At 41.5% G+C, this 123,705-nt stretch overlaps 3 protein-coding genes across 10 annotated transcripts; all 3 read left to right on the top strand.

Annotated features, from left to right (window-relative positions):
- Positions 1–55,668: 55,668 nt before the first annotated feature.
- Positions 55,669–61,915, top strand: LOC118380365 (upstream stimulatory factor 1-like). 8 transcript variants are annotated; one of them, XM_052523131.1, is made up of 11 exons: positions 55,669–55,769; positions 56,410–56,473; positions 56,658–56,707; positions 56,820–56,971; positions 57,149–57,262; positions 57,559–57,712; positions 58,326–58,413; positions 58,649–58,707; positions 58,862–58,974; positions 59,186–59,314; positions 59,911–61,370. In XM_052523131.1, exons 2-11 carry the CDS (start codon positions 56,430–56,432, stop codon positions 59,914–59,916), a joined length of 909 nt encoding a protein of 302 aa, XP_052379091.1. In that variant the 5' UTR covers positions 55,669–55,769; positions 56,410–56,429; the 3' UTR covers positions 59,917–61,370. The 8 variants fall into 8 exon arrangements, with proteins under 8 accessions (XP_052379091.1, XP_035623658.1, XP_035623595.1 ...); XM_035767765.2 differs by lacking the exon at positions 59,911–61,370 and adding an exon at positions 61,382–61,915 and having other exon boundaries at positions 55,670–55,769; positions 56,820–56,938; positions 58,862–58,956; XM_035767702.2 differs by lacking the exon at positions 59,911–61,370 and adding an exon at positions 61,382–61,915 and having other exon boundaries at positions 55,670–55,769; positions 56,820–56,938.
- Positions 61,916–62,764: 849 nt separating this feature from the next.
- On the top strand, positions 62,765–74,527 carry gkup (glucuronokinase with putative uridyl pyrophosphorylase). Its single transcript, XM_035767292.2, has 23 exons — positions 62,765–62,962; positions 64,427–64,533; positions 66,027–66,071; positions 66,256–66,409; positions 66,513–66,584; positions 66,715–66,803; positions 66,948–67,104; positions 67,365–67,442; positions 67,678–67,769; positions 67,900–68,005; positions 68,140–68,219; positions 68,309–68,377; positions 68,523–68,583; positions 68,861–68,877; positions 69,077–69,134; positions 69,228–69,320; positions 69,451–69,511; positions 72,535–72,648; positions 72,906–72,963; positions 73,421–73,489; positions 73,678–73,741; positions 73,845–73,916; positions 74,178–74,527. Exons 1-23 carry the CDS (start codon positions 62,906–62,908, stop codon positions 74,274–74,276), a joined length of 1,872 nt encoding a protein of 623 aa, XP_035623185.1. The 5' UTR covers positions 62,765–62,905; the 3' UTR covers positions 74,277–74,527.
- Positions 74,528–74,698: 171 nt separating this feature from the next.
- On the top strand, positions 74,699–112,025 carry LOC118396234 (ubiquitin-associated and SH3 domain-containing protein B-like). The gene is made up of 14 exons (XM_052523003.1): positions 74,699–75,132; positions 93,147–93,200; positions 93,838–94,024; positions 94,596–94,794; positions 95,737–95,906; positions 96,230–96,438; positions 96,688–96,835; positions 101,109–101,232; positions 101,419–101,541; positions 101,660–101,752; positions 106,544–106,688; positions 107,920–108,026; positions 109,542–109,651; positions 109,888–112,025. Exons 1-14 carry the CDS (start codon positions 75,005–75,007, stop codon positions 110,023–110,025), a joined length of 1,935 nt encoding a protein of 644 aa, XP_052378963.1. The 5' UTR covers positions 74,699–75,004; the 3' UTR covers positions 110,026–112,025.
- The last annotated feature ends 11,680 nt before the right edge of the window (positions 112,026–123,705 follow it).

The following is a 123,705-nucleotide window of genomic DNA, read 5'->3' as shown; positions in this document are numbered from 1 at the left end:
AGGAGTTCACTTATAGTGGATTGTGTTGATACTAAAGATGACCATGTTTTAACGTACTTGACAGGGGTGAGACCAAAACCACCAGTCAGTTTGAAACAGTGTACATAGTACTCGCAATGGAATTAATTTGAAATAATATATACAGTACCAGTCAAAGGTTTGGACACACCTACTCATTCCAGGGTGTTTCTTCATTTTGACATCTTCTACATTGTAGAATAGTAGTGAAGACGACATCAAAACTAAACTGTCCCTTTTTCAGGACCCTTTCTTTCAAAGCTAATTCATAAAAATCCAAATAACTTCACAGATCTTCATTGTAAAGGGTTTGAACACTGTTTACCATGCTTGTTCAATGAACCATAAACAATTAATGAACTGTCATGGCCGATGCTGGAAGAAGACCAAGGTGCAGCGTTGTGAGTGTACATTTTCCTTTAAAAAAAAAATGTCACCAACAAAACAAAAAACTAAAGAAACAACCGTGAAGTTTACAGTGCTATAGTGCCACTAACAAAGATAACTTCCCACACTGAAAGGAGGGAAAGGGCTACCTAAGTATGGTTCCCAATCAGAGACAACGATAGACAGCTGTCCCTGATTGAGAACCATACCCGGCCAAAACAACAAGAAACATAGAAAACAAAACGTAGAATGCCCACCCCAAATCACACACGGACCAAACCAAATAGAGACATAAAAAGGCTCTCTAAGGTCAGGGCGTGACAGTACCCCCACCCCCCCTGAACCTATAGGGGAGGGTCTGGGTGGGCATCTAGCCGCGGTGGCGGCTCAGGTCTGGCTCACCCCACTTTGGTGGCACCTCTGGTGCGGGGACCCTCGTCGCCGACCCTGGACTGGGGACCCTCGTTGCGGGCCCCGGACTGGGGACCGTCGCAGGAGACTCCGGACTGGGGACCGTCGCTGGAGACTCCGGACTGGGGACCGTCGCTGGAGACTCCGGACTGGGGACCGTCGCTGGAGACTCCGAACTGGGGACCGTCGCTGGAGACTCCGAACTGGGGACCGTCGCTGCAGACTCCGGACTGGGGACTTGCAGACTTGGGGACCGTCGCTGCAGGCTGGACTGGAAACCGTCAGGCTCACTGGAAACTGGCTGGAGGCTCACTGCCATGAATCATCACTGGAGGCTTCATGCCATGGATCATCACTGGAGGCTTCGTGCCATGGATCATCACTGGAGGCTTCGTGCCATGGATCATCACTGGAGGCTTCGTGCCATGGATCATCACTGGAGGCTTCGTGCCATGGATCATCACTGGAGGCTTCGTGCCATGGATCATCACTGGAGGCTTCGTGCCATGGATCATCACTGGAGGCTTCGTGCCATGGATCTTCACTGGAGGCTTCGTGCCATGGATCTTCACTGGAGGCTTCGTGCCATGGATCATCACTGGAGGCTTCGGACTGGAGGGACACACATAAGGCCTGGCTCTGGGAGCAGGCACAGGACTCACCAGGCTATGAAGACATACAGGAGGCCTGGTTCTGGGAGCGGGCACAGGATACACTGGGCCGTGTAGGCGCACTGGAGGTCTCGAGTGTAGAGCCTGCACAACCCGTCCTGGCTGGATGGTTACTTTGGCCCGGCACGTGCGGGGCGCAGGCACAGGACACACTGGAGACACAGTGCACAGAGCCGGTGCAGGATATCCTGGGCCGTAGAGACGTACTGGCGGCCAGATGCGCTGAGCCGACACCCTCCGACCTGGCTGGATGCCCACTCTAGCCCGGCCGAGTCGGGGAGCTGGAAGGTAGCGCACCGGGCTGTGAACACGCACTGGAGACACCGTGTGCTCCACCGTATAACAGAGTCCCTGCTCATCTGCGTGAACGTGCCTTAGGCATGCTGCAAGGAGGCATGAGGACTGCAGATGTAGCCAGGGCAATACATTGCAATGTCCGTGCTGTGAGATGCCTAAGACAGCGCTACAGGGAGACAGGATGGACAGCTGATCGTCCTCGCAGTGGCAAACCACGTAACAACACCTGCACAGGATTGGTACATCCGAACATCACACATGCGGGACAGGTACAGGATGGCAAAAACAACTGCCCGAGTTACACCAGGAACGCACAATCCCTCCATCAGTGCTCAGACTGTCTGCAATAGGCTGAGAGAGGCTGGACTGAGGGCTTGTAGGCCTGTTGTAAGGCAAGTCCTCACCAGACATCTCCGGCAACAACGTCGCCTATGGGCACAAACCCACCGTCAGGGGTGACAGGACTGGCAAAAAGTGCTCTTCACTGGCGAGTTGGGGGGAAAGGTCGGATTTGCGTTTATTGTCGAAGGAATGAGCATTACACCGAGGCCTGTACTCTTGAGCGGGATTGATTTGGAGGTGGAGGGTCCGTCATGGTCTGGGGCGGTGTGTCACAGCATCATCGGACTGAGCTTGTTGTCATTGCAGGCAATCTCAATGCTGTGTGTTACAGGGAAGACATCCTCCTCCCTCATGTGGTACCCTTCCTGCAGACTCATCCTGACATGACCCTCCAGCATGACAATGCCACCAGCCATACTGCTCGTTCTGTGCATTATATCCTGCAAGACAGGAATGTCAGTGTTCTGCCATGGCCAGCGAAGAGCCCGGATCTCAATCCCATTGAGCACGTCTGGGAACTGTTGGATCGGAGGGTGAGGGCTAGAGCCATTCCCCCCCAGAAATGTCCAGGAACTTGCAGGTGCCTGGTTGGAAGAGTGGGGTAACATCTCACAGCAAGAACTGGCAAATCTGGTGTAGTCCATGAGAAGGAGATGCACTGCAGTACTTAATGCAGCTGGTGGCCACACAAAATACTGACTGTTACTTTTGATTTTGATCCCCCCGTTGTTCAGAGACATATTATTCTATTTCTATTTCAGTTTATGTCTCAGTTGTTGAATCTTGTTATGTTCATATAAATATTTACACGTTAAGTTTGCTGAAAATAAACGCAGTTGACAGTGAGAGGACGTTTCTTTTTTTGCTGAGTTTGTGAAATAATAAATATGGAATCATGTAATAACAAAAAAAGTATTAACCAAATCAAAATATATTTTAGATTGTTCATAGTAGCAAGGAAAGAATTTCCAGAAATTAACATTGAACAAGGCACACCTGTTAATTGAAATGCATTCCAGGTGACTACCTCGCGAAGCTGGTTAAGAGAATGCCAAGAGTGTGCAAAGCTGTCATCAAGGCAAAGGGTGGCTACTTTCAAAGTGTTTAACACTTTTTTGCTTACTCCATGATTCCATGTGTTATTTCATAGTTTTGATGTCTTCACTATTATTCTACAATGTATAAAATAGTAAAAATAAAGAAAAAACATTGAATGAGTAGGTGTGTCCAAACTTTTTACTGGTACTGTATGTATCTCAACATTGGTCTACTTTTGAGGTCTAAAAACATTGGACAAACTTTCCTTTTTGAGTGAAATGTCCCTTTAACCTTTTACTGTATCAATACATGGAGTTGTTATTAAAAGCAGTATTGTAAGTATTTGTATGTCTTGTACTTTCAGTCACCTGTTCACCAGAGAAGAAAGGCGATTTTGGAAAACTTAATGCCTGTATCACTGAAAACAACAGCCTCATGTTGGAATGCGAGTACCCACCATGTCCAGAGTCACCGTCCTTTGATTGTGACTTCCTCACCACAGAGGACGGGGTCCTGTTGGGGAGCTCTTACAAAAACTTTCAGTTGACAAATTACTCAACCTTTCACATGACAGCAAAAGGTCGGTGTCAGCTTATTCTCATTGGCCATGCCCTAACTCATTCCAACGAGACAAAGAGTTATAACTGTACTTTGATACGGAGAGGTAGAGAAGAGAGGAAGAACATCACTATAAACTACATGAACCCCCACAAAAAACGTGAGTATCAATCAAAAGAATAGACATATACAGGTGAAATTACTTATTGACCTACAGGTAACCGCCAAAATAATGGAAACACTTGAGTAAATGAGTGATACAAAGTATATTGAAAGCAGGTGCTTCCAAACAGGTGTGGTTTCTGAGTTAATTAAGCAATTAACATCCCATCATGCTTAGGGTCATGTATAAACATTCTGCACAGGACATTATTTTGGCTACCATGGCTATGGGATAGCAATGCCCCCATCCACGGGGTATGAGTGGTCACTGAATGGTTTGATGAGCATGAAAACGATGTAAGCAATATGCCATGGCCCGCCCGAGTCAACAGCTCTCAACCCAATTGGACACCTATGGGAGATTCTGGAGTGGCGCCTGAGACAGCGTTTTCCACCACCACCAACAAAATACCAAATGATGGAATTTCTCATGGAAGAATGGTGTCACATCCCTCCAATAGATTTCCAAACACTTACAGAATCTATGCCAAGGTGCATTAAATCTGTTCTGGCTCGTGATGGCCGAATGCCCTCAAGACACTAATAGGTTGGTGTTTCCTTTATTTTGGCAGTTACCTGTATATGCCTTTTGAAGCAATGGCAGCTACGTTATGACATTGTATAATAAGACAAAAATGTATGTCAGTGGATTAAATAAAAACGCTGTTCCAGTCTTATGGACAAAGTTCATAAGATCTCTATTTCAAATATATTTCTGAAATCTAGCATGACCTGCATGCATTCCTATGTATTGTCAAAAGGCACATATGACTGAGGAAAGTTGCAATGCAGCCCTAAAAGCTTGATGAAATTGGGTGGATAAAAACAAACGAGTGGAAAAAACACAAGTGTCCACTATATAACACGAACACAGATGAGGCCCGCTGCTGAAGAGAGAACTCATCCTGACAATATTCATCAAGTGGATGACTTTGTACATGTTAATGAACACAATAACCTTCCTCTCCCCAGAACACATCAAACCTTGCTCTACCATGGGGTGGATGTTGCATCAAGCTCCCACCCTGCTATGGCCTGTGGTATTCATGTCACTATGGAAGATCCTCTCCTGAATGCACAACCTACCCTGACAAGCTGAAGCTCAACTCTGTCTGAATTAGGCTACTCTGTACAATTCATGACATGACAAATAAAAATGAAATATAAATATTTAGCCTTCCTGTGGCCTAATTTAAAATAAAACAATCTAATTTGCACCTCACATCAATGATATTATGTCACCGTGTGGGACTGTGGGTTAACTAACCTTGTCGGAGTGGGTGCCCTGATTGTAGTTTATGAGCTAGGCAGGCTACTGCCTGGGAAGGTCTCCCACTCAGAAGTACAAGATGGGGAGGGGGGTAGGTTGACCTCAGGTCTCCCCACTGGAAGCCCGAGGTAGGGGGAGCGGGGGAATCTATCAAATAGCGCACCTCTAACTTTGTACAGTACTAATGCAATTAGTAAAATCACTCACACTACGAAATGCTACCAAATAAACCACAATTCATTCATAATACTGTGAATATATAGATTCACAGACATATTGCTGCATTGTTTTCTGGTTTGTGCGAAATCGTTAAGAATAATATTAAACCAGTCTGCACACCACCAAGGTGAACTGGTTTAGTCATGACTCTTGGTTGACAGTGTTGGTGGATGGGTAATGTATTGATGCTCGAGTGCCAAATCAACACAAATTCGTTTCTATTTGTCTTTGTTTCTTCTTTTTATATTTATGAGTCCTATTTATATATTTTTATATTTATATAATTTTAAATGTTATGATTATTTATTTGTGTTGTTTCAAATGTTTGAATAAAAATTACAGTTAGTGCAGAGGGGTTGTTCGCCCAGGAAGCCATACAAGCTAGAACTGCCACTGATAATATACACACGAGACAACAATCCACAACAAGCATTATGAAGAAATGTATATGGAGTAACATACATTTTATAAAATAGATTACGTTCTATAGTTCAAAGAATAATCTTTTATTTTCTGAGTCACATTTTTGCTGTCCATTTTTAAACATGGAGTAGCATATACAGTGGGGAGAACAAGTATTTGATACACTGCCGATTTTGCAGGTTTTCCTACTTACAAAGCATGTAGAGGTCTGTAATTTTTTTTATCATAGGTACCCTTCAACTGTGAGAGACGGAATCTAAAACAAAAGTAATTTAAGTAATTAATTTGCATTTTATTGCATGACACAAGTATTTAATCACCTACCAACCAGTAAGAATTCTGGCTCTCACAGACCTGTTAGTTTTTCTTTAAAGAAGCCCTCCTGTTCGCCACTCATTACCTGTATTAACTGCACCTGTTTGGACTCGTTACCTGTATAAAAGTCACCTGTCCACACACTCAATCAAACAGACTCCAACCTCTCCACAATGGCCAAGACCAGAGAGTTGTGTAAGGACATCAGGGATAAAATTGTAGACCTGCACAAGGATGGGATGGGCTACAGGACAATAGGCAAGCAGCTTGGTGAGAAGGCAACAACTGTTGGCACAATTATTGGAAAATGGAAGAAGTTCAAGATGACGGTCAATCACCCTTGGTCTGGGGCTCCATGCAAGATCTCACCTCGTGGGGCATCAATGATGATGAGGAAGGTGAGGGATCAGCCCAGAACTACACGGCAGGACCTGGTCAATGACCTGGAGAGAGCTGGGACCACAGTCTCAAAGAAAACCATTAGTAACACACTACGCCGTCATGGATTAAATTCCTGCAGCGCACGCAAGGTCCCCCTGCTCAAGCCAGCGCATGTCCAGGCCCGTCTGAAGTATGCCAATGACTATCTGGATGATCCAGAGGAGAAATGTGAGAAGGTCATGTGGTCTGAGACAAAAATAGAGCATGCGTCGTGTTTGGAGGAAGAAGATAGATGAGTACAACCTCAAGAACACCATCGCAAACGTGAAGCATGGAGGGGGAAACATCATTCTTTGGGGATGCTATTCTGCAAAGGGGACAGGACGACTGCACCGTATTGAGGGGAGGATGGATGGGGCCATGTATTGCGAGATCTTGGCCAACAACCTCCTTCCCTCAGTAAGAGTATTGAAGATGGGTTGTGGCTGGGTCTTCCAGCATGACAACGACCCGAAACACACAGCCAGGGCAACTAAGGAGTGGCTCCGTAAGAAGCATCTCAAGGTCCTGGAGTGGCCTAGCCAGTCTCCAGACCTGAACCCAGTAGAAAATCTTTGGAGGGAGCTGAAAGTCTGTATTGCCCAGCGACAGCCCCAAAACCTGAAGGATCTGGAGAAGGTCTGTATGGAGGAGTGGGCCAAAATCCCTGCTGCAGTGTGTGCAAACCTGGTCAAGACCTACAGGAAACTTATGATCTCTGGAATTGCAAACAAAGGTTTCTGTAGCAAATATTAAGTTCTGCTTTTCTGATGTATCAAATACTTATGTCATGCAATAAACTGCTAATTAATTACTTAATCATACAATGTGATTTTCTGGAATTTTGTTTTAGATTCCGCCTCTCACATAAAAAATTACAGACCTCTACATCCTTTGTTAGTAGGAAAACCTGCCAAATCGGCAGTGTTTCAAATACTTGTTCTCCCCACTGTACAATGTATTGAAACAGGATGTTGACGACATCGCGGTTTATGTATAATACACGCATTTACCATATAACATACTGCGCTGGTGTAGCTCAGTGGTTACTTTGAACACTTTCTCTATCAGAAACATTCTCTACCTCTGCAAAGGGGTTCGAACCATGGGCGCTGTCCAGTGATTTGCCAGTCACTTTTGCATCACTGCAGCGAACCTTTGATAATTTTGAGTGGGAACATAAAGACTACAGTGAAACAAGACAGAGTTACGGTGCATGCAGGAGTCATTTGTTTGGGAATTTAGATTAACTTTCACATAATTGTCTATGATACAAAATTGTGAAACAGTGAACTCCTTTGGCCAAAATAACTTCTAATGTAGGCGACTTGCCCACCGTCCCAGTTTCAGGATCGGTTATATATTGTGTCTCCTTCTGATTTATACCAGGGGTGTGGTTAGAATGCTGATCCAAGATCTGCATGTGTTTCGGGTGTATCAAATACTTGTTCTCCCCACTGTACAATGTATTGAAACAGGATGTTGACGACATCGCGGTTTATGTATAATACACGCATTTACCATATAACATACTGCGCTGGTGTAGCTCAGTGGTTACTTCAAAAACTTTCTCTATCAGAAATGTTCTATACCTCTGCAAACGGGTTCAAACCACGGGCGCTGTCCAGTGTTTTGCCAGTCACTTTTTCATTCCTGTAGCGAACCTTTGATAATTTTGAGTGGCAAAATAAAGACAACAACAAAACAAGACAGAGTTACGGTGCATGCAGGAGTCATTTGTTTGGGAATTTAGATTAACTTTCAAATAACTGTCTATGATACAAAATTGTGAAACAGTGAACCCCTTTGGCCAAAATAACTTCTAATGTAGGCTACTTGCCCACCGTCCCAGAATCAGTTACATATTTAGTCTCCTTCTGATTTATACCAGGGGTGTGGTTAGAATGCTGATCCAAGATCTGCATGTGTATCGGGTGTATCAAATACTTGTTCTCCCCACTGTACAATGTATTGAAACAGGATGTTGATGACATTGCGGTTTATGTATAATACATGCATTTACCATATAACATACTGCGCTGGTGTAGCTCAGTGGTTACTTCGAAAACTTTCTCTATCAGAAATGTTCTATACCTCAGCAAAGGGGTTTGAACCACGGGCGCTGTCTAGTGTTTTGCCAGTCACTTTTTCATTCCTGTAGCGAACCTTTGATAATTTTGAGTGGCAAAATAAAGACTACAACAAAACAAGACAGAGTTACGGTGCATGCAGGAGTCATTTGTTTGGGAATTTAGATTAACTTTCACATAATTGTCTATGATACAAACTTGATACAGTGAACCCCTTTCGCTAAAATAACTTCTAATGTAGGCTACTTGCCCACCGTCCCAGAATCGGTTATATATTTTGTCTCCTTCTGATTTATACCAGGGGTGTGGTTAGAATGCTGATCCAAGATCTGCATGTGTATCGGGTGTATCAAATACTTGTTCTCCCCACTGTACAATGTATTGAAACAGGATGTTGACGACATCCCGGTTTATGTATAATACATGCATTTACCATATAACATACTGCGCTGGTGTAGCTCAGTGGTTACTTCAAAACTTTCTCTATCAGAAATGTTCTATACCTCTGCAAAGGGGTTCGAACCACGGGCGCTGTCCAGTGTTTTGCCAGTCACTTTTTCATTCCTGTAGCGAACCTTTGATAATTTTGAGTGGCAAAATAAAGACTACAACAAAACAAGACAGAGTTACGGTGCATGCAGGAGTCATTTGTTTGGGAATTTAGATTAACTTTCACATAATTGTCTATGATACAAACTTGAAACAGTGAACCCCTTTCGCCAAAATAACTTCTAATGTAGGCTACTTGCCCACCGTCCCAGATTCAGGATCGGTTATATATTGTGTCTCCTTCTGATTTATATCAGGGGTGTGGTTAGAATGCTGATCCAAGATCTGCATGTGTATCGGGTGTATCAAATACTTGTTCTCCCCACTGTACAATGTATTGAAACAGGATGTTGACGACATCCCGGTTTATGTATAATACATGCATTTACCATATAACATACTGCGCTGGTGTAGCTCAGTGGTTACTTCGAAAACTTTCTCTATCAGAAATGTTCTATACCTCAGCAAAGGGGTTTGAACCACGGGCGCTGTCTAGTGTTTTGCCAGTCACTTTTTCATTCCTGTAGCGAACCTTTGATAATTTTGAGTGGCAAAATAAAGACTACAACAAAACAAGACAGAGTTACGGTGCATGCAGGAGTCATTTGTTTGGGAATTTAGATTAACTTTCACATAATTGTCTATGATACAAACTTGATACAGTGAACCCCTTTCGCCAAAATAACTTCTAATGTAGGCTACTTGCCCACCGTCCCAGAATCGGTTATATATTTTGTCTCCTTCTGATTTATATCAGGGGTGTGGTTAGAATGCTGATCCAAGATCTGCATGTGTATCGGGTGTATCAAATACTTGTTCTCCCCACTGTACAATGTATTGAAACAGGATGTTGACGACATCCCGGTTTATGTATAATACATGCATTTACCATATAACATACTGCGCTGGTGTAGCTCAGTGGTTACTTTGAAAACTTTCTCTATCAGAAATGTTCTATACCTCTGCAAAGGGGTTTGAACCACGGGCGCTGTCCAGTGTTTTGCCAGTCACTTTTTCATTCCTGTAGCGAACCTTTGATAATTTTGAGTGGCAAAATAAAGACTACAACAAAACAAGACAGAGTTACGGTGCATGCAGGAGTCATTTTTTTGGGAATTTAGATTACCTTTCACATAATTGTCTATGATACAAACTTGATACAGTGAACCCCTTTCGCCAAAATAACTTCTAATGTAGGCTACTTGCCCACCGTCCCAGAATCGGTTATATATTTTGTCTCCTTCTGATTTATATCAGGGGTGTGGTTAGAATGCTGATCCAAGATCTGCATGTGTATCGGGTGTATCAAATACTTGTTCTCCCCACTGTACAATGTATTGAAACAGGATGTTGACGACATCCCGGTTTATGTATAATACATGCATTTACCATATAACATACTGCGCTGGTGTAGCTCAGTGGTTACTTTGAAAACTTTCTCTATCAGAAATGTTCTGTACCTCTGCAAAGGGGTTCGAACCACGGGCGCTGTCCAGTGTTTTGCCAGTCACTTTTTCATTACTGTCGCGAACCTTTGATAATTTTGAGTGGGAAAATAAAGACTACAACAAAACAAGACAGAGTTACGGTGCATGCAGGAGTCATTTTTATTGGGAATTTAGATTACCTTTCACATAATTGTCTATGATACAAACTTGATACAGTGAACCCCTTTCGCCAAAATAACTTCTAATGTAGGCTACTTGCCCACCGTCCCAGATTCAGGATCGGTTATATATTGTGTCTCCTTCTGATTTATATCAGGGGTGTGGTTAGAATGCTGATCCAAGATCTGCATGTGTATCGGGTGTATCAAATACTTGTTCTCCCCACTGTACAATGTATTGAAACAGGATGTTGACGACATCCCGGTTTATGTATAATACATGCATTTACCATATAACATACTGCGCTGGTGTAGCTCAGTGGTTACTTCGAAAACTTTCTCTATCAGAAATGTTCTATACCTCAGCAAAGGGGTTTGAACCACGGGCGCTGTCCAGTGTTTTGCCAGTCACTTTTTCATTCCTGTAGTGAACCTTTGATAATTTTGAGTGGCAAAATAAAGACTACAACAAAACAAGACAGAGTTACGGTGCATGCAGGAGTCATTTTTTTGGGAATTTAGATGAACTTTCACATAATTGTCTATGATACAAACTTGATACAGTGAACCCCTTTCGCCAAAATAACTTCTAATGTAGGCTACTTGCCCACCGTCCCAGAATCGGTTATATATTTTGTCTCCTTCTGATTTATATCAGGGGTGTGGTTAGAATGCTGATCCAAGATCTGCATGTGTATCGGGTGTATCAAATACTTGTTCTCCCCACTGTACAATGTATTGAAACAGGATGTTGACGACATCCCGGTTTATGTATAATACATGCATTTACCATATAACATACTGCGCTGGTGTAGCTCAGTGGTTACTTTGAAAACTTTCTCTATCAGAAATGTTCTATACCTCTGCAAAGGGGTTTGAACCACGGGCGCTGTCCAGTGTTTTGCCAGTCACTTTTTCATTCCTGTAGCGAACCTTTGATAATTTTGAGTGGCAAAATAAAGACTACAACAAAACAAGACAGAGTTACGGTGCATGCAGGAGTCATTTTTTTGGGAATTTAGATTACCTTTCACATAATTGTCTATGATACAAACTTGATACAGTGAACCCCTTTCGCCAAAATAACTTCTAATGTAGGCTACTTGCCCACCGTCCCAGAATCGGTTATATATTTTGTCTCCTTCTGATTTATATCAGGGGTGTGGTTAGAATGCTGATCCAAGATCTGCATGTGTATCGGGTGTATCAAATACTTGTTCTCCCCACTGTACAATGTATTGAAACAGGATGTTGACGACATCCCGGTTTATGTATAATACATGCATTTACCATATAACATACTGCGCTGGTGTAGCTCAGTGGTTACTTCGAAAACTTTCTCTATCAGAAAAGTTCTATACCTCTACAAAGGGGTTTGAACCACGGGCGCTGTCCAGTGTTTTTCCAGTCACTTTTTCATTCCTGTAGCGAACCTTTGATAATTTTGAGTGGCAAAATAAAGACTACAACAAAACAAGACAGAGTTACGGTGCATGCAGGAGTAATTTTTATTGGGAATTTAGATTACCTTTCACATAATTGTCTATGATACAAACTTGATACAGTGAACCCCTTTCGCCAAAATAACTTCTAATGTAGGCTACTTGCCCACCGTCCCAGAATCGGTTATATATTTTGTCTCCTTCTGATTTATATCAGGGGTGTGGTTAGAATGCTGATCCAAGATCTGCATGTGTATCGGGTGTATCAAATACTTGTTCTCCCCACTGTACAATGTATTGAAACAGGATGTTGACGACATCCCGGTTTATGTATAATACATGCATTTACCATATAACATACTGCGCTGGTGTAGCTCAGTGGTTACTTCGAAAACTTTCTCTATCAGAAATGTTCTATACCTCAGCAAAGGGGTTTGAACCACGGGCGCTGTCTAGTGTTTTGCCAGTCACTTTTTCATTCCTGTAGCGAACCTTTGATAATTTTGAGTGGCAAAATAAAGACTACAACAAAACAAGACAGAGTTACGGTGCATGCAGGAGTCATTTTTATTGGGAATTTAGATGACCTTTCACATAATTGTCTATGATACAAACTTGATACAGTGAACCCCTTTCGCCAAAATAACTTCTAATGTAGGCTACTTGCCCACCGTCCCAGAATCGGTTATATATTTTGTCTCCTTCTGATTTATACCAGGGGTGTGGTTAGAATGCTGATCCAAGATCTGCATGTGTATCGGGTGTATCAAATACTTGTTCTCCCCACTGTACAATGTATTGAAACAGGATGTTGACGACATCCCGGTTTATGTATAATACATGCATTTACCATATGACATACTGCGCTGGTGTAGCTCAGTGGTTACTTTGAAAACTTTCTCTATCAGAAATTTCTGTACTTCTGCAAAGGGGTTCGAACCATTGGCGCTGTCCAGTGTTTTGCCAGTCACTTTTTCATTACTGTCGCGAACCTTTGATAATTTTGAGTGGGAAAATAAAGACTACAACAAAACAAGACAGAGTTACGGTGCATGCAGGAGTCATTTGTTTGGGAATTTAGATTAACTTTCACATAATTGTCTATGATACAAACTTGATACAGTGAACCCCTTTCGCCAAAATAACTTCTAATGTAGGCTACTTGCCCACCGTCCCAGAATCGGTTATATATTTTGTCTCCTTCTGATTTATATCAGGGGTGTGGTTAGAATGCTGATCCAAGATCTGCATGTGTATCGGGTGTATCAAATACTTGTTCTCCCCACTGTACAATGTATTGAAACAGGATGTTGACGACATCCCGGTTTATGTATAATACATGCATTTACCATATAACATACTGCGCTGGTGTAGCTCAGTGGTTACTTCGAAAACTTTCTCTATCAGAAATGTTCTATACCTCTGCAAAGGGTTTGAACCACAGGCGCTGTCCAGTGTTTTGCCAGTCACTTTTTCATTCCTGTAGCGAACCTTTGATAATTTTGAGTGGCAAAATAAAGACTACAACAAAACAAGACAGAGTTACGGTGCATGCAGGAGTAATTTTTATTGGGAATTTAGATTACCTTTCACATAATTGTCTATGATACAAACTTGATACAGTGAACCCCTTTCGCCAAAATAACTTCTAATGTAGGCTACTTGCCCACCGTCCCAGAATCGGTTATATATTTTGTCTCCTTCTGATTTATATCAGGGGTGTGGTTAGAATGCTGATCCAAGATTTGCATGTGTATCGGGTGTATCAAATACTTGTTCTCCCCACTGTACAATGTATTGAAACAGGATGTTGACGACATCCCGGTTTATGTATAATACATGCATTTACCATATAACATACTGCGCTGGTGTAGCTCAGTGGTCACTTCGAAAACTTTCTCTATCAGAAATGTTCTATACCTCAGCAAAGGGGTTTGAACCACGGGCGTTGTCTAGTGTTTTGCCAGTCACTTTTTCATTCCTGTAGCGAACCTTTGATAATTTTGAGTGGCAAAATAAAGACTACAACAAAACAAGACAGAGTTACGGTGCATGCAGGAGTAATTTTTATTGGGAATTTAGATTACCTTTCACATAATTGTCTATGATACAAACTTGATACAGTGAACCCCTTTCGCCAAAATAACTTCTAATGTAGGCTACTTGCCCACCGTCCCAGAATCGGTTATATATTTAGTCTCCTTCTGATTTATATCAGGGGTGTGGTTAGAATGCTGATCCAAGATCTGCATGTGTATCGGGTGTATCAAATACTTGTTCTCCCCACTGTACTATGTATTGAAACAGGATGTTGACGACATCCCGGTTTATGTATAATACATGCATTTACCATATAACATACTGCGCTGGTGTAGCTCAGTGGTTACTTCGAAAACTTTCTCTATCAGAAATGTTCTATACCTCTGCAAAGGGGTTTGAACCACGGGCGCTTTCCAGTGTTTTGCCAGTCACTTTTTCATTCCTGTAGCGAACCTTTGATAATTTTGAGTGGCAAAATAAAGACTACAACAAAACAAGACATAGTTACGGTGCATGCAGGAGTCATTTTTATTGGGAATTTAGATTACCTTTCACATAATTGTCTATGATACAAACTTGATACAGTGAACCCCTTTCGCCAAAATAACTTCTAATGTAGGCTACTTGCCCACCGTCCCAGAATCGGTTATATATTTTGTCTCCTTCTGATTTATATCAGGGGTGTGGTTAGAATGCTGATCCAAGATCTGCATGTGTATCGGGTGTATCAAATACTTGTTCTCCCCACTGTACAATGTATTGAAACAGGATGTTGACGACATCCCGGTTTATGTATAATACATGCATTTACCATATAACATACTGCGCTGGTGTAGCTCAGTGGTTACTTCGAAAACTTTCTCTATCAGAAATGTTCTATACCTCTGCAAAGGGGTTTGAACCACGGCGCTGTCCAGTGTTTTGCCAGTCACTTTTTCATTCCTGTAGCGAACCTTTGATAATTTTGAGTGGCAAAATAAAGACTACAACAAAACAAGACAGAGTTACGGTGCATGCAGGAGTCATTTTTATTGGGAATTTAGATGACCTTTCACATAATTGTCTATGATACAAACTTGATACAGTGAACCCCTTTCGCCAAAATAACTTCTAATGTAGGCTACTTGCCCACCGTCCCAGAATCGGTTATATATTTTGTCTCCTTCTGATTTATATCAGGGGTGTGGTTAGAATGCTGATCCAAGATCTGCATGTGTATCGGGTGTATCAAATACTTGTTCTCCCCACTGTACAATGTATTGAAACAGGATGTTGACGACATCCCGGTTTATGTATAATACATGCATTTACCATATAACATACTGCGCTGGTGTAGCTCAGTGGTTACTTTGAAAACTTTCTCTATCAGAAATTTTCTGTACCTCTGCAAAGGGGTTCGAACCATTGGCGCTGTCCAGTGTTTTGCCAGTCACTTTTTCATTACTGTCGCGAACCTTTGATAATTTTGAGTGGGAAAATAAAGACTACAACAAAACAAGACAGAGTTACGGTGCATGCAGGAGTCATTTGTTTGGGAATTTAGATTACCTTTCACATAATTGTCTATGATACAAACTTGATACAGTGAACCCCTTTCGCCAAAATAACTTCTAATGTAGGCTACTTGCCCACCGTCCCAGAATCGGTTATATATTTTGTCTCCTTCTGATTTATATCAGGGGTGTGGTTAGAATGCTGATCCAAGATCTGCATGTGTATCGGGTGTATCAAATACTTGTTCTCCCCACTGTACAATGTATTGAAACAGGATGTTGACGACATCCCGGTTTATGTATAATACATGATTTTACCATATAACATACTGCGCTGGTGTAGCTCAGTGGTTACTTCGAAAACTTTCTCTATCAGAAATGTTCTATACCTCTGCAAAGGGGTTCGAACCACGGGCGCTGTCCAGTGTTTTGCCAGTCACTTTTTCATTCCTGTAGCGAACCTTTGATAATTTTGAGTGGCAAAATAAAGACTACAACAAAACAAGACAGAGTTACGGTGCATGCAGGAGTCATTTTTATTGGGAATTTAGATTACCTTTCACATAATTGTCTATGATACAAACTTGATACAGTGAACCCCTTTCGCCAAAATAACTTCTAATGTAGGCTACTTGCCCACCGTCCCAGAATCGGTTATATATTTTGTCTCCTTCTGATTTATATCAGGGGTGTGGTTAGAATGCTGATCCAAGATCTGCATGTGTATCGGGTGTATCAAATACTTGTTCTCCCCACTGTACAATGTATTGAAACAGGATGTTGACGACATCCCGGTTTATGTATAATACATGCATTTACCATATAACATACTGCGCTGGTGTAGCTCAGTGGTTACTTTGAAAACTTTCTCTATCAGAAATGTTCTATACCTCTGCAAAGGGTTTGAACCACGGGCGCTGTCCAGTGTTTTGCCAGTCACTTTTTCATTCCTGTAGCGAACCTTTGATAATTTTGAGTGGCAAAATAAAGACTACAACAAAACAAGACAGAGTTACGGTGCATGCAGGAGTCATTTGTTTGGGAATTTAGATTAACTTTCACATAATTGTCTATGATACAAACTTGAAACAGTGAACCCCTTTCGCCAAAATAACTTCTAATGTAGGCTACTTGCCCACCGTCCCAGAAGGATCGGTTATATATTTTGTCTCCTTCTGATTTATATCAGGGGTGTGGTTAGAATGCTGATCCAAGATCTGCATGTGTATCGGGTGTATCAAATACTTGTTCTCCCCACTGTACAATGTATTGAAACAGGATGTTGACGACATCCCGGTTTATGTATAATACATGCATTTACCATATAACATACTGCGCTGGTGTAGCTCAGTGGTCACTTCGAAAACTTTCTCTATCAGAAATGTTCTATACCTCAGCAAAGGGGTTTGAACCACGGGCGTTGTCTAGTGTTTTGCCAGTCACTTTTTCATTCCTGTAGCGAACCTTTGATAATTTTGAGTGGCAAAATAAAGACTACAACAAAACAAGACAGAGTTACGGTGCATGCAGGAGTCATTTTATTGGGAATTTAGATGACCTTTCACATAATTGTCTATGATACAAACTTGATACAGTGAACCCCTTTCGCCAAAATAACTTCTAATGTAGGCTACTTGCCCACCGTCCCAGAATCGGTTATATATTTTGTCTCCTTCTGATTTATATCAGGGGTGTGGTTAGAATGCTGATCCAAGATCTGCATGTGTATCGGGTGTATCAAATACTTGTTCTCCCCACTGTACTATGTATTGAAACAGGATGTTGACGACATCCCGGTTTATGTATAATACATGCATTTACCATATAACATACTGCGCTGGTGTAGCTCAGTGGTTACTTCGAAAACTTTCTCTATCAGAAATGTTCTATACCTCTGCAAAGGGGTTAGAACCACGGGCGCTTTCCAGTGTTTTGCCAGTCACTTTTTCATTCCTGTAGCGAACCTTTGATAATTTTGAGTGGCAAAATAAAGACTACAACAAAACAAGACATAGTGGCAAAATAAAGACTACAACAAAACAAGACATAGTTACGGTGCATGCAGGAGTCATTTTTATTGGGAATTTAGATTACCTTTCACATAATTGTCTATGATACAAACTTGATACAGTGAACCCCTTTCGCCAAAATAACTTCTAATGTAGGCTACTTGCCCACCGTCCCAGAATCGGTTATATATTTTGTCTCCTTCTGATTTATATCAGGGGTGTGGTTAGAATGCTGATCCAAGATCTGCATGTGTATCGGGTGTATCAAATACTTGTTCTCCCCACTGTACAATGTATTGAAACAGGATGTTGACGACATCCCGGTTTATGTATAATACATGCATTTACCATATAACATACTGCGCTGGTGTAGCTCAGTGGTTACTTTGAAAACTTTCTCTATCAGAAATGTTCTGTACCTCTGCAAAGGGTTTCGAACCACGGGCGCTGTCCAGTGTTTTGCCAGTCACTTTTTCATTACTGTCGCGAACCTTTGATAATTTTGAGTGGCAAAATAAAGACTACAACAAAACAAGACAGAGTTACGGTGCATGCAGGAGTCATTTTTTGGGAATTTAGATTACCTTTCACATAATTGTCTATGATACAAACTTGATACAGTGAACCCCTTTCGCCAAAATAACTTCTAATGTAGGCTACTTGCCCACCGTCCCAGAATCGGTTATATATTTTGTCTCCTTCTGATTTATATCAGGGGTGTGGTTAGAATGCTGATCCAAGATCTGCATGTGTATCGGGTGTATCAAATACTTGTTCTCCCCACTGTACAATGTATTGAAACAGGATGTTGACGACATCCCGGTTTATGTATAATACATGCATTTACCATATAACATACTGCGCTGGTGTAGCTCAGTGGTTACTTCGAAAACTTTCTCTATCAGAAATGTTCTATACCTCTGCAAAGGGTTTCGAACCACGGGCGCTGTCCAGTGTTTTGCCAGTCACTTTTTCATTCCTGTAGCGAACCTTTGATAATTTTGAGTGGCAAAATAAAGACTACAACAAAACAAGACAGAGTTACGGTGCATGCAGGAGTCATTTGTTTGGGAATTTAGATTAACTTTCACATAATTGTCTATGATACAAACTTGAAACAGTGAACCCCTTTCGCCAAAATAACTTCTAATGTAGGCTACTTGCCCACCGTCCCAGAATCGGTTATATATTTTGTCTCCTTCTGATTTATATAAGGGGTGTGGTTAGAATGCTGATCCAAGATTTGCATGTGTATCGGGTGTATCAAATACTTGTTCTCCCCACTGTACAATGTATTGAAACAGGATGTTGACGACATCCCGGTTTATGTATAATACATGATTTTACCATATAACATACTGCGCTGGTGTAGCTCAGTGGTTACTTCGAAAACTTTCTCTATCAGAAATGTTCTATACCTCTGCAAAGGGGTTCGAACCACGGGCGCTGTCCAGTGTTTTGCCAGTCACTTTTTCATTCCTGTAGCGAACCTTTGATAATTTTGAGTGGCAAAATAAAGACTACAACAAAACAAGACAGAGTTACGGTGCATGCAGGAGTCATTTTTTTGGGAATTTAGATTACCTTTCACATAATTGTCTATGATACAAACTTGATACAGTGAACCCCTTTCGCCAAAATAACTTCTAATGTAGGCTACTTGCCCACCGTCCCAGAATCAGGTTATATATTTTGTCTCCTTCTGATTTATATCAGGGGTGTGGTTAGAATGCTGATCCAAGATCTGCATGTGTATCGGGTGTATCAAATACTTGTTCTCCCCACTGTACAATGTATTGAAACAGGATGTTGACGACATCCCGGTTTATGTATAATACATGCATTTACCATATAACATACTGCGCTGGTGTAGCTCAGTGGTCACTTCGAAAACTTTCTCTATCAGAAATGTTCTATACCTCAGCAAAGGGGTTTGAACCACGGGCGCTGTCCAGTGTTTTTCCAGTCACTTTTTCATTCCTGTAGCGAACCTTTGATAATTTTGAGTGGCAAAATAAAGACTACAACAAAACAAGACAGAGTTACGGTGCATGCAGGAGTCATTTTATTGGGAATTTAGATGACCTTTCACATAATTGTCTATGATACAAACTTGATACAGTGAACCCCTTTCGCCAAAATAACTTCTAATGTAGGCTACTTGCCCACCGTCCCAGAATCGGTTATATATTTTGTCTCCTTCTGATTTATATCAGGGGTGTGGTTAGAATGCTGATCCAAGATCTGCATGTGTATCGGGTGTATCAAATACTTGTTCTCCCCACTGTACTATGTATTGAAACAGGATGTTGACGACATCCCGGTTTATGTATAATACATGCATTTACCATATAACATACTGCGCTGGTGTAGCTCAGTGGTTACTTCGAAAACTTTCTCTATCAGAAATGTTCTATACCTCTGCAAAGGGGTTTGAACCACGGGCGCTTTCCAGTGTTTTGCCAGTCACTTTTTCATTCCTGTAGCGAACCTTTGATAATTTTGAGTGGCAAAATAGACTACAAGACAAAAAATAAAGACTACAACAAAACAAGACATAGTTACGGTGCATGCAGGAGTCATTTTTATTGGGAATTTAGATTACCTTTCACATAATTGTCTATGATACAAACTTGATACAGTGAACCCCTTTCGCCAAAATAACTTCTAATGTAGGCTACTTGCCCACCGTCCCAGAATCGGTTATATATTTTGTCTCCTTCTGATTTATATCAGGGGTGTGGTTAGAATGCTGATCCAAGATCTGCATGTGTATCGGGTGTATCAAATACTTGTTCTCCCCACTGTACAATGTATTGAAACAGGATGTTGACGACATCCCGGTTTATGTATAATACATGCATTTACCATATAACATACTGCGCTGGTGTAGCTCAGTGGTTACTTTGAAAACTTTCTCTATCAGAAATGTTCTGTACCTCTGCAAAGGGGTTCGAACCATTGGCGCTGTCCAGTGTTTTGCCAGTCACTTTTTCATTACTGTCGCGAACCTTTGATAATTTTGAGTGGCAAAATAAAGACTACAACAAAACAAGACAGAGTTACGGTGCATGCAGGAGTCATTTTATTGGGAATTTAGATGACCTTTCACATAATTGTCTATGATACAAACTTGATACAGTGAACCCCTTTCGCCAAAATAACTTCTAATGTAGGCTACTTGCCCACCGTCCCAGAATCGGTTATATATTTTGTCTCCTTCTGATTTATATCAGGGGTGTGGTTAGAATGCTGATCCAAGATCTGCATGTGTATCGGGTGTATCAAATACTTGTTCTCCCCACTGTACAATGTATTGAAACAGGATGTTGACGACATCCCGGTTTATGTATAATACATGCATTTACCATATAACATACTGCGCTGGTGTAGCTCAGTGGTTACTTCGAAAACTTTCTCTATCAGAAATGTTCTATACCTCTGCAAAGGGGTTCGAACCACGGGCGCTGTCCAGTGTTTTGCCAGTCACTTTTTCATTCCTGTAGCGAACCTTTGATAATTTTGAGTGGCAAAATAAAGACTACAACAAAACAAGACAGAGTTACGGTGCATGCAGGAGTCATTTTTTGGGAATTTAGATTACCTTTCACATAATTGTCTATGATACAAACTTGATACAGTGAACCCCTTTCGCCAAAATAACTTCTAATGTAGGCTACTTGCCCACCGTCCCAGAATCGGTTATATATTTTGTCTCCTTCTGATTTATATCAGGGGTGTGGTTAGAATGCTGATCCAAGATCTGCATGTGTATCGGGTGTATCAAATACTTGTTCTCCCCACTGTACTATGTATTGAAACAGGATGTTGACGACATCCCGGTTTATGTATAATACATGCATTTACCATATAACATACTGCGCTGGTGTAGCTCAGTGGTTACTTCGAAAACTTTCTCTATCAGAAATGTTCTATACCTCTGCAAAGGGGTTCGAACCACGGGCGCTGTCCAGTGTTTTGCCAGTCACTTTTTCATTCCTGTAGCGAACCTTTGATAATTTTGAGTGGCAAAATAAAGACTACAACAAAACAAGACATAGTTACGGTGCATGCAGGAGTCATTTTTATTGGGAATTTAGATTACCTTTCACATAATTGTCTATGATACAAACTTGATACAGTGAACCCCTTTCGCCAAAATAACTTCTAATGTAGGCTACTTGCCCACCGTCCCAGAATCGGTTATATATTTTGTCTCCTTCTGATTTATATCAGGGGTGTGGTTAGAATGCTGATCCAAGATCTGCATGTGTATCGGGTGTATCAAATACTTGTTCTCCCCACTGTACAATGTATTGAAACAGGATGTTGACGACATCCCGGTTTATGTATAATACATGCATTTACCATATAACATACTGCGCTGGTGTAGCTCAGTGGTTACTTCGAAAACTTTCTCTATCAGAAATGTTCTATACCTCTGCAAAGGGGTTTGAACCATGGGCGCTGTCCAGTGTTTTGCCAGTCACTTTTTCATTCCTGTAGCGAACCTTTGATAATTTTGAGTGGCAAAATAAAGACTACAACAAAACAAGACAGAGTTACGGTGCATGCAGGAGTCATTTTTTGGGAATTTAGATTACCTTTCACATAATTGTCTATGATACAAACTTGATACAGTGAACCCCTTTCGCCAAAATAACTTCTAATGTAGGCTACTTGCCCACCGTCCCAGAATCGGTTATATATTTTGTCTCCTTCTGATTTATATCAGGGTGTGGTTAGAATGCTGATCCAAGATCTGCATGTGTATCGGGTGTATCAAATACTTGTTCTCCCCACTGTACAATGTATTGAAACAGGATGTTGACGACATCCCGGTTTATGTATAATACATGCATTTACCATATAACATACTGCGCTGGTGTAGCTCAGTGGTTACTTTGAAAACTTTCTCTATCAGAAAAGTTCTATACCTCTGCAAAGGGGTTCGAACCACGGGCGCTGTCCAGTGTTTTTCCAGTCACTTTTTCATTCCTGTAGCGAACCTTTGATAATTTTGAGTGGCAAAATAAAGACTACAACAAAACAAGACAGAGTTACGGTGCATGCAGGAGTAATTTTTATTGGGAATTTAGATTACCATTCACATAATTGTCTATGATACAAACTTGATACAGTGAACCCCTTTCGCCAAAATAACTTCTAATGTAGGCTACTTGCCCACCGTCCCAGAATCGGTTATATATTTTGTCTCCTTCTGATTTATATCAGGGGTGTGGTTAGAATGCTGATCCAAGATTTGCATGTGTATCGGGTGTATCAAATACTTGTTCTCCCCACTGTACAATGTATTGAAACAGGATGTTGACGACATCGCGGTTTATGTATAATACACGCATTTACCATATAACATACTGCGCTGGTGTAGCTCAGTGGTTACTTCAAAAACTTTCTCTATCAGAAATGTTCTATACCTCTGCAAACGGGTTCAAACCACGGGCGCTGTCCAGTGTTTTGCCAGTCACTTTTTCATTCCTGTTGCGAACCTTTGATAATTTTGAGTGGCAAAATAAAGACTACAACAAAACAAGACAGAGTTACGGTGCATGCAGGAGTCATTTTTATTGGGAATTTAGATTACCTTTCACATAATTGTCTATGATACAAACTTGATACAGTGAACCCCTTTTGCCAAAATAACTTCTAATGTAGGCTACTTGCCCACCGTCCAAGAATCGGTTATATATTTTGTCTCCTTCTGATTTATATCAGGGGTGTGGTTAGAATGCTGATCCAAGATCTGCATGTGTATCGGGTGTATCAAATACTTGTTCTCCCCACTGTACAATGTATTGAAACAGGATGTTGACGACATCCCGGTTTATGTATAATACATGCATTTACCATATAACATACTGCGCTGGTGTAGCTCAGTGGTTACTTTGAAAACTTTCTCTATCAGAAATGTTCTGTACCTCTGCAAAGGGGTTCGAACCACGGGCGCTGTCCAGTGTTTTGCCAGTCACTTTTTCATTCCTGTCGCGAACCTTTGATAATTTTGAGTGGGAAAATAAAGACTACAACAAAACAAGACAGAGTTACGGTGCATGCAGGAGTCATTTTTATTGGGAATTTAGATTACCTTTCACATAATTGTCTATGATACAAACTTGATACAGTGAACCCCTTTCGCCAAAATAACTTCTAATGTAGGCTACTTGCCCACCGTCCCAGAATCGGTTATATATTTTGTCTCCTTCTGATTTATATCAGGGGTGTGGTTAGAATGCTGATCCAAGATCTGCATGTGTATCGGGTGTATCAAATACTTGTTCTCCCCACTGTACAATGTATTGAAACAGGATGTTGACGACATCCCGGTTTATGTATAATACATGCATTTACCATATAACATACTGCGCTGGTGTAGCTCAGTGGTTACTTCGAAAACTTTCTCTATCAGAAATGTTCTATACCTCTGCAAAGGGGTTCGAACCACGGGCGCTGTCCAGTGTTTTGCCAGTCACTTTTTCATTCCTGTAGCGAACCTTTGATAATTTTGAGTGGCAAAATAAAGACTACAACAAAACAAGACAGAGTTACGGTGCATGCAGGAGTCATTTTTTTGGGAATTTAGATTACCTTTCACATAATTGTCTATGATACAAACTTGATACAGTGAACCCCTTTCGCCAAAATAACTTCTAATGTAGGCTACTTGCCCACCGTCCCAGAATCGGTTATATATTTTGTCTCCTTCTGATTTATATCAGGGTGTGGTTAGAATGCTGATCCAAGATCTGCATGTGTATCGGGTGTATCAAATACTTGTTCTCCCCACTGTACAATGTATTGAAACAGGATGTTGACGACATCCCGGTTTATGTATAATACATGCATTTACCATATAACATACTGCGCTGGTGTAGCTCAGTGGTTACTTCAAAACTTTCTCTATCAGAAATGTTCTATACCTCTGCAAAGGGGTTCGAACCACGGGCGCTGTCCAGTGTTTTGCCAGTCACTTTTTCATTCCTGTAGCGAACCTTTGATAATTTTGAGTGGCAAAATAAAGACTACAACAAAACAAGACAGAGTTACGGTGCATGCAGGAGTCATTTGTTTGGGAATTTAGATTAACTTTCACATAATTGTCTATGATACAAACTTGATACAGTGAACCCCTTTCGCCAAAATAACTTCTAATGTAGGCTACTTGCCCACCGTCCCAGAATCGGTTATATATTTTGTCTCCTTCTGATTTATATCAGGGGTGTGGTTAGAATGCTGATCCAAGATCTGCATGTGTATCGGGTGTATCAAATACTTGTTCTCCCCACTGTACAATGTATTGAAACAGGATGTTGACGACATCCCGGTTTATGTATAATACATGCATTTACCATATAACATACTGCGCTGGTGTAGCTCAGTGGTTACTTCGAAAACTTTCTCTATCAGAAATGTTCTATACCTCTGCAAAGGGGTTCGAACCACGGGCGCTGTCCAGTGTTTTGCCAGTCACTTTTTCATTCCTGTAGCGAACCTTTGATAATTTTGAGTGGCAAAATAAAGACTACAACAAAACAAGACAGAGTTACGGTGCATGCAGGAGTCATTTTATTGGGAATTTAGATGACCTTTCACATAATTGTCTATGATACAAACTTGATACAGTGAACCCCTTTCGCCAAAATAACTTCTAATGTAGGCTACTTGCCCACCGTCCCAGAATCGGTTATATATTTTGTCTCCTTCTGATTTATATCAGGGGTGTGGTTAGAATGCTGATCCAAGATCTGCATGTGTATCGGGTGTATCAAATACTTGTTCTCCCCACTGTACAATGTATTGAAACAGGATGTTGACGACATCCCGGTTTATGTATAATACATGCATTTACCATATAACATACTGCGCTGGTGTAGCTCAGTGGTTACTTCGAAAACTTTCTCTATCAGAAATGTTCTATACCTCTGCAAAGGGGTTTGAACCACGGGCGCTGTCCAGTGTTTTGCCAGTCACTTTTTCATTCCTGTAGCGAACCTTTGATAATTTTGAGTGGCAAAATAAAGACTACAACAAAACAAGACAGAGTTACGGTGCATGCAGGAGTCATTTTTTGGGAATTTAGATTACCTTTCACATAATTGTCTATGATACAAACTTGATACAGTGAACCCCTTTCGCCAAAATAACTTCTAATGTAGGCTACTTGCCCACCGTCCCAGAATCGGTTATATATTTTGTCTCCTTCTGATTTATATCAGGGTGTGGTTAGAATGCTGATCCAAGATCTGCATGTGTATCGGGTGTATCAAATACTTGTTCTCCCCACTGTACAATGTATTGAAACAGGATGTTGACGACATCCCGGTTTATGTATAATACATGCATTTACCATATAACATACTGCGCTGGTGTAGCTCAGTGGTTACTTTGAAAACTTTCTCTATCAGAAATGTTCTGTACCTCTGCAAAGGGGTTCGAACCATTGGCGCTGTCCAGTGTTTTGCCAGTCACTTTTTCATTCCTGTAGCGAACCTTTGATAATTTTGAGTGGCAAAATAAAGACTACAACAAAACAAGACAGAGTTACGGTGCATGCAGGAGTCATTTTTTTGGGAATTTAGATTACCTTTCACATAATTGTCTATGATACAAACTTGATACAGTGAACCCCTTTCGCCAAAATAACTTCTAATGTAGGCTACTTGCCCACCGTCCCAGAATCGGTTATATATTTTGTCTCCTTCTGATTTATATCAGGGGTGTGGTTAGAATGCTGATCCAAGATCTGCATGTGTATCGGGTGTATCAAATACTTGTTCTCCCCACTGTACAATGTATTGAAACAGGATGTTGACGACATCCCGGTTTATGTATAATACATGCATTTACCATATAACATACTGCGCTGGTGTAGCTCAGTGGTTACTTCGAAAACTTTCTCTATCAGAAATGTTCTATACCTCTGCAAAGGGGTTCGAACCACGGGCGCTGTCCAGTGTTTTGCCAGTCACTTTTTCATTCCTGTAGCGAACCTTTGATAATTTTGAGTGGCAAAATAAAGACTACAACAAAACAAGACAGAGTTACGGTGCATGCAGGAGTCATTTTATTGGGAATTTAGATGACCTTTCACATAATTGTCTATGATACAAACTTGATACAGTGAACCCCTTTCGCCAAAATAACTTCTAATGTAGGCTACTTGCCCACCGTCCCAGAATCGGTTATATATTTTGTCTCCTTCTGATTTATATCAGGGGTGTGGTTAGAATGCTGATCCAAGATCTGCATGTGTATCGGGTGTATCAAATACTTGTTCTCCCCACTGTACAATGTATTGAAACAGGATGTTGACGACATCCCGGTTTATGTATAATACATGCATTTACCATATAACATACTGCGCTGGTGTAGCTCAGTGGTTACTTCGAAAACTTTCTCTATCAGAAATGTTCTATACCTCTGCAAAGGGGTTCGAACCACGGGCGCTGTCCAGTGTTTTGCCAGTCACTTTTTCATTCCTGTAGCGAACCTTTGATAATTTTGAGTGGCAAAATAAAGACTACAACAAAACAAGACAGAGTTACAGTGCATGCAGGAGTCATTTTTATTGGGAATTTAGATTACCTTTCACATAATTGTCTATGATACAAACTTGATACAGTGAACCCCTTTCGCCAAAATAACTTCTAATGTAGGCTACTTGCCCACCGTCCCAGAATCGGTTATATATTTTGTCTCCTTCTGATTTATATCAGGGGTGTGGTTAGAATGCTGATCCAAGATCTGCATGTGTATCGGGTGTATCAAATACTTGTTCTCCCCACTGTACAATGTATTGAAACAGGATGTTGACGACATCCCGGTTTATGTATAATACATGCATTTACCATATAACATACTGCGCTGGTGTAGCTCAGTGGTTACTTTGAAAACTTTCTCTATCAGAAATGTTCTATACCTCTGCAAAGGGGTTTGAACCACGGGCGCTGTCCAGTGTTTTGCCAGTCACTTTTTCATTCCTGTAGCGAACCTTTGATAATTTTGAGTGGCAAAATAAAGACTACAACAAAACAAGACAGAGTTACGGTGCATGCAGGAGTCATTTTTTGGGAATTTAGATTACCTTTCACATAATTGTCTATGATACAAACTTGATACAGTGAACCCCTTTCGCCAAAATAACTTCTAATGTAGGCTACTTGCCCACCGTCCCAGAATCGGTTATATATTTTGTCTCCTTCTGATTTATATCAGGGGTGTGGTTAGAATGCTGATCCAAGATCTGCATGTGTATCGGGTGTATCAAATACTTGTTCTCCCCACTGTACAATGTATTGAAACAGGATGTTGACGACATCCCGGTTTATGTATAATACATGCATTTACCATATAACATACTGCGCTGGTGTAGCTCAGTGGTTACTTTGAAAACTTTCTCTATCAGAAATGTTCTATACCTCTGCAAAGGGGTTTGAACCACGGGCGCTGTCCAGTGTTTTGCCAGTCACTTTTTCATTCCTGTAGCGAACCTTTGATAATTTTGAGTGGCAAAATAAAGACTACAACAAAACAAGACAGAGTTACGGTGCATGCAGGAGTCATTTTTTGGGAATTTAGATTAACTTTCACATAATTGTCTATGATACAAACTTGATACAGTGAACCCCTTTCGCCAAAATAACTTCTAATGTAGGCTACTTGCCCACCGTCCCAGAATCGGTTATATATTTTGTCTCCTTCTGATTTATATCAGGGGTGTGGTTAGAATGCTGATCCAAGATCTGCATGTGTATCGGGTGTATCAAATACTTGTTCTCCCCACTGTACAATGTATTGAAACAGGATGTTGACGACATCCCGGTTTATGTATAATACATGCATTTACCATATAACATACTGCGCTGGTGTAGCTCAGTGGTTACTTCGAAAACTTTCTCTATCAGAAATGTTCTATACCTCTGCAAAGGGTTTCGAACCACGGGCGCTGTCCAGTGTTTTGCCAGTCACTTTTTCATTCCTGTAGCGAACCTTTGATAATTTTGAGTGGCAAAATAAAGACTACAACAAAACAAGACAGAGTTACGGTGCATGCAGGAGTCATTTTTTTGGGAATTTAGATTACCTTTCACATAATTGTCTATGATACAAACTTGATACAGTGAACCCCTTTCGCCAAAATAACTTCTAATGTAGGCTACTTGCCCACCGTCCCAGAATCGGTTATATATTTTGTCTCCTTCTGATTTATATCAGGGGTGTGGTTAGAATGCTGATCCAAGATCTGCATGTGTATCGGGTGTATCAAATACTTGTTCTCCCCACTGTACAATGTATTGAAACAGGATGTTGACGACATCCCGGTTTATGTATAATACATGCATTTACCATATAACATACTGCGCTGGTGTAGCTCAGTGGTTACTTTGAAAACTTTCTCTATCAGAAATTTCTATACCTCTGCAAAGGGGTTCGAACCACGGGCGCTGTCCAGTGTTTTGCCAGTCACTTTTTCATTCCTGTAGCGAACCTTTGATAATTTTGAGTGGCAAAATAAAGACTACAACAAAACAAGACAGAGTTACGGTGCATGCAGGAGTCATTTGTTTGGGAATTTAGATTAACTTTCACATAATTGTCTATGATACAAACTTGATACAGTGAACCCCTTTCGCCAAAATAACTTCTAATGTAGGCTACTTGCCCACCGTCCCAGAATCGGTTATATATTTTGTCTCCTTCTGATTTATATCAGGGGTGTGGTTAGAATGCTGATCCAAGATCTGCATGTGTATCGGGTGTATCAAATACTTGTTCTCCCCACTGTACAATGTATTGAAACAGGATGTTGACGACATCCCGGTTTATGTATAATACATGCATTTACCATATAACATACTGCGCTGGTGTAGCTCAGTGGTTACTTCGAAAACTTTCTCTATCAGAAATGTTCTATACCTCTGCAAAGGGGTTCGAACCACGGGCGCTGTCCAGTGTTTTGCCAGTCACTTTTTCATTCCTGTAGCGAACCTTTGATAATTTTGAGTGGCAAAATAAAGACTACAACAAAACAAGACAGAGTTACGGTGCATGCAGGAGTCATTTTTATTGGGAATTTAGATTACCTTTCACATAATTGTCTATGATACAAACTTGATACAGTGAACCCCTTTCGCCAAAATAACTTCTAATGTAGGCTACTTGCCCACCGTCCCAGAATCGGTTATATATTTTGTCTCCTTCTGATTTATATCAGGGGTGTGGTTAGAATGCTGATCCAAGATCTGCATGTGTATCGGGTGTATCAAATACTTGTTCTCCCCACTGTACAATGTATTGAAACAGGATGTTGACGACATCCCGGTTTATGTATAATACATGCATTTACCATATAACATACTGCGCTGGTGTAGCTCAGTGGTTACTTCGAAAACTTTCTCTATCAGAAATGTTCTATACCTCTGCAAAGGGGTTCGAACCACGGGCGCTGTCCAGTGTTTTGCCAGTCACTTTTTCATTCCTGTAGCGAACCTTTGATAATTTTGAGTGGCAAAATAAAGACTACAACAAAACAAGACAGAGTTACGGTGCATGCAGGAGTCATTTTTTGGGAATTTAGATTACCTTTCACATAATTGTCTATGATACAAACTTGATACAGTGAACCCCTTTCGCCAAAATAACTTCTAATGTAGGCTACTTGCCCACCGTCCCAGAATCGGTTATATATTTTGTCTCCTTCTGATTTATACCAGGGGTGTGGTTAGAATGCTGATCCAAGATCTGCATGTGTATCGGGTGTATCAAATACTTGTTCTCCCCACTGTACAATGTATTGAAACAGGATGTTGACGACATCCCGGTTTATGTATAATACATGCATTTACCATATAACATACTGCGCTGGTGTAGCTCAGTGGTTACTTTCAAAACTTTCTCTATCAGAAATTTTCTGTACCTCTGCAAAGGGGTTCGAACCACGGGCGCTGTCCAGTGTTTTGCCAGTCACTTTTTCATTACTGTCGCGAACCTTTGATAATTTTGAGTGGGAAAATAAAGACTACAACAAAACAAGACAGAGTTACGGTGCATGCAGGAGTCATTTGTTTGGGAATTTAGATTAACTTTCACATAATTGTCTATGATACAAACTTGATACAGTGAACCCCTTTCGCCAAAATAACTTCTAATGTAGGCTACTTGCCCACCGTCCCAGAATCGGTTATATATTTTGTCTCCTTCTGATTTATACCAGGGGTGTGGTTAGAATGCTGATCCAAGATCTGCATGTGTATCGGGTGTATCAAATACTTGTTCTCCCCACTGTACAATGTATTGAAACAGGATGTTGACGACATCCCGGTTTATGTATAATACATGCATTTACCATATGACATACTGCGCTGGTGTAGCTCAGTGGTTACTTTGAAAACTTTCTCTATCAGAAATGTTCTATACCTCTGCAAAGGGTTTCGAACCACGGGCGCTGTCCAGTGTTTTGCCAGTCACTTTTTCATTCCTGTAGCGAACCTTTGATAATTTTGAGTGGCAAAATAAAGACTACAACAAAACAAGACAGAGTTACGGTGCATGCAGGAGTCATTTGTTTGGGAATTTAGATTAACTTTCACATAATTGTCTATGATACAAACTTGATACAGTGAACCCCTTTCGCCAAAATAACTTCTAATGTAGGCTACTTGCCCACCGTCCCAGAATCGGTTATATATTTTGTCTCCTTCTGATTTATACCAGGGGTGTGGTTAGAATGCTGATCCAAGATCTGCATGTGTATCGGGTGTATCAAATACTTGTTCTCCCCACTGTACAATGTATTGAAACAGGATGTTGACGACATCCCGGTTTATGTATAATACATGCATTTACCATATAACATACTGCGCTGGTGTAGCTCAGTGGTTACTTCGAAAACTTTCTCTATCAGAAATGTTCTATACCTCTGCAAAGGGTTTCGAACCACGGGCGCTGTCCAGTGTTTTGCCAGTCACTTTTTCATTCCTGTAGCGAACCTTTGATAATTTTGAGTGGCAAAATAAAGACTACAACAAAACAAGACAGAGTTACGGTGCATGCAGGAGTCATTTGTTTGGTAATTTAGATTAACTTTCACATAATTGTCTATGATACAAACTTGAAACAGTGAACCCCTTTCGCCAAAATAACTTCTAATGTAGGCTACTTGCCCACCGTCCCAGAAGGATCGGTTATATATTTTGTCTCCTTCTGATTTATACCAGGGGTGTGGTTAGAATGTGATCCAAGATCTGCATGTGTATCGGGTGTATCAAATACTTGTTCTCCCCACTGTACAATGTATTGAAACAGGATGTTGACGACATCGGGTTTATGTATAATACATGCATTTACCATATAACATACTGCGCTGGTGTAGCTCAGTGGTTACTTCGAAAACTTTCTCTATCAGAAATGTTCTATACCTCTGCAAAGGGGTTCGAACCACGGGCGCTGTCCAGTGTTTTGCCAGTCACTTTTTCATTCCTGTAGCGAACCTTTGATAATTTTGAGTGGCAAAATAAAGACTACAACAAAACAAGACAGAGTTACGGTGCATGCAGGAGTCATTTTATTGGGAATTTAGATGACCTTTCACATAATTGTCTATGATACAAACTTGATACAGTGAACCCCTTTCGCCAAAATAACTTCTAATGTAGGCTACTTGCCCACCGTCCCAGAATCGGTTATATATTTTGTCTCCTTCTGATTTATATCAGGGGTGTGGTTAGAATGCTGATCCAAGATCTGCATGTGTATCGGTTGTATCAAATACTTGTTATCCCCACTGTACAATGTATTGAAACAGGATGTTGACGACATCGCGGTTTATGTATAATACAAGCATTTACCATATAACATACTGCGCTGGTGTAGCTCAGTGGTTACTTCGAAAACTTTCTCTATCAGAAATGTTCTATACCTCTGCAAAGGGGTTCGAACCACGGGCGCTGTCCAGTGTTTTTCCAGTCACTTTTTCATTCCTGTAGCGAACCTTTGATAATTTTGAGTGGCAAAATAAAGACTACAACAAAACAAGACAGAGTTACGGTGCATGCAGGAGTCATTTGTTTGGGAATTTAGATTAACTTTCTTATAATTGTCTATGATACAAACTTGATACAGTGAACCCCTTTCGCCAAAATAACTTCTAATGTAGGCTACTTGCCCACCGTCCCAGAATCGGTTATATATTTTGTCTCCTTCTGATTTATACCAGGGGTGTGGTTAGAATGCTGATCCAAGATCTGCATGTGTATCGGGTGTATCAAATACTTGTTCTCCCCACTGTACAATGTATTGAAACAGGATGTTGACGACATCCCGGTTTATGTATAATACATGCATTTACCATATAACATACTGCGCTGGTGTAGCTCAGTGGTTACTTCGAAAACTTTCTCTATCAGAAAAGTTCTATACCTCTGCAAAGGGGTTCGAACCACGGGCGCTGTCCAGTGTTTTTCCAGTCACTTTTTCATTCCTGTAGCGAACCTTTGATAATTTTGAGTGGCAAAATAAAGACTACAACAAAACAAGACAGAGTTACGGTGCATGCAGGAGTAATTTTTATTGGGAATTTAGATTACCTTTCACATAATTGTCTATGATACAAACTTGATACAGTGAACCCCTTTCGCCAAAATAACTTCTAATGTAGGCTACTTGCCCACCGTCCCAGAATCGGTTATATATTTAGTCTCCTTCTGATTTATATCAGGGGTGTGGTTAGAATGCTGATCCAAGATCTGCATGTGTATCGGGTGTATCAAATACTTGTTCTCCCCCACTGTACAATGTATTGAAACAGGATGTTGACGACATCCCGGTTTATGTATAATACATGCATTTACCATATAACATACTGCGCTGGTGTAGCTCAGTGGTTACTTTGAAAACTTTCTCTATCAGAAATGTTCTATACCTCTGCAAAGGGTTTGAACCACGGGCGCTGTCCAGTGTTTTGCCAGTCACTTTTTCATTCCTGTAGCGAACCTTTGATAATTTTGAGTGGCAAAATAAAGACTACAACAAAACAAGACAGAGTTACGGTGCATGCAGGAGTCATTTGTTTGGGAATTTAGATTAACTTTCACATAATTGTCTATGATACAAACTTGATACAGTGAACCCCTTTCGCCAAAATAACTTCTAATGTAGGCTACTTGCCCACCGTCCCAGAATCGGTTATATATTTTGTCTCCTTCTGATTTATACCAGGGGTGTGGTTAGAATGTTGATCCAAGATCTGCAAGTGTATCGGGTGTATCAAATACTTGTTCTCCCCACTGTACAATGTATTGAAACAGGATGTTGACGACATCCCGGTTTATGTATAATACATGCATTTACCATATAACATACTGCGCTGGTGTAGCTCAGTGGTTACTTCGAAAACTTTCTCTATCAAAAATGTTCTATACCTCTGCAAAGGGTTTCGAACCACGGGCGCTGTCCAGTGTTTTGCCAGTCACTTTTTCATTCCTGTAGCGAACCTTTGATAATTTTGAGTGGCAAAATAAAGACTACAACAAAACAAGACAGAGTTACGGTGCATGCAGGAGTCATTTGTTTGGGAATTTAGATTAACTTTCACATAATTGTCTATGATACAAACTTGATACAGTGAACCCCTTTCGCCAAAATAACTTCTAATGTAGGCTACTTGCCCACCGTCCCAGAATCAGGATTATATATTTTGTCTCCTTCTGATTTATACCAGGGGTGTGGTTAGAATGCTGATCCAAGATCTGCATGTGTATCGGGTGTATCAAATACTTGTTCTCCCCACTGTACAATGTATTGAAACAGGATGTTGACGACATTGCGGTTTATGTATAATACACGCATTTACCATATAACATACTGCGCTGGTGTAGCTCAGTGGTTACTTCGAAAACTTTCTCTATCAGAAATGTTCTATACCTCTGCAAAGGGGTTTGAACCACGGGCGCTGTCCAGTGTTTTGCCAGTCACTTTTTCATTCCTGTAGCGAACCTTTGATAATTTTGAGTGGGAAAATAAAGACTACAACAAAACAAGACAGAGTTACGGTGCATGCAGGAGTCATTTGTTTGGGAATTTAGATTAACTTTCACATAATTGTCTATGATACAAACTTGATACAGTGAACCCCTTTCGCCAAAATAACTTCTAATGTAGGCTACTTGCCCACCGTCCCAGAATCGGTTATATATTTTGTCTCCTTCTGATTTATACCAGGGGTGTGGTTAGAATGCTGATCCAAGATCTGCATGTGTATCGGTTGTATCAAATACTTGTTCTCCCCACTGTACAATGTATTGAAACAGGATGTTGACGACATTGCGGTTTATGTATAATACAAGCATTTACCATATAACATACTGCGCTGGTGTAGCTCAGTGGTTACTTCGAAAACTTTCTCTATCAAAAATGTTCTATACCTCTGCAAAGGGTTTCGAACCACGGGCGCTGTCCAGTGTTTTGCCAGTCACTTTTTCATTCCTGTAGCGAACCTTTGATAATTTTGAGTGGCAAAATAAAGACTACAACAAAACAAGACAGAGTTACGGTGCATGCAGGAGTCATTTGTTTGGGAATTTAGATTAACTTTCACATAATTGTCTATGATACAAACTTGAAACAGTGAACCCCTTTCGCCAAAATAACTTCTAATGTAGGCTACTTGCCCACCGTCCCAGATTCAGGATCGGTTATATATTGTGTCTCCTTCTGATTTATATCAGGGGTGTGGTTAGAATGCTGATCCAAGATCTGCAAGTGTATCGGGTGTATCAAATACTTGTTCTCCCCACTGTACAATGTATTGAAACAGGATGTTGACGACATCGCGGTTTATGTATAATACACGCATTTACCATATAACATACTGCGCTGGTGTAGCTCAGTGGTTACTTCGAAAACGTTCTCTATCAGAAATGTTCTATACCTCTGCAAAAGGGTTCGAACCACGGGCGCTGTCCAGTGTTTTGCCAGTCACTTTTTCATTCCTGTAGCGAACATTTGATAATTTTGAGTGGCAAAATAAAGACTACAACAAAACAAGACAGAGTTACGGTGCATGCAGGAGTCATTTGTTTGGGAATTTAGATTAACTTTCTTATAATTGTCTATGATACAAACTTGATACAGTGAACCCCTTTCGCCAAAATAACTTCTAATGTAGGCTACTTGCCCACCGTCCCAGATTCAGGATCGGTTATATATTTTGTCTCCTTCTGATTTATACCAGGGCTGTGGTTAGAATGCTGATCCAAGATCTGCATGTGTATCGGGTGTATCAAATACTTGTTCTCCCCACTGTACAATGTATTGAAACAGGATGTTGACGACATTGCGGTTTATGTATAATACACGCATTTACCATAATATACTGAGCTGGTGTAGCTCAGTGGTTACTTGGAAAACTTTCTCTATCAGAAATGTTCTATACCTCTACAAAGGGGTTCGAACCACGGGCGCTGTCCAGTGTTTTGCCAGTCACTTTTTCATTCCTGTAGCGAACCTTTGATAATTTTGAGTGGGAAAATAAAGACTACAACAAAACAAGACAGAGTTACGGTGCATGCAGGAGTCATTTGTTTGGGAATTTAGATTAACTTTCACATAATTGTCTATGATACAAACTTGATACAGTGAACCCCTTTCGCCAAAATAACTTCTAATGTAGGCTACTTGCCCACCGTCCCAGAATCGGTTATATATTTTGTCTCCTTCTGATTTATACCAGGGTGTGGTTAGAATGCTGATCCAAGATCTGCATGTGTATCGGGTGTATCAAATACTTGTTCTCCCCACTGTACAATGTATTGAAACAGGATGTTGACGACATTGCGGTTTATGTATAATACATGCATTTACCATATAACATACTGCGCTGGTGTAGCTCAGTGGTTACTTTGAAAACTTTCTCTGTCAGAAATGTTCTATACCTCTGCAAAGGGTTCGAACCACAGGCGCTGTCCAGTGTTTTGCCAGTCACTTTTTCATTCCTGTAGCGAACCTTTGATAATTTTGAGTGGCAAAATAAAGACTACAACAAAACAAGACAGAGTTACGGTGCATGCAGGAGTCATTTGTTTGGGAATTTAGATTAACTTTCACATAATTGTCTATGATACAAACTTGAAACAGTGAACCCCTTTCGCCAAAATAACTTCTAATGTAGGCTACTTGCCCACCGTCCCAGATTCAGGATCGGTTATATATTTTGTCTCCTTCTGATTTATACCAGGGGTGTGGTTAGAATGCTGATCCAAGATCTGCATGTGTATCGGGTGTATCAAATACTTGTTCTCCCCACTGTACAATGTATTGAAACAGGATGTTGACGACATCGCGGTTTATGTATAATACACGCATTTACCATAATATACTGCGCTGGTGTAGCTCAGTGGTTACTTCGAAAACTTTCTCTATCAGAAATGTTCTATACCTCTGCAAAGGGGTTCGAACCACGGGCGCTGTCCAGTGTTTTGCCAGTCACTTTTTCATTCCTGTAGCGAACCTTTGATAATTTTGAGTGGCAAAATAAAGACTACAACAAAACAAGACAGAGTTACGGTGCATGCAGGAGTCATTTGTTTGGGAATTTAGATTAACTTTCACATAATTGTCTATGATACAAACTTGAAACAGTGAACCCCTTTCGCCAAAATAACTTCTAATGTAGGCTACTTGCCCACCGTCCCAGAATCGGTTATATATTTTGTCTCCTTCTGATTTATACCAGGGGTGTGGTTAGAATGCTGATCCAAGATCTGCATGTGTATCGGGTGTATCAAATACTTGTTCTTCCCACTGTACAATGTATTGAAACAGGATGTTGACGACATTGCGGTTTATGTATAATACACGCATTTACCATATAACATACTGTGCTGGTGTAGCTCAGTGGTTACTGCAAAAACTTTCTCTATCTGAAATGTTCTATACCTCTGCAAAGGGGTTCGAACCACGGGCGCTGTCCAGTGTTTTTCCCGTCACTTTTTCATTACTGAAGCGAACCTTTGATAATTTTGAGTGGCAAAATAAAGACAACAACAAAACAAGACAGAGTTACGGTGCATGCAGGAGTCATTTGTTTGGGAATTTAGATTAACTTTCAAATAACTGTCTATGATACAAAATTGTGAAACAGTGAACCCCTTTGGCCAAAATAACTTCTAATGTAGGCTACTTGCCCACCGTCCCAGATTCAGGATACATATATTTTGTCTCCTTCTGATTTATACCAGGGGTGTGGTTAGAATGCTGATCCAAGATCTGCATGTGTATCGGGTGTATCAAATACTTGTTCTCCCCACTGTACAATGTATTGAAACAGGATGTTGATGACATTGCGGTTTATGTATAATACACGCATTTACCATAAACATACTGCGCTGGTGTAGCTCAGTGGTTACTTTGAAAACTTTCTCTGTCAGAAATGTTCTATACCTCTGCAAAGGGGTTTGAACCACGGGCGCTGTCCAGTGTTTTGCCAGTCACTTTTTCATTCCTGTAGCGAACCTTTGATAATTTTGAGTGGCAAAATAAAGACTACAACAAAGCAAGACAGAGTTACGGTGCATGCAGGAGTCATTTTTATTGGGAATTTAGATTACCTTTCACATAATTGTCTATGATACAAACTTGAAACAGTGAACCCCTTTCGCCAAAATAACTTCTAATGTAGGCTACTTGCCCACCGTCCCAGATTCAGGATCGGTTATATATTTTCTCCTTCTGATTTATACCAGGGGTGTGGTTAGAATGCTGATCTAAGATCTGCAAGTGTATCGGGTGTATCAAATACTTGTTCTTCCCACTGTACAATGTATTGAAACAGGATGTTGACGACATTGCGGTTTATGTATAATACAAGCATTTACCATATAACATACTGCGCTGGTGTAGCTCAGTGGTTACTTCGAAAACTTTCTCTATCAGAAATGTTCTATACCTCTGCAAAGGGGTTTGAACCACAGGCGCTGTCCAGTGTTTTGCCAGTCACTTTTTCATTCCTGTAGCGAACCTTTGATAATTTTGAGTGGCAAAATAAAGACTACAACAAAACAAGACAGAGTTACGGTGCATGCAGGAGTCATTTGTTTGGGAATTTAGATTAACTTTCACATAATTGTCTATGATACAAACTTGATACAGTGAACCCCTTTCGCCAAAATAACTTCTAATGTAGGCTACTTGCCCACCGTCCCAGAATCGGTTATATATTTTGTCTCCTTCTGATTTATACCAGGGGTGTGGTTAGAATGCTGATCCAAGATCTGCATGTGTATCGGGTGTATCAAATACTTGTTCTCCCCACTGTACAATGTATTGAAACAGGATGTTGACGACATCGCGGTTTATGTATAATACACGCATTTACCATAATATACTGCGCTGGTGTAGCTCAGTGGTTACTTTGAAAACTTTCTCTATCAGAAATGTTCTATACCTCTACAAAGGGGTTCGAACCACGGGCGCTGTCCAGTGTTTTGCCAGTCACTTTTTCATTCCTGTAGCGAACCTTTGATAATTTTGAGTGGCAAAATAAAGACTACAACAAAACAAGACAGAGTTACGGTGCATGCAGGAGTCATTTGTTTGGGAATTTAGATTAACTTTCACATAATTGTCTATGATACAAACTTGAAACAGTGAACCCCTTTCGCCAAAATAACTTCTAATGTAGGCTACTTGCCCACCGTCCCAGAATCAGGATTATATATTTTGTCTCCTTCTGATTTATACCAGGGGTGTGGTTAGAATGCTGATCCAAGATCTGCATGTGTATCGGGTGTATCAAATACTTGTTCTCCCCACTGTACAATGTATTGAAACAGGATGTTGATGACATTGCGGTTTATGTATAATACACGCATTTACCATAACATACTGCGCTGGTGTAGCTCAGTGGTTACTTTGAAAACTTTCTCTATCAGAAATGTTCTATACCTCTGCAAAGGGGTTTGAACCACGGGCGCTGTCCAGTGTTTTGCCAGTCACTTTTTCATTCCTGTAGCGAACCTTTGATAATTTTGAGTGGCAAAATAAAGACTACAACAAAACAAGACAGAGTTACGGTGCATGCAGGAGTCATTTGTTTGGGAATTTAGATTAACTTTCACATAATTGTCTATGATACAAACTTGAAACAGTGAACCCCTTTCGCCAAAATAACTTCTAATGTAGGCTACTTGCCCACCGTACCAGATTCAGGATCGGTTATATATTTTGTCTCCTTCTGATTTATACCAGGGGTGTGGTTAGAATGCTGATCCAAGATCTGCATGTCTATCGGGTGTATCAAATACTTGTTCTCCCCACTGTACAATGTATTGAAACAGGATGTTGACGACATGGTGGTTTATGTATAATACACGCATTTACCATAATATACTGCGCTGGTGTAGCTCAGTGGTTACTTCGAAAACTTTCTCTATCAGAAATGTTCTATACCTCTGCAAAGGGGTTCGAACCACGGGCGCTGTCCAGTGTTTTGCCAGTCACTTTTTCATTCCTGTAGCGAACCTTTGATAATTTTGAGTGGCAAAATAAAGACTACAACAAAACAATACAGAGTTACGGTGCATGCAGGAGTTATTTGTTTGGGAATTTAGATTAACTTTCACATAATTGTCTATGATACAAACTTGAAACAGTGAACCCCTTTCGCCAAAATAACTTCTAATGTAGGCTACTTGCCCACCGTCCCAGAATCGGTTATATATTTTGTCTCCTTCTGATTTATACCAGGGGTGTGGTTAGAATGCTGATCCAAGATCTGCATGTGTATCGGATGTATCAAATACTTGTTCTCCCCACTGTACAATGTATTGAAACAGGATGTTGACGACATTGCGGTTTATGTATAATACAAGCATTTACCATATAACATACTGCGCTGGTGTAGCTCAGTGGTTACTTCGAAAACTTTCTCTATCTGAAATGTTCTGTACCTCTGCAAAGGGGTTTGAACCACGGGCGCTGTCCAATGTTTTTCCAGTCACTTTTTCATTACTGAAGCGAACCTTTGATAATTTTGAGTGGCAAAATAAAGACTACAACAAAACTAGACAGAGTTACGGTGCATGCAGGAGTCATTTGTTTGGGAATTTAGATTAACTTTCACATAATTGTCTATGATACAAACTTGAAACAGTGAACCCCTTTCGCCAAAATAACTTCTAATGTAGGCTACTTGCCCACCGTCCCAGAATCAGTTACATATTTAGTCTCCTTCTGATTTATACCAGGGGTGTGGTTAGAATGCTGATCCAAGATCTGCATGTGTATCGGGTGTATCAAATACTTGTTCTCCCCACTGTACAATGTATTGAAACAGGATGTTGATGACATTGCGGTTTATGTATAATACACGCATTTACCATATAACATACTGCGCTGGTGTAGCTCAGTGGTTACTTTGAAAACTTTCTCTGTCAGAAATGTTCTATACCTCTGCAAAGGGGTTTGAACCACGGGCGCTGTCCAGTGTTTTGCCAGTCACTTTTTCATTCCTGTAGCGAACCTTGATAATTTTGAGTGGCAAAATAAAGACTACAACAAAACAAGACAGAGTTACGGTGCATGCAGGAGTCATTTTTTTGGGAATTTAGATTACCTTTCACATAATTGTCTATGATACAAACTTGAAACAGTGAACCCCTTTCGCCAAAATAACTTCTAATGTAGGCTACTTGCCCACCGTCCCAGATTCAGGATTGGTTATATATTTTGTCTCCTTCTGATTTATACCAGGGTGTGGTTAGAATGCTGATCCAAGATCTGCATGTGTATCGGGTGTATCAAATACTTGTTCTCCCCACTGTACAATGTATTGAAACAGGATGTTGACGACATCGCGGTTTATGTATAATACACGCATTTACCATAATATACTGCGCTGGTGTAGCTCAGTGGTTACTTCGAAAACTTTCTCTATCAGAAATGTTCTATACCTCTGCAAAGGGGTTCGAACCACGGGCGCTGTCCAGTGTTTTGCCAGTCACTTTTTCATTCCTGTAGCGAACCTTTGATAATTTTGAGTGGCAAAATAAAGACTACAACAAAACAAGACAGAGTTACGGTGCATGCAGGAGTCATTTGTTTGGGAATTTAGATTAACTTTCACATAATTGTCTATGATACAAACTTGAAACAGTGAACCCCTTTCGCCAAAATAACTTCTAATGTAGGCTACTTGCCCACCGTCCCAGATTCAGGATCGGTTATATATTTTGTCTCCTTCTGATTTATACCAGGGGTGTGGTTAGAATGCTGATCCAAGATCTGCATGTGTATCGGGTGTATCAAATACTTGTTCTCCCCACTGTACAATGTATTGAAACAGGATGTTGACGACATCGCGGTTTATGTATAATACACGCATTTACCATATAACATACTGCGCTGGTGTAGCTCAGTGGTTACTTCAAAACTTTCTCTATCAGAAATGTTCTATACCTCTGCAAAGGGGTTCGAACCACGGGCGCTGTCCAGTGTTTTGCCAGTCACTTTTTCATTCCTGTAGCGAACCTTTGATAATTTTGAGTGGCAAAATAAAGACTACAACAAAACAAGACAGAGTTACGGTGCATGCAGGAGTCATTTGTTTGGGAATTTAGATTAACTTTCACATAATTGTCTATGATACAAACTTGAAACAGTGAACCCCTTTCGCCAAAATAACTTCTAATGTAGGCTACTTGCCCACCGTCCCAGATTCAGGATCGGTTATATATTTTGTCTCCTTCTGATTTATACCAGGGGTGTGGTTAGAATGCTGATCCAAGATCTGCATGTGTATCGGGTGTATCAAATACTTGTTCTCCCCACTGTACAATGTATTGAAACAGGATGTTGACGACATCGCGGTTTATGTATAATACACGCATTTACCATAATATGCTGCGCTGGTGTAGCTCAGTGGTTACTTTGAAAAGTTTCTCTGTCAGAAATGTTCTATACCTCTGCAAAGGGGTTTGAACCACGGGCGCTGTCCAGTGTTTTGCCAGTCACTTTTTCATTCCTGTAGCGAACCTTTGATAATTTTGAGTGGCAAAATAAAGACTACAACAAAACAAGACAGAGTTACGGTGCATGCAGGAGTCATTTTTATTGGGAATTTAGATTAACTTTCACATAATTGTCTATGATACAAACTTGAAACAGTGAACCCCTTTCGCCAAAATAACTTCTAATGTAGGCTACTTGCCCACCGTCCCAGATTCAGGATCGGTTATATATTTTGTCTCCTTCTGATTTATACCAGGGCTGTGGTTAGAATGCTGATCCAAGATCTGCATGTGTATCGGGTGTATCAAATACTTGTTCTCCCCACTGTACAATGTATTGAAACAGGATGTTGACGACATTGCGGTTTATGTATAATACACGCATTTACCATAAACATACTGCGCTGGTGTAGCTCAGTGGTTACTTGGAAAACTTTCTCTATCAGAAATGTTCTATACCTCTGCAAAGGGGTTCGAACCACGGGCGCTGTCCAGTGTTTTGCCAGTCACTTTTTCATTCCTGTAGCGAACCTTTGATAATTTTGAGTGGCAAAATAAAGACTACAACAAAACAAGACAGAGTTACGGTGCATGCAGGAGTCATTTGTTTGGGAATTTAGATTAACTTTCACATAATTGTCTATGATACAAACTTGAAACAGTGAACCCCTTTCGCCAAAATAACTTCTAATGTAGGCTACTTGCCCACCGTCCCAGATTCAGGATCGGTTATATATTTTGTCTCCTTCTGATTTATACCAGGGGTGTGGTTAGAATGCTGATCCAAGATCTGCATGTGTATCGGGTGTATCAAATACTTGTTCTCCCCACTGTACAATGTATTGAAACAGGATGTTGACGACATCGCGGTTTATGTATAATACACGCATTTACCATATAACATACTGCGCTGGTGTAGCTCAGTGGTTACTTCAAAACTTTCTCTATCAGAAATGTTCTATACCTCTGCAAAGGGGTTCGAACCACGGGCGCTGTCCAGTGTTTTGCCAGTCACTTTTTCATTCCTGTAGCGAACCTTTGATAATTTTGAGTGGCAAAATAAAGACTACAACAAAACAAGACAGAGTTACGGTGCATGCAGGAGTCATTTGTTTGGGAATTTAGATTAACTTTCACATAATTGTCTATGATACAAACTTGAAACAGTGAACCCCTTTCGCCAAAATAACTTCTAATGTAGGCTACTTGCCCACCGTCCCAGAATCGGTTATATATTTTGTCTCCTTCTGATTTATACCAGGGGTGTGGTTAGAATGCTGATCCAAGATCTGCATGTGTATCGGGTGTATCAAATACTTGTTCTCCCCACTGTACAATGTATTGAAACAGGATGTTGACGACATTGCGGTTTATGTATAATACACGCATTTACCATATAACATACTGCGCTGGTGTAGCTCAGTGGTTACTTTGAAAACTTTCTCTATCAGAAATGTTCTATACCTCTGCAAAGGGGTTTGAACCACGGGCGCTGTCCAGTGTTTTGCCAGTCACTTTTTCATTCCTGTAGCGAACCTTTGATAATTTTGAGTGGCAAAATAAAGACTACAACAAAACAAGACAGAGTTACGGTGCATGCAGGAGTCATTTGTTTGGGAATTTAGATTAACTTTCACATAATTGTCTATGATACAAACTTGAAACAGTGAACCCCTTTCGCCAAAATAACTTCTAATGTAGGCTACTTGCCCACCGTCCCAGATTCAGGATCGGTTATATATTTTGTCTCCTTCTGATTTATACCAGGGGTGTGGTTAGAATGCTGATCCAAGATCTGCATGTGTATCGGGTGTATCAAATACTTGTTCTCCCCACTGTACAATGTATTGAAACAGGATGTTGACGACATCGCGGTTTATGTATAATACACGCATTTACCATAATATACTGCGCTGGTGTAGCTCAGTGGTTACTTCGAAAACTTTCTCTATCAGAAATGTTCTATACCTCTGCAAAGGGGTTCGAACCACGGGCGCTGTCCAGTGTTTTGCCAGTCACTTTTTCATTCCTGTAGCGAACCTTTGATAATTTTGAGTGGCAAAATAAAGACTACAACAAAACAAGACAGAGTTACGGTGCATGCAGGAGTCATTTGTTTGGGAATTTAGATTAACTTTCACATAATTGTCTATGATACAAACTTGAAACAGTGAACCCCTTTCGCCAAAATAACTTCTAATGTAGGCTACTTGCCCACCGTCCCAGATTCAGGATCGGTTATATATTTTGTCTCCTTCTGATTTATACCAGGGGTGTGGTTAGAATGCTGATCCAAGATCTGCATGTGTATCGGGTGTATCAAATACTTGTTCTCCCCACTGTACAATGTATTGAAACAGGATGTTGACGACATCGCGGTTTATGTATAATACACGCATTTACCATAATATACTGAGCTGGTGTAGCTCAGTGGTTACTTGGAAAACTTTCTCTATCAGAAATGTTCTATACCTCTGCAAAGGGGTTCGAACCACGGGCGCTGTCCAGTGTTTTGCCAGTCACTTTTTCATTCCTGTAGCGAACCTTTGATAATTTTGAGTGGCAAAATAAAGACTACAACAAAACAAGACAGAGTTACGGTGCATGCAGGAGTCATTTGTTTGGGAATTTAGATTAACTTTCACATAATTGTCTATGATACAAACTTGAAACAGTGAACCCCTTTCGCCAAAATAACTTCTAATGTAGGCTACTTGCCCACCGTCCCAGATTCAGGATCGGTTATATATTTTGTCTCCTTCTGATTTATACCAGGGGTGTGGTTAGAATGCTGATCCAAGATCTGCATGTGTATCGGGTGTATCAAATACTTGTTCTCCCCACTGTACAATGTATTGAAACAGGATGTTGATGACATCGCGGTTTATGTATAATACACGCATTTACCATAATATACTGCGCTGGTGTAGCTCAGTGGTTACTTTGAAAACTTTCTCTATCAGAAATGTTCTATACCTCTGCAAAGGGGTTCGAACCACGGGCGCTGTCCAGTGTTTTGCCAGTCACTTTTTCATTCCTGTAGCGAACCTTTGATAATTTTGAGTGGCAAAATAAAGACTACAACAAAACAAGACAGAGTTACGGTGCATGCAGGAGTCATTTGTTTGGGAATTTAGATTAACTTTCACATAATTGTCTATGATACAAACTTGAAACAGTGAACCCCTTTCGCCAAAATAACTTCTAATGTAGGCTACTTGCCCACCGTCCCAGATTCAGGATCGGTTATATATTTTGTCTCCTTCTGATTTATACCAGGGGTGTGGTTAGAATGCTGATCCAAGATCTGCATGTGTATCGGGTGTATCAAATACTTGTTCTCCCCACTGTACAATGTATTGAAACAGGATGTTGACGACATCGCGGTTTATGTATAATACACGCATTTACCATATAACATACTGCGCTGGTGTAGCTCAGTGGTTACTTTGAAAACTTTCTCTATCAGAAATGTTCTATACCTCTGCAAAGGGGTTCGAACCACGGGCGCTGTCCAGTGTTTTGCCAGTCACTTTTTCATTCCTGTAGCGAACCTTTGATAATTTTGAGTGGCAAAATAAAGACTACAACAAAACAAGACAGAGTTACGGTGCATGCAGGAGTCATTTGTTTGGGAATTTAGATTAACTTTCACATAATTGTCTATGATACAAACTTGAAACAGTGAACCCCTTTCGCCAAAATAACTTCTAATGTAGGCTACTTGCCCACCGTCCCAGATTCAGGATCGGTTATATATTTTGTCTCCTTCTGATTTATACCAGGGGTGTGGTTAGAATGCTGATCCAAGATCTGCATGTGTATCGGGTGTATCAAATACTTGTTCTCCCCACTGTACAATGTATTGAAACAGGATGTTGACGACATTGCGGTTTATGTATAATACACGCATTTACCATATAACATACTGCGCTGGTGTAGCTCAGTGGTTACTTTGAAAACTTTCTCTGTCAGAAATGTTCTATACCTCTGCAAAGGGGTTTGAACCACGGGCGCTGTCCAGTGTTTTGCCAGTCACTTTTTCATTCCTGTAGCGAACCTTTGATAATTTTGAGTGGCAAAATAAAGACTACAACAAAACAAGACAGAGTTACGGTGCATGCAGGAGTCATTTGTTTGGGAATTTAGATTAACTTTCACATAATTGTCTATGATACAAACTTGAAACAGTGAACCCCTTTCGCCAAAATAACTTCTAATGTAGGCTACTTGCCCACCGTCCCAGATTCAGGATCGGTTATATATTTTGTCTCCTTCTGATTTATACCAGGGGTGTGGTTAGAATGCTGATCCAAGATCTGCATGTGTATCGGGTGTATCAAATACTTGTTCTCCCCACTGTACAATGTATTGAAACAGGATGTTGACGACATCGCGGTTTATGTATAATACACGCATTTACCATAATATGCTGCGCTGGTGTAGCTCAGTGGTTACTTTGAAAACTTTCTCTATCAGAAATGTTCTATACCTCTACAAAGGGGTTCGAACCACGGGCGCTGTCCAGTGTTTTGCCAGTCACTTTTTCATTCCTGTAGCGAACCTTTGATAATTTTGAGTGGCAAAATAAAGACTACAACAAAACAAGACAGAGTTACGGTGCATGCAGGAGTCATTTGTTTGGGAATTTAGATTAACTTTCACATAATTGTCTATGATACAAACTTGAAACAGTGAACCCCTTTCGCCAAAATAACTTCTAATGTAGGCTACTTGCCCACCGTCCCAGAATCGGTTATATATTTTGTCTCCTTCTGATTTATACCAGGGGTGTGGTTAGAATGCTGATCCAAGATCTGCATGTGTATCGGGTGTATCAAATACTTGTTCTCCCCACTGTACAATGTATTGAAACAGGATGTTGACGACATCGCGGTTTATGTATAATACACGCATTTACCATAATATACTGAGCTGGTGTAGCTCAGTGGTTACTTGGAAAACTTTCTCTATCAGAAATGTTCTATACCTCTACAAAGGGGTTCGAACCACGGGCGCTGTCCAGTGTTTTGCCAGTCACTTTTTCATTCCTGTAGCGAACCTTTGATAATTTTGAGTGGCAAAATAAAGACTACAACAAAACAAGACAGAGTTACGGTGCATGCACGAGTCATTTTATTGGGAATTTAGATGACCTTTCACATAATTGTCTATGATACAAACTTGAAACAGTGAACCCCTTTCGCCAAAATAACTTCTAATGTAGGCTACTTGCCCACCGTCCCAGATTCAGGATCGGTTATATATTTTGTCTCCTTCTGATTTATACCAGGGGTGTGGTTAGAATGCTGATCCAAGATCTGCATGTGTATCGGGTGTATCAAATACTTGTTCTCCCCACTGTACAATGTATTGAAACAGGATGTTGACGACATCGCGGTTTATGTATAATACACGCATTTACCATAATATATACTGCGCTGGTGTAGCTCAGTGGTTACTTCGAAAACTTTCTCTATCAGAAATGTTCTATACCTCTGCAAAGGGGTTCGAACCACGGGCGCTGTCCAGTGTTTTGCCAGTCACTTTTTCATTCCTGTAGCGAACCTTTGATAATTTTGAGTGGCAAAATAAAGACTACAACAAAACAAGACAGAGTTACGGTGCATGCAGGAGTCATTTGTTTGGGAATTTAGATTAACTTTCACATAATTGTCTATGATACAAACTTGAAACAGTGAACCCCTTTCGCCAAAATAACTTCTAATGTAGGCTACTTGCCCACCGTCCCAGATTCAGGATCGGTTATATATTTTGTCTCCTTCTGATTTATACCAGGGGTGTGGTTAGAATGCTGATCCAAGATCTGCATGTGTATCGGGTGTATCAAATACTTGTTCTCCCCACTGTACAATGTATTGAAACAGGATGTTGACGACATCGCGGTTTATGTATAATACACGCATTTACCATAATATACTGCGCTGGTGTAGCTCAGTGGTTACTTTGAAAAGTTTCTCTGTCAGAAATGTTCTATACCTCTGCAAAGGGGTTCGAACCACGGGCGCTGTCCAGTGTTTTGCCAGTCACTTTTTCATTCCTGTAGCGAACCTTTGATAATTTTGAGTGGCAAAATAAAGACTACAACAAAACAAGACAGAGTTACGGTGCATGCAGGAGTCATTTGTTTGGGAATTTAGATTAACTTTCACATAATTGTCTATGATACAAACTTGAAACAGTGAACCCCTTTCGCCAAAATAACTTCTAATGTAGGCTACTTGCCCACCGTCCCAGATTCAGGATCGGTTATATATTTTGTCTCCTTCTGATTTATACCAGGGGTGTGGTTAGAATGCTGATCCAAGATCTGCATGTGTATCGGGTGTATCAAATACTTGTTCTCCCCACTGTACAATGTATTGAAACAGGATGTTGACGACATCGCGGTTTATGTATAATACACGCATTTACCATAATATACTGCGCTGGTGTAGCTCAGTGGTTACTTCGAAAAACTTTCTCTATCAGAAATGTTCTATACCTCTACAAAGGGGTTCGAACCACGGGCGCTGTCCAGTGTTTTGCCAGTCACTTTTTCATTCCTGTAGCGAACCTTTGATAATTTTGAGTGGCAAAATAAAGACTACAACAAAACAAGACAGAGTTACGGTGCATGCAGGAGTCATTTGTTTGGGAATTTAGATTAACTTTCACATAATTGTCTATGATACAAACTTGAAACAGTGAACCCCTTTCGCCAAAATAACTTCTAATGTAGGCTACTTGCCCACCGTCCCAGATTCAGGATCGGTTATATATTTTGTCTCCTTCTGATTTATACCAGGGGTGTGGTTAGAATGCTGATCCAAGATCTGCATGTGTATCGGGTGTATCAAATACTTGTTCTCCCCACTGTACAATGTATTGAAACAGGATGTTGACGACATCGCGGTTTATGTATAATACACGCATTTACCATAATATACTGCGCTGGTGTAGCTCAGTGGTTACTTTGAAAACTTTCTCTATCAGAAATGTTCTATACCTCTGCAAAGGGGTTCGAACCACGGGCGCTGTCCAGTGTTTTGCCAGTCACTTTTTCATTCCTGTAGCGAACCTTTGATAATTTTGAGTGGCAAAATAAAGACTACAACAAAACAAGACAGAGTTACGGTGCATGCAGGAGTCATTTGTTTGGGAATTTAGATTAACTTTCACATAATTGTCTATGATACAAACTTGAAACAGTGAACCCCTTTCGCCAAAATAACTTCTAATGTAGGCTACTTGCCCACCGTCCCAGATTCAGGATCGGTTATATATTTAGTCTCCTTCTGATTTATACCAGGGGTGTGGTTAGAATGCTGATCCAAGATCTGCATGTGTATCGGGTGTATCAAATACTTGTTCTCCCCACTGTACAATGTATTGAAACAGGATGTTGATGACATTGCGGTTTATGTATAATGCACGCATTTACCATATAACATACTGCGCTGGTGTAGCTCAGTGGTTACTTTGAAAACTTTCTCTGTCAGAAATGTTCTATACCTCTGCAAAGGGGTTTGAACCACAGGCGCTGTCCAGTGTTTTGCCAGTCACTTTTTCATTCCTGTAGCGAACCTTTGATAATTTTGAGTGGCAAAATAAAGACTACAACAAAACAAGACAGAGTTACGGTGCATGCAGGAGTCATTTTTATTGGGAATTTAGATTACCTTTCACATAATTGTCTATGATACAAACTTGAAACAGTGAACCCCTTTCGCCAAAATAACTTCTAATGTAGGCTACTTGCCCACCGTCCCAGATTCAGGATCGGTTATATATTTTGTCTCCTTCTGATTTATACCAGGGGTGTGGTTAGAATGCTGATCCAAGATCTGCATGTGTATCGGGTGTATCAAATACTTGTTCTCCCCACTGTACAATGTATTGAAACAGGATGTTGACGACATCGCGGTTTATGTATAATACACGCATTTACCATAATATGCTGCGCTGGTGTAGCTCAGTGGTTACTTTGAAAACTTTCTCTATCAGAAATGTTCTATACCTCTGCAAAGGGGTTCGAACCACGGGCGCTGTCCAGTGTTTTGCCAGTCACTTTTTCATTCCTGTAGCGAACCTTTGATAATTTTGAGTGGCAAAATAAAGACTACAACAAAACAAGACAGAGTTACGGTGCATGCAGGAGTCATTTGTTTGGGAATTTAGATTAACTTTCACATAATTGTCTATGATACAAACTTGAAACAGTGAACCCCTTTCGCCAAAATAACTTCTAATGTAGGCTACTTGCCCACCGTCCCAGATTCAGGATCGGTTATATATTTTGTCTCCTTCTGATTTATACCAGGGGTGTGGTTAGAATGCTGATCCAAGATCTGCATGTGTATCGGTGTATCAAATACTTGTTCTCCCCACTGTACAATGTATTGAAACAGGATGTTGATGACATTGCGGTTTATGTATAATACACGCATTTACCATATAACATACTGCGCTGGTGTAGCTCAGTGGTTACTTTGAAAAGTTTCTCTGTCAGAAATGTTCTATACCTCTGCAAAGGGGTTTGAACCACGGGCGCTGTCCAGTGTTTTGCCAGTCACTTTTTCATTCCTGTAGCGAACCTTTGATAATTTTGAGTGGCAAAATAAAGACTACAACAAAACAAGACAGAGTTACGGTGCATGCAGGAGTCATTTGTTTGGGAATTTAGATTAACTTTCACATAATTGTCTATGATACAAACTTGAAACAGTGAACCCCTTTCGCCAAAATAACTTCTAATGTAGGCTACTTGCCCACCGTCCCAGATTCAGGATCGGTTATATATTTTGTCTCCTTCTGATTTATACCAGGGGTGTGGTTAGAATGCTGATCCAAGATCTGCATGTGTATCGGGTGTATCAAATACTTGTTCTCCCCACTGTACAATGTATTGAAACAGGATGTTGATGACATTGCGGTTTATGTATAATACACGCATTTACCATATAACATACTGCGCTGGTGTAGCTCAGTGGTTACTTTGAAAAGTTTCTCTGTCAGAAATGTTCTATACCTCTGCAAAGGGGTTTGAACCACGGGCGCTGTCCAGTGTTTTGCCAGTCACTTTTTCATTCCTGTAGCGAACCTTTGATAATTTTGAGTGGCAAAATAAAGACTACAACAAAACAAGACAGAGTTACGGTGCATGCAGGAGTCATTTTTATTGGGAATTTAGATTACCTTTCACATAATTGTCTATGATACAAACTTGAAACAGTGAACCCCTTTCGCCAAAATAACTTCTAATGTAGGCTACTTGCCCACCGTCCCAGATTCAGGATCGGTTATATATTTTGTCTCCTTCTGATTTATACCAGGGGTGTGGTTAGAATGCTGATCCAAGATCTGCATGTGTATCGGGTGTATCAAATACTTGTTCTCCCCACTGTACAATGTATTGAAACAGGATGTTGACGACATCGCGGTTTATGTATAATACACGCATTTACCATATAACATACTGCGCTGGTGTAGCTCAGTGGTTACTTCGAAAACTTTCTCTATCAGAAATGTTCTATACCTCTGCAAAGGGGTTCGAACCACGGGCGCTGTCCAGTGTTTTGCCAGTCACTTTTTCATTCCTGTAGCGAACCTTTGATAATTTTGAGTGGCAAAATAAAGACTACAACAAAACAAGACAGAGTTACGGTGCATGCAGGAGTCATTTGTTTGGGAATTTAGATTAACTTTCACATAATTGTCTATGATACAAACTTGAAACAGTGAACCCCTTTCGCCAAAATAACTTCTAATGTAGGCTACTTGCCCACCGTCCCAGATTCAGGATCGGTTATATATTTTGTCTCCTTCTGATTTATACCAGGGGTGTGGTTAGAATGCTGATCCAAGATCTGCATGTGTATCGGGTGTATCAAATACTTGTTCTCCCCACTGTACAATGTATTGAAACAGGATGTTGACGACATCGCGGTTTATGTATAATACACGCATTTACCATAATATGCTGCGCTGGTGTAGCTCAGTGGTTACTTTGAAAACTTTCTCTATCAGAAATGTTCTATACCTCTGCAAAGGGGTTCGAACCACGGGTGCTGTCCAGTGTTTTGCCAGTCACTTTTTCATTCCTGTAGCGAACCTTTGATAATTTTGAGTGGCAAAATAAAGACTACAACAAAACAAGACAGAGTTACGGTGCATGCAGGAGTCATTTGTTTGGGAATTTAGATTAACTTTCACATAATTGTCTATGATACAAACTTGAAACAGTGAACCCCTTTCGCCAAAATAACTTCTAATGTAGGCTACTTGCCCACCGTCCCAGATTCAGGATCGGTTATATATTTTGTCTCCTTCTGATTTATACCAGGGGTGTGGTTAGAATGCTGATCCAAGATCTGCATGTGTATCGGTGTATCAAATACTTGTTCTCCCCACTGTACAATGTATTGAAACAGGATGTTGACGACATCGCGGTTTATGTATAATACACGCATTTACCATAATATACTGCGCTGGTGTAGCTCAGTGGTTACTTCGAAAACTTTCTTTATCAGAAATGTTCTATACCTCTGCAAAGGGGTTCGAACCACGGGTGCTGTCCAGTGTTTTGCCAGTCACTTTTTCATTCCTGTAGCGAACCTTTGATAATTTTGAGTGGCAAAATAAAGACTACAACAAAACAAGACAGAGTTACAGTGCATGCAGGAGTCATTTTTTTGGGAATTTAGATTACCTTTCACATAATTGTCTATGATACAAACTTGAAACAGTGAACCCCTTTCGCCAAAATAACTTCTAATGTAGGCTACTTGCCCACCGTCCCAGATTCAGGATCGGTTATATATTTTGTCTCCTTCTGATTTATACCAGGGGTGTGGTTAGAATGCTGATCCAAGATCTGCATGTGTATCGGTGTATCAAATACTTGTTCTCCCCACTGTACAATGTATTGAAACAGGATGTTGACGACATCGCGGTTTATGTATAATACACGCATTTACCATATAACATACTGCGCTGGTGTAGCTCAGTGGTTACTTCGAAAACTTTCTCTATCAGAAATGTTCTATACCTCTGCAAAGGGGTTCGAACCACGGGCGCTGTCCAGTGTTTTGCCAGTCACTTTTTCATTCCTGTAGCGAACCTTTGATAATTTTGAGTGGCAAAATAAAGACTACAACAAAACAAGACAGAGTTACGGTGCATGCAGGAGTCATTTGTTTGGGAATTTAGATTAACTTTCACATAATTGTCTATGATACAATCTTGAAACAGTGAACCCATTTCGCCAAAATAACTTCTAATGTAGGCTACTTGCCCACCGTCCCAGATTCAGGATCGGTTATATATTTTGTCTCCTTCTGATTTATACCAGGGGTGTGGTTAGAATGCTGATCCGAGATCTGCATGTGTATCGGGTGTATCAAATACTTGTTCTCCCCACTGTACAATGTATTGAAACAGGATGTTGACGACATCGCGGTTTATGTATAATACACGCATTTACCATATAACATTCTGCGCTGGTGTAGCTCAGTGGTTACTTCGAACAACAAACAAGACAGAGTTACGGTGCATGCAGGAGTCATTTGTTTGGGAATTTAGATGAACTTTCATATAACTGTCTATGATACAAAATTGTGAAACAGTGAACCCCTTTGCCCAAAATAACTTCTAATGTAGGCTACTTGCCCACCATCCCAGAATCGGTTATATATTGTGTCTCCTTCTGATTTATACCAGGGGTGTGGTTAGAATGCTGATCCGAGATCTGCATGTGTATCGGGTGTATCAAATACTTGTTCTCCCCACTGTACAATGTATTGAAACAGGATGTTGACGACATCGCGGTTTATGCATAATACACACATTTACCATATAACATACTCTGCTGGTGTAGCTCAGTGGTTACTTTGAAAACTTTCTCTATCAGAAATGTTCTGTACCTCTGCAAAGGGGTTCGAACCACGGGCGCTGTCCAGTGTTTTGCCAGTCACTTTTTCATTACTGTAGCGAACCTTTGATAATTTTGAGTGGCAAAATAAAGACTACAACAAAACAAGACAGAGTTACGGTGCATGCAGGAGTCATTCGTTTGGGAATTTAGATTAACTTTCACATAATTGTCTATGATACAAATTGTGAAACAGTGAACCCCTTTCGCCAAAATAACTTCTAATGTTTGCTACTTGCCCACTGTCCCAGATTCAGGATCGGTTATATATTGTGTCTCCTTCTGATTTATACCAGGGGTGTGGTTAGAATGCTGATCCCAGATCTGCATGTGTATCGGGTGTATCAAATACTTGTTCTCCCCACTGTACAATGTATTGAAACAGGATGTTGACGACATTGCGGTTTATGTATAATACACGCATTTACCATATAACATACTGTGCTGGTGTAGCTCAGTGGTTACTTCGAAAACTTTCTCTGTCAGAAATGTTCTTTACTTCTGCAAAGGGGTTCGAACCACAGACGCTGTACAGTGCTTTTTCATCACTGCAGCGAACCTTTGATAATTTTGAGTGGGAAAATAAAGACTACAACAAAACAAGACAGAGTTACGGTGCATGCAGGAGTCATTCGTTTGGGAATTTAGATTAACTTTCACATCATTTTCTATGATACAAAATTGTGAAACAGTGATCCCCTTCGGCCAAAATAACTTCTAATGTTGGCTACTTTCCCACGGTCCCAGATTCAGGATCGATTATATATTGTGTCTCCTTCTGATTTATACCAGAGGTGTGGTTAGAATGCTGATCCAAGATCTGCACAGTTGATGAAGCCCGGTAAAGATGGCTACAACACTAGATCTGTTTAATTTATTTTATCGGGCGCAGTTCCTTGGAGCAGTGGAATGGTATTACTCGGCCAAATCTTCTCAATGTGCGCGCCAGGCGAGGTACATTCGTCGCACCTAAAATGTTGCACATGCGCAGACCATACAGTCAATGGCGCAGACAGCCAGTAATGTTGACAAACAACTGGGGAGAGGCCAATTGCACCGTAAGGGAAATATTCCGATCTTGTATGTAGCTATTATACAAATACTGTATTCTCTATGCAATTAAATGTTTCAAGCAGCGTTGTACAAATGCCAAATGTTCGACATTTGCCTGGCTTTATTACCGTCTAAATAGCTCAGGTTAGTTTACGTTAATTCACAACATTAGCTAGTAGCAGCTAGCTATAGCAAAGGTGCTTTGTTTAACTGACCCGTCGCAGCATGAAGGAACCGTTGGAATAATGCAGCTTGCTACATATTCGTAACTTATACAATGAAATATCGGTATGTGTGTTGGTTTGCTACTACTTTAGCACTCTGGATTTGGCATTTCGAATTTTGACATTTAGCTTCAGCTGTTTGCATGACGTCTTCGGCAATGAAATGATCTGGAAAGTTACAGGGTAACAGTAGTTATTTGCTGAATGAGGTTCAAAGCTCGCGGCTACATTGTAGGGGGCAACATCCACTGTAACTACTGAAGGGGCCTAAAGAGTACTGTTATCACTCCAATCAAACATACTGTATAGCTGGTTCCTTGAATGCTTCCTAGATTTTTTGGAAATCAGAGGTTTCAGGTTTGTGATCTAGAGCCTAGTTTGTTTTTCCCAAAAGATTACCAACTTTACCTTTTTCCTCAAGCCTGTTTAGCTCCCGGGTGAATGAAGGAGATTCTCTTTCCAGTTGACACTGTGAAAATGAAGGGGTGAGCTAACAATGCATTGATTTAACCATAATCCATTTGAACCAAAGCTACTTCCACATGATTTGTTGTAATAAATTTGAGTGTTGGGCTAGATGGTCATATTCTAGCACAAGTTGAAAGAGCGGTGTGTTACTGTATATTTGTTACTGTGTATTATCATTGTTCTTCTCATTTTGTTATGTAGTCAACAGAAAAGCCCTGACCCGGATGAAAGTGCACATGTCATTGAAGAAGGTAATGTCATGTAGAAAGGAAATAACGACCCTCAAAACATCAGAAGACAAGACACCCATGGTATTTTCTTTCTGATATTATAGAGACTGTATTCTGAATTTTGCTCTACCAGGTGCAGTGGCTACAGCAGATGACCCATCAGCTGCCATTGCCACCATTCAGTCTGCCGCCACCTTCTCCTCAGAGCATCCGATAAAGTATCTATTCAAGACGGAGGGAGCTGGGGGGCAGGTAGGGGAGCTGTACTACCCTCCCGCTGGGCAGGTACAGTTGGGAAAAGCATACTGTACAGGGCTCACTAGATCTAGCCAAAGTCCCAGAGCTGGAGCTCTGAGCCCAGCCAATGCCCATCCAAGGTTTTCTAAGGCTCAGTCTTCTGTCATTACTAATGAACGATTTTATGTTTCGCTCAACAAACCTGTGTGTTTTCTTTTGCTTAAGGTGACATACAGAGTAATCCAGGTGTCTGATGGACAGTTGGAGGCTCAAAGTGATGGAGCCACAGCAGTCAGTGTGCTAACTGGATTTCCTGCAGCCACACAGCCTGTGACCCAGGTGAGACTTTATACGAGCAGGACTTGGGGCCCTCCCAGCGGGAAACACTGGCTGAAATAATGTCAAAATAAGTCATTTCAGCCTGTTTTTGGTTGTAATTACTTACATTTCAACCAGTTTTGTCCATCAGGCTAGTAGTATTTGATTAAAGTCGGATTCTGCAAATCAAAAATAGCATAGTTTTTAATCTGGGATAGCAAAGATGATCTACTCTATTCTATTCCTCTACTTCTACTACTCACTGTATACAGTTTCGATTGTTATTCAACACTGACAAAGGTGTCCTCTTGCTGTAGGCATTGTACTCTCAGTCTGAGGGGTTGGAGGGGGACGGCACTGAGACGCATTACACCTACTACCCTGCAACCATCGCTGATGCTTCACCAGGCACCATGGTAACCAGCGTGGTGCAGGCATCTGATACACATCTAAGTCAGAGCACTCCCACTGGTGAGGAGATGGAGACTCAGTCACATAGAAATAGAATTACTATATAGAATGAATAGATCCTATTTCTATGTTCCATCAGGTTGGACATTTATTTCCAATTGGCTTTCCATTTTGAATGCCATTTGATATTGATACAGTTAGAGTACCAGTCAAATATGGACATAATATGGACTTGGTCTTTTACTAAATAGGACCCCCAACCCTCCCATGTCACAACAGAACTGATTGGCTCAAATGCATGAAGGAAAGAAATTCCACAAATTAAATTTTAACAAGGCACACCTATTAATTGAAATGCATTCCAGGTGACAACCTCATGAAGCTGGTTGAGAGAATGCCAAGAGTGTGCAAAGCTGTCATCAAAGCAAAGGGTGGCTACTTTGAAGAATCTCAAATACAAAATATATTTTGATTTGTTTAACACTTTTTTTTGTTACTACATGATTCTGTATGTGTTATTTCATAGTGTTGATGTCTTAACTATTATTCTACAATGTGGAAAATTGTAAAAATGAAGAAAAACCCTTGAATGAGTAGGTGTGTCCAAACTTTTTGACTGGTACTGTATATTGTTAATTTGGATTGGTAAAAGCAAGGGACTTCTTTGTTTCAGGGCAGTTGTATGTGATGATGTCCCCCCAGGAAGTGCTGACGGGAGCCAACCAGAGGTCCATTGCACCTCGCACACAACCGTACAACGCGTAAGCTGCCATTTTGATCAGTACAGTAGGTAGAAGCCAGGAGAGCCAGGAGTCATCACAGTTACCATACTAGTTAGTCACACTGTCCTGTGTCCATTCATGAGTTTCTTTGTGTTGGGCTATTTTATTAGCCTTGTTACTGTTTTAGCTGCACACATGGATGTGTATGCTGTGTATGCCAAAGTTTTCATGGTAATATCTGTTTATTCATGTCTATACTAATTGTGTCTTGTAGAAAATCAGAGGTCCCACGCACTTCTAGAGATGACAAAAGACGAGCCCAGCACAACGAGGGTGAGACCTAGATACCCATAATAAATTACTCATACAATACCTCATATGAAATGTCTCTTAAATGCTCGTTGGATTTGGATGTCACGATGAGCACAGAATCATGTGTTGCCCTGCCTAACCACTCAAATTTGTTATTGTGTCATTTGTCTTCAAGTTGAACGTAGACGCAGGGACAAGATCAACAACTGGATCGTCACGCTCTCAAAGACCATCCCAGACTGCAACATTGACCCTACCAAGTCAGGGCAGGTCAGTATCAGCAATGAGGTCAGTATCACCATAAAATGGGTCACTGTCACGTCTCATGGGTCTGGCCAGGAGTTTTTCCTGACCATGTCACCTGACTAGAAAAAACTTGACTAGAAAAAAACTATAAAAAGTAGTACCAAGAGTTTTTTTCTTGTCAGAACACATTCTCAAGAAAAGCCTCCTGGCCCTACATGGGAGAGGGTGACACAGTCTTTGTGTTTTGGTCCAGAGTAAAGGTGGGATCCTCTCCAAAGCCTGTGACTATATCCAGGAGCTTCGGCAGAACAACCTTAGACTGGGGGATGACCTAAGCACCCTGGATAGGCTCAAAATGGACAACCAACTACTGAGGCAAGAGGTAAGATACTATGGTTGTGTTTACACAATTCTGATATTTTGCCCAATTATTGTTGAAAGAGCTAATTGGTCAAAATACCAAAAAGTGGGAAAGATCCGAATTGGGCTGCCTGTGTAAATGTAGCCAACTTTAAATCATTCACGCTTTGTAATAGGTTCAAATTAGGTTCTGATTTGGATTTTGATGATCAGGCTGTAGGATTAGCGAGTGAGGGATTTTTCTGCTATCAATCCTGTTCACCTACTTACTGCAACACTAATTGTATATGCAATCACACAGAACCACAGAAAACATTTATTTGAGATTTGACAACGTTGTCGGACTGCGCAGCGTCACTGATCTACAGTCGTGGCCAAAAGTTTTGAAAATGACACAAATATTCATTTTCACAAAGTCTTCTGCCTCAGTTTGTATGATGGCAATTTGCATATACTCCAGAATGTTATGAAGAGTGATCCGATGAATTGAAATTAATTGCAAAGTCCCTCTTTGCCATGCAAAGGAACTGAATCCCCCCAAAAACATTTCCACTGCATTTCAGCCCTGCCACAAAAGGACCAGCTGACATCATGTCAATGATTCTCTCATTAACACAGGTGTGAGTGTTGAGGACAAGGCTGGAGATCACTCTATCATGCTGATTGAGTTTGAATAACAGACTGGAAGCTTCAAAAGGAGGGTGGTGCTTGGAATCATTGTTCTTCCTCTGTCAATCATGGTTACCTGCAAGGAAACACGTGGCGACATCATTGCTTTGCACAAAAGGGCTTCACAAGCAAGAATAATGCTGCCAGTAAGATTGCACCGAAATCAACCATTTATCGGATCATTAAGAACTTCAAGGAGAGCGGTTCAATTTTTCTGAAGAAGGCTTCAGGGCTCCCAAGAAAGTCCAGCAAGCGCCAGGACTGTCTCCTAAAGTTGATACAGAATGGCAGCAGGCAGGTGTGAGTGCATCTGCACGCACAGTGAGGCAAATACTTTTGGAGGATGGCCTGGTGTCAAGAAGGGCAGCAAAGAAGCCACTTCTCTCCAGGAAAAACATCAGTGACAGACTGATATTCTGCAAAAGGTACAGGGATTGGACTCTGAGTCATTTTCTCTGATGAATCTCCCTTCCGATTGTCTCGGGCATCTGGAAAAAAGCTTGTCCGGAGAAGACAAGGTGAGCGCTACCGTCAGTCCTGTGTCATGCCAACAGTAAAGCATCCTGAGACCATTCATGTGTGGGGTTGCTTCTCAGCCAAGGGAGTGGGCTCACTCACAATTTTGCCTTAGAACACAGCCATGAATAAAGAATGGTACCAACACATCCTCCGAGAGCAACTTCTCCAAACCATCCAGGAACAGTTTGGTGATGAACAATGCCTTTTCCAGCATGATGGAGCACCTTGCCATAAGGCAAAAGTGATAACGAAGTGGCTCAGGGAACAAAACATCGATATTTGGGGTCCATGGCCAGGAAACTCCCCAGACCTTAATCCCATAGAGAACTTGTGGTCAATCCTCAAGAGGCGGGCGGACAAACAAACAACCCACAAATTCTGACAAACTCCAAGCATTGATTATGCAAGAATGGGTTGCCATCAGTCAGGATGTGGCCCAGAAGTTAATTGACAACATGCCAGGGCGGATTGCAGAGGTCTTGAAAAAAAAAGGGTCAACACTACAAATATTGACTCTTTGCATCAACTTCATGTAATTGTCAATAAAAGCCTTTGACACTTATGAAATGCTTGTAATTATACTTCAGTATTCCATAGTAACATCTGACAAAAATATCTAAAGACACTGAAGCAGCAGACTTTGTGTTATTCTCTAAACTTTTTGCCACGACTGTACAAATCACCTCGCATCCAAACAACTACTTATTAACTACTTATAAAGCGATCGAGGTTAGGGGTTCTGCACCTCGTCGTGCTCAAACTGTACCCCTCAAACATGCTGAAAATGTAAATTGCAAACAAAATATCAAACCAAAATACCAACAGCTTTTCACGAAAATCCATGCATCAGATGTAATAATAGGTTTTGTTTGAGCTGCTTTTCCCATCTAATTTTGCACAGGTAGAAGACTGGAAATCCAAGAACCAGGTTCTGAGGAACCAGCTGCGACAGAATGGCATTGTAGGAGCAGCAAACGCAGACACCCAGTGAGGAGCAGCAAGGGTAGTCGGGGGAGAATATCTCAGTGAAGGAATGGAACTTTTGACCTCAAACTAAAAGAAAATTCTCACTACAAAAACTTCACTACAAAATCAGTCTGAAGGAGTTTGCAAGATAGGTCATTAAATGACCACATTTTACATAAGGAAAACCATGTTAGCTCTTGTAAAGATTTTTCCCGCAGTTCTTCAGCTGTTATGTACATACTTGTTTAGCTTTTTTACCTTTTTGACACAATTGCGCTTCATTGTATCAGGTATATATACTAACTCTTAGTATAGGTTTCAAAATACATTTTACATTTGACACATCTAGAGTATCAGATGTCCCCACTTGCAGAAATGACTCAGAACTTTGTTTTTTTCTAAACTTGTCAGCAGGAAATGTATTATAATGATATATATTGTAATAAAGGATCTTTGTATTGATAAATTATGATGGAACTTCATATTTGAGTGGAACGACTTCATGGGATTGAGAGCTTTCTATTCAGTTTACTTATTGAATCAAATCCAATTTTACTTGTCACATACACATGATTAGCAGATGTTATTGCGGGTGTAGAGAAATGCTTGTGCTTCTTGCTCCGACAGTGCAATAATATCTAACAAATTACACAACATATACACACAAATATAAGTAGGAATGAATTAAGACTATGCATATGGATGAGCGATGTCAGAGCGGAGCAGACTAAGATACAGTAGAATAATATAGAAAAAAACAGTACATATGATATGAGTTATGTAAGCATTATTAAGTGAATGAGATGCTGTAGAATATTATAGAAAACAGTATATACACATGAGATGAGTGCCAGATATGTAAACATTATTGAAGTGACTAGTGTTCCATTCCTTATAGAGGCCAGTGATTCCTAGTCTATGCCTACAGGCAGCAGCCTCTAGTGATGGCTAGTGTGCTAGTGATGGCTATTTAACAGTCTGATGGCCTTGAGATAGAAGCTGTTTTCCAGTCTCGGTCCCAGCTTTTGATGCACCTCTACTGACCTCGCCTTCTGGATGATTGCGGGGTGAACAGGCAGTGGCTCAGGTGGTTGAACCTACTAAGAACATTAGTGGTATCATTCAGAGTTTTAATTTAATCATTGGCTAACCTATTACATAATATATGATTGTCATTAGAATTTTTTATAAAACAAATTTACGAGTAATATGGATGTACGAACTATATTTTCAATAGTTTTACTGTTTCCTGAGTGCATGCAATTTACGTGATCTCGCCGGCAGGGGGTCATCATTCGGAGACACTGGCGCTTTAAGAATGAGACTACAGTGTAGCAGTCCTGTCGTCACAGTTCAACGTGAAATTGTATGGTAAACGATTTGACTATTTATTGTACCGAATCGCATAAACCAAGGCATTTGATGTCGTGTACACGCGAATAAGACAAAGGCCAAGAAAATGATCTGCATTTTATTGGTAGCTGGTCACGGTACTGTTCTAGAAACTCAGATAAAGGTAAGTTGTTTATGTAAGCAGACGAGGTTTGGGTGCAGAGGTCGTATAACTTACATGGTTAATTTCACAACACAAGCAGGTCATCACACACAAAAACATGCACTGCACTTAAACAATACAACATCAGAATTACCACTGAACAAGGTAGGCTAACTACCAAAATAATTGAAAGATGTAGTTTCGAACAAAACGTTTTTTCAGGAAGAAAAAGGGATGTTCAATGACAACGTTCAGTCATTCTTGGAGTGTTACATACAGTGCATGCAGAAAGGTTTCAGACCCATTGACTTTTTCCACATTTGGTTACGTTTCAGCCTTATTTTAAAATGGATGACATTGTTTTTTTCCCCCTCACCAATCTACACACAATACCCCATAAACACAAAGCACACATTTTTTGTTGTTGAAATTTGCAAATATATCGAAGGTCTGAGTTCCTGAGCGCTCTGGAGCAGGTTTTCATCAAGGATCTCTCTGTACTTTGCTCCGTTTATCTTTCCCTCGATCCTGACGAGTCTCGTACCTTTTACTGAGGAGTGGCTTCCTTCTGGCCACTCTACCATAAAGGCCTAATTGGTGGAGAGCTGCAGGTTTTCTGGAAGGTTTTCCCATCTCCACAGAGGAACTCTGGAGCGCTGTCAGAGTGACCATCGGCTTTTTGGTCACCTCCTTGACCAAGACCCTTCTCTCCCGATTGCTCAGTTGGCCGGGCAACCGGCGCTAGGAAGAATCTTGGTGGTTCCAAACTTCTTCCATTTAGGAATTATGGAGGCCACTGTGTTCTTCAGGACCTTCAATGCTGCAGAAATGTTTTGGTACCCTTCCCTAGATCTTTCTCGACACAATCGTGTCTCAAAGCTCTACAGATAATTCCTTCGACCTCATGACTTGGTTTTTTGCTCTGACATGCACTGTCAACTTTGGGACCTTATATAGACAGGTGTGTGCCTCTCCAAATCATGTCTAATCAATTGAATTGACCACAGGTGGACTCCAATCAAATTGTAGAAACATCTTAAGCTCAAGTTTGAGTCTCACAGCAAAGGGTCTGAATACTTAAGGTATTTATTTGATTCTTTTTTATTTTATTTGCAAAAATGTCTAAAAAAAACAACAGTTTTTGTTTTGTCATTATGTGGTATTGTGTGTAGATTGATGAGGGGAAAGAAATATTTAATCCATTTAAGGCTGTAACATAACACAATGTGGAAAAAGGGTATGGGTCTGAATACTTTCTGAATACCACTGTAAGTCTCTTCCCTATTCACCTGTATGACTGTAGGGCAGGCTGAGCTTTGTGTGAGTGAGGGAGAGAGTGATAACTGGTCACTATGCTATAGGCCTGCTGAAATAAGTATCAACATCCTTTGGAAAATATTATTTTAAGAGGAGTAAATAAAGTTCTACGGTGTGCAACAACTTCCAAACCCACATCCCATCACTCCTTATTTGTCATTTCTTTAGAATGATGCCACTGGTTTGTATGGACAGCTGACTGGGGTGCCAAAGGCATTGTTGCCTGGGATAGGAGGAAAGAAAATCCTGGACTTCTGGTGGGAGACGGTGAACACGTGAGTAATCGGTCAAATTTAATGACTGTCGACTGCCCTTACAGTTTTCCTGTACAACATGTCTTATACTCAGTCCCAGTTGACATAATTACATTATTAAATCCCTTTAACTTTGGAATACTGTGCCTTCAGAAAGTATTCAGACCCTTTGACCTTTTCCACGTTTTATTATGTTACAGCCTTATTCTAAAATGAAAAATCCTTGATGTTTCGTAGTATAGGATCGTAGTATGCCTGTGGTAAATTCAATTGATTGGACATACCTGCCTATATACACCTGTCACAGTTTACAGTGCATGTCAGAGAAAAAAACAAGTCATGAGGTTGAAGGAATTGTCCGTAGAGCTCCGAGACAGGATTGTGTCGAGGCACAGATCTGGGGAAGGGTACCAAAACACTTCTGCAGGTCCCCAGAACACAGTGGCCTCCACCATTCTTAAATGGAAGAAGTTTGGAACCACCAAGACTTCCGAGAGGTGGCCGCCCGGCCAAACTGAGCAATCGGGGGAGAAGGGCCTTGGTCAGGGAGGTATCCAAGAACCCAATAGTCACTCTGACAGAGCTCTAGAGTTCCTCTGTGGAGATGGGAGAAAACCACAGAAGGACAACCATCTCTGCAGCATTCCACAAATCAGGCCTTTATGGTAGAGTGGCCAGACGGAAGCCACTCCTCAGTAAAAGGAACATGACAGCCCTCTTGGAGTTTTGCTAAAGGCTCTCAGACCATGAGAAAGAAACAAGCATCACGTCTGGAGGAAACCTGGCACCATCCCTACGGTGAAACATAGTGGTAGCAGAATCATGCTGTGGGGATGTTTTTCAGCGGCAGTGATTGGGAGACTAGTCAGGATTGAGGCAAAGATTAATGGAGCATTGTACAGAGAGATCCTTGATGAAAACCTGCTCCAGAGTGCTCAGGACCTCAGATTAGGGTGAAGGTTCACCTTCCAACAGAACAACAACCCTAAGCACACAGCCAAGACAATGCAGGTGTCGCTTCGGGACAAGTCTCTGAATTTCCTTGAGTGTGGCCCAGCCAGAGCTTGGACTTGAACCCGATCAAACGTCTCTGGAAAGACCTGAAACTAGCTGTGCAGGAATGCTCCCCATCCAACCTGACAGAGCTCGAGAGGATCTGCAGAGAAGAATGGGAGGAACTCCCCAAATACAGGTGTGCCAAGCTTGTAGTGTCATACCCATGAAGACTCTCGAGGCTGTAATTGCTGCCAAAGGTGCTTCAACAAAGTACTGAGTAAAGGGTCTGAATTCTTATTTAAATGTAATGTCTCTTTTTTTTCATAAATTAGCAAACATTTTCTAAAAAAAAAACATTTTTTGCTTTGTCATTATGGGCTATCTCGTGTGTAGATTGAGGAGAACCCCCCCCCCAATTTAATTCATTTTAGAATAAGGCTGTAACGTAACAAAATATGGAAAAAGTCAAGGGGTCTGAGTACTTTCCAAATGCACTGTGTTTATGTGTTTCTCTCCAGGCGGCAGTTGTTCAGTGAGGTCTATCTGGTCACGAACGCAGACAAGTAAGTACAGTAACATGTGGTGAAAGTGTTGACACTTGCTGTATTTCATCATAGCAGACTGAACCTGCCTCCCATGTATTTACATTTAAGCCAATAGTATTGGGAAATGTTGTCCTATGAGCTGGAATGATTGATTATCTACCAGTTACTGCTTAGCTGTTCCCCTATATGTCTCCCATTCCAGGTATAAGCACTATGAGCGCTGGGCAACGGCCAATGACTTCCCTGTGGAGAATGTAGTGAATGACGGCAGCACAACCCTTGAGAGCCGGCTCGGAGCAGTGGCTGACCTGGAGCTCGCCATCCGCAGCCGCAAGCTGCAAGACGATATCATGGTGGTACGGCACTGATCCTAGATGTCATTTTATAATTTCTTAATTGTGTGGAATGAAATGTTCCATTGTGTGGGGATTATTTTTCAAACAATATGTTTGTGGACAGATTGCAGGGGATATGCTCTGTGCAGACCAGAACTTTGATATTGCTCAGGTTCTCCGCTTCTTCAGGTCCAAGGTAAGATAACATATGTGCTCCTTCTGGTGAATAACAACATATACCTCACCTCTGAGAAACTGTAACCACGCTCATAGCAGAGTAGGTTTTTGGCCTTGTTTACATGTTAGTATCTCTGTATTTGACTTAGCCTGGAGAGTTGGCTATATACTATGAGCTAGAGGAGGGAGAGAAGAGCAGCTCCAGGGGTATAGTGGAGGTATGCCCTGAGACCCACAGGTAGGCAACAGGAAACATAATCTTTGGCAGAACTTATCTTGATGCCAGTATATTGTTGATAACAGTACACCCATTTGATCACTGAATGGGTCATTTGCCACCAACAGAAAAGTCTAAAAGACCGGGTATCTCTGTGTATTTTAGGATATCTCGCTTCCTCGAGAAACCACAGGAGGGAGTGACAGCATTGCGTCTGGCCAGTGTGGTGTTCTACTGCCTTCGCAAAGCCACACTGCCTTATCTCTCAGATTTCCTCACCCTGCAGCCCCAAGCTCAAGACAGGACCTTCGGCAGGTTCTGGGTCAGTAAGGACTGTGAACATGGGAATCTTTGGGTTTGGGCTCAGTTCAGTTTTCAATTCAGTGTCTTCCTGGAAGTGCATTGAAATTCAATTCATTAATTGAAAATTGTCTGTTGCTTTATATGAGGATTTTCTCGTCATGATTTGAATATCAATTCACTTTCTGAATTGAACCAGGGTTGGGGTCAATCCAGTTTTATTTCAGTATCGCTAGTACTAACACTCGCGTCACAAGACTCACTGTTTGTCTTTTCACCCAGGAGTGGATCATCAATGAGGAGAAGTTACCTGTGTTTGGCATGAAACTGCCCACAGGGTTCCAGCTCATTGGACAAGTGGTGGGTTGATTTTTTTTCCCCCCCATCCATACAGACTACTGTTGATTAACAGAATATTCTAATTGTCACTATTGTGTAAGTTTCAGGTCAAGTTGTTATGACGTGAGATATGTAAACTCTCCCCTGGAGAGCATGTGAATAGATTGACAATCATTTAGATTATCAGCTCGATTGGAAAGTGTAATTTGATGATGATTTATATTGACGATATGTATTTATCTTCTGGATATCACAGGGGCTGTCAGACTACACCAAGTGGCTTGCCCACTATTCTGCCCAGCAACAGCAATGCCCTGCCAAACCCATAACATGCCGCTCATACGCAAGGTAGATTGCACCGCTACAAAGACTTTATGAAAAATAGTATTGATGCGTTGTTCTCTCACCTTCTGGACTATCTTCAGGGATATGTCATTTCAGTGAATGTGAGCTAACATCATCTTTCACGTCCTCATAGAGTTGGACTGATGGGGAATCCTTCCGACGGCTTCAATGGAAAAACGATCGCCATGACTATCTCCAACTTCTGGGCTGAGGTCACACTCATGGAGAGCCAAGCCCTGGTAACAGTCAGGCTTTACTCCAGTTAATATACACGACAGGACAATACAACATGCGTAGTGTCATCTCTGATCAAATGTTAATGTATTCAACCATAAAGATAGTATGATTGATATATTTGCTCTGTTTTCTTCAGGTTCTTCTGCCTCATCCGCTCAATGATCCGACTGAATTTGGAAGCTTGCAGGATCTGTACTGTATCAGCCGTAAGGAGGGGTCAGTGTAAAAGCCCCAATGCCACACATGCATGCAGGATGTTGGCATGATGAATTCCCAAACCGTATTGATATTGTTTTGATCTACAGGTACTTGGGAGGTCTACGGTTACTCCAGGCTACCTGTAAGAAGTTTTACCAATTCTGCTCAAAACAAGGGTGAGAAGAAAATGTCAATGGAGCCAGTAACAGCAAATACAGAGTATTCAATAACTCTGATGTGGGGTTGGGGGGGTACAGCTGAACATTCTTATTCTGACATGGTTAATGCTCATTTGAGTCCCCTGCACGCTTTCTTTGGCAGTATCGCTTTGACAAAGCAGAACTTCACTCTCAAGTATGATACCAACATTCCTCGCCAGGTGGTAAGTGTCTACACTACCGTCTCTATATTTAAAGGCTCACTCTGTGATATTTAGTAGGTGTTTTTGTTCATTTGAAATAATGATACCCATTCATTCTCGAAGACTATCACTTATAAATGTCTCATGAGCCTAGTTCATGACAGTGTATCCTGAGAAAGTCCCTGAGAGATCTGTATGTGTCTGTATATGCTGTTTTCAATTATGTTAGGCCAAAAGGCTAGTGATAATGTTAGTGACTGATTGAATGATTATTTCCCCCCTTTCTGCTTTGTTGAAGGGCCTGGCTGGAAGTAGGTAAGTGCTGCCTGGTCAACTGTTATTTTTCTTCCATATTTATAGGTTAACCACATATGAATCAATATTTCTTCTGAGTCATATACTTATATGTTTTTGCCTTTTTTGGTCTTGTCATCTTTTCTAGCTCAAACTCCCTTTGTTCATAATTACATTTCTGTTTATTTATCTAATTTTATAACGTTCTCTTCTCTGACAGTGCAATAGTGTCTGCCTCCCTGAAGTGTCTGATGAAATTCTACAACATCACAGAAAGTGTAAGAAGAGGAACATGTTACTCTGGAATTCACTCTATTCATGCGCCAAATGATCAACCTGTGTTTTAATTTGTTTTGTTCTGTTTGCCCTAGGACCTTCCCAAACCCACCAGGGCCAACTTCATCCTCAACGTCGAGACGGATGAACTCTTCATCACTGCTGGTCTTCAGGACAGAGTTGTGCAGGTCAGCAATGAAAAGACAACACTCCCCTTTTCACACTACTGAGCTGAGCCAAGCCGAGCTGGACTGTACTTCCCTGGCCTGGTTACTGTAAAGAGTTTTTTTCTGACAAATGTCCTTCTTTTCATTGCAGGTCTATGAGGGCTTGGTCTACATGGACTTTAGCAAACAACTGATGGATGAACAGGGCTATGGTATTTGAAATGTGCCGTCTCAATAGCTGTTATGGCACATAAACACATTTTAGGAACTCCTATACGTAATAAGGACCGCCAGTATATTAACGCTAATAATAATGGTGAATACAGCAGTGAGCAGCAATGAACAGGGTTCACAGACAGGGTTCACAGACAGGGCTCACAGACAGGGCTCACAGACAGGGCTCACAGACAGGGCTCACAGACAGGGCTCACAGGATGTCAGAAATGACATAAGATCAGTCTCATAACAAAGCAAGCACTCTATCCTGTAGGAACTATCTTCCTTTATGTGCAATCAGTGAAAGCATTACCATGTTTATCTCTCAGCACTACAAGGATGACGCAAGTGAAGTTAAGTCTAGTGCTGTAGGTTGGTTATCTTGGAATGCAGCAGGTAATAATACTTAAATGTATTGAGTTTACTGTATATATGAATATTTATAAATATATATACCATATACACTGAGTGTACAAAACCGTAAGAACACATGCTCTTTCCATAGTATAGACTGACTAGGTGAATCCAGGCAAACTATGATCCATTATTGATGTCACTTGTGAAATCCACTTCAATCAGTGTAGATAAAGGGGAGGAGACCAGTTAAAGGATTTTTAAACCTTGAGACAATTGTGAAATGGATTGTGTACATGTGCCATTCAGAGGGTGAATGGGCAAGACAAAATATTTAAGTGCCTTTGAATGGGGTACGGTAGTAGGTGCCAGGCTCACCGGTTTGTGATAAGAACTGCAACGCTGCTGAGTTCTTCATGCTCAACCGTTTCCCGTGTGTATCAAGAATGGTCCACCACCCAAAGGACATCCAGCCAACTTGACACAACTGTGGGAAGCAGTGGAGTCAACATGGGACAGCATCCCTGTGGAATGCTTTCGACACCTTGTAGAGTCCATGCCCCGACGAATTGAGGCTATTTTGAGAGCAAAAGTGGAATGTGCAACTCAATATTAGGAAGGTGTTCCTAATGTTTGTACACTTTGTGTATACGCTCACTGCGCATGACTTCCAGGTTCTTATTTTCCAAAATAAAAGATCCACTTTTCACTACGTTCACACCACATAATAGGGCAACACTATGTGATTATACAGACGTACTAATCATGATATTTCACATTGTTTGTCTGCATAATTCAAATCTAACATTCATTTGCATGAGACAAAGTCCACTTGATCAATAGTTATTGCTTTAGTATCTTCTGGTGCCACAGGTGCCAATGCCATCTATAGTGCCACCAACAGGTCTTGTGCAGCCATCTAAGGTTGCAGTGATGTCATATTCACACAGCTTCTAAGGACATATGCATGAGATTTACATACCAAATGTCTTGGCCCCATGTCCATCGGTTCAGTTCTTATAGCCCTGGTGTGATATGCTGGCATGGCCAACTTTGAATGCAGCAACTAATCATTCTCAGGTGAATTAGAGGCTAATTCATTGAGTCTATATAAATCTGGAGTCAATCTGACATATGGTTCATGAGAAGATTTCTAAAGTATTTTATAGCATTAGCATATGTGCTAACGCAAATCTATAGGTACAGTGCGGCCATATTTGAATGCAATTTTCTTTTCTCAAAACCATGTAAGACTGATATGAGATATCAATACCAAATTCAGTGTGGTTCATCTTAGGGACATCCATAATAGCGACAGCGCGTTTCAAGTTGAAAGGCCACTGTGGTGTTGATTTACAGTAGTTTACGTGTACGCATGAAATCAGATTTTTGATTTGTCAATAGCTCAGCCATCTTTTGTAGCTTTTCTCAAACTAGTTAAGACCTTCATTCCACATTTGGTGTCATTTGGTCCTATGGTTCATGAGAAGAAGATTTTTGAAGTATTTATTTTACATATTGTAGCACATTAGCATATGTGCTAATATGCTTCCACTATTATAGTGTTGCCATCTTTGAATGTATCAATGTCATTTCTCAATCTTTATGGACTATTGTTACAAGTCCAAAGACCAGATTTGGAGTGAATCTGACATTTAGTCAATGAGAAGATGTTTTATTATGATTTTAAGCATTACATTTACATTTACATTTAAGTCATTTAGCAGACGCTCTTATCCAGAGCGACTTACAAATTAGCGTTACAAAGTAAAATAAGTGTTAATAGTTTCCTTATTTTTTAAAGATATCAATGCCACACTTAACATGGTTCATCATAGTAATGGATTTGATGACCCTAAAATGTTTCAAATTGATAGGCCATTGTGGAGTGGATTTACAAAGGATTTAAATGAACACGTAAAATCAGATGTCATGATTTATCAATAACTCAGCTATCTCGTATCCCTTATCTTTTAAGAAATGTACCATGGACATACATATCCCGAATTTGGTTCATGAGAGGAAGTTTAAAAAATATATTTTCTCAATGGAGGAAAATGTATTATGCTGGACCATATGGGTCCTTTAGGCAAATTTGTTCAACATGAGGAAAGACACCTACATACAAAGATTTCAAGTCTCTAGGTCAAACCGGCAACAGACATTAGGGTTAAATTGAGACTGCTTATAATAGTGCCACCTATAGGCCAATCGGTACTATTCTTTTTGATCAAGTTACTCATGGCCTCTAATTCCGGGGTGTCAAATTAGGAAAAAAATTACCAATCAATGCTTAGCACCTGTGAACCCCTGCAGGGATGTCAAACTCATTCCACTGAGGTTACTGGTTTTTCCTTTCAATTAAGACCTTAATTCATCAGTCAAGTACAAGGGTGTAGCGAAAAACCCGCTGATATTCGGCCCTCCGTGGAATGAGTTTGACACATCTGCGGCCTAATGATTGATTAATGATAATGATTTTTGAAAGGTAATTCATTCTTTAGGGGTATGGGAGTTTTGCTGCATGCGAGTTTAAGGCACCTGTGCATATCTTTGTGTGCATCCTCTTACATATATCTAGAGCTGAACGTTTATGTATACATTATGAAACTGAGTTTACAATGAACCTTTTACATGTTGATGTTTGTGTGTTGACTGTACACAGGAGATTACATTCCTATGGACATGAGCAGCTTGCCACCGTTCTGGTTAGCTTATCTGAGTGATCCCAGTGACTCTGGTCGGATTCACAGCAACGTCAGACAGCGCTGGCTCAACGGTAAGACACATACACACACACACACACACACACACACCCACACACACACACACACACTGTAAGCTCGGTTGGCAGGCAGCAATGTTCACCAAGGTCAGGGTCAATTCCATTTGGGATTTCAGTTTACTTCCTGTATTGACGGAATTATCACTTCATAGATTTTAAACTGTAGGCTAAGAGGAATCAGATGACAATAAAAAGGGATACCTTCGTTCTCTATCTGTATTTAGTCCCTCTGTTCACCTCCTTTTTTTCAGGAGAAGCTGAAGTGGTTGATGCCATGAAGTCTTTTGCTGGGCTCACAGATCAAGCCAGGTTTGTGTAATATGTTTGAAGGCTCACAGGATCAGTGGCAGTAGTGCCCCTGGTGCGCTAGCAAAGGCACAACACCAGTGGATGGTAGTCATGGGATTTGAACCAGCAGCCCTCCGGTGCTGATCTGCCCATCTAACCTCTGTCTCCATACTCCCCCCACAAAGTTATTGCGTGTCTCTTTGATATGGCTTAATCATGCCATCTAGGATCTTAAGCACAACAAATCCTTAACATGTAAAACATTTATTTATTTGCAGGACGTAACATATCAACATATCATACGAAATGGATGATGTAGTACAACATTTGATGACTTAGTTACGCAAAAACGGGCACCACTTTTGGCTCGTAAGCACCATTCAAAACTACTGGCTGAAATTATACAAACATTTGAGAGTGCATCTTTAAGTGAGCATTACCTGGTAATGAAACGGTTGGGTTCTCTTGTCCTCCACAGGGTTGCACTGCAGGGAATGGACTGGAGCAGACTGGCACAGTTGATGGATGAGAACTTTGCACTGCGACGGTAAAGACAAGCGTGACATCCTTTTGAGTCTGTCATTGGTTTGAGGAAGTTAAATCTCTTTGCCCCCGTGAAGTTGTTGGGCTTTTATGAGTTAATTCTCATCACCGAACAGCATGATTTTACGTAGTAAGTGCACCTCATTGTTCACACAGGAAACCACTAATACGGGAACGATCTCTGTCCTGTAGGTCTGTGTACACAGAAGACTGTTTGGGACCAGGCAATCTCAAGATGGTGCAACTGGCAAGACAGGTAAAGTATAGAGTTAAAATTTCCAAGATGATCTCATCTTTTCCTATGATGTTTCTTTGCAGTTTTTGTTTATCGTTCGGTGTGTTTGCTTTGCCCAATGCAGTTTGGCTCAGCTGCGAAACTACCTGGCAGTGGTGGTGCTGTAGTGGGCTTGTGTCTGGACCAAGTAAGACTGGTAAGACTTATACTTTCACATCTTAAACAGCAACGTATACTGTATGCTCTGTGGAATCATTGGAAAAGAGATTGTGTTTCATACTTTGGTCACTTTATTTTGATAGTCGCATACACATGGTTAATTGATGCTCAAGCTATCAACTGCAACTCTGTTATATAACTCGACTTGATACACCGCAGCTTCCTAGGATTAGGGCTAAGGTTTGATAGTTACTTAAGCATTTCTAAACGGGTGTGCTTGTCTTTGCTTTGACACTAGGTGGAGATGAGGAGAGCGTTCCAAGAGGCTGGCTGTGTGTTCTGTGTGATTGTGCCATATAACCCATCTGGTACCATTGGAACAAACAGCCAAGACTGATTTTAAATGATCAATAATGGGCATCTTAATAATCAATCAAGTGTAAAAAATCTGAAGCTAAGATGACACAACATATTTTTCTGTTCATGTGGGCAAATTTGTAGCCCATGATTTCCTGTATGAATGGATTATGATGAGACCGTTGTGCCTTGGTTTGAGTATGTGACTTGGCTTGAGTAATTTTATAAATTGAACACATTTGTATTTTTATGAACATTGAATAAATATGGTTTATTAATTTATTATGGAAATGCAGTGTGAATAGCCTAATTTCACTTATTTATTAAATCTACCATATTAGGCTGTGTCTAACATTACTCTGTATTACATATTGCTCACGTGATCTAAAATTCCCTTTTATTTTTCTAATCAAACGTAACCTAACGTTTTGAGGACACAATGTAAACATCAAAGCTATACTGAATAGGCTATTATTATTCCACTCTGCCAATTTATAATTAGGCTACTGTAATTAGGACACTCCTTGGGTCGCTGCCAGAGTACAGGCGAAAATTCATAAATAGATCCTGTGCACTGTGCACGTAACTCTGATTTTTATACACAAAACGAGGCAGCAGACATAATTTGAGTTTCTGGGGGCGGGGAGGAGGGAGCGCCCGCGACCACACTGCTCACAATAATAATCGGTTGTAGTCTATTAGTTATCTTTCTCCACCGCTCGCTACAGTACCGTAGACTGGATCTGAAAACCAATGTAATCCTGAATCATGGCTGCAAAAGAGGATCTCTACAGCAAAATCATCCCGCGAAGACTTCGATTGAAAGTACCTGGCACTGTGAAATATGGATCGAATTTGGACGTCCTCTTATCGATGGGTTTCCCCAAAACCAGGGCGTAAGTATAACACGCTCTACTGACACTTTATCGGAGTCACTCGTAGAGGTGGACACTAGCGCTTTGGGTACAGTTTGGCATTTGTTAAAATTACAATTTATATTTGGTTAAAAATACAATGTTTTCTGACGCGCTGTCGTATATCACCTATAAGGCAATTTATTGATCCCCATATTCTTTCTCACCATGTGCAATTGGCTGGCAGCGTCCTACTTTTCCTCATGACCAGAAACTCTCACACAATATGGACTCGGGAGTAATGGGTAGACATAACATAGTAAACGAAAATCCTGGACACTCAAATTAGTATGATATGTTGCGTTTGGTATGGTATTAATTTGTTGATCCATTTTGTATGATGTGTTACGAATTACACAACGTATGATAAACTATATATACAAAAATATGTTGACACCCTTTCAAATTAGTCGATTCGGCTATTTCAGCCACCCCGTTGCTGAGCACACAGCCATGCAATCTCCACAGACAAACACTGGCAGTAGAATGGCCTTACTGACGTGGCACTGTCGTAGAATGCCACCTTTCCAACAAGTCAGTTCTCCAATTTCTGCCCTGCTAGAGCTGCCTCGGTCAAACGTATGTGCTGTTATTGTGAAGTGGACACGTCTAGGAGCAACAGCCGAGAAGTGGTAGGCCACACAAGCTTACAGAACAGGACTGCTGAGTCCTGAAGCGCATAGATTGTACAAATCGTCTGACCTCGGTTGCATCACTCACTACTGAGTTCCAAACTGCCTCTGGAAGCAACTTCAGCACAATAACTGTTTGTCTGGAGTGTCATGAAAGGGGTTTCCATGGCTGAGCAGCCACACACAAGCCTAAGATCACCATGCGCATTGCCAAGTGTTGGCTGGAATGGTGTAAACCTCGTCGCCATTGAACTGGAAGCTGTTATAGCAGCAAAGGGCGACCAACTCCATATTAATGCACATGACTTTGGAAAGAGGTGTTCAATTAGCAGGTATTCACATATGTTGGGTCATATAGTCTATGTGAACTGCAATTCGTACAATATGTTACAAATTTGCAATAAGTACAGTGCCTTCAGAAACTATTCACACCCCTTGACTTTTCCCACATTTTGTTGTTTTACAGCATTCATTTCAAATGGATTCAATTTAGATTTTGTGTCACCGGCCAACACACATTACCCCATAATCTCAGTGGAATTATGCTTTTAGACATTTTTACAATGAATAAATAATGTAAAGCTGAAATGTCTTGTGTTCAACCCCTTTATTATGCAGCAGGTAGCCTAGTGGTATGAGGGTGGGGGGGGGGCAGGGGGGGAGGCAGGTAGCCTAGTGGATGGAGGGGGAGGAGGCAGGTAGCCTAGTGGTATGAGGGTGGGGGGGAGGAGGCAGGTAGCCTAGTGGATGGAGGGGGGGGGAGAAGGCAGGTAGCCTAGTGGATGGAGGGGGGCAGGTAGCCTAGTGGTATGAGGGTGGGGGGCAGGTAGCCTAGTGGATGGAGGGGGGGCAAGTAGCCTAGTGGATGGAGGGGGGCAGGTAGCCTGGTGGTTGGAGCGTTGGGCCGGTAACTAAAAGTTTCCTGGACTGAATCCCTGAGCTGACAAGGTAGAAATCTGTTGTGGGCCGTCATTGTAAATAATAATTTGCTCTTAACTGAATTGCAAAGTTAAATAAAGGTAAATAATAAATGGCAGGCCTAAAGTTCAGGAGTAAAAATGGACTTACTCTGTATGTAATAATAGTTTTTTTGAACATGCTTTTTGAATGACTACCCCATCTCTGTACCCCACACATACAATTATCTGTCAGGTCTCTCAGTCGAGCAGTGAATTTCAAAGACAGATTTAACCACAAATACCAGGGAGGTTTTCAGTGCCTCACAAAGAAGGGTACTTATTGGTAGATAGGTAACAAAAAACAGACATTAAATATCCCTTTTGAGCATGGTGTAGTTATTAATTACACTTTGGATGGTGTATCAATATAACCAGTCACTACGAAGATACAGGTCGTCCTTCCTAACTAACCGCTCAGGAATTTCACCATGAGGTCAATGGTGACTTTAAAACAGTTACAGAGTTTAATGGCTGTGATAGAACACTGAGGACTCCAATACGAACCTAAATGACAGAGTAAAAATAAGGAAGCCTGTACAGAATGAAAATATTCCAAAACATGCATTCTGTTTGCAATAAGGCACCAAAGTAAAACTGCTGAAAATATGGCAAAGACATAAAATGTATGTCCTGAATACAAAGCGTTATGTTTAGGACAAATCCAACACAACACTGAGTACCACTCTTCATATTTTCAAGCATGGTGGTGGCTGCATCATGTTATGTGTATGCTCTTTATCGGAAAGGACTAGGGAGTTTTAAGTAACAGCCTGGTCTCATAGACTAGACGTAACTATCCGGGCCACTCAAATTAGTAGGATATGGTAGCCCTTTCCACACGTACCCCATGTTAAAAATGGTGGATTTGGGCACTAAGAAGCACCTAAATTAGAACTTAGTGGCTGCTACACATGTCAGAGCTCTGGCTCTGCGCTTCACAGCGCTGTATGGGTTTTACAAGCAGCCCATGAGTCATTTCATGTGACCACTAACGGTTGATTAAAAAACAAAATCCTAGAAAATAAAGACAAACAACCAACACCATTAAAACAAGCAATCCAAAGATTGCGTGTTCGAATCTCATCGCGGACAACTATAGCATTTTAGCTAATTTGCAACTACTTACAACTTTCTAACTAACCCTTCCCCTAACCTTAACACTTTAACTTGTCTATTAAACTTAACGCCCAAACCCTAGTTTAGCGAACATTAGCCACAACAGTTCGGAATTCATAACGTATCATACGTACTGCAAATTCGGAATATATTTGTACAAATTGTAATTTGTGACATTAAATGGATTCACAAATGAATACAAACAATACCAAACATAACATATCATACTAATTTGAGTTTCCTGGATTTTAATTTACTATATTACATCTATCAATGAGTCCAGGTTGTAAGTAACCTCCTGTCTATGTAACCATACGAGAGAGAGGATATGGATCATGCTCAATCTGATCTGAATGGACTGACTGTTCTTGATGTGACCAAATTACTGCAGCACAATGTACAACTGTTATGTCAGCTGGGTCCTCACTAGGAGAGACTCACAGACAGACCCACCATGTAAGGAAGCAGTTTTCCTAATGTCACCATTATAGAGAGTAAATACATTGTTAACTTTTAAACCTACATCAATTGCATCATTTCTATGTGATCAGGATCACAACCCACATCCTTTTTCAGTAAAAATAATAAATGTGCTTCCCAGTGGTTATGATCATAGTTATTCACAATAGTATTGTGAATAAGTCCCGGTCTCAAGTCTGTATTATCTCCAAGACATTGAGGTCAGATGTCATAGGGAGTCTGTTGTGACTTACATGCTGAATGGACACAGACAATACGCATGCGCGTGCACACACACACGTCAGAAGGAATGCCTCGAGGCTCCCTTTGTCAGCAGAGAAAGAAAGAAAGAAAGAGGGAGAGAGAGAGAAAGAATGCCTAGAAGCTGTGAGAGACGCCACAAGCTCTTTTACATTGGACAGCCCGTGACTGCTTGGCCCTGACAGAGCAAGTTATGAATAGCATCTTCCTGCCTCTCTCAAGTATTGACCCCCTACATTTCCTGACCGACTTAAAGGGACATGCCCTCGGAGATTTGTCATGTCTGCCTGCCACCAATGTCACTGACTAGCGTTTTTGATTCACGGAGGGGGAGGGGGACAATGCAGATGGGGAGCAAAGCTGGGTTAGCATCAACAGACATTTACTAGAACCTCTCTGATGGGATGAACCACAGTAGCTACAGTGTGTGAGAGAGATCACTGAGGAGTGAAAGAGCAAAAGCAATGTACCGAATAACATCTGGGATGTTGAAACCCACAGTCACGAGGTGCAGTTTTTCAGACTTTCTGCACATAGTAATTTTGCCGAACATACAACCCTTCAGCAGGGTTTTTATTCCAGTTGTAACCAGGGGTGCGTGCTGTGCACTCCCAAAACAAAGATAAATATAGCTGCAAGCAGCCATTCACGCTTTGGGCCCATAGCTCCACCATCAAGACAAATTGGCCACATTTCCCTTGGATGAGCTACTCCAACACCATCATTCAGTTTGCTGACGACACAACGGTGGTAGGCCTGATCACTGCCAACGTTGAGACAGCCTATAGGGAGGAGGACAGAGACCTGGCAGTGTGGTGCCAGGACAACAGCCTCACTCACTCTCAATGTGAGCAAGACAAAGGAGTTGATCGTGGACTATAGGAAAAGGAGGGCTGAACAGGCCCCCATTAACATCGGCGGGACTGAAGTGGAGCGGGCCGAGAGTTTCAAGTTCCTTGGTGTCCACATCACCAACAAACTATCATGGTCCAAACACACCAAGACTGTTGTGAAGAGGGCATGACAACACCTTTACCCCCTCAGGAGACTGAAAAGATTTGGCATGGGTCCCCAGAACATAAAAATGTTATCCAACTGCACCATCGAGAGCATCTTGACCGGTTGCGTCACCGCCTGGTATGGCAACCATCTGATCATAAGGCGCGAAAAAGGGACCTATGTACTGACCTTTCAATTGCTTGTTATAGCACCACCATCTCGCCAATTGGCATGGCATTGCATGAGAGCGTGGCCCATGGGCCTTTACCATTATGCCAAGTTGCGCCCTCCTAGGCCTTGCCATTTCACTGGAATTCACATCTTTGACTAAATCCACAGAGAACCGGAATAATACACGCCTACAAATACAACACAGCTTCGCTGCTTGAACCCCTAATGTATATACATTTTTTAGGGCACCCCCAAGAGCCAATGATTTGACCCTGTACTTGAGGCTACTCGGTTGGTTCTGTAGAGACACTGAGACTCAGTATACTGGTGTAGTTGTTGTGTCTAATGTACAACTCTGCCCTTAAGGGGAAAAGCCCTCTCTCATTTCACTTCAATGTCTGTTTGGTGTTAGTTCCTTTTGATTTGGTTGATAGTAAATGATGCACTCAACATACAACACAAGAATAGAGGGTATAAAACAATGACCAGAGGGTATGAAACAATGACCAGAGGGTATAGAACAATGACCAGAGGGTATGAAACAATGCCCAGAGGGTATAGAACAATGACCAGAGGGTATAGAACAATGACCAGAGGGTATGAAACAATGACCAGAGGGTATAGAACAATGACCAGAGGGTATGAAACAATGACCAGAGGGTATAGAACAATGACCAGAGGGTATGAAACAATGACCAAAGGGTATGAAACAATGACCAGAGGGTATAGAACAATGACCAGAGGGTATGAAATAGAACAATGACCAGAGGGTATAGAACAATGACCAGAGGGTATGAAACAATGACCAGAGGGTATAGAACAATGACCAGAGGGTATGAAACAATGACCAGAGGGTATAGAACAATGACCAGAGGGTATGAAACAATGACCAAAGGGTATAGAACAATGACCAGAGGGTATAGAACAATGACCAGAGGGTATGAAACAATGACCAGAGGGTATAGAACAATGACCAGAGGGTATGAAACAATGACCAGAGGGTATAGAACAATGACCAGAGGGTATGAAACAATGACCAGAGGGTATAGAACAATGACCAGAGGGTATGAAACAATGACCAAAGGGTATAGAACAATGACCAGAGGGTATAGAACAATGACCAGAGGGTATGAAACAATGACCAGAGGGTATAGAACAATGACCAGAGGGTATGAAACAATGACCAGAGGGTATAGAACAATGACCAGAGGGTATGAAACAATGACCAGAGGGTATAGAACAATGACCAGAGGGTATGAAACAATGACCAGAGGGTATAGAACAATGACCAGAGGGTATAGAACAATGACCAGAGGGTATGAAACAATGACCAGAGGGTATAGAACAATGACCAGAGGGTATAGAACAATGACCAGAGGGTATGAAACAATGACCAGAGGGTATGAAACAATGACCAGAGGGTATAGAACAATGACCAGAGGGTATAGAACAATGACCAGAGGGTATAGAACAATGACCAGAGGGTATAGAACAATGACCAGAGGGTATAGAACAATGACCAGAGGGTATGAAACAATGACCAGAGGGTTTAGAACAATGACCAGAGGGTATAGAACAATGACCAGAGGGTATGAAACAATGACCAGAGGGTATAGAACAATGACCAGAGGGTATAGAACAATGACCAGAGGGTATAGAACAATGACCAGAGGGTATGAAACAATGACCAGAGGGTATAGAACAATGACCAGAGGGTATGAAACAATGACCAGAGGGTATAGAACAATGACCAGAGGGTATGAAACAATGACCAGAGGGTATGAAACAATGACCAGAGGGTATAGAACAATGACCAGAGGGTATGAAACAATGACCAGAGGGTATAGAACAATGACCAGAGGGTATGAAACAATGACCAGATACCCTATTTTCTGCCACTGACTGACATCTTTATCCCAGTCTACAAACAAATCACTCTTTTGGTTTGCATTTACATCAAGGGCTCAAAACAATAGAGCCTCGGAGATGCTATTGTCAACTGCTGCCCTTGAGGTTTGTCGTTTCTCCCTCTGTGTCTGCTATGACTAACTAAAACAGTGTTAATTAATTGGAACAGGGGACAGAGTTGAGCCCTGGTATCGTTTTGATTTTTGATTTGATTTATTAGGATCCCCATTAGCCGACACCAATGGCGACAGCTAGTCTGGAATGGCACATGATTCTTCTAAAGGCCTCCCTCACAGATATATTTAGTAAGACATAACCTATACAGTGTCTTTATAACAATACATTTACTCTATATCTATATTCTGTATGTACTGTATGTCTTATCATGTTCTGATGATTATATTTACTCCAAGGAAAAGCTGGAAAAGAGTAGGTGTATAATATCTCATTATTCTGCACGTGACTCTTTTCCAGGGATGTTCACCACACATATCCTGTGTAGTAGTAAATGCGGCTTTCAGCAATTAGCTGCGCTCACCGCCTAATCCAAAATTGCAATGCACCGCAGCTTCCAGGGATATTTCTGGCACATACGATTTGGTTTAGCGCAGGCAAACACTGCTTTTGAGATCTCTGAACATTGCAGCGTGGTGGCAGTTCAAGTAACACAGTATGCTACGAATGCTGTCTCAGCACAGTTCCCCCTGTTTCTAAGCAGTTTAGTTTATACTTTTTTTTAAATAACTCTCCACACCTCTGTAATGTTCTGAGTATTTGCCGGGGAGGTTTGTGGAAAATGGTGTAAATATGCTGGTCCCTATGTGCTGTTCCCGCCTTGCCTTCTGCTGTGATGATGAGGGGGACTTTGTGAGGCTGAGGCAGCAGTAAGCCATATCTGTGGCTGGAAAGTCTGAAGCGTTGGAACATGTGTGGACAACACAGGGGGCTGACACAGTGGAACCTGTCTACTTTCAAGGAGATTGCTGTCGCCGCCTCCCCCCCTTCTTCTGGCAGCAACATTGGATATAGAAAAACACTTTTATTATCCACGATGACAAAAGATGATGGAAATGTTTTTTTGTTGTTTGTTTTTTTCAGGTCATTTTCTCTGTCTTTGAAATTTTGTAAATGAGAGTTCCTTGGATTGCCAGTCGGGTTCACAACTGGAGCCTTCAGGCATTTCATCATACATATTCAAATTCTAAGAGCCGGTGTTAAGTTTACAGGCCAACGCTGCACTGACGCTGCATTTAAGTTAAGAACATATTCTTATTTTCAATGACGGCCTGGGAACAGTGGGTTAACTGCCTGTTCAGGCACAGAACGACAGATTTGTACCTTGTCAGCTCAGGGGTTTGAACTCGCAACCTTCCGGTTACTAGTCCAACGCTCTAACCACTAGGCTACGCTGCCGCCCCACATCACTGTCGCTCTTTATCGGGAGGATCATGCCAGGGTGTGTACATGTCATGTGTTTCCTTCCTAAGAGAGTTACATTACTGAAGATAACCTTCATGTCCCTAATGCCTTTCAAAATGCTGTCTGGAAACTCAGGGCACCAGATAATGTAATCATTGTTCTCCAACATCACACATCAGGACCAGTTAAAGAGGCTATACAGAACATTTGGATAGAAATATTGTCCTGAAATGACCTCAATTGGCCAGGAAGTGGCACACCTCCCCACACCCATGAGCAAAAAATATATTATTTGATTAAAACTAAGAATTAATGTGGTTTCATGAGATAAGAAATGGATTCATATTATATAATGAACCTCAGCCAAGATTGAAGCCAAAATTGAACGTAAACTATTAGCAAACAACTAAAGCTCCATAGTGTATCTTTGCTCTGTCCAGACGCTCAGATACCAAATCATGTCGTCATTGTTGTCTCCAATATGAATCAGTAGGGTCAGTTAAGAAGACTCTTCTTCAAAATCCCATGGGTGACCTGCACAAAGGCATAAGTGTGCCAGTCTGCTCTCCTCAATACTGCCTATTGTCTCTCCAGGCTGACGACTTTGACGAGGCCTGGCCACAGTTGCTGACATACCCGCAGGTGCCCGCCTTGGCATATTTTGGGACTGGCAGCTGTGCTCCTTCTGTCCCCTCTGCTACTAGTACCGTCTCTGCCCCTCTCTCTCAGTCCCCGTGGCCTGCGAGGCAGCTGTTGTTTGCATTAAGGCATACGGGGCTCGTTCAGTGTTGCATCTGTTCAGTGATGCCACCAGCGACAGACCACTTGGAGCTTTGCAGTAGACACATGGGAGACCAAGCACATATACAGTCCAGCCTTTTTGTCCCTTCCCCTCACACAGGCATGAGCAGTAGCAGAGCTAATCCTGCTTGGAAATGTGTGGATGCAATTTGGTCTGTTGGTAATTGCTTTTTTTGCTAGCCATCCTTTTCCCCCCTTTATATATTTGTGTGTGTGTGTGTGTGTGTGTCTGTGTGCGTCTGTGTGTGTGTGTTTAGTTGTGGCCGGGCCATATGTGTCAGTGCTACCTTTGCCAGAACTGCAACAGCCAATCCAAGAGCTAGTGTCCTTCCAGCCTCATGCTTCCAGCCTCATGCTTCCAGCCTCATGCTTCCAGCCTCATTGCTTCCAGCCTCATGCGGCATCCATCCACTGACTGGCGTCACTATGTGAGGGAGCTCCAACTCCTTGCCAGTTCTCTGTAGATTGGGTCCAAATGATCAGAAATGAAATCACAATGGATGCACTTTTATATGACGACGGTGCGTGAATGATGAAATGATTACATCAAAATACATTTGCCTTCATACTGTGTGCCTATGCAACGATATTCTGATGCCCATATGTGAGGCAGCCTACTTTATCATTTTTATGTACACAGTACATGGCTACTCTATGTATGCTGGTAATATTGTTATCCATATTTTATGTCCAGCACACTGTATCCAGCTTTCACCTACCACCCCACTAGCAATGTGAAAAACAAAGGTGTGTACCAACCCAGAGTCAAAAACAACTCACTGGAGAAACAGCAATGTGTTTTATAGCCTAAGTAATGCCATTAGTTACAAAGTTTCTGTGTCCGTAGAATAGGCACTGAACCAGAGGTGGTTTCTAGGCTCTGTGGTAGAGCTGTAATGACAAGGAAAGTGTGCTTGAGGCTTGGTTTGGAAAGCACAAGGTACTTACAGTTGTGGGTCATCTTTTACGGGCTGTGGCTGTGCACACTGTCTTTCTGAACTCGATGGTTCATTTCTGAACTCGATGGTTCCTTCCTTAACCAGCAGTCTCTTCATCTGATTTGTATCAAATAGGCTAGCATTTGAATGTATAACACATGCCATATGTACAGATGCGTTCCTATTTTTATACAGCAGTTCCCTTACTAAGACAATATGCAAGAGTATCTATTTAACACCATAACAGACAATAGAGACATGCAACAGCATTTGATTTAATTCCATGTGTATTAGAGTGGTGTTCTACTGTAGGCCGAGGTGCTCTACTGTAGGCCGAGGTGCTCTACTGTAGGCCGAGGTGTTCTACTGTAGGCCGAGGTGCTCTACTCTAGGCCGAGGTGCTCTACTCTAGGCCGAGGTGCTCTACTCTAGGCCGAGGTGCTCTACTCTAGGCCGAGGTGCTCTACTCTAGGCCGAGGTGCTCTACTCTAGGCCGAGGTGCTCTACTGTAGGCTGAGGTGCTCAGGTGGACTATATTGTCTGTGGGGGAAGGAAAGCTGTGTTTAGTGCTCTAGTTCGTAATAAACAGTTCACTGACTGTTTGATTCTGTTCCCAGGCATACAGAATTAAATGAATATTGCTCATCATACCTGCATAATAAATGTGTTTTCCTTTACACTTGACTAATAATTTAAAAAACTAAAATAGTTCAAGGTGAAAAAAATGCACACGTTTTATGGTTCTGAATATTTCAGTACAATATTGTTTTTACACATAAATGTCAAATTGAGAAGAAAGGCTGAATGGTTGTGTTCCTATATTCATGTGAAGAAGTTCAACAGTAGCCCCTTCTCAATGTTATATATTTGGAATACTACATAGTTAAGCACAATTTTTGTCTGGGTCAAATTGTCTGACCACCGTTGTGTGTACCCCTGTGATTTGTTTTGTGGTCACTGGTTTTGTGGAGACACAAATTGGCACCGACTGCATTAGTAGATATAATGAGGCAAGAGAAACACTTTTGTGAATCGTTTGGCAGTTTATGGATGACAGCTTTGTGAGAAAAACACTGTGGATAAGTGAAGGCCTCCCTCACAAATAATTAGAGCATAATTGTAGCATGGTAGATAATTGCAGTCAGTGTGGTAGAGCACAGTGGGGGAATTTTGTCTGAACAGTAAGTCTTTCATTTACCCCTCGAGTCTTCCTCTAGACATCAATGAAATGCATAATGAGAGGAAAACACAGCAGAGAATTAGTCGTCAGTAAAAGCGTCACTGAATCCAGTGAGAGTCTGCATGTGAGTGAGGGATTACAATATTCTACATTGACACGTTGTTATTAATAATAATGTGTGTGTGTACGTGCCTGCCTGCGGGAATGTGTGTAAGCCACAGTGCAATGATAAGTGTTATTCCAACGTTACAATGCTGTTTAAATTGGTTTCATTTCATTCAAGTCATTAAATTGAGAACCTCTAACTTTCAATTCAAAACACATCTTCTTCACAGCTCCTGTGAGTAGATAAACAAAGACCTCTCTCAAGGTATTATACCACTTCCTTGTGTTTCTGTTTGGCTGTCTGAGTGTAGAGGCAGGCAGACACATAGCGGTTGTAACAATGGACAGGAAAACATGACAAATCTGATTGGTTCTATTAATGTTAGAGGACGGAATTCTCCCCCCATCACAGCACAATACCGGGGGAAACAAAGTCTCCTAGGACAAATACAATCTTCCGTGAACAGAACAGAACAGAACAGAACAGAACAGAGAGAGAGAGAGAGAGAGAGAGAGAGGCAATATTGTCAGCTGTCTTGTGCTTATCAATTGTTCCTTATGATTCAGTCTTTCAACACATGGAAATAAAGTGACTACCCCTGGTTTCCTCAGCTTCATAGTCAATTATTTTTCAGAACCTTTGGACAATATTAGTCATTGTCTCCGTGTGTACTTGTTTTTCTGCCCCATTATGTGGGCCGTCACACATTGTGTTTGTCAGACGGAGTAATGTACATTTCTCTGCAGTGCTGCATAAGGACGTATTAGTTATTTTGTACACCTCAAAAACACGCACGGCGCTCGCGCACACACAGACAAACACGTATACACTCGGCGTACTACACAATTCCGTACACGAGTGAACTGATTGTGGGGGCGTCCTGCTTAGTGCCTTGTCTGTTCCTCTTCCTGTCTGGAGAAGCTCACAGGATCTCTCTCACTTTCATAACGTAGTGGGCGTTAAAACAAAGCGAGTGGTTTTCTCACCTTCAAGAATGTATAGTTTGTATGATACAATCCTTTACAACCACTGAGTGTGATCTTAATAACCTGCAATCCATGTAACACAAGGTGAAACAATCGACTGAAAAGTATGATATGTGTTGTATATTACACTGCATTGTCAGTGGTATATCAATAGATTATGGAATGGTAGATTATCTATCTAGGCTGTAAGCATTTGACTATTAATAATGACAAACTGTTTTCCAATGCACATGCACCGTTTATTGTATTGCAGGGTACTGTATAGTGATAGGGGGAACAATCGATCCAGTTATATATCGAGATATTATTGTTGATGATATATCGTATTGTGTCATTTTGACCATATTATTTTGCCGCTGGTGTGCTGTACCTGCACCAAACTCCAGTATTTATCCTTCATAGCTTGTTTCCCGTCTTCTTCTTTTTTAAAAAGGAGCCAATTTTGTTTTCAGCACTTTTATTTCCGTGACTGATCAAAAAACGTGTTTTCTTATGGCTCTCTCTTGTCCCTCTGCCGCAGGCACACGATGAGCAATATGTTTGAACATCAAATCGCAATAAAATGACAGTAATGAATTGTAATACACATCGATACGTAAGAATCGCTGTACACATGGTATTGGGAGGTCCCAGCACTAGTACTGTGTGTGGGTTTCCATGGGTATAGAAATACACTAGAACAGATCATGATCAGCATGGACTGAGAGAAACTCAATACACTGTAGCAGAGGATGTATTTCTACGCTATTTGAACAGTTATTATTTCACTACTCTTGGCACCCACAACCAAGCCACTAGATGTTTAAGGCTGTCACGAGAGATTTTTGTCTACAGTGCAGTCGAAACGTATTCAGGCCCCTTGACTTGTTCCACATTTTGTTACAGCCTTATTCTAAAATGGATTCCATTGTTGTTTTACTCATCAATCTACACACAATACCCCATAATAACAAAGCGAATACAGGTTTGAGAATTTTTTGTAAAAAATTGTATGAAATATCTAATTTACATAAGTTGTCAGACAATTTACTCAGTACTTTGTTGAAGCACATTTGGCAGTGATTACAGTCTCGAGTCTTCTTGGGTATGATGCTACAAGCTTAACACACCTGTATTTGGGGAGTTTCTCCCATTCTTCTCTGCAGATCCTCTCAAGCTCTGTCAGGTTGGATGGGGAGCGTTGCTGCACAGCTATTTTGAGGTCTCTCCAGAGATGTTTGATCAGGTTCAAGTCCAGGCTCTGGCTGGGACACTCAAGGACATTCAGAGACTTGTTCTGAAGCCACTCCTGCGTTGTCTTAGCTGTGTGTTTAGGGTTGTTGTCCTGTTGGAAGGGGAACCTTTGCCCAAGTCTGAGGTCCTGAGCGCTCTGGAGCAGAATCTTGCTGTACTTTGCTCTGTTAATCTTTCCCTTGATCCTGACTAGTCTCCCTGTCCCTGCTGCTGAAAAACATCCCCACACCATTGGGTTCTTGGTCACCTCCCTGACAAAGGCCCTTATCCCCGAATGCTCAGTTTGGCCGGGCAGCCAGCTCTAGGAAGAGTCTTGGTGGTTCCAAACTTCTTCCATTTAAGAGTGATGGAGGCCACTGTGTTCTTGGGGATCTTCAATGCAGTATATATTTTTGGGACCCTTCCACAGATCTGGGCCTCGTCACAATCCTGTCTCGGAGCTCTACGGGCAATTCCTTCAACCTCATGGCTTGGTTTTTGCTCTGACATGCACTGTCAACTGTGGGACCTTTATATAGACTAGGTGCCTTACCAAATCATGTCCAATCAATTGGATTTACCACAGTTGGACTCAAATAAAGTTGTAGAAATATCTCAAGGATGATCAATGGAAACAGGATGCAGGAGCTCAATTTCAAGTCTCATAGCAAAGGGTCTGAATACTTATGTAAATAAGGTATTTCTATTTTACATGTTTTATACATTTGCAAAAATGTGTCATTATGGGGTATTGTGTGTAGATTTTTGTATCAATTTTAGAATAAGGGTGTAATGTAACAAAATGGGGAAAAGGAGAAGGGGTTTGAATACTTTACGAATGCACTGTATGATCTGAAGAGACTCCTAGAAAATGGTAACTTGGGGTATGGTGAGAAGGCTCTCATGGACGGTCTTCTACATTGATTTCCACCGTACTTTGATCAGTTGCAGACAACATTGTGTGTTTTGAAATGTATATATTTATTTGGTTATTCCTAGATTGGACAAAAATGTAATTAGCTCGCAAAACAGAATGTTGTACAGCATCTGTACTTCATCCGTTCTGGAAGAAACTGGTTCCCACCGGATCCAAACCTCTCGGTTCCCTTGAACCCAAACTCACAGAGCAAAATGTAGTTGATTACAAGTGCACATGGACCTGTGGGATGGTTGATATCATGTGGTTGTAGGACAGATGTGATAGGTTGGGAAACTGCGAAGCAAGACATGGGTGTGTGGGGGTAATAGTGTAAATGAATACCTCACGATGAAGCTCTTCCATGCTACAGACACACAACAGTCTAATAACCCTTCAAATATAATTCAAATACAGTCATTCATTTGAAATCCATTTCTAAATTCATCCCAGCCCTGGTAAAACTACTTTACCGCTCAATAAAAAGTCTATTCTGGGAACTTTATTTATTGTAGTAGCCCTAGGGGGAAATAAAGTTGAATTGAATTCAAATGAATTCAGGGAGCAGAAAAGACAGCAGTTAAGAGTCAGTTTCTACACCATGTTCATACTTGAGGTTTCTCTCATCCTGCTGTGGTGGACAACCACAGCACAGCACAGCACAGCACAGCATAGCACAGCCTTCAGTGTCTCTGCCAACTTCGCCTACGATGTGTTCACATGTGGCCGGGATCTAGCAGTCACGCTGTTTCTCTCTTCATTCCAGCCGTTCCCACTGATTGCAAGGCGTATGATCTTCACCTTTAGATACCGGTGACCTGAGAAAGACCGACCACGTTGTCCTCAGCTGATGTACTTCTGAGGCTTTTCCTGACAGAAGCATATGAAGTGTGGATGGGGGAGCACTGCGATACTCTTAGGGGGTTTCATTTCAGCGCAGCCCATAGACAGCCGGACAGGGAGAAGGCTCTCGTTACCTGTTTCAGGAGGTCTGTGCAGTTCACAGAGGATCTCTAGAACAGAGAGCAAGCCACAAGTCAAAAGCAGCTGGCTGTTTTATCCATTGCGGTCGGAACTATTCTGAGCTGAATGTAGCTGAAGTCATACAACTGTGTCTTTTGTATGTATGATTGGGTTGTGCACCTAAACATATTCAGTTAGAGTGATGAGATCGCTACACCTCTCTGATTCACACTTGGTACATAGGCCACATTTAGCTCCAACTCTTGGACAGGGCTTGTCATATACACAGATGTAGCAGGGGCGGTGTGGAAACAGACACAAAAATATATATATTTGTTTATTTATTTATGCTTTGGCCACAAATACAAGTACAGGATAAGTCAACAAAATGATTGGTGTAAGAGTTAACAGAATACAGAGATTTCCTCTGGACAGTTACTTTAAAGAAGTACAAGTAGTAAACGATCCCACTTGAGTGGGAATTCTGCTGATAGGCAAGATGAATATAACAATGGCAGATATTGAGGATGAAGAGAAGGAGGAACGAGCGACCAGGGACTGTGTGGGATCCTCAGCGGAAGCACAGCTATGGTTTATTGACTCAAGTTTCTGTTTACAGATTACATCTGAACAATCTCCCTTTTCAGCTGCGACGTCGTTCTTCCAGATGACCTGGCACCTGGGGGTTCCCTAGGGGCTTCTGGTGGGGAAAGTGTGATACGAGAGAAGAAGGCAACACATCTCTGGGGCACTCTACCTCTATTGCGTGGAGTATGATGAAATATTGAAGATACACATGCACACATTGAGTTTGTTGTTCCTATGCATTTGCTCTCCGATACCCTTTTGACCTGTGTGCGGGTACAGAAGTCAGCTGAACTGAAGCAATATTGTGCCATTTGGTGCCAGACCACTTTTTAGTGCCCTGTCCAAACCAGACCCAGATCAGAGCCCTGAGACGCTCTGCATCCCTCCCGTTAGTCCCGTTAGTCCCGTTAGTCAGAAATGTACATAAACATTTACATTGGAGAGGGTCTCTGCACCACCTGGTCTCACTACTAGTGTCCACCAGGTCTCACTACTAGTGTCCACCAGGTCTCACTACTAGTGTCCACCAGGTCTCACTACTAGTGTCCACCTGGTCTCACTACTAGTGTCCACCTGGTCTCACTACTAGTGTCCACCAGGTCTCACTACTAGTGTCCACCTGGTCTCACTACTAGTGTCCACCTGGTCTCACTACTAGTGTCCACCTGGTCTCACTACTAGTGTCCACCTGGTCTCACTACTAGTGTCCACCAGGTCTCACTACTAGTGTCCACCAGGTCTCACTACTAGTGTCCACCAGGTCTCACTACTAGTGTCCACCAGGTCTCGGAACTAGGTCCTCTCTTGTTCTCCACCACTGCGGGTGCCATGGAGATTATAGTCCCCAGAGTGGAAAATTGCATTAGCAATTTCCACTCCCCCCCCCTTCCCTTGAGTAGTCTCTAATTAAATTCTGAGGGTCTAATAAGAATAATTGAATCAGCATGCTCCCTCCACTGCTTGTTAACCAGGCCTCCAGGTGCTGCCGGATTTAGGAAGCTGTCTCACAACGCAGTAGTAGAGGTAGTCATTTTGTCACATACTGTGCAGTCTGCCATTTTGGGGAGTGACTGAGCACGTGTGTCTATTTTCGTAGATGAATTGATTTTGACATTTGAAATGTCTGAGTGGAAATTATGTGACGTGGGTTGTTCATTTCACACCTCTGTGTTTCAGTCACACTCATACAATATTGAGTAAATCTCCTCCACTCTTTCTTATTAAAACGGTATGATTAGCTTAGCATAACTGTCCACTATATCAGACTGAACTGTTTAGGCCGTCATTGGAAATAAGAATTTGTTCTTAACTAACTTACCTAGTTAAAAATAGAAAATAAATATAATAATAATGGCTGAGCTACTCCTGCTAAACCGTACTCCCCATGACTAAAGATACAGCCACCAGGACTGTTGTGAGTCCACTGACTGCGGCCCTGACGGACAGCGCCGATGACCTGGAAGAGGCAGCGGATACCGTCTCTGAGTACATCCGTTTCTGTGAGGATCTCGTTATTCCCAAAAAGGAAGGCAACATCTTCCCCAGTAATAAATCGTGGGTAACTCAGGAATTAAAAGAGCTTCTCAACCCAAAAAAGTGAGTGTTTAAATCAGGTGGCAGTAACAAGGACAGGACAAATATTCAGAGGCAACTCAAAAGCAAAATGAAAGAGTGCAAGGCAGAACAAAAAAAAAATAGAAAACCTTTTCAAGGACAAGGACATGGTTCTGACGGCGTCAGGAACAGGGCACTTCAGACACGTGCAGACCAGCTCACATTACCGTTCTAGAAGTTGTTCCAGCTGTCACTGAACAGTGGGATAATTCCAGACTCATGGAAGAAGTGACTGATTTTCCCAATACCTAAAAGCAACAGGCCAAACCAATTGGCACACCGCGCCTCCAGGGGTGTTGATGATGCGTTACTGGACATGCTGAACAATATCGACCAACATTTCGAAGAATGCATTTCGTGAACTCTACCTCAGTATTGCTTATTACCACTGTGTGAATTGTGTCTCCCAAATGGCGCCCTTTTCCCTACATTGTGCGCTACTTTTGATGGGTTCCAATAGGCAATAGTGTGCCATTTGGGATGTAGCTTTTGTCACTTATTTGAGACAAATAGGGAACAGAGATGGTCAAATAGGGAACAGAGATGGTCAACTCTGACTTTGTCCCTCTCGGTATGGCTATAAAGAGAAGTGAGATTCACCATATGTAGGCTTTATATGCCTTCACCATAAAACATCTCATTAAATATTTTAGTAACAATGTTACAATATACCATAAGTGGATGCAAATAAGGAGACTGCATACAAGCATTGGAAATAAAACCTTCAAAGGGAAGCATTGTAGCCATCACTGTTTTCCATCTTTGCAGATTGAAGGCACTAGTATCAACAGGAGGCAGGAATGTACAGGCAGCATGTGACTGGTGAGTTCTAACACACACATACATACTCCCAGAGATGACCCATGTTGAACTGTGATGTTATGGTAAGTGTGATGCTGCCCTCTGCTGTACTGCGTATGTGTGTACTCTTACTATTTAGCCAGGTGTGAATGACTATAATTCTTTCAAGGCTCACTGCAGTCAAAAACTAGATGTTCCTGTGTTTTATATATATTTCCACACTATGAGGTTGAAATGATACTGTGAAATTGTGAAAGTTATGATAATGCCCTTTTAGTGTACGAGCTTTTTGAAAAGACGGCCTGAAATGTCTGCTTGTTTTGGTAGGATGGAGTTTTGGCCTGCCTGGTGACTTCCCCAGGTGGTAAATCTGTTAATAGACCAATAAGAAAGAGAGTTCCAAACCTTCCCCTACCAAATCAGACCACTCCCAGACAGTCCTAGCTAAATCCTTTCTTGGCTCTTTCCTAAGAAGCAATTTTTTGCTTTACTTTTGACAATTTTAATTGAAAACAATCACAGTAAGGTACTTAATTGTTACCCAGAAATGATTTTATATTGAGATAAAAACAGCTACATTGGAGCCCACCCACCCCCACCCATCTTCTACCTCAGTCATTGTTAAGCCTCCTCTTCCTCTTCTCCTGCTCTTCCTCAGGCTGTTCTCCCATGTGGATGACCCCTTCCTGGATGACCCGTTGCCCAGAGAGTATGTCCTGTACCTGCGCCCCAGCGGACCCCTGCAGAATCAGCTCCATCACTTCTGGCAGCAATCCCGAGTCTCCTGCGGAAAGAACAAGGCCCACAACATCTTCCCCCACATCACACTCTGCCAGTTCTTCATGGTGAGCCCAGGGCCTCACGGTCATACATCAACACATGGATGCTCCTCTAATTCAGCTCACCATGAAGTATTATGATTATGTTACTTAACATTGACGTATGACTCTTTATTTTTATTTATAACATTTTAATTGAACCTACACTCACAAAGGTGTTCTTTGCCTGTCCCAATAGGAGAACCCTTTAAAAAACACTAATTGGTTCCAAGTAGAACCCTCTGTTAAAAGGGTTCTACACAGAACCCAAAATAGTTCTAACTGTAACCAAAAAAGTTTCTACCTGTAACTGAAAAGGGTTCTCCTATGGGGACCCTTTTGTAACCCTTTTTTCTAAGTGTGTATTTATCCAGGAAGTCCCATTGAGGTCAAGAGACTGTATCATCTGTCTAGTACGGGCCAGTTTCTCAGACACAGATGAATCCTAGTCCCGGACTAAAACGTGCTTTTAATGGCAATTCTCAATTGAGCAGACTTCTAAGTCCAGGACTAGACTGTCTATGTTTGGAGAACTGGCACTATTGTTGATGTAAGACTAAGTGTTTGTGTGGTACTCAGACTCTACCCTGACCCCCAGTGTGCAGACAACAAGGTGGACGCCCTGTTGGAGGCCCTGCAGGCCACGGTGGACCAATGGAGGGGTCGTTTCCCTAGCCCCCTGCCCCTGGAGCTCTACACCTCCTTCAACTTCATAGGCCTCTTTGTTGAGGAGCAGATCGCAGAGGTCCTCAAGCAGTTTGCTGCTGACTTTGCTTCCGAGGCTGCCAGAAAAGCTGGTAGGGACTCTCTCTGCCTGTGACACCTGGACACACACCCAATCTCCAGAATGCATGCACTCAGCTCTCCAGAATATTCTCCGCTGTCTCCTGCCAATTGTTGCACATTCATTGTTTCATTGTGTGAATTGTTGGCCCTTTGATCGTTTATTTTTTATCAATCAACATTACATATGTAACCAGTGGGCCTGGTGAATGTAGCATTAATCTCCTTCATTTGGTTACAGACATTTCTGTTCTGTTGGTTTATTTCATAACCATCATTTAGGAGTTTTGTCAATTTTTTCATTGACTTTTGTTTGGTGTGCTCCATGTGAACAATGAGCATGTGTGTGGTTTCTCTGGTCTGATAACGTTGAGGGCGAGCACACACGCCTGAGCACGCAACCTGCTGAGTTGATACAATGTTGCACTTCACTAAGGATAGCTCAAGACAGATAGAAAGTGAGGCAGATAGGTGGAGTAGAGATTTTCTACTGTTTTTATTTGTTGCCTTTAGGCTTATGTATTTTACTTAGTTGAAAGTGGAAGGTATGGCATTTCTGCGTGCCTTCCATGGCACGCAGAAATGGTAGGATAAATTGTAAGCTTCCCCAAAATAAAAAACTCATGAGCTGCCTACAATCTTAGAAAAAAGGGTTCCAAAAGAGGTGAACCCTTTTTGGTTCCTGGTAGAACCCTTTTGAGTTCCATGTTAGGACCCTCTGTGGAAAGGCTTCTACATTGAACCCAGATGGGGTTCTACCTGGAACCAAAAAAGGGTTATTCAAAGGGTTCTCCTATAGGGACAGCCTTCAGTACCCTTTTGGGTACCTTTTTTTCTAAGAGTGTACGGTCTTGATCATAACACCCATTAAGAAAATGTGTGTGCGCGCAAGCACACAGGTGACTTTCTTCATATTATTTACCTTTATTCACTCGTTCCTCCTCTCTCTGTCTCAGATGTCCATTTAGAGCCCCATAAGAAGCAGCTCCATGTGACGTTAGCCTACCACTTCCCCACCAGTCACCTGACCTCCCTGGAAAAGCTGGCTAAGGGAATCGAGGTGAAGCTAGGCTGTGATTGGCTGGCTGTCCTTTTTTCCCGGGACATACGGTTTGCCAATCATGAGGTAATAATAACCACCTTGTTTTCTGACGCAAACCCTGTCCACCTTCATTTCACATCCGATACTACTCTTGTACTTTCTACTAATCAATACCATGACATGGACCTTGTACATTTTACAATACAAGCTCATGAGGCATGTATAATAAGTTATATTCTTCAAGAATGGGAATATACAGTATAATTAATTTAGAAACGGCTGTAAATATCAGAGTGACCCTTTACAGGCTTGCTCATTTACACCTATAGCCTTGCATTGTACTGTATTCTGGTGCTAGATACGGCATGGGTGTTCTCAAGCTGTGTCCTTCCTTCCCTCTGTTGCAGACGCTGCGCGTGATGTATCCCTACGCCCCTCAGAATGAGGACGAGCTGGAGCTGGTCCCGGGCGACTTTGTCTTCATGTCTCCCTTGGAGCAGAACAACACTAGCGAGGGCTGGGTCTACGGGTCCTCCCTGGCCACGGGGCTGTCCGGCCTATTGCCTGAGAACTACGTCAGCCGGGCAGACGAGTGTGACACCTGGGTCTTCCACGGGTGAGCCCTCAGAATGTGCTGTGCCAGTTTGAGAATGTATTATTTTCACCAGCTTCTTACTTACAGCTCTCGGTCCACAACATGGGGGCTGGGGTCAATTCCATTTCAATTCATTCAATCCCGAAGGAACTGTAGAAGAGCGTGGAGAGTTCTGCTCAGTAGTCAGTAGTGATGAATGAGTAGTAGTGAGTATGTGTGTCCTCTAACCTGTCCTCTACTCTTGTCCTCTGTGTCCTCTACCCTGTGCAGATCACACTCCTTCTTCAGTTGCTCCGCCCCCTCGGACAAAGTGAGCAGGGAAAGGGGCCTATTCGATGGCCTGCTGGACAGCCGTCTCCTCGACAACACAAGCCCTGGGGACACACCCACCTTGAGCCTCATCTGTCATCCCATGCAGGTACTGGACAGAAAGAAGTCTCTTTAACTGAACCATACATTTGTGATTTTTAGGGCCAGGAGCTTTTCCTGACCAGGATAACTAGTGCCTAGCATTTAATCTTGAAAAAGGATTATTCTTATTCTTGAAGAATGACTTCAATTCAGGGTTGGATTAAAATTAAAACGAATCATGAAAAAACTATTTTAGTAAACTGAAATAAAATAATGAACAAACTAAAACTACATGGAAAATATTATCTTTGACTCCAAAACGAACTCAAATATAATAAAAACAATCATGAATTATGTTCAGTTTTAGTTTGTACGTTTTTTTTCTCACAATACATTTTTTAATAAAAAACAAATATAAAACGACAAAACTATAATACCCTTGCTTCAATAGCAAAGCTGTTTTTCTGGTGTAAATCAAATCAAATGTATTTATATTGCCCTTCGTACATCAACTGATATCACAAAGTGCTGTACAGAAACCCAGCCTAAAACCCCAAACAGCAAGCAATGCAGGTGTTGAAGCACGGTGGCTCTGAAAAACTCCCTAGAAAGGCCAAAACCTAGGAAGAAACCTAGAGAGGAACCAGGCTATGAGGGGTGGCCAGTACTCTTCTGGCTGTGCTGGGTGGAGATTATAACAGAACATGGCCAAGATGTTCAAATGTTCATAAATGACCAGCATGGTCAAATAATAGGTCTGGGACAGGTAGCATGCCCGGTTAACAGGTCAGGATTCCATAGGCACAGGCAGAACAGTTGAAACTGGAGCAGCAGCACGGCCAGGTGGACTGGGGACAGCAAGGAGTCATTATGCCAGGTAGTCCTGAGGCATGGTCCTAGGGCTCAGGTCCTCCGAAAGAGAGAATTAGAGAGAGCATACTTAAATTCACACAGGACACCAGATAAGACAGGAGAAGTACTCCAGATATAACAAACTGACCCTAGCCCCCGACACATAAACTACTGCAGCATAAATACTGGAGGCTGAGACAGGAGGGGTCAGGAGACACTGTGGCCCCATCCGATGATACCCCTGGACAGGGCCAAACAGGAAGGATATAACCCCACCCACTTTGCCAAAGCACAGCCCCCACAGCCCCTCAACCACCAACTTACCATCCTGAGACAAGGCTCCGCCACGGCACTACCGTGGGGGGGTCGCCAACCCAGACAGGAAGATCACATCAGTGACTCAACCCACTCAAGTGACGCACCCCTCCTAGGGACGGCATGAAAGAGCACCAGTAAGCCAGTGTCTCAGCCCCTGTAATAGGGTTAGAGGCAGAGAATCCCAGTGGAAAGAGGGGAACCGGCCAGGCAGAGACAGTAAGAGCGGTTCGTTGCTCCAGAGCCTTTCCGTTCACCTTCACACTCCTGGGCCAGACTACACTCAATCATATGACCCACTGAGGAGATGAGTCTTCAATAAAGACTTAAAGGTTGAGACCGTGTTTGCATCTCTCACATGGGTAGGCAGACCATTCCATAAAAATGTAGCTCTATAGGAGAAAGCCCTGCCTCCAGCTGTTTGCTTTGAAATTCTAGGGACAATTAGGAGGCCTGCGTCTTGTGACCGTAGCGTACATGAAGGTATGTACAGCAGGACCAAATCAGAGAGATAGGTAGGAGCAAGCCCATGTAATGCTTTGTAGGTTAGCAGTAAAACCTTGAAATCAGCCCTTGCCTTGACAGGAAGCAAGTGTAGGTAGGTAGGCTAGCACTGGAGTAATGTGATACATTTTTTTGGTTCTAGTAAGGATTCTAGCATCCGTATTTAGCACTAACTGAAGTTTATTTAGTGCTTTGTCTGGGTAGCTGGAAGGTAGAGCATTGCAGTAGTCTAACCTAGAAGTAACAAAAGCATGGATTACTTTTTCTGCATCATTTTTGGACAGAAAGTTTCTGATTTTTGCAACGTTACGTAGATGGAAAAAAGCTGTCCTTGAAACAGTCTTGATATGTTCGTCAAAAGAGAGAGATCAGGGTTCAGAGTAACGCCAAGGTCCTTCACAGTTTTATTTGAGACGACTGTACAACCATTAAGATTAATTGTCAGATTCAACAGAAGATCTCTTTGTTTCTTGGGACCTAGAACAAGCATCTCTGTTTTGTCTGAGTTTAAAAGTAGAAAGTTTGCAGCCATCCACTTCCTTATGTCTGAAACAGAGGCTTGTAGCGAGGGCAATTTTGGGGCTTCACCATGTTTCATTGAAATGTACAGCTGTGTATCATCCGCATAGCAGTGAAAGTTAACATTATGTTTTCGAATGACATCCCCAAGAGGTAAAATATATAGTGAAAACAATAGGAGGAACACAGAAATTTACAGCTGATTTGTCAGAGGACAAACCATTCACAGAGACAAACTGATATCTTTCGGACAGATAAGATCTAAACCAGGCCAGAACTTGTCCATGTAGACCAATTTGCGTTTCCAATCTCTCCAAAAGAATGTGGTGATCGATGGTATCAAAAGCAGCACTAAGGTCTAGGAGCACGAGGACAGATGCAGAGCATCGGTCTGATGCCATTAAAAGGTCATTTACCACCTTCACAAGTGCAGTCTCAGTGCTATGATGGGGTCTAAAACCAGACTGAAGCATTTTGTATACATTGTTTATCTTCAGGAAGGCAGTGAGTTGCTGCAACAGCCTTTTCTAAAAATTTTGAGAGATTCGATATAGGCCGATAGTTTTTTATATTTTCTGGGTCAAGGTTTGGCTTTTTCAAGAGAGACTTTATTACTGCCACTTTTAGTATGTTTGGTACACATCCGGTGGATAGAGAGCCGTTTATTATGTTCAACATAGGAGGGCCAAGCACAGAAAGCAGCTCTTTCAGTAGTTTAGTTGGAATAGGGTCCAGTATGCAGCTTGAAGGTTTAGAGGCCATGATTATTTTCATCATTGTGTCAAGAGATACAGTACTAAAAAACTTGAGTGTCTCTCTTGATCCTAGGTCCTGGCAGAGTTGTGCAGACTCAGGACAACTGAGCTTTGAAGGAATACGCAGATTTAAAGAGGAGTCCGTAATTTGCTTTCTAATAATCATGATATTTTCCTTGAAAGAAGTTCATGAATTTATTACTGCTCAAGTGAAAGCCAACTTCACTTGGGGAATGCTGCTTTTTAGTTAGCTTTGCGACAGTATCAAAAAGACATTTCAGATTGTTCTTATTTTCCTCAATTAAGTTGGAAAAATAGGATGATCGAGCAGCAGTAAGGGCTCTTTGATACTGCACGGTACTGTCTTTCCAAGCTCGTCGGAAGACTTCCAGTTTGGTGTGGCGCCATTTCCGTTCCAATTTTCTGGAAGCTTGCTTCAGAGCTCTGGTATTTTCTGTATACCAGGGAGCTAGTTTCTTATGAGAAATGTTTTTAGTTTTTAGGGGTGCAACTGCATCTAGGGTATTAGGCAAGGTTAAATTGAGTTCCTCAGTTAGGTGGTTAACTGATTTTTGTCCTCTGACGTCCTTGGGTAGGCAGAGGGAGTCTGGGAGGGCATCAAGGAATCTTTGTGTACTGATCAATTCTCGAAAATGTTGGGAAATGTTATGGATTTGAGTCCTGTCGTGGAAATTTCCTCTATTTACCAAATCATGGGAGCAAACCACACACAAACGTCAGAGTTAGTTATAAAAGTCCATCTTTAATTATATGAGCTCTATCAAAATCCTGTGACTCTCAGATAAATTCAGTGTCTCCCAGTGAATTCTCTGAGAGCCCCCTTACAATGCAACTGAGTTCCTTTAATAGCAAAGACACACATAGTCAGACAGCATAGACATAATTCATCGTTCAGCTTTGTCTCCTTTCCCAAACCCCAGAACCATAAACCAAATCCTCCATATCAACAGGCATATATCAAATTGTCATTTAGATACAACCCACTCTAAATACACACTCCTGGACAAACTCACGGAGAGGAGGATGAGGCTATAGGTTCAAGATAGAAACAACATTAGAGGGAGCATAGAATGATTCCAGACACTGCAACCCTCCTTTTTGATGTCCCAAAATGGGAAAGGTAGGGAGATAAATTTCAGATATTCATCATTGTTTACACATGATGCCACTTTGACCTCTCCCCTCTCAGTGGCCCATGTAACTTAGTTTTGACATAGAACAGATAACTGCAACCTCACCACAGTATTATACAAATATACCATTCTGATGAGAAGTAACTTACACACATTTGATGAATATTAAACATCTTACAAATGTTACCAACAAATTCTGATCCTTCCACGACAGTCCCCAATTCACTGTATTGTTTCTTAGGTGCTTCGGGTCAGCAGCAATCACTCTCGGCTGCCCAAGCGGACCCTGTTTGTCTGCCGGCACGGTGAGCGGATGGATGTGGTGTTTGGGAAACACTGGCTTTCACTGTGCTCTGATTCCAAAGGTGAGCAGAGTCAGAACAATGGTACTGGAGGTGCAATCCTAAAAGCAAGTGTGCTTTCAAAGGAGTCATACATTTTGAGTTTGGATGAATCTGATGTTTTTGATAGGATAGATAAAAGAGCAGTATTGTTTGTAGGTTTTAAAACCGTAACAGCAGTGTGCTGGGTTATGGTGTTCTGTTCTACAGGTAGATATGTGCGCACTAACCTGAACATGCCAGTCAGCCTGCCCATGTGGAGTGGAGGACACAGAGATTACAACATGGACACCCCCATCACTGTGTTTGGTTCCACACAAGCACGAATAGTGGGTATGTGGTTGTCAACACATAGTAGTAGGCTATGTTATCTGCCCAATTCCATATCTCATGTTTCATTTCAGCGTGATAACAATCTATTCCCATGTCTATTTGTCTGTCTGTGTTGCAGGCGACGCGTTGTTGGAGAGCAACACAGTGATAGACTTTGTGTACTGTTCGCCCTCTCTGCGCTGTGTCCAGACTGCTCAGAACATCCTCAAAGGTAACCAGCCTGTAGCTACTTGCCACTACAAATCCTATTTAGGATTTTTTTTGAAACATCCATAATCCTCTCTAACATTTGATGAAGACTTAAAAGGGGCCATGTGCAGTTGCTATATCCATTTTGGGGCTGAGGTTGGAGTGTTGTGGCGTCTGTTCTTGCAGCGACACGGTCATTTGTGCTCGTCTCTTCCTGTTTTTGTTTTTCTGTTTAAAGTGTTTTAAAGTTGCGAAGTACTGCAATCCTGCCCACATTTACAACTAAGCACAAGGTCTGCACTAAAGACATTGAACTCCTTGCCCTTAACCTATGGCCATACGACCTGCCACAGGAAATAAATCAGGTCTGATTATTTATTGTTTACATAGCGTCCTCCGCTGACATCCAAATAGCTGCCGACTAGATTCATGACCTTGGATCCCAGGCTGAGACAGAGTCACCTGAAGCATTGAAGCTAATCATGGGAGACTGTAACGTGTGCAATATATCTGAACATTTACCATGATATCAGCAATATGTTACATGTCCTACCCCAAATGAAGCCTGTCCGGACGTCTGTTAAGGTAACATCCCAGGTGCGTATTTTTCCAAAGCACTACCCAATCTTGGGGGTTGGGATCATAACATGGTTCAGCTCATGCCAGTCTACAGAGAAGGATGAAAAGGTGGAGATTAAAAGCTGGACTCCAGGGCCTCCCGGGTGGTTAAGGGCGCTGTACTGCAGCGCCAGCTGTGCCACCAGAGACTCTGGGTTCGCGCCCAGGCTCTGTCGTAACCGGCCGAGACCGGGAGCTCCGTGGGGCGACGCACAATTGGCCTAGCGTCGTCCGGGTTAGGGCCGGTTTGGCCGGTAAGGATATCTTGTCTCATCGTGCACCAGCGACTCCTGTGGCGGGCCGGGCGCAGTGCACGCTAACCAAGGTTGCCAGGTGCACAGTGTTTCCTCCGACACATGAACTGTGTTAAGAAGCAGTGCGACTTGGTTGGGTTGTGTATCGGAGCACTCATGACTTTCAACCTTCGTCTCTCCCGAGCCCGTACGGGAGTTGTAGCGATGAGACAAGATAGTAGCTACTAACAATTGGATACCATGAAAAAGGGGTATACAATTTTTTTTTAAAAGCTGGACTCCTGAAACTACTTAAGGCCTCCAGGACTGTTTTGAGTCCACTGACTGGGCGGCCCTGACGGACAGCGCCGATGACCTGTAAAGAGGCAGCGGATACCGCATTGCCGTTCCAGAAGTTGTTCCAGCTGTCACTGAACAGTGGGTTGATTCCAGACTCATGGAAGAAGTGGCTGATTTTCCCAATACCTAAAAAACAACAGGCCAAACCAATTGGCACACCGCGCCTCCAGGGGTGTTGATGATGCGTTACTGGACATGCTGAACAATATCGACCAACATTTAGAAAAGACAAATAGCCTAATCAAAATTGTATTCATTGACTTCAGTAGCGCGTTTAACACCATCCAACCCCACCTACTGGTGAATTTGGGTGTCAACTCTCTACTGATCAAGTGGATTAATAGTTTCCTTTTGAACCGTACTCAACAATTGAAGTTTACCTCCGCCATCTCTACATTTTGAACGGTGAATACGGGAGCCCCTCACGTTCGCGTGCTTTCACCGATACTGTGCACACTGTACTGTTAGGTTCTAAATATCAGAGTAAGAAGTTGACGGACACTATAAAAGCTCCAACCGAGTTTATTCACCCAATTGATCGAACAGCTGAACAGATAAAAACACATTTCCACCAGCGTTAGTATATATACCCCAATTTGGGTGGAGTCTCCTCTCTAAACATGAAATCTTTATTGCTAGGCAGGAAGTTAAGTGATACGGGCAATAAACTGATCCTTCTCCCTTAATGTGACCTGACCTGACCTCGACCCCCTTCCCCGCGAAACCACATATCTCCATCCTTATCAGTGTCTTCCACACATGATTATCTTTATTTTACTCAGTACATTCCGAGCTTAATTGCCTCCACCATATACATTCCTCCTACAGATAACCATTCACTTCTGGTGTAGAAACCAGACTATAGCACTCAATATTTCAATAGGATACCTGATAATTAACAATATTCCAAGTTTAGCCAGAACTCATCAGCACACAAACGATTGTCAAGCCTCTGACGCAGCCCACATTTATTTGTTTAATATGCAGATGACACCGCTGTGTAGCGTTTCCTCCACCCAGAACCAGCCTCTCTTCAAGGTTTTGTTAGACGAACTGCAAGATTTGTCCAGTGGTGTGCAAATAACTTTCTTGAAATAAACGTTAAGAAAACAAGAGATGGAAATTGATTTCAGAAGGAACAAAACTCCACTACCACCTACGAAAATCAATGGGGAATCAGTTGATAGAGTGACCACATATAAGTACCTGGGAATCTAAATGGACAATACACTGAAATTCAATGACTGTGCCTTTGCAAAGATAAAGAAATTGCAACAGATAATGTTTTTTTTTTTATGCAAACTGAACCATTTTAATGTTGACTGCCGTATCTTACAAATGTACTATAAATCTGTCCAGAGTGTGCTGTACTTTGGTCTGATATGCGTGTTCGGAAACATGCGATTGCAAGACCAAGTCAACCTTCAGCGCTTGATTAAGACGGCAGGAAGGATAATTGGTATAGATCAAGAATCAGCCACCAACCTGTACACAAAACTCATCCTCCTAAAACTTGACAGCATTTTATAGGACGGTACTCATCACCTTCACTCAAAACTCAGTCACAGCAGCGAATATTAAAACAGATAGATATGGGGACTCTTTTATTCCAACAGCCATTAGGTTGTATAATAGATAGTCTGTTTGTCCCTCCAGTATATATTATATTGCACTTTCCCTTTAAATGTGAAGCTATTGCTCGGAATTATATGTAAACAATCTCATTTATAAATGCTTCATAAGCTTAGCAACTGTCATATCCCATCAGAACCAAAATCTATGTTTTTTTTACTCCAATGTTTCTAAACAAGTAAATGTAAACATACACTGTATAGCCTACAAACATGGTTAAAACTAGCATATTATATCATGGATGGTCAGTTCTTGCATCCATACCTGTGTCCATAGCTTTGAAAATGGTTACATTTCTCCGGCCGCATCCCGAAACAGTGGCAGGGAGTACGCTTTGTTATTGTTTCAACCGTGGATTGCCCCTTTAGTGGTAGAAATGCACTTACTGTATGTAGATCTGAGAGGGGTTTGATACCATTAGTCAATATGGTAGTATTTCCCTTTCCTTCTGATGGGCAGTAGTGGTGCGTGGGTATTAAAACCTATGTGTTGTGATAATTGCGTTCTTTGCTCTATAACCGGTTAGTTCATATGCCTTAACACCGTGATATTTAGGCCTAAGGCCCAGACAATAAGAAGACACAGTGGCAGAATAAATTCAACTACACCTTTGTTTCATCACAAAACCGGACTCCACAAAGCATATTGCATGTAACAAACAGTGACAAACAGCAAGTTAATGTTCCAAAATGTTCAGAATACTAAACAACTATTGATTTATAACCGCCAAGTCGCAAAGAAAACACGAGCTGCCTCCACTATAACAGCACCATTTCAACTTCAAGATATCAACATCATCAAATCACCTATGGTTCGTCTAATACAGTCTAAAAGAGACCAAAAACAATATAGTCCAATTAACGTACGCTAAATATGATGTGGTTGTCCATGGTTCTGATGTGTGTGTGTGTGTGTGTGTGTGTGTGTGTGTGTGTGTGTGTGTGTGTGTGTGTGTGTGTGTGTGTGTGTGTGTGTGTGTGTGTGTGTGTGTGTGTGTGTGTGTGTGTGTCTATTACAGTACATGGTTTTCTTTGTTCTTTTCCTAGGCTACCTGGCTAAAATGCTTACTCGCTAGCCTAACTTCCTTTCATGGGCAACGTTAGCTAGTTAACATAAACCTTCTACATCTAGCTACATATTGAACTTCCATCCCCTCAGGCCAAGGGGACAATGTATGAATGAATGGTTGGATCAGATTTTCCGTTATAATCATTGGCCAGTACAGACAATTAAGTAAAACCACAAGTCCAAATTCCTAACTCCATCCATGGCTAATTTAGGAAAGGAACTATGTTTAGCTAGCGAGCTAGCTTGCCACCAGAGGACAACAACACAACGAGATGCAACAATTCATTTTTTTTTCTGTCAATGAGTATGCTCTCAATGTGATTTGACGCCAAATCCAAACTGGCTTCCCTTGAGACTTTTTTTGGTGCGTCAGGACCATTCACAGTTGAGCTCACTCAGTTTAGCTCAATGCTGATTGGCAATTATTTTATACGGGTGGCAACAATGTCATTCTCTTTTGGATCAAACAGTATCAGATAGATGGCCTACACATACAGAGACAGAAGGGCGATGTTTCGCTCGCTCAGATGCTTTCTCCGGTGAAATACATTCAGCCTCTTGTGAATTGAAGGAGAATTATGAAGCACAGAGAGCTGAAAGATAAAAGATTTAAACAAATATTAGTAAATTATTATTATATATACAGTACCAGTCAAGTTTGGACACACCTACTGATTCCATCCATGAATATAAGCCACTGCTGATAGGCTAAGGGAAATTGTCTCCATATCGCTTACATTAATCCGATCGTTTAAATCCAATGTTTTCAGATCTACATAAATGCCTAGGGGCTAGGGGCTAGGGGCTAGGGGCTACGGGTTGTTTTTGGACAGGGCTTTTGTGTGTAGCAGAGGCTGCAGTCTTCCTCTTTTGCTGATGTGCCTCTCTGTCTCCCCTTGCAGGTCTGCAGCAGGATGGCAAGCTGAAGATCAGAGTGGAGCCAGGGCTATTCGAGTGGACCAAGTGGGTCTCTGGGAGCTCTCTTCCTGCCTGGATCCCTCCCACAGACCTGGCTGCATCCCACTTCACTGTTGACACAACATACAGGTGATACAGGCAACACTGTTTCCTGGTTCACCTCCAACCTGTAATCTTACTGGCCATTTACACTATACAAGCGTCACTCGTCTAGCCACGCTAGCCTCGCCCTCATGTGGGTGCTAAGAAGCTTGAAAGCATGCTAGGTAGTGCTACGTATCAACAGCTATTGTCAGCCAATCCAGTAGGGGTTGGAAGCTATGGTGAGATTCGATTGGTCACTCGCATAGCGATATCACCGAGGATTTGAAGAAAATTCTGCCTGTCCTTTTCAGCTTCCACGTCCGTGCTCACATCGCTCAACAGTCCCCCGCCCACTCCGCTTCTTTGGCTTTCCTTACATTTACAGTGAACAGTGGTGTAAAGTACTTAAGTAAAAATACTTGAAAGTTATTTTTGGAGTATCTGTACTTTACTATTTATATTTTTGACATCTTTTACTTCACACATTCTGAACGAAAGTGATGTACTTTTTACTCCATACATTGTCTCTGACACCCAAAAGTACTCATTACATTTTGAATGCTTAGCAGGACAGACACATTGTCTAATTCACACACTTCTCAAGAGAACATTCCTGGTCATCCCTACTGCCTCTGATCTGATCTGGCGGACTCACTGAACACATGCTTCGTTTGTAACTTAAGTTCTGAGTGTAGGAGTGTTCCGTGTCCCTGGTTATACATTTAAAAAACAAAAAAAACATGTTGCCGTCTGATTTGCTTAATATAAGGAATTTTTAAATGATTTATACCTTTTTCTTTTGATACTTAAGTACATATAAAACCAAATACTTTTCAACTTTTACTCAAGTTGGTATTTTACTGGGTGACTTTAACTTTTACTTGAGTCATTTTCTATTAAGGTATCTTTACTTTTACTCAAATATGACAAAAGACTACTTTTCACCCCACTCAAAATGAATGGCTTCCAATGTTTCACAGCACGATGCCGCTTCTATGTGTAAACGCAGAGTTAGGCCCAACCCCTAGTCCCTCTAGCCTTGGACCTAGGCACAGCTATAAAGAAACCAGATATATACAAATAATATGGTCAACATTCCATTAAGACTATCATAGAAGATTATGGAGCTACTACGATATTGCCTATCCTTATTTAATTCCTTCTGACCTATGTACATGAAGTGGTAAAGGTAGGGGCTAAGGGTTGTTGCTGGACGGGGCCATAGCCTTTTCAGCCATACCTCTGTCTCACATGTTCTCACTGTTTCTTCCCACAGACCTCTCATACCGATAACCAAACTCAGCGTGTCGGAGTCCTATGACACGTACATGAGCCGGAGCTACCAAGTGACCAAAGACATTCTGTCTGACTGCAAAAACATGGGTAATTATGGTGCAGGGTTCAGTCACTGCTGTGGCTTTGGATGGGATGTGAATAAAAATAACAGTCCTGGGTTCAATTAGTACTTACAGTGGGGCAAAAAATTATTTAGTCAGTCACCAATTGTGCAAGTTCTCCCACTTAAAAAGATGAGAGAGGCCTGTAATTTTCATCATAGGTACACTTCAACTATGACGGACAAAATGAGAATAAAAAATCCAGAAAATCACATTGTAGGATTTTTAATGAATTTATTTGCAAATTATGGTGGAAAATAAGTATTTGGTCACCTACAAACAAGCAAGATTTCTGGCTCTCACAGACCTGTAACTTCTTCTTTAAGAGGCTCCTCTGTCCTCCACTCGTTACCTGTATTAATGGCACCTGTTTGAACTTGTTATCAGTATAAAAGACACCTGTCCACAACCTCAAACAGTCACACTCCAAACTCCACTATGGCCAAGACCAAAGAGCTGTCAAAGGAAACCAGAAACAAAATTGTAGACCTGCACCAGGCTGGGAAGACTGAATCTGCAATAGGTAAACAGCTTGGTTTGAAGAAAGCAACTGTGGGAGCAATTATTAGGAAATGGAAGACATACAAGACCACTGATAATCTCCCTGGGGCTCCACGCAAGATCTCACCCCGTGGGGTCAAAATGATCACAAGAACGGTAAGCAAAAATCCCAGAACCATACGGGGGGACCTAGTGAATGACCTGCAGAGAGCTGGGACCAAAGTAACAAAGCCTACCATCAGCAAGGGCATTGAAGATGAAACATGGCTGGGTCTTGCAGCATGACAATGATCCCAAACACACCGCCCGGGCAAAGAAGGAGTGGCTTCGTAAGAAGCATTTCAAGGTCCTGGAGTGGCCTAGCCAGTCTCCAGATCTCAACCCCATAGAAAATCTTTGGAGGGAGTTGAAAGTCCGTGTTGCCCAGCAACAGCCCCAAAACATCACTGCTCTAGAGGAGACCTGCATGGAGGAATGGGCCAAAATACCAGCAACAGTGTGTGAAAACCTTGTGAAGACTTACAGAAAATGTTTGACCTCTGTCATTGCCAACAAAGGGTATATAACAAAGTATTGAGATAAACTTTTGTTATTGATTGGATTTTTTTCCCCTCATTTTGTCTGTCATAGTTGAAGTGTACCTATGATGAAAATTACAGGCCTCTCTCATCTTTTTAAGTGGGAGAACTTGCACAATTGGTGGCTGACTAAATACTTTTTTGCCCCACTGTATCTTTCAAATCCTTTAGCTGTGCTCGATTGAGCTTGCCTGGCGCAATGGAATCAACGGATTCCAAAATGTATCCCAAAAGTGCAAACACTTCTCATCTCCCACTCCACTCTAGACAGGCTCAATCAAACGCTCAGGGTATTTGAAAGAAAACAAATACTTTTTTAACCCAGATGTAATACAGAAACATCATGTGTGGGATGAACATTGGGATTCATTTGGTCCGTGTTGTTCTTCCGTTCCCTCATTTCCTCATCTCCCACTCTGTAGGAAACAACATACTGATTGTTGCCCACGCTTCCTCTCTGGAGGCCTGCACCCGACAGCTCCAGGGCCGCAGCCCCCAGACCTCCAAGGACTTCATCCAAGTAGTCAGGAAGGTCAGCTGGAGTTTATTTTACTCGCTCAATGTGATGTTTTCTTTTGATCTCATTGTGTCTTCCCCCTCACTCTTTTTTCCCTCTGACTTTCACTCTATGCCGGTCTCTCTGTACCTGTGTTTCTGCCTGTGTTTCTGTCTGTCTCTCTCTCTCTGTCTGCCTTTCTCTTTCTCCCCCTGCCTTTCCACCCATACTGCCTTTGTTGCGGCTGACGAGAACCTCTTTCCCTCCTGTAGATCCCCTACCTGGGTTTCTGTTCCTGCGAGGAGCAGGGCGACACAGGAGTCTGGCAGCTGGTGGACCCACCCATCCTGCCCCTCACACATGGACCCAACCACAGCTTCAACTGGAAGGAGACCCTCCTTCAGGAATGACATGTGCTTCCCTGGAGAGCAGACTTGCTCAGCCCCATCCCGAGGCTTAAGTTTCTGCTCAAATAACAGGGAGAGACATTTACATTACATTTAAGTCATTTAGCAGACGCTCTTATCCAGAGCGACTTACAAATTGGTGCATACACCTTATGACAACCAGTGGAACAGCCACTTGCAGAGACCCCACCAGAGTCAATGGGTGGTTGGACCTGGATGTACTGTACATATTGTCATTTGACAGTATTGTTGACATTTCTAATTTGACAGTATTGTTGACATTTCTAATTTGACAATATTGTTGTCAGTGAGAGCAGAGAGAGAAGAGCGTGAAGTTGGAGAGGGCAGGGCTACTGTAAGTCTCAGGGCCTGGTTGATTGTTGAGGCTATCACTCAGCTGGCTACAGCAAGCACATGGGCCATTACATATGACACTGAGTCAACAGCGTCCCAGAAGGGAGTCATAAGGTTGAGAACATTGACCTAAAAAAAATGAGCAGAATTGTTTGTGTTTTGAAAAGCAATTGCATTCCTTGTCCCGCTTGCAGAGTAACTGTTGACGAGGGCAAATGTTATCCTCAAAAGCCCTTGACTGTAGCCGCAAGTCATCTCACAGATGTCTCTCATTGTGGAATCTGTGTTTCTGTGTGTATAAAGTTTATCTCGTTGGGGGGAGAAAAACCTGCTAAACTTAATCCATGCTCTCTTGAATACTGTACGTACAACCACTTATTCATCCATTTAAACGGATTGCAGTGTGGTCAGTACGATGTCTTTTATGGTCACGTTGTATGCTGGTTGTAGAAAAATTTTGTGTTAACGTAGTAACCAGAAAAATACGTCTTTGCCTGGTTGTAATGTGTTATGTGACAAGATAACAACCAACATATGACATATTTACTATGACATCTTGAGCTCATCATAAAAAATACATCTTTATGTGGTTGTAACCGAGACTAGTTGGAAATCTGGTTTTATGACTTCTTCACAATCAGAAAACTGGTTTTCAACCAGAAAATGACGTCATTAAGACAACATGTGTCAAAATGTTTTTCACTGTGTGGCTTGTCACCCGGTTTGGTTGAAACAGTCTCGATGGCACAAAGTGCACTATTGACAATCACAGGTGAGCCTTGGTGAGGCCGGTCGAATAACCAGTAGTTAGGAACTTGTATGTGTTTGTTTTACATAATGTAAGGTCTTATGGCAGAATAGTTGTTGACCACTGCACTAGAAAACATCTTTCAGTCTTCCAGTTGTGAAATATCATATACAAAAGGCCTGTCCCATGGTAGGGAAATACATGTTTTTCTCAGGTGTAGATTTCATTGTGACCTTTTACAGTATGTGCATTTCATTGGGCCATGAAATTTGTTGAGTGCCTCTTAAGATTGAACCTGATTTATCTTGATGTCTCAGTGATGTCAGAGAGATGTTCTCTGCTCATTGAGTCAGCTTTTGTTTAGCCTCATCTAAATCTATCTGATCTATTCTTTCTGCAAATATTGATTATTAAGGAGGCTCTTAAACAATGCTCTGATGCTGTTCTTCCATTGATACATGCAAGTACGATACTTACAAGTACAATTACAAATTTGTGATAAAGGTGTCAGTGAGGAACAAAGCAAGCCTACATGCACTGTTGAGGAAACCCAGGAAATCTAAAAACTGAGGAGGAAGCCATCTCTGTCAATTTGTGTTAATTTATTTTCTCCAATATTATATTTCCAAATGTATATAAACTTTAATTTAAGAAATACACTTTTCACCAAAATGCTTTGGTTTAGAGGACTAGTGGGCTAAGATGTGCAAAAGATTGAAATAAAAACAAACTGATTGAAGAAGGAGATGATACAGTATTCCCTGTATATTCAGATATGAGCATCTCTGAGGTGGGTTCTTTATTTTGTTTCAAATTTTGTTTCAAATACCCCCCTATATGATACTGACAGTATCACTTTTTCAGATATGTAGAAGTTACATATCAAATAAAAAAATCTGGTTATTTTGTTTTGTTTGGTTATCTTTTTTGGGGGGGTGGACAATTCCTTCAACAGTTTGTTCAATGCGTAGTATTATGGTTTAGCCACTAGGTGTAGGTGTAAGACCTTTGGAGTTGACTACATACAGTATCTATCTTAGCAGAGGCGTCATGCCCATATGGGGCACAAGGGCACGTGCCCCCTCAGGGTTGTCTTTTTTTGTTTCAGATGTTAAATTAATTACTAAACTTAATTTTTAAGTCCATGTTTTAACATAATTATTTATAAAAATGATCTGTCAGCTGTATTTTGTGGAGGGGGTACACTTACTGGACCAGGCAAAGAGTACCCCCCACCCACATATAATTGAACAGGGAAAGAGGTATGCTTAGATAACCTATGCAGGAAAATAGACATCTTTTTACATAGAATTAGGCATAATGATTATGGATCTAGAATTCAGGAAAAATATGTTTCAGGTGTTTGCAAAATTCTCCATTATTACATACTTTGTGCCCCTTTTAAAATAATAGGTGCATGACATCCCTGCCTGAAGTGATTTAAAAACAAAGTAATCCTTAGAAGGGATGCTGGAAGTAGACATAAATAACTAACTGAAAGGAATAAGATACTGTGATATTGTGTAAAATAAAAATTAAAAATCAAATCTTTTGAGCTTTTGGTGGGATGGATTTTTGGCCTGCCAGGTGACATCAACAGGAGGTACATTAGACCTATAAAAAAAGAGCGTTCCAAACCTCTCTGACAATAACAGCTAGTTTTCACTTTTCCCCTCTCCACTCAGACCACTCCCAGACAGTCCTAGCTAAATTCTTGTTTGAGAAAGTGCTCTTTGCCAAGCAGTTTCTTTTTGACCGTTTTAATTGAAAACAATCACATTAAGGTACTTAATTGTTACCCAGAAATTATATGATACTAGGATTTTTAAAAAGCTGTGTTAGACCTTTAAAGGGATACTTCAGGATTTTGGCCATTTGTATGTCCCTGTCCAGTATAAGGGAAGTTATAGGTAGTTTTGTGAGACAATGCTAACTAGCGAAGCGCAATGACTGGAATGTACCCCCTAGACTTCCAGTCATTGCTCTAACGCTAGTTAGCAACTTCCTTCAAACTGCACACAGGGACATAATAATGGTATCCACAAATGAATCTGAGTCTGAGGAAGTAGATAAAGGGCCTCATTGCTAAAATCCTGACGTATCCCTTTAAGTCAGGTTAAGCAACCCAAGCCGGGTTAAACCAGAATGAGCTCTGCCGTCAGTCTGATTTAGCAGGCAAACGTGACCATATCACACCCGATAATGATGCATTTATGTCGTCAGCACCACTGATAATGCATACAAGTAGGCTATACAGGCCCACAGTGGAGCTGTCATAATACCCATAAAACCTAGCGGTCAAAAAGGGAAATGGTTCTAATCATTTTTCCACCATTCATTTTTCCCATATGGAATTTTTGAAACACTGAAAATGTTTGGCTTAAATGTGTAGGCTTATCCTGGCGTGATGTTTTGATAACCATGTCAATCTCTCTCGGACAAGACTTTTATCAATATATTTGGCTGTATTTAATATCAGAATCGAAAATGCTAATTAGCATCAAAGAAGACATCATGCTAAACTACAAATCCCTGCAAGCTCCTGCACGTCATCTCTAGCTAGAGATTCACACGCCAGGGTAAGCCTACACGAAATACAGCCCTTATTTTAAGTGTTCCTAAAATACCCAATGGGAATGGTGGAAATACGATTGGAACCATTTCCTCATCCCGTGGTACTCTATGGTACGACTACAAATCTGACAACCAACTCATACCTCTGATTGTGTGCATAAAACTTCCATGAGAGTCAATTGTGTATCAATCATCTTGTTTAATTTTTTGTGAAACAAACAGCATCCTTCTATCAATAGCATCTTTCTCACTTGTTGAGTCCTTACCTCTGTATAATTAGAGACCCAAATGCAACATTTATTTAGGTTACGTTAGGTTATTGTTGCACAGACTTCCAATTATATTTTGTGGCCTGCTCACCCCTATTTACTCCAGCGTATAAATACACCTGGGGCTTTAGGGATCTGGTTTCAGACACTGTTTCAGCACCAGCAGCAGCTTAAAAAGCCTGGCCAATGGGTTTATCCGAGCTGGGGATATTCGATCTCTGCCACTCTTGTCCTGATTTAACCTGAACTCTCCTTTAATAAGCCAGTCCTCCCCCATCCCCAACAGAACTCTGATTTGGAGGCCAAATTAAACGTATTAGTTAGATTCTTTTGTATGTGATATGATTGCCCTCTTCTAAAATACCTAAAGTAGACTAGGAAATGAGATAAGTGATGCATTGACCCACTTGGATGTAAACAGGACTTTTTATTACCTAGGGCTAAAATCTCCACTTAGGAAAGCATCATCTACTACTGCAGTGCAGAAAAACTCAGCAACCATCTTTAAACAAACACGTTTCTATTAAATCTCCCACGCAGATGCTTATTGATGCATGAAAAAATGATTTGCTGAAAATATACAACTTTGTTGAAAACCTCTGCATAGAAATAGGTCATCAACAAAACATTTTATTGAGGAATTTGATATCAAGGTAGATATCAGTTAGATATACTCAGGTAGATATTCAACATAAATGTACAATTCAATTAAGAATTTTGTTGAACAACTTGATGTAAGGACATTTCGTGTTTTGTGTCCTAATCTTCCTGTCAAAACAAGAGTGATGTTTTACCTTTGACATAATCTCTCAAAGTCTTTCAGTGTTTAATCTATTCCCCATCTACAGTAGTATAGAGAGCCGGGGTGTCTGGGTCGCATGTTCCCCTCCTTTGTTTCCCCTCAAATTGAAGACCAGCACTTTTATGTATATCTATTAATTGTTTTGGGTTTGCAGTTACTTTTTATTAGAAATGGTGTCTTTTTAGTTTATTAAGATTGAACTTGCTTTGCTGTGCTTCCATTTTTGTTGTCCTCTACTTGATTTATTGTAGACTCCTGCCCCTTGTCTGGTCACCTTGGAGATGGGAGTTGGTCAAGGTCTGCCACAACTGTGCCTGTTGACCAACAAGCTACCTGAGCTACTTACAATTGCGCTTTTAGTCCACTCTAGGCCTGCTGCTGGAGGGTCCCCACCAACCAACCAACACAAACAAACACCACCACCACCTTCCCCCAGCTGCCGCCTAAGCGGAACCAGAGGGAGACCTGAGTTGACAATGCTGTCTAGCATGCAGTTAAGGGACAGTCGACCCCTACACCTGTGTGAGTGTGGTATGTCTGTCTCACATCATTGTCAGTGTCCAGCCTCTGTTGCAGATTAGAGTTTTCCTTAAATTAAATCACATTTTATTGGTCACATACACATGTTTAGCAGATGTTATTGTGGGTGTAGCGAAATGCTTGTGTTTCTAGCTCCAACAGTGCAGTAATATCTAACATGTAATATCTAACAATTTCACAACAATACACACACATCCAAAGTAAAGGAATGAAATTAAGAATATATAAATATTTGCACGAGCAATGTCTGGACGGCATAGACTACTAAAATACCGTAGAATAAAATAGAATACAGTATATACATATGAGATGAGTAATACAAAATATATAAACATTATTAAAGTGGCCAGTGTTCCATTATTAAAGTGCCCAGTGATTTCAGGTCTATGTATATAGCGCAGCAGCCTCTAGGGTGCTACTGATGACTGTTTAACAATCTGATGGCCTTGAGATACAAGCTGTTTTTCAGTCTCTCGGTCCCAGCTTTGATGCACCTGTACTGACCTCGCCTTCTGGATGATAGCGGGGTGAACAGGCAGTGGTGGTTGTTGTCCTTAATGATCTTTTTGGCCTTCCTGTGACATTGGGTGCTGTAGGTGTCCCGGAGGGAAGGTAGTTTGCCCCCGGTGATGGGTTGGAGAGTCCTGCGGTTCCGTCTTATTCTGAAGGCAGCTCTGACTTGAGGACAGAAACAAATGTGATTCGTTCAGTTTAGGGTTATGGGTTGAAGTTAGGTTAGAAAACAAAATTGCACTATGTTGAACAAGGACAACTTCACTCAACACCTCTGTAGTGAACTCATAGACAGGTTGTTTTCTCTGGATAGATGCTGGCTTTGGTATCAGTGTACAACCAGTTACAGGGGCCCACCAGGGGTTCAATCTCCACAAACTCAGCCTGGAAGAGCAGACCTGTGCTGCCTCTGAAGAATTATGTTTTTGCATGTTTTTAGTAATGCCAATTTTTACAGTACATGGGCCGTCATTGAAAATAAGAATTTGTTCTTAACTGACTTGCCTAGTTAAATAAAATTAAAATGTCGACTTCTAGGGAGTTTTTCCTAGCCACCGTGCTTCTACACCTGCATGGCTTGCTGTTTGGGGTTTTAGGCTGGGTTTCTGTATGTAACGGATGTGAAACGGCTAGCTTAGTTAGCGGTGTGCGCTAAATAGCGTTTCAATCGGTTACGTCACTTGCTCTGAGACCTTGAAGTAGTAGTTCCCCTTGCTCTGCAAGGGCCGCGGCTTTTGTGGAGCGATGGGTAACGATGCTTCGAGGGTGACTGTTGTTGATGTGTGCAGAGGGTCCCTGGCTCGCGCCCGGGTATGGGCGAGGGGACGGTTTAAAATTATACTGTTACATGTACAGCACTTTGAGATATCAGCTGATGTACGAAGGGCTATATAAATACATTTGATTTGATTTGACTTTGAAAAAACTCCTATCCCCACTGGATTGGGCTGTGTCGGTATCATTTCCGAAGCTCTTCCATTGATCGTGTTTATCCTCTGTGATTGCTATATTCCAGTCTCTCATTAGTCTGATGTTGATTAATTTGTTTAGCCTTTTGTTTAATGCCAAGCTCTAAACCACACCAATTCCTCACGGATGTCTGAGGGACCCAAATAAATTCCTCACTGTTTATCTTCTCTTATTGCCTGAAACCTAATTTGTATTGGACAAGAGTGTTATTTTTGGGGAACTTCCACAAGAATACACTATGCTCATTTATTGACAAATATTTAAAAAGGGAAAATGTTGGAAGTTGTTTATCGCATTTTGTCTACACCCCAAATAATGGTTTTGAAAAGGTGTGACTGAGATGTAATAATACCGTTGGCATGATTCCAACTGCCTAGTCACAGTTGTAAATGAGAACTTGTTCTCAACTGGCCTACCTGGTTAAATAAAGCTGAATTTTTTTTTTTTTTAAAGAATAATAATAATTCACTCGGGAATCATGCCTGTACCAAGTTTCATGCTGTTATTAAATAATTTATATATATTTTTCACATATCGCCTGGACTATGTATACATGATGGTACTATCATGTATGTGTGAATGCAAATATAGTAGGTAGCTTTTCTCATATAACACTATCAATTAACTGAAGCATCCACAGCTGAAGAACTACTAGGCTTTAGATTGAACATTTATGATATTGACTTAGTGGTTTTGTACAGATGTCTTTAAGGCAGGTATTGATTATCAGAAAATAAATAATAGATCCTCATGAAATAATGAAGTAGTTTCAGTTGATTAGAACGTTTTTATTAAGCCCTTATTAAAACCTTTTTCCATAGGCCTACTCCACAGTCACATGAATTGTCTGTTGCCTTAAAGTTATTGATGTATGGAGTGATAGGACACAGAAGAGGCTGATAAAAGCACAGGCGAATTCATTCCTCTAAAAAAAAAAAAGTCATTATCGGAGAGCAGTGAATCTTTGCAATCTAATAGTGCTCTCGGTGTTCTTCTCAAGCTTTTAAACTAATTCGTGATTGATCGCTAATTATCGGTGACGGAGCCTCTCGAGACAGCTGTACTTCCCACCTCAAACATCCCCGCCTTTTCTCTGATTGAAAGAGCTATAACTTTCAAACGGTCGACTCTGCTCGTTGTTTGGTTGAGTCGATAGACTTGAAGACGTTTGAATAATCATTGTGCCCTTTCCCAATAAAGAAGGTAGTTTCACAACAATAAAGCATCAGGCACCTGCTGGATGGTGCAATAATGGCAAGCACTGCTAAATAACCTAACCATTTAGAATGAAATACATCAGTATTGCATCGTTATTACAATTGAATATGGTTCCATAGCCTAGGCTACTGTTGCTTCCGAGGTAAATATCCTAGACCTGGAAGATCGCTAAACATGTACCAATATCACAGTGAAATGGTAAAAGAAACGATTGGCTAAATATTGATTGCAGTGAGTCAAAAGTGTTGGCTCAAGAACCCCTGGACTTGTTCCCTTTCCAGGCGGCACGTGACAGGAGTTGCTCTCAATGACCAGCGCAATTGATGTGGGCTATTTGGATGTGAATCGCCATTCTCCCACTAAGTAAAGCATTAAGAATGGGTGTCGTCAATGACAATGAATTTGTTTTCAGCGCTAGATCAATTGAGGTCTGCTTTTGTCTGTCTTGGAAATCTATTCGCCAATTGCATTGCCTCGAGCCTTAGGATAGGCTATAAAAGTAGACTTCGTTTTTCAAGCAGTATAAAGGCTAGCCTGCATCAGTGATGCTGGCAAATTCAGTTGTAGGCTAGTCTACCATAGCAAGTGACCAACCTGACCATTCTCTGACAAAATTAGGGACCAAAAGAGGACCAAACTATGCGCTGCACTTGACGCGTAGGCTAAGCGATAGGCTATATTACCAGGTAGGTAATGCTGTACCATTCTTGATTTATAGGCCAATTAGATTATTATTGGCTGCAATAATACTAATGATAATAATGCTGATAATGATAATAATGGCCTAATTATTAATAAATTAAAGTTTCAGTAATCAGGCAATTAACGTTAAAATGTCGTTCGAAATCTTGTTCTATGTTTATTGTCTGCCTATATTTTTGGAATTCAGGTGGCTATGGCAAACATAATCAAGAGGTCATTTCAGCATGATTTCGACTTTTTGTGTCTCAACGTTCTGATTGTTTCCAGGAAAGTTGTTTTTGCAAAATATATTTGCAAAATACATGGTTTTCAAGATGAAAGGGGTCTTTTGACACTTTACATACAGTACATCATTGATACATTTGACATAAGGCCCCCTCTTATTGAATTGACTTTCTGCAAATGTTTGGGTGCTGACTGCATCAGTGGAGAGACTGGTTGTATATGCAGGTATTCTAATGCAGTGAGGGGTGTGAGGTTATAATTTATATTTCTAGTTTTTCGTAGAAGGAACTTTGTGGCTTTCACTGTCGATGACATCGATAAATGATCAGTCATGGACGTTTGTCAAATGACAAATGAGTGATAGAAAATCTGAAAGCGAAATGCCTGTGAAATTATGTGCAATTTGAATCCAGTGGGTGTCACTGGAGAGCCATCTTGTGAGGTAGGTAATGCCGCTCCAACCCCTCTCGGCGAGCTGGCTGCCCTCAACAACCCAGTCAGTGTTGTTGGTTGCTCTGGTCCGAACTATGTTTGTCGGCTGTCTTGGACTTTAGGACCTTACTGTTGAGAACGCTGTTCAATTGGCTCTGATGAAGGTTTATGTTTTGATTATCTTTGAACTGTTATTTCATGGTAATTTATGTCATTGCATTTGCACAACTGTGCATGTTGTTGTTACCCTTATATAAAAATAAAGTGCAGTTACGGCAGTCAACTTTTTTGGACCAGTAATTGCAGAATAACTGCACTGTAACTTCAGTTATACTGCAAAATTACTGCAGTAAAAAAAACTTTTGTTACGTTTTCCTAATTAATCGACACACAATAACCCATAATGACAAAGCGAAAACAGGTTTTTAGATTTTTTTTTGCAAATGTATAAAAACAACAATAAACAAAAATACCTTATTTACATAAATATTCAGACCCTGCTATGAGACTCGAAATTGAGCTCAGGTGCATCCTGTTTACATTGACCATCCTTGAGATGTTTCTACAATTGATAGAGTCCACCTGTGGTAAATTGTCCATAGAGCTTCGAGACAGCATTGTGTCGAGGCACAAATCTGGGGAAGGGTACCAAAACATTTCTGCAGCATTGAAGGTCTCCAAGAACACAGTGGCCCCCATCATTCTTACATGGAAGAAGTTTGGAATCACCAAGACTTCCTAGAGCTGGTTGCCCGGCCAAACTGAGCAATCGGGGGAGAAGGGCCTTGGTCAGGGAGGTGACCATGAACTTGATGGTCACTCTGACAGAGCTCCAGAGGTCCTCTGTGGAGATGGGAGAACCTTACAGAAGGACAACCATCTCTGCAGCACTCCATCAATCAGGCCGTTATGGTAGAATAGCAAGACGGAAGCCACTCCTCAGTAAAAGGCACATGACAGCCCGCTTGGAGTTTGCCAAAAGGCACCTAAAGGACCATAAGAAACAAGATTCTCTGTTCTGATGAAACCAAGATTGAACTTTTTGGCCTGAATGCCAAGCATCATGTCTGGAGGAAACCTGCCACCATCCTTATGGTGAAGCATGGTGGTGGCAGCGTCATGCTGTGGGGATGTTTTTCAGCGGCAGGGACTGGGAGACTAGTCAGGATCAAGGGAAAGATGAACGGAGCAAAGTACAAAGATCCTTGTTGAAAATCTGCTCTAGATCACTCAGAACCTCAGACAGGAGAGAAGGTTCACCTTCCAACAGGACAACTACCCTAAGCACACAGTCAATACACTGTAGGAGTAGCTTTGGGACAAGTCTCTAAATGCCCTTGAGTGGCCCAGCCAAAGTCCGGATCTGAACCCGATCGAACATCTCTGGAGAGACATGAGAATAGCTGTGCAGTGACGCTCCCCACCCAACCTGACACAGCTTGGGAGGATTTTCAGAGTACAGGTGTGCAAAGATTTGTACTGTCATACCCAATAAGACTTGAGGCTGAATTGCTGCCAGAGGTGCTTCAGTAAAGATTTTGTATTGTATTGTGCCTTTATTTAACTAGGCAAGTCAGTAGGCAAGAACAAATTCATATTTTTAATGACGGCCTAGGAACAGTGGGTTATCTGCCTTGTTCAGGGGCAGAACGATCGATTTTTACCTTGTCAGCTCGGGTACTGAGTAAAAGGTACTGAGTAAAGGGTCTGAATACTTATGTAAATGTGATATTTAAAAAAAACTGTTTTTGTTTTGTCATTATGGGGTGCTGTGTGTAGATTGATGAGGAAGTAAAATCATTTAATCCATTTCAGAATAAGGCTGTAAAACAACACAATGTTGAAAAAGTCAAGGGGTCTGAATACTATATAAATATAAATGCACTGTATTCTTGGAAAGAATGTACAGTAAGGCCTATATTTGTATTTCCCCCCACAATGAAATTGGGGAGGGGACTGTGGATTGGTCTCAGTTCATCTGTTTGTACATAAGTCACACGTGATATCTCAGACAGCACTGACCCAATTTTGACAAAACCTGGGTGAATCATGCACCTTGCCATCCAGATCACTCATTTACAAAATTACGCTTATTGGCCCAAGGGGGGCACTGCATCATTAGTGGGGGACTACATGTTGCCGTTTTTTGATCATGGTTATTGATACATCCTGCAGTCATACGAGGCAGAAAGTACTCACCAAGCTGTCACCAAGCTCTCTCTCTCGCGAGACTGATCGGAGAGGTCGTGTGTAGAGCTGTGTCATTTTTCTTTACATCGTTTCTTTCTTATTTCTATTTTAATGGTGGAGGGGTAAAACATTGTTATTGTCCATCACAATGAAATTGGAAGGGGTACTATGGATCTGTCTTTTTTTCCGTTCATATGTTAGTCACACGCAATATCTCAGACACCGCTGGCCCGATTTTGACGAAACTTGGGTGAGTGATGTATCTGTCTTGCCATAGAGATCCGGCCTTTACAAAATGACACTGATTGGCCAAAATTTCAGGGGTCAAAATGTTTTTGTTTGTAAAATTATATTTTAGCATGCAGGTATGCATTAATGTTGTATAACTTGTTATAATGTCTTATAACAAGGCATAATACTGTATGTATAATACTGTTATTTGTCTTCCAAGATGGCATAGCAGTGGGGATATCTGTTTTGATTGTCTTGTCCAGTCCCTTGTATACATCGTTTTTCCTCCGATATATTTTGTATATATTTGTATAATTTTATTAAATGTAATTGTCCATCTACTGACTGAACATACTCTCCTGCAACCTGCCTCACCCAATGTGGTGTGGATCTTCTATTTTTACACTTTTGAACCGGAACCCCCTTCTGAAGCTAGCCAGCTAACTAGCTACTAGCTAGTAGTCAGTTAGCCACTGCTAGCGGTCATCACCGTTACTCGCACTGCCAGCCTCAGCCCGGGCAACTCTTGCCAGCCTGCACAGCGCGATATCTACCCAGAGCATATCGGACTGCTTTTCTCTACTACATCTCCGGATTCCTACCACAAGCTCTGAACCTTTACTCCGGATCATCGCAGCTAGCTAGCTGCTATCCGAGTGGCTACTTCTGTCTACCGTCTCTGTCCCGAAGCAAGCACCAGTTAGCCTGGAGCTAGCCTCGAACTAGGCCTATCTCCCGGCTAGCCCGAAGAGATTCCATCAAACGATCCCTGGGCTTCAATTACCCCTTTTGCCAATTGGCCTGGACCCTTTGCTGCCGACACAGAGCCCCACCAATCCATCATGACTGGTCTACCGACGTAACCGTCCGAGTGGGTTTCTGTCCCTCAAGCAAGCACCAGTTAGCCTGGAGCTAACCTCGAGCTAGGCCCTTCTCCCGGCTAGCCGAAGAATTCCATCAGATAATTCCTGGGCTTCAATACCTCTTCTGCCGTCACGGAGCCCCGCCCACCAAAAAGTCCACCAAAAATCCTGAAATTTCCATCCCCAACTATAACATTTTCAGACAAGATAGAACTGCCAAAGGGGGCGGAGTTGCAATCTACTGCAGAGATAGCCTGAAGAGTTCTATCATACTATCCAGGTCTGTGCCCAAACAATTAGAGCTACTTTCTACTTTTAAAAATCCACCTTTCCAGAAACAAGTCTCTCACCGTTGCCACTTGTTATAGACCCCCATCGGCCCCCAGTTGTGCCCTGGACACAATTTGTGAATTGTTTGCCCCCCATCTATCTTCAGAGTTCGTACTGTTAGGTGACCTAAACTGGGACATGCTGTCCTACAATCTAAGCTAGATACCCTCAATCTCACACAAATCATCAAGGAACCTACCAGGTACAACCCTAAATCCGTAACCATGGGCACCTTCTTAGATGTCATCCTCTAAATACACCTCTGCTGTCTTCAACCAGGATCTCTCAGTGATCACTGCCTCATTGCCGGCGTGCGTACTGGGTCCGCGGTCAAACGACCAATCCACATCACTGTCAAATGCTCTCTAAAACACTTCAGCAAGGAGGCCTTTCTAATCGACCTGGTCCGGGGATCATGGAAGGATATTGACCTCATCCCGTCAGCAGAGGATGCCTGGTTGCTCTTCAAAAGTGCTTTCCTCTCCATCTTAATGCCCCATTACAAAAATGTAGAACTAAGAACAGATATAGCCCTTGGTTCATGCCAGACTTGACTGCCCTTGACCAGCACAAAAACACCCTGTAGCATTCTGCATTAGCATCGAATAGCCCCCTCGATATGCAACTCTTCAGGGAAGTCAGGAACCAAAATACTCAGTCAGTTAGGCTAGCTAAGGCTAGCTTTTTCAAAGAGAAATTTGCTTCCTGTAGCACAAAACGTTT

This window comes from Oncorhynchus keta, chromosome 1, assembly GCF_023373465.1.
Source record: "Oncorhynchus keta strain PuntledgeMale-10-30-2019 chromosome 1, Oket_V2, whole genome shotgun sequence".
Classification (NCBI taxonomy): domain Eukaryota; kingdom Metazoa; phylum Chordata; class Actinopteri; order Salmoniformes; family Salmonidae; genus Oncorhynchus; species Oncorhynchus keta.
The sequence above is the reverse complement of the archived record's forward strand: the minus strand, read 5'-3'. Positions and strand labels throughout refer to the sequence as shown.

Bases quoted from the DNA above. Each gene is read 5' to 3' on its own strand.
- LOC118380365 (XM_035767384.2), top strand. From the start codon at position 56,430: ATGAAGGAGATTCTCTTTCCAGTTGACACTGTGAAAATGAAGGG. The intron at 56,972-57,148 runs GTACAGTTGGGA...CTTTTGCTTAAG, and splicing joins ACTACCCTCCCGCTGGGCAG to GTGACATACAGAGTAATCCA. The intron at 59,315-61,381 runs GTAAGATACTAT...AATTTTGCACAG, and splicing joins ACCAACTACTGAGGCAAGAG to GTAGAAGACTGGAAATCCAA.
- gkup (XM_035767292.2), top strand. From the start codon at position 62,906: ATGATCTGCATTTTATTGGTAGCTGGTCACGGTACTGTTCTAGAAACT. The intron at 67,105-67,364 runs GTCAGTAAGGAC...CTTTTCACCCAG, and splicing joins GGACCTTCGGCAGGTTCTGG to GAGTGGATCATCAATGAGGA. The intron at 69,321-69,450 runs GTCAGCAATGAA...TTTTCATTGCAG, and splicing joins TTCAGGACAGAGTTGTGCAG to GTCTATGAGGGCTTGGTCTA.
- LOC118396234 (XM_052523003.1), top strand. From the start codon at position 75,005: ATGGCTGCAAAAGAGGATCTCTACAGCAAAATCATCCCGCGAAGACTT. The intron at 96,836-101,108 runs GTACTGGACAGA...ATTGTTTCTTAG, and splicing joins TCATCTGTCATCCCATGCAG to GTGCTTCGGGTCAGCAGCAA. The intron at 106,689-107,919 runs GTGATACAGGCA...TTCTTCCCACAG, and splicing joins ACTGTTGACACAACATACAG to ACCTCTCATACCGATAACCA.